Source organism: Vulpes lagopus, chromosome 2 (genome assembly GCF_018345385.1).
Source record: "Vulpes lagopus strain Blue_001 chromosome 2, ASM1834538v1, whole genome shotgun sequence".
NCBI classification, from domain to species: domain Eukaryota; kingdom Metazoa; phylum Chordata; class Mammalia; order Carnivora; family Canidae; genus Vulpes; species Vulpes lagopus.
Genome location: NC_054825.1, coordinates 47,802,937 through 47,944,765, shown reverse-complemented (window position 1 = coordinate 47,944,765; position 141,829 = coordinate 47,802,937). Strand labels below are relative to the sequence as shown.

General features: G+C 53.5%; 1 protein-coding gene and 1 long non-coding RNA gene across 12 annotated transcripts; one reads left to right on the top strand and one right to left on the bottom strand.

The window, feature by feature from the left end:
* Positions 1-62,068: 62,068 nt before the first annotated feature.
* LOC121485160 lies at positions 62,069-65,624 on the top strand. The gene is made up of 3 exons (XR_005986221.1): positions 62,069-62,218; positions 62,638-62,810; positions 62,899-65,624. It is a non-coding gene; the product is annotated as an uncharacterized LOC121485160 (long non-coding RNA).
* A 12,726-nt stretch (positions 65,625-78,350) lies between these two features.
* Positions 78,351-125,535, bottom strand: TLE3 (TLE family member 3, transcriptional corepressor). Of its 11 annotated transcripts, none has more exons than XM_041742818.1 (20): positions 125,404-125,535; positions 124,637-124,737; positions 124,109-124,172; positions 123,095-123,139; positions 104,558-104,620; positions 102,947-103,051; positions 94,545-94,749; positions 92,808-92,824; positions 89,315-89,434; positions 88,499-88,549; positions 87,734-87,886; positions 87,186-87,327; positions 86,423-86,622; positions 85,604-85,680; positions 84,631-84,934; positions 84,094-84,341; positions 83,188-83,335; positions 82,240-82,390; positions 81,412-81,488; positions 78,351-80,343 (listed from the first exon to the last, which is right to left on the bottom strand). In XM_041742818.1, the coding sequence occupies exons 1-20, from the start codon at positions 125,425-125,427 to the stop codon at positions 80,236-80,238; spliced, it is 2,403 nt and encodes an 800-aa protein (XP_041598752.1). In that variant the 5' UTR covers positions 125,428-125,535; the 3' UTR covers positions 78,351-80,235. The 11 variants fall into 11 exon arrangements, with proteins under 11 accessions (XP_041598752.1, XP_041598757.1, XP_041598754.1 ...); XM_041742823.1 differs by having other exon boundaries at positions 84,631-84,880; XM_041742820.1 differs by having other exon boundaries at positions 86,438-86,622.
* Positions 125,536-141,829: the final 16,294 nt, after the last annotated feature.

Genomic DNA, 141,829 nt, shown 5'->3' with positions numbered 1-141,829 from the left:
AACTTTAAAAATTACTTTTGGGAAAAAGCCAGAATAAACACATGTGGAAAAGTGAGGGTAATAATTATAGGATATTCCTTTAATAAAAACGGCTCTCAAGGAAATTTCTTTTTGTAATTGATGGTATAAGGAGGACCTGGTTCTCGGGATGAAATTATGGGGTTTTTTTTAGTTGCTGGTTTTTGCTTGTGTTTGTGTATCAAGCAATGGGAGGGATTGGACCCAGCTCATAAGTGGTAAGGAAAGTTCCAGCAGAGATAAAGCAGCAAAGATTTAGGACGCAGCGACTGTGCATAAACTTGAGGACAGCCTCGCAAGGCCCGGTAGGCCCTTTACAACTCCCAGTTAAATGTCTCAACTGGGACGTCTGGGTGGCTCAGTGGTTGAGCGTCTGCCTTCGGCTCAGGGTGTGATCCCAGGGTTCTGGGATCGAGTCCTGATCGGGATCCCCACAGAGAGCCTGCTTCTCCCTCTGCCTGTGTCTCTGCCTCTCTCTCTCTGTGTCTCTCATGAATAAATAAAATTTTAAAAAATCTTTTAAAAAAATGTCTCAACTGATAGAGAAGTGTCACTCTGGACACTGAGAGGAGGAGAGGCACACACCCAAGCTGGGGAGTTAGTCCCAGCTGCCAAATGTGCAGGGCAGGACTGACCAACAGATGGGGGCTGCTTTCACCCTATCACTGAATCAAAACAGCTCAGAGTCAGAAGGAAAGTCAGAAAAGCACTGGGTTCACCCCAGCGACCCGAGTGACCAGAGTAGCAAGCAGCACCTGCACCCAACCACCTCCACCTCACTCCTCCTATGGTTAGAAATCCGACTCCCCAGGTGGATGGTGTGCTTGGCCCAGTGGGGTGAGAAGGTAGTGGAAGGGGGATGGAGAGGCTTGGGGAAGGTTGATGGCGTAGGCACCCCAGCTGCACTCCGTGGGGAGGGGCAGGTCAGGGAAGACACCACGTAACCAGAATCCCGTGGCAGATGCCCACGAGACCCTAACAACTGAATGGTGAATGGACCACAAAACTGTGGCTGATGTCCAAACAAAGGGATGCTCCTCTGTAGGTTTAAGGGAGCAAGTTGCTCGAGGACGTTATGTGAAGTGAGAGAAGCCACCTCCAAAGGTGACAAACTGTATAACATTCCCAAAGAAACAAAGCTATGGGGCTGGAGAAGAGATTGGGGTGGGGGTGACCATATGAGGCATCCTTTTGGGGGGATGGAAGGACTGTGGTCCAGAATGTGGTGGCCACGAGAATCACATGCATGAGAAAATTCATCGACCCAGACTGTACACCGAAAGAAAGAAAAGGCAATGTTTGTGCATGATAATTCCAGAAGTGAAATGAAGAATTCTTTTTAAAAGTCACCTGGATGACAAGAAACAGATCAGTGGTTGCCAGGAGCTGGTGGGGGGGGGGGGGGACTGACTACAAGGATTAGCATGAGGGAATTTAAGGGGAGCGACAGAAATATTTTGTCTCTTGACTGTGGCGGCAGTTACATGGCTAAGCATTTGTCAAAATTCATGGATCTGTATACACCAGAGAATTCATTTTACTGTACATAAGTCAAAAAGCAAATAAGTAAAATCTTTAAACTTCAATTAAAGATCATTTTTTACGGGGCCAGGGTATACACCTGTGCTCCCAGATCGAGATTTTTACTCATCCCTTGGAAAATACACCTTGAAGAAGAAAACTGAACAAATGGAATAAAGTCAATGATCAAACTCAGGACAGAAGAAATATTTTGCTTCGCATTGTCTCTTGGGGACTGGCTTATTTCATGTAGCATCATATTCTTTTTTTTTTTTTTTAAGCATCATATTCTTAAACATCACCCACATCATATAGTAGAGCGGATTTGAATAGTTTGGCCTTTGGTAGCAATACCTAATGAACAAAGGCTTATCTTAGGGACACTGTTTGAAATGCCTTTGGAGCATTCAAGATAAAAAAAAATAGGTTTGCTTCAAATTGCTTGATGGCACCATACACCAGAGGGAAATAGAACCTTTTTATTTATTTATTTATTTTTTTAAGAATCTTGATGGGAAAAAGCAAAGCCCAAGGATTCCCTATCCAACCAATTTGTTTTCATCCGAGAGGTCAACATAAAGAAAGTTTCAGATAAGTAAACCTTAAAAAAGAAGTCACCCACGTATCTCTCCTATAAAAAAAGAATATTTCAAGACATGCTTAGTCATCTTAGAGATGAGTCAAAATGGAGAATTCAAGAAAAGAAATGTAATAGCACAAAAGGATTAGGGACACACATTAAAATCAATTAAAATGTTAAAATATAACTAAATTAATGCAAAAGGAAGAAACAATCCTTCTCAGAGGAGATCCATATCTATATCTATAACCAAAAAAATTAAACTGGATCATTAAACTCTGATTAAATCAACACATCTGGGATCCCCGGGTGGCTCAGCGGTGTGGCGCCTGCCTTCGGCCCGGGGTGTGATCCTGGGGTCCCGGGATCGAGTCCCACATCGGGCTCCCTGCATGGAGCCTGCTTCTCCCTCTGCCTGTGTCTCTGCCTCTCTCTCTCTCTGTGTCTCTCATGAATAAATAAATAAAATCTTTTTAAAAAAATAAATAAACACATCAAAAAGGTGAATATAGAGGTAAAACTTCCAGGCACAATATAAGCTGCTGCATTTGACAGTCCACCAGGAGAACAGTCCTCGATGATCTACTAGGGTTGACGTCAGCAACACGGGAGTCAACTCACATAGGCAGGTGTAATGATGTAACCCAGCATTTCAGTGTCATATTTTTTAAAAATCGACTTCACGTTTACTAACAATTATTCAATGAACTTAAACATACTCTTAATTTAAAATCTCTGAGAGGGTTAAGAATTAAAAGATATTTATCTAACATGGTAAAGAAGATCTCAAACCAACAGCCAAACTATTCAAATCGGCTCCACAATACAACGTGGATGATGTTTAAGGACATGATGCTAAAAAAAAAAAAAAAAAAAAAAAAAAAAAAGGATATGATGCTACGTGAAATAAGCCAGTCCCCAAGAGACAAATACTGCCTGACTCCACTTCTATGAGATACTCCGAGTTGTCACATTTATAAAGGCAGAAAGTCAAAGGGTGGTTGCCGGGCGCCGGAGGTGGGGAGGTTAGGGGGGTGGAGAGTTAGTATTTTATGGGTACAGAGTCTCAGGTTTATAAGATAAAAAGAGTTACGGAAATGGATGGTGGTGGTGATTGTACAGCATCATGAATGTACTTAATGCTACTGAACTACACACTTAAAAGTGGTTAAGATGGTAGATTTTACATCTTCTGTATTTTATCACAACAAAAATATTTAAAGACTGGAAGGGAATAAACAAAGATAGTAATGTGTAACGAGGGATTAGGAGTAATCATTTTCCTTCATCAAACTGTTCATAATGATACGTGTCTTTTTTCATTTAAAAATAAATGGAAAAAATTTAAAAAATAAAAATAAATGGAAAACCTGGCCAAAAAAATATCAGCCCTACGGATAGTCATACCAACTACCACCGAATTAGCCCCTGCTATGCATCAGCTGCTCGCGGGCACCCAGAGGTACAGTCGAGCCTTACAGCTACTGCATGGAGTTAGTGTGCTTGACACATGACACACTGGGTCTTATGAGGACCATAAGACATAAAATTGTGAAGACAGTCACAAATCTTTTGAAAAGACAAACATAAGGGGAAGATGTATTTGGTTCCTAGGAGGGCATTTAACTGAGCTTCTAGTATGTGCCTGTCTGTGCTGGGCAGGACGGGCATTCCAGGCAAGGAAAGCAACAGGTCGCAGATGGTCAGAGGCAGAGCAGGAGTGCCAGAGGGCCCCCCCCCCCGCCGGCAGGAGTGTGCCCGTGAGGTTGTGGGGAGCCCATGAGGGCTTCCGAAGGGGAGGGTAGTAGTCAGAGATGTATTCTTGAATATTAGAGGCCGAGCGGGCAGGGAGTGAACAGCACCAACAACATTTTGGATCTCTAGTTAGATGGAAAATAGGGTGGGAGTGGGAATGAGAGCCTTGTAGGAGCAAGGACGTCAGTGAGGGTGGCACAGCCAGGTCAGGAGGCCTCACAGAGCAGCTGGGTCGGCCTGGAAGGGCAAGCCAACGGGGCAGGGGAAGGACCTGCAGTAAGGCAGCCCTACCTCCAGTGTCACTGGAGGGTCCCTCTGCAGAGAATGGTTACCTTGGGGACCTGCCTTTGCAGACAAGACCCTGCAGGTGTTTAAGAGATGCAGCCAAATGTAGAGTAGTATCTGAAGTTGGGCCGGAGGAAATCACCACTGTACGTTACAAAGCAGTCACATGTCAGCAAGTTCCTATGTGGTCTCCCCTTCTTGTTGAAAGGGAGGGCAAAGCAAGCACGCCTGTTCCAGCACAGTGCTGGAGTCCGGGAGGAATCGGGCTGGACCAGAGAGGCCAGTGCTTTTATTTTCACTTTAAGGCTCAAATTCATCACAACTGGCATGGCTACGGTTGTTGTTCTTTTTATTTTTATTTTTTTTTTAAGAGCTTATATTTATTTGAGACAGAGACAGAGAGAGCACAGGCAGGGAGAAGGGTTGAGAGGGAGGGAGAGGGAGAAGCAGGCTCCAACCCAGGACCCTGGGATCATGACCCGAGCTGAAGGCAGACGCTTAACCAACTGAGCCACCCAGGTGGCTCTGATTGTTTTTCTTAATAAAGGAAAAATAATTAAGCACAGAGGTTGAATGAAGGGTATTTAACCCTCCAGGCTGACCTGGTTCTCATCTAGGCTCTGTACCCAAGGTACATCCTCAGCCACGTATCTCCTCCTTTGTTAAGTGAGAGGTTAACAGCGAGCCCCAAACCTGGACCTCCATAAAAAAAATAATAATAAAATAAAATAAACAAAAATAAAGACAAACAGGAAAGAAAAGAAAGCAGCAGGCCTGGGAAGTTGCATTTTGACCAGTCCCTTCCCAGATGACTCAGACAATCAGCCAGGTCTCTGGGAACCCCTGGCCTGAAGATTCCAGAGTTTTCCTTCCAGCTCTGACATTGCCTTATTCTATTCAGTCGGTGTTTCCATCGTCCCCTCTTTGACTTCAGCCCCAACCCAGTAAGACCTCCAACTCCCTACCACGGCAGTGTCTGAAAGAGCCCTTTCTAGCACTCAACTCCTCAGCAAAGGACTGGAGCCAGAAAAGGAAGAAAAGAATATTTTTAATGTTCAAATGCTTCAACTGGATTAAGCATTTGGTTTTACTTGGATTATTATTTTTTCCATGAATATAAACCATTTTGCATGTTGGAACCCTTCTGCAAACAGAGCAGTTTGTCTTTGTGTTTGCTCATTTAAAAACAAATATTTGCCTGCCAAGCAAATACTGTCTCTTAGGATGTGCTATTAATAGGATAATTAGGCAGCCGGTAATGAAAAGGATTGCTGGTAATTATGGCAAGATTTGTTTTGGCATTTGAAGGCAGCGATGGAGGCTGGAGTGCTAAAATCTACCTTAGAGTTAATTAGTACAATTAGAACACACCTGAAAAAATAGCCCAGCTAATGAACACTTCACTCTGCTTTTAAAGTGACAGCGCTCCGCGGCTCCCCAGGCACCTTGGGCGACACCGGCCCTCGTGTCTCTGATGGGACGGAGGGTGGTGGACTCCACAGAGAACTTGGGTTTGCCCAGCCTGGGCTTGCAAAAGAGCTCCTTGTCTCCCAGCTCCTCCTCGACCCCACCCCCACTCATCCCCCGGTTTGCCTGAAAGCAAGTTCTCCCGTATTTTCTTACTTGACTTTCACGCTAGCCCTTTGGTAGGTTGGGTTGAGGTGTTTTGTTGTGTTGTGCTGTGTTTTGCCATTTCCCGATGAGGGTAAGGAAGACCAGAGATGCCCAAAGTCATAGATGTGGTCAGAGGTCAGAGGTGAGGTCAGAGGCCACAGAAGAAAAATTTGAGAATGATTCGGAGGAAAGCAACTAATTCCAGCAGGGTCCCCATGTCTGCACCAAACGCTGCACCTGCTGAATCATTATTGAAAGCGTGGGCCTCAGGACCCATGTGCCGCTGGTAAACTTCCCTGGCAGCAGGTCACAGGTATGAAAGCACTAAAATATTCTCGGTTGTATCCTTGTCCCTCTTCCCTGTGGGACTTCTTCCCATGGCTCCCTGTCAGGGAAGTTCCCTCGGCCAGCAGGTGGGCATGTGGGCTTGCTGGCGTTGGTACCCTCTCCCTCTGCTCCTCCCCACTGCTTGTGTACACGCTCTTCTTCTCTCAAATAAATTAATAAAATCTTAAAAGGAAAAAAAAGGAAAGTCTTAGCTTCCTCCTCCAAAAAAAAGGAGGATCAGTATCCTCCAAAAAGATCAATATCCACGTGTAGGTTTGTCAGCGAGGATACAGTGAGGCAAAGTACACCTGGCCCATCATCATCACCATTATGGACACTGCTGTACAACGTGCTTTCTTGCGGTATGTGATGCAACCAACACTTTGTCTCATTCAGACCTTTGAGGCAGTTTCAGAGCGGGGTGCGGGGTACGGGAGGCAACAGGAAAGGAGGGTAGAGGCTCCAGGAAGACCACACCCCTCCTGGGATTCATCTGTTCTCTATGCAGGCCAAATCCTAAACCACAGAGTCCTGCCAGAACCGGATAGAGGCTCAGCCCTGGGATTTAGGGCTGTGTCCTTCGTACGGCACCCTCCAGAAACTTTGCCCTCAACTGAAAACACCAGCAGGGAGCGATTCTCCAGGTATTTTCAAATATGGCATTAATTTTCCTAGCAACCCCGTAAGGCACATCTCAGCACCTTTTTAAGTAAGAGATTGGGCTCAGAGAGGTTAGGCAACATGTTCTAGGCCACACAGCCTATCAAGCCAACGTTGAACCTGAACCAACTGGCCTCAAGCCCAGGCTCTCCACACACACGAAGTTGTGCATTGTTCAGTGTCCAAAGTTCCCTGTTGAGACCTTTGAGGATTTAGGGCCCACCGTGGGCACATTCCTGGGAATTGTCAGATCTCTCAACCACCCCATGGCCATTAGCATTAGAAATCACAGGAATGGGACTTGCATTTTGTAAACTGAGCTCCAAGAAGAAAACCCCTCCCGTAAAAAGCTGAAATCTATGTCCCTTGCAGTAGCTGGATTTGCACTGATTAATTAGAAAATTGCATTTATATAACCCTTTAATCTGTATTTATGTGTTGCTAAGGGTGCAGTGAGCTGGGCGGGGAATTACATCCAGATTAGCTTTGATCCATAAGCAGCCTGGATGGGAGCTGCTTTCTGTGCTAAAAGGGGAGAATCAGAAGGATTTAGGACGGGGATCCCCATCGAGGCCTCTATCCCCCTCTCTCACCTTAGACCCAGCAGGTCAGGGGGTCTCCCAGGACTACTCAATAAAGCTTGCATGGCCTGCTTGGTCAGAACAAGGGGTGAGATTACCCAAAGAGCTCATTTTAAGCTGAGTTGGCCCTTGGTTTCCTAAATAAAATTGGTTTTATTTCTCTTAACATGTGTTCAGTCAGCTTAAAGATCCATCGACCTGCACCACTTAATACAAGCTGTACTGAAAGCAGCCCATGTCCTCCTCAGAGTTGGGGAGGGAGGTGGGAGGGGACAGGCCTACAATCCTGTGTTTTGAATTAGAAAGACCTTAATGGAAAAAGGTATTTGATGAAGGGAATGTTAATAATTTGTGATGTTTTGAGGAAGTTATTTGATCTCAAAACCATTTTAAAGTAATTTTAGCTGTGGTTGTCCTTTTTTTTTTTCTTTTTCCTCTTAAAATTGGATCAACAGATGGGCATGGATAGGGGGGCGATGTGGCTGTGAGGGTCAGCTCCATTCTTCAGCATATGGGAGGCAGTGTGACTAGGGCGTTTGGTATAGGACTCACTGAGCACTACGTCTAGGCTGCCAGCTGGGGTGAGGAAGGGAAATCACATTGGGCTCAGGGGTGGGTACTGTGGGGAGGGAGACAACAGGGCCGGAGTTTGACTCCAGGGCAAGGAGCCCACCACTGTTCCCATCCGCGGCCAGGAAGTTCAATTCTATTCGTCTAGTGTGGCCAAAAGCTGTTGACCTTGGCCAGTCTGTTGACTTACCTGGACCTGCCCTTCATTAGTTACAATGGAATGGACCAAATGACTGATGATGAGACTTATTCCAGGTTAGAGATTCTGATTTTATAAGCATCTCCATGGATCTCATAGCCAATCAAAGCAGTAATTCCGAAAACTCCCTAACAGCCCAAAGCATCATGGTTTAACCATGTGGGTTCTGCAGTCAGCCTGCTGGGGAGCTAGCCACTCTGGCTCTACCACTTTCAAGAGCTACGACCTTGAACAAGCTCCTTAACCTTTCTTTGCTTTGTTTCCTTTCTCTACAATCTTGCAATGGTGGCAACAGCACCTTCATCACAGAGCTGAAGTGAGAAGTAGATGAACAAATGTGTGCAAAGCTGCCAGAACAGTACCTGGGGCCCAGCGGGCCCTTCATAGTGGTAGTCATGGTTGTCATCACCCTCTGACTGCAGAACACAGCACTGTCCGCACTGGGCACACTCCTTTAAGCCTGGGAAAGCATGCGCTGGACAGCTCCTGGGTGGCTCTTGAGCTTGACTGTGCTTCCTGGGCCATGTTCCCTGGAGGACCTGCCAGGTGCTCACCAAGCAGCTGTTGAATGAATAGCTGTTGCAACCTATGGCCCATGATCAGCACTTGGTTTCCACACTGAGGTCTTCTTACTCCACTTCCTCTCATCTAGTCCTCAGCAAAGATGAAAACCAAAGGTTCTCTGCACCCCTAGCATTCCTGATCACACTCATACTCTCTCTTATCCTGGGTATTTTACCAAGAAAGAGCATGTTTCTGCTTCCCAAGGGACCCAGTGGCATTTCCAAATTGGAAAACAACTTGGACCATCATGGAGGCAGAGAGAGCTTTCTGGGTGGGTGTGAGTGGGGTGGAGCTGTGAAAAGAGCCCTGGAAGAGTAGATGGAGGAGAGGAGGGGACGGGGCCTCTGCTTTACCTCACTTGCCCTGTCTGGGTCTTTCTGTCCCTATCTGTGAAGTGAGGGCATGACCTTGGATCACCCTTTCTCCCAAAGTGTGTTCAGCAGGACACTAGTCCCACAAATGCTCTATCAGGAGGAAAAAAGAAAAAAAAGTCTGGGAAAAAAACACATATATTGAGAAATGTGGCTGCTGTATCCTCTTCCTGATGAGGAGCAAAACTCATCAGTATATTAAAAGCCCAGCATCAAAACAAAATTGCTTAGCCTCACTTTATGCAGGGATTTCCGAGTTCCTGCCAAGAGTCTCTTGTCATGTGATTCCCCTCATTGGCCTCCTACAGAACTAGATGGCGGCTTCTGGTCCTTCCTGGTTCCAGAACACTGTGCTTCCTCCCCCAGGAAACAATCAATAAACATACAAGATGTAGCCGTCCCAAGAAGAAGTGGTTCAGTGTCCTCATTTATCGCCCTAAGGCAGAAACAGGGAAGAGGAAACCAGAACCATGTGGCCAGGCTTGCACACTGTCATAAAAGGAGCCCAGAGACCCCTGACCCAGGGCAGTAGGGAGAGAGGTGAGATGGAGTTCACGACGAGCCAGGAAGCCCAGCATGAGGTGCCCGCCATAAATAAATAAATCAGGGGGCCACCCTGCAAAGCAGGTTGTATTGCGTTATTCGAGCAAAGGCTGCTAGACATCTGGATGTTTCTGTTAGCCCCCATCCCTCCTGTTGCCATAAATTTAAGCTAATCCTGTGGGGCCCAGGATCACAAGAATAATCCTCACATCTGTGTGGGCTTTTCAGCTTTTGAAAGCTCGTTCACAGAATTATCTCATTAGTTCCCCTCAATGCCTGAGGGACTCAGGGATGATCATCCCCATTTGGCAGAGAAGAGCCTGAAGCCCAGAGAAAGAAAGTGACTTTCTCAAGGTCACACAGCAAGGCAGGGGAGAGGTAAGACTCATGTGGATGTCTCCTAATCCCCAGCCCAGAACACCCAGAGATATAGACATTTTCCCCGTGCCTACCACAGTTGTGAGGTCCTACCTCCCTGCCACCATAGAAGAATGGAATGTAGGTAGGAAGCCAGCATTTAAAGACTGTAGGCTTTTGAGTCAGATACCCAGGTTCAAATCCCAGCCCAGACTTCTTGGTCATCAAACCTCGGACAGTGTGGTCGAGCTCTCTGTGTCTGTTCCTCACCTCCAAAGTGAGGAAGAAAACCCAGCAGTGGGTGCCCTCTGCTTTATCTGCTCTTCACCTCTCTCCTCTTCTGATAAGGACCCTCCAACCTTTGAGACCCATTTCTCCCTCAAATCCAACCATGCAGCTCTGAAAGAAAGTTCCCATCACAGCATTCCCACCTGCCTGGCCACAGGAGTGGGCACTCAACTGAGGTCTCCCCTGAGATTGTTTCCAAAAGGAAATGAAGGAAGACCCCTTCCTATCTAGGGGTAAAGATGAGAAGATGTGACCCCAGCATGATGGAGAAAGCTGGCCTGTGGGACTGAAGCTCGTGTGCAGAGGGAGGCAGAGCAGAGACGGAGAGGGAGCCCTGGGAGTGGCTTAGGCCTGCAATCCCCCTGCCCTTCCCACGGGTAGATCACATGAGCCTAGAATCACTTGGCAGCTCGTCCATCCAGCCCCTAGGACCCAGACTATCCTGAGTGGTAAAAAGTAGAAATTACCACCATGCCACTCACTTTGAGAGGCCCTCCTTGCACAAATACCAGGAAAACAGGCAGTGATCTAGGAGAGTCCCGAAATAGCACCCTGTATAATGAACAAACGACCCGGGTCTCCTCAGTTTTCTGAGACTCCTGGGAATTCAGAACTTGAGAGAATGTAGAGAAAGACTGGAGTCCTGATCTCTCATTTCAACATAAGGGTGAGAAAATCCACTGCATGTGCCTGCATGTTGAAATTTCACCTAGTTAGAAAGTCGTAGGACACAGGGTGTCCAGAAGTCTGGACTCCCCGCCTGCTGCTCTTTTGGCTGTCCTCCCCTCCCCTAGCTCACACACTGAGAGACTAAAAGGGGAAAACGGGGCTGGATATGGAATGCACCTGGATTCTCTGCTTTTCTCAGAAATGGTTATGAGGACTGAGCCAGATTATATAATACATGGCTAGGAAAGGATTTACCCAAGTCTAAGGACTGTCCAAAAAACCAAGAGATCATTATTATGAAATTATAGACTCAAGATCCCCTTGACACAGCCTGACTCTCCCCAGGGAATTGATGGTAAGCCAGACTGTGTACAAAGTGTGGAGGAGGCAGTTAGAAAACTGAACCCAAGTCACCTCCCTGTAAGTCTTGGCCAGATGGCTATTAACTCAATCCCCTGCCTCCCCTGCCTTCTACCCCCAGCCCTCCATTTGCCTGAATATGGAGAGTCTTGTTGACCAACCAATAGTCCTGGTTTGTCTGTGACAGAGGGGTTTCCTGGAGTAGTAGCTGTCTGACTAGGCTCACTAGTGGCTGCATCATTGCTAAGTTTTTATTTTTTACACTTCTGTCTCTCCCTGTACCCCGACCTCAAGCCACTATTCTCACTCTCACCCCAGGGGCCAGCCTGTATGCAGCTGGGCTCAAGTACACCCACATCCCGTGCCTCTGTCCATGGTTCTGAAACCTTTTCTGTGCACTAGGACAAGGCTCTTTCTCCTAAGCCTGGGATACATGTTGGTTCATCCAGGAATCCATTCAGTATCTTCAGCAGTTAACTTTGACGATCCCATAAACCATCCCAAAATGTAATGGGTTAAAACAAAAGCATTCATTTTTTTTCCCTTGCAATCTGTGGGTGACCTAGATCGTTTCGGTTCGGGCCATCTTGGCAATCTGCGGTTAGTCAGTGGTTTGGCGGATGGCTTGATTGAGAAGCTGTTGGCTGGGGCACCTCAATTGTCTCCCAAGAAGTCTCTCCAGCATGTTAGCTCAGGCTTGTTCTTATGGTGAAGTCCATGCTCCAAGCCCACAAGAGAAGGCAAGATCCAATGCTCAAGTTGTTTTCAAGTCTCTGCGGCATTTGCTAATGCTCTATTGTCCAAAGCAAGTCACATACATAAGCTCTGAGTCAGTGTGGGTGAAGGGCCCCCAGAGAGAACACACGAAGGCAAATGATTGTGGCTGGTTTTCAAAACCAATCTGCCACTTCTTCCATTACCCTGAACTCTCAAAAACACCACGAGGCTACAAACAATAGGATGACCTTCTGGAGACCCCAAGAGAAACAAGTTTGTCCCAGAACTTTTAAGCTGAGAATCACTTGGTCTCTGCTGAAATCACTTTCATAATTGTATCAGGAACAATTAGAAGTCTCTTTGAGCCCTTCCTCTAACATTCAAGGCCACACCTCAAGTTCTTGCTGTATCAGAGAATATTTTTTTCACTTCTAAATGAATAAAAACTCTTCTGAATTGCAAGTCTTTCCAATAATATTCAGCAATGATTTTTTTGAGTTGTGCATGGCTGAGCACTAAATCCTTAACAATCTTCTTGGGTGAATGCTGAAGAGTTCTAAAATGTGATAGAATTCTGTGGCCCCTAATTCCCCAGAAGGAAGGAGATTCTAGATAGCACCTTCTAGGGCCCAGACCCTTGCACAAATTCTTATTTAGTCCTTACACACTCTCCCTCCTTGAGAGTGTTCATGGAGGAAAAACCCGAGGTTGGCCAAAGTCACAGAGGTGGCGAGCGGCATGGCAAGAATTCAAACTTTCTACCACAGCCATCACCCCAGGGCTGTAGTGTTCAGACTCAGAGTCTGGGGGCACAGGGCCTTTGATCCCAGCTCTGCCCCCAGCTCCTGTGTGACACTGAGACACTTCAAGTCCCCTTTGAATTTCTGTTGCTTTATTTGCAATATGGCCATCGGAATACCTATACCTACTACTCCAGGCTCAGATGAGGAAAATGCAAACATCCTTGGGCTGCTGCCCTATACCAATAAGAACAAGATCAGTTGGCCTCTTCAGGGAGTGATCTTGGCAGCATCTTTCAAAATTTTAAATGTGTGTGTTCTTCGATCTGGCAATTCTACTTCTAAGAGTCCGTGTTAAAGAAATCTATGTACATATGAGTTAGGGTACACACACCAAGATGTTTATTTTGGCACCATTTATAATAGCACAAAAAAAAACAACCCTAGGAATGATGTAAACGCCAAAATGAATTACACTTACCCATGCTGCAACAAAACTATTTGTCATTTTATTCATTTATTTTTAGAAGATCTAATTGACTTTATTAAGTGATTCATGAATTGGGCAACATCCCATCTAGCAAGTACAGAGATGCTCCCTATTCATCATTTTTAAGGATAGAGAAAGACTTATTGATGAGGATATGTGCCCCAGATATATTATTTTAAAATAATATAGTAGGGGTGGCTGGGTGGCTCAGTTGGTAAGTGTCTGACTCTTGATTTAGGCTCAGGTCATGATCTCAGTGTTGTGAGATAGGATCCCAGGTTGGGCTCCATGCTTAGCAGGAATTTGGCTTGAGATTCTCACTTTCTCTCTCTCTCTCTCTCTCTCCTCCTTTTGCCCCGCCCCCATTCACATGTGTGCTTGCTCTCTCTCTAAAATAAATAATCTTTAAAAAAAAAAAAAAAAGAATATAAGGCAGCCTGGGTGGCTCAGCAGTTTGGCACCACCTTTAGCCCAGGGCATGATCCTGGAGACCTGGGATCGAGTCCCATGTCGGGCTCCCTGCATGGAGCCTGCTTCTCCCTCTGCCTGTGTTTCTATCTCTCTCTCTGTTTCTCATGAATAAATAAATAAAATCTTTAAAAAGTAATAAAAAATAAAAAAATTTTAAAAAGAATACAGTAGATCTATAAATGATGAAAAACCACTGAAACATATTTTAAGTAAAAAATATATTTTAGCATGATATATGAATTTATATATGCTTATTTAGGTAGAGAGAGAGAAGGAAAACCATTTGGAAGGAAACACACCAAACAATTTATAATTTCTGCCTCTAGCAATGGTAAGGAGATGCTAAGTTAGTTTTTTGCTGTTGATTTGATTTTCCTTTCTATATTTCTGTATTGTTGCACATGTCCCCAACACATCTGTGTTATACTTTAATGTAAAGAAAGAGTCCAATTCTGGCACGAGGAGAAACTTTGAAGATAACCTTGGCCTGGGGAGAGAAGCTTTCACGGTCACATAGGCAACCATCGGTGGAGTCGGGCTGAGACCCTGGCCTCTCGACGCCCAGCCCAGGCTAGTGTCACTCATAAGGGTAAGGCCTTCAGAAAGCATATAAGCCACATAAACCTGAAGAATAGCTAAATGTCACACAAGGGGAAAATCCTGCTCAGAGTGTGGTAAATGGCACTTGGCCTTGGCTTGGCCACCTACCTACCGGACAAAGCCACTTAACTTCTCTGAGCCCTATTTGCAGCATCTGTAAAATGAGACTGATTATGCCCACCTCCCAGGGTTATTCTAAGCTTCAAATAAGACAGGCAGCAGGTGCTGGCAGCAAAAACGTGAACTTGAACCCTAAACACGTCTGTGCTCAATTATTCAGTCCCTTTCTCTGAACACTGGAACTAGCAAAACCCACCTTACTGGGTTGCTGGCGAAATACAGCGACAAAATTCATGTGAACCACTGGCACGATCTGGCCACTCAACACGGAAGCCGTCATCGTGGTATAAAAGCTCTGTGAGGACCGGCAGGCTTTACAAGGCTCGCGCCAAGCATCAGGGTCTTGTGATTTCTGGGTTGCGTCCCCTCCTGGCCTCTTCTTCCCATCTTCCCTCCTCCTTGACAGCAGGATGCGAGGTCCTGGTTCTCCACGGCTCCAGCTCATGGGGGAACCACTGTCCAACACAGCTGCTCCGTCGGCCAGACTCGGAAGGCAGCTGTACACTCACGGTCCTCACGGATGCAGAGCCTCCCCCCGCAGGAGAGGGACATGCTTGGGAGCCGGAACCAAATCCTGAATCAACCCCTTATAGGTTTTAGGACCTTTTGGCTTCATTCTGCAAGTAATAGGGAGCCATGGCAGGCTGTTAAGATAATAGCCTGATTTGAGAGAAAATTGTGTTCTTTTCTCTATATATGACCATTTGTTCTGTTCACAGCCTCAGGAATGAAAACAAGGCAACCCTTCCCTGTGCCTTTTAGGATGCATAGGATCCACGCTGTGTTTCTTCTCTAGTCCATCCAGGACAGGCTAAATGAGAGTGAGAGACAGGACACCTAGCAGGAAGATATTGCAGTATCAGAGGGAGGCTTGAGTCTGGGGATTGGCTTGGAGTCAGGGGCTTGGAGTAAGAGAGAGGTCTTCCCAATCTCCTTGCTGTGCTTGGGGAACCACCCCCCAGGGTCCCCAGGTTGGGCCTTTGTCCAGCACGTCACCTTCAGAGGCCTCAAGCAATTCTCACCAATCTCTCTCTTAGTCCCTGGCTTGGCTTTCTTCCCCTGGGCATCTTGGATGCACGAGATATGCAACACAGATTGTATCAGGGACGGGGGAAGGGGGGGGTGTGTGGGCGGCAGAAATTGGTGCATGACGGGTCCTCAGTGACCCTGCCAGCAGCTAGGTAGAGAAGAAGGACATCTGAGCTCTGTGACTCTGCCTCTGGGGGTGGGAGGGGCATCACGTTGCATTTAGCTGAGCCTGTTTTTCACCCCAAGCACAAGGGTGGTTCATCGGAGCCATCATGAGCTGCCCCCCTTCACACTTCTCGTAAACACAACCTCTCTGCGTGTCCTGGACTCGAGGGCCTGCAGTGGCCTCAGCCCTGTGTGTGACCCCGAGGAGCGACCTCACTCCCCTCCTGGTTCCAGTCACCACCACCCCCTCCGTCTATGACACACACACACACCCCCGCCGCACCGAACACACACTCCAGGAACACGCAAAGCCACAGTGAGTCAGGGGATGTGTGGTTCTGACTGTGAGCGTGGCAGGAGTCAGAGGAGGGAAAGCCCTGAACGGTCCAGCTTGCCAGAGCCGTAGGGGTCTGTCTCTCGGCAGGAGCCTTGCCCGGGCTATAGGCCAGGGTGGCCTGATTTATGATCAAGGTCCCAGTTGCAATGGCTTTCCATGTTCGGGTCTTTAAATTAAGGCATGAAGGGGGTGGCTCTGAGGAGAGTCACAGTTGTTTAATCACCAAGGCTAGAAGCAGAGACAGCAAAAGCTCTCAGTGCATAAAGTAAAGGTAAAGTAAATGTATATTCAGGAAGAAAAAAAGAGATTACAACTCTCCTGAGTTTTCTCCTACTATTAAGCCTTTGTTTCTGAGTTTGGTTATGAGTCTCTGTATTTCACTTCAAATGTTGCAAGAAGGGGCACCCGGGCAGCTCAGCTGGTTGAGTGTCTCTTGATTTCAGCTCAGGGCATGATCTCAGAGTCATGAGATCGAGCCTCACACAGGGCTCTCTCTCTCTCTCTCAATGAATAAAATCTTTTAAGAAAATGTTTGCAAGAAGATTTGCTGTTCCGTTTCTATTAAAGCTCTTGCTCTACCCTAGAATGTGAGGGCAGGGAAATTTCATGGAGCCTTCTTAGTCAAAGTGAGGTGTCTGGATCAGCAGCAGTGGCATCTCCTGGGAGCTGGTTAGAAATGTACAGTCTTGGGACGTCTGGGTGGCTCAGTGGTTGAGCGTCTGCCTTTGGCTCAGGTCATGATCCCGGGGTCCTGGGATCGAGTCCCACATCAGGCTCCCTGCAGGGAGCCTGCTTCTCCCTCTGCCTGTGTGTCTCCGACTCTCTCTGTGTATCTCTCATGAATAAATAAATAAAATCTTAAAAAAAAAGAAAGAAATGCAGAGTCTCAGGCCTCACCCCAGACCTACTGAATCAGAACCCACATTTTAGTAAGTTCCCCATGTGTTTCTGGTCACAGGGGACAGGTCCCCCCACCCCGAGTGGGGTGCATGCCGGCCACTGGCAGGAACGGACACTGATCAGAGGCAACCAGAGGGCCAACGTTTACGATTTTCATAGCGGACTTTAACATCTATTTATAGCAAATGATGCATTGCTTACAGTAATAGTAAATTGACATCAATTTGTGTGCTTTAAAAGTGAGTCGGCTTAAAGGAAATATCCACTGACGAATAGTAAGGAGTTCTCAGATATGATGATGCCTTCCAAGGGGGCAATGGGATGACTGTTCCCAGAAGTGCTGATCCAGCATGGCCCTCAAGCGGGTTTCGGTGAGGACACAGCTGTGCACAGAGAGACAGGGACTCGCCAAGGTCGCTCGGTGGGAGTGTGACAGAGGCCAAGGCTGCATCCAGGTCAGCGGTGTACCCTCCACCCCACCCCACTTAAAGCCAGTCACGGAGCTGAAGATTTGAGCCCAAAGCTCGAGCTGCAGCCACAACAGCGTCAGGAACTGGGGTGTTCACAGGTGACAGCGGGCAAATCAGCAGTGCAAATGGCTATTACTGAAAACGAAGGTAGCACGTAGCCTGGGAGGCCAAGGATGAGTCATTTCAAGATGAGCTGGCTCCCTCCGCCCAGGGACCACGAGGCACCCAATTCTTTACCCATGTATAAACCCTTTAAGCTGCTCTGTGTAGGCTGAGAAGCCCAGTGTGTTCCTGGTGTCATCTGGTGAAGTTGGGCGAGAAGGAGATCTGAGCATAGTCAGAAAGGAGTTGGTCATTGATCTTCAACCTGGGGTGTGGAGGTTCGCTCAGATTTCTCAGATAAGGACGTTCAGCAACATCACAAAATCAAAACAAATACACTTCATAATATTTTAAAGTTTTCTCAGCCGTTTGGACCTGTGGCTCAGTATTGTCAGCAGCTGTCCATTTTTCCGCTTTTTCTTTTTTATTTTTTTAATTGTCCTCAGGCTCCCCGTAGGGAGCCTGCTTCTCCCTCTGCCTGTGTCTCTGCCTCTCTGTGTGTGTCACTCATGAATAAATAAATAAAATCTTAAAAAAAAGGGGGGGGGGAGAGAAAGAAGCAAAGATTCAGAGGAAGGTGGTGTCTGGGCTGGTGGGCTGCAGCTCCAGCCATCACGTTGTCATCCCAGGAAGGAGGAAGCAGAGAAGAGCAAGCCCCTCCCTGCTAAAGAAGCTCCTTGGCAGTTCCTCAGTCTACCAGTTACCTCGGGAGGCTGGGAAATGTGGCTTCCCAGGACTCCGGGATCACGACCTGAACTGAAAGCAGATGCTCAACCACTGAGCCCCACCCAGGTGCCCCAACTTTTTCTTTTTCAAAGTGGCAAAATTTGCTGTCAAGTCTCCTGTCCTCTCTCCGTTGCCTTGTTCCTTACCTTGGCATTCAGTGCTGTCATCAATATGGCCATAATCTACCTTTCTATCCACACCACCTTCCAGCCTAAATACACCATGAACCACATGTGGCCAAACCACACTCGCCTTCTGCAATCTCCCCACTCGCATTCCACAAAAGCTGTGCCATCTTTCCTCTTTACCGTTGAAATCCTTCCTCTTCAAGTTGCAATTTCAATGCCCTTTCCTCCAGGAAGCCCCTTTGGGTTGTCCTCAAGCCCTGTTAGGAACTCCCATAGCCCACTACTGCTACCTTGTTATGGCATTTAGAGCAGGTCTTGAATGACCATCTCCAGGGTTGTGGTTGCATTTTCTCTTATCTCTGTGTCCCTGGCTTCCTCGCCTGGCTCCCAGAAATGCTACCAGAATTGAAGGACCCAGGCAAGTCCTGGGTTTGATTCCCAGCTCGCTGGCAATGCTAGTTAGGGTATGACACTGGGCCAGTTACCTAACCTGTGTACTCAGCTGTAAAATGGGAAAATGAATCACTGGTTTGTAGGGAAGTCAGGAAAATGAAATGAGGTGGCATGTACGGGTGTGCGTCACTTACTGCCTGGCACCTGCTAGTGGCGAGTGTGTCAGAGCTGTCATCAGAGCCGTGGGTAATAACACACAGCATTAACATTAACAGGAAGTTAATGTTATTTGGAGTGAAAGGCAGATTCTTGGCCCCTGGTACATCCCGTCCACCTCCCCTGGCCCCTCTGCCTGGTTGTGCCTCCCTCACATTCCGGCCCCCAGGCCTGCCCCAAACCCTCCCCCTTTCCCTCACCCCTGCGTCTGTAGTGAACACCACAGGCATTCAAGGGGTCTGTGGTCTTGGCTGGGTTAAGAAACAGTGATCCAATCCCAGCTGGGGGAAGGAACCCAGGCCCCGAGGGAAGGAGGTGCTTGCTAGAGGCTCAGTGGCCCAGAGCTGCAGCTCTCAGACCAGGGGGTGGCAGGGTTCTGTGGTTTCCAGAGAGCCGTTTCCTGCCCCCTGTCTGGCACAGAGATGGATGCTGAAATGCTGCTGAACTTCTCCTTCTCTGTTTTCAAAAAAAATAATGTCCCTTTCTGAGTCTACCTCCTATTTAACACATACACTCTATGAGAGAAGCGTAACTTGCAGGCCTGTCTCCCCGGAGCTGGGAGGAGACCAGGGGGCAAGGAAACTGTCCCCGTGGGATGGGGCCTGGAGCAGAGCGTGGAGCAGGCCAGTGCGTGGGTGAGCTCTGTGGGAGGGAGCACGGCACCTCCCTCCCAGCTGTCCGGCCAGCCCTCCAGATGACGGGGCTGAGGCCGCTAGGACATCGGGCGTGTGTGTCGGGCAGGAGTTCAGCCCTGAGGAGTGGAAGCAGGCTGGGATGGCTGAGCCAAACACCAAGGAACCGAGCACAAAACAGAGACAGATTTGAGCCCCAGCTTCTTTAGAAAGCAGCCGGGGAGGAGCTAGGGGACAGCTCAGGGGACAGCCACGGGGGCAAAATAGGAGGTAAGAATTTTCTTTTCATTTTTAAAAAATATTGTATTTATTTGTTCATGAGAGACACAGAGAGAGAGGCAGAGACACAGACAAAGGGAGAAGCAGGCTCCCTGCAGGGAGCCCAACGCAGGACTCGATCCCAGGACCCCGGGATCACACCCTGAGCCAAAGGCAGACGCTCAACTGCTGAGCCACCCAAGTGCTGCAGGAAGTAGGACTTTCCAAGGGCTCATGATGAACATCAGCTCCTGTGACCCTTAGAGCACCCCTATGGGGGAGGCTCTCATCAACTCCACTTCACTGCTGGGATCAAAGCGACAGACACTGGTTCTGTTTTAAACATCACGTGGCCTCACTTGGCCTAAAAGAAAGAAAAACTGCTCAATGCTCAGACAGGGGCGTGGGGCTTAGAGTGTAGGGAGGTCTGCACCAGCCCAGCCCAAGATGCTCTCACCTTTGGGTTAAAGTTCTGAGAATGCAAGCAGGGGAGAGAAAGAGGGACAACACGATGCTCTAGTTCTTCACCAGGGTGGGTGATGATCAGATACACTGGCTGCCCTTCCTAGCAGAGTTCTGGGGCCCCCGGGCTAGGACCCCTGAAAAAAGGCAGGATGAGGCTCAGGGATGTGGAGACCACCCAAGAAACACCTGAGAGGTTCCCCGATGGGGAGGACCTGGGTGGTTTTTCTTTTAACCCAGTCAACAACCTGAATTTTTTTAAAACCCCAAGGAATCCACTTTATGAGACCAGGATTAGCAAGGCAGGGTGAAGGTCAGAGCTGTCAGCTTACCCTGTCCCAGCAGGCAGCAGGCTTTTACATGAAGTGTACTATTTCCATGGGGCCTGATACAGGCAAAAGTTCATAAAGATTAAAAGGGCAAGCAACCTATACACTGTAATGGCAGACTTTGTCTGGAGAATTCCTAAATTTTAGTTAGTATAGTGCATTGACTGCTTTAATGGCCCCAGCTACAAACACACACACACACACACACACACACACACACACACACACTCCACAGCCACAGCTATTGCTATGTGACTTTCATGAAAAGCTGGAGATGATTTCCCCACCCTCAAGTCTGGGCTGGTTTTATGACTTCTCCTGGCCCCTAGAATATGGCCAAGGGGACACATTGTCATTTTCAAGTCTGAGACTCACTGGCATGAGCAGATACCCCGACGGCCTGCTGGAGGATGAGGGACACGACGAGCAGAATCCGACTGCCCCAGTTACCAAAGACGAGGTCATCCTAAATCAGCCAATAGCCAGCCAACCCCAGACATGAGGGAGCCCAGCCCGGCCAAGGACAGCCTCCCCGTGGCTGACCCCATACCTGACAGCAATCAGCAGCTGGCGTGGGCCTCAGCGGTTTTGGGGTTGTTCCTAACACCGACTACTGTAGCAACAGACAACTGATACAGTTGACTAGTTTTCTTCCGATACTTGGCCTTGAAGAGCTGCAGACCCTAATGTTCCCCATCCCAAGTAGGGAGCTCTAAGAAAACTTAACCAGAAAGTAGTTGGAAGACACAGACTATTTGTTGGCTCCTAAATTGTAAATTAAGGCTAATTTAAAATTATACTAAAATGTCTTTTTCTCTATTCGGAGACAGCCTACGACCTAAACAATCAAGTATCAATCAATCGATTGATTCAATGATAATCAATCAATGATAATCAATCAAACAATCAATTATCGTACTGGTTAAATCATTCTTAAATCAGTTGGACTTCCAGTCCGTTGCTGCTTCCTCTCAAAACCTTACTAAAATCACAGAAAAGAGGTTGTGAAAGGACAAATGCCATAGAAGCAGGAGAGGGGGATGAAAGAAAAGACAGAAATAAGGTTTTAAGAGAATTTGGGAAGGTCAGAAACGGACATACAACTGACAGAATAACTCAGGTCTCAGCCTTTTCTGTCTGTAAGAACCTACGAGGACGAGCCAAAAGACCCTGGAAAGTCTCAAGAACGAAAGACATCAGACAGGGGTGTGTGGAGGGACTGCAGATTGTGCACCTGATTGGAAGTCGTGCTCCACCACAGAGGAGGAGTAAGCCAGGAGGGAGGGAGGACGGGGTCCACTAAGTGGGAGAGCCAACAGAGGAGAGAGCCCCAATATAAACAAATAAAAGCCACCAGGATGATGCCGGAAGCAGGTCGGGGGGAGGGGTCACCGCACAGTGGACCAGGAGAGCACCCCCCACCCCAGTTCTGGTCAGAGCAGCTCTGGAAAGCGTGTCTCCATGGAAAGAAAATAAAACCAAGCTACTATCTAATGTTTAAGCACATTTAGAGGAGTTTTATCATTCTTTTGGAGAATTTAGAGGTCAGCTAGTAATAGGAATATAGAAAACTAAATGAGGGGCACCTGGGTGGCTCAGTTGTTAAGCGTCTCCCTTCAGCTCATATCATGATCTTGGGTCTGGGATCAAGCCCCACATCGGGCTCTCGAGCCTGCCTCTCCCTTTCCCTCTGCCTCTCACTCTCTCCTTCTCTCAAATAAATAAATACAAAAAAATCCTTTCTAAAAAGAAAACGAAATAAACAACCAAAAAAAAAAAAAAGGAAATTACTATCTGCAGAAAAAATCGATGTTATAGGAGAAAGGAAATGTATTCATAGTACACTAAGTACATGGCTCAGCTGTGAACAATATTCAAATTGTCATGATAGTGTAAACACTGAATATTGATATACTACCAACATTTGTGATAAAACTATACTGGGAGGGCGAGTAGAAGAGAAAATATGTGCATGCATGTATAAGAAACTAAATGCTATCATGCAGAGCCAGTAGATAATATTTATAATGGGAAAAAAACAGAAAATAGGTGTATGATTTCACACTACTCAAAAATATGAAGATGCAAAATGCTGAGAAAAGAGTTAAAATGACTGTCTCGAGAATGCAGGACTGGGGTGGGGACAGAGTGGGAGGGAACTGCTTTCTTCAGCCAGCAGCCTTGTCATAACAGTCAGCCTTTTGAACGGACTACATATGTGATAAAAATTTAAATTCAACTTTAAAAATTAACCGAAGGCCACATGTGTTAAAATCACAGGACGTACGTATGTATTCATTAATCAAACATTTTTAGTCACCTACAAAAACAATAAAATGGGCGCATCCCCTCATCTCCCCAGCTATCTGCCTGATGGGGAAAAATTGGTCCTACTAAGTGCCCGTGACCTTGCAGGACGCAGAAGGACAGAATGCCTAAGTGGCACGGAGTGGGAAAGCTTTGCAGACGAGACAATGCTAATTCTGGATATTTTTTTTTTCTTCTACTCATTGGCTCCTTAACAACAGAGAACTGAAAATTTTCTTTCTAGCTATATCCTTAGTACACGTACAAAAGTAAGGGCTGGCTGTCGCTATCGCCATTGTATATCAGCACCAACAAGCTCACCAGTTCTTTATCTCGAAGAACCGCTCAAAGGTGGAGAGTTGGTGCGCCCCAGGGATGGAGGTATCCAGGCTGAGCGCAAAGGTCAGGGAATATTTATCCTAAGAAGCCTAGGGGGAGGGGTTCCTGGGCGGCTCAGTCCATTAAGCATCTGCCTTCAGCCCAAGTCATGATCTCAGGGTCCTGGGATCAAGCCCCACATGGGGGGAGGCGTCCCTGCTCACTGGGGAGTCTACTTGTCCCTCTCCCTCTGCCCCTCCCCTCCCATGTTCATGCTCTCTCTCTTTCAAATAAATAAATAAGGGATCCCTGGGTGGCGCAGCGGTTTGGCGCCTGCCTTTGGCCCAGGGCGCGATCCTGGACACCCGGGATCGAATCCCACGTCGGGCTCCCGGTGCATGGAGCCTGCTTCTCCCTCTGCCTGTGTCTCTGCCTCTCTCTCTCTCTCTATGACTATCATAAATAAATAAAAATTAAAAAAAAAAAAGATTTAAAAAAAACCAAATAAATAAATAAAATATTTAAAAAAAAAAAAAAGGAGAAGCCTAGGAAGAGATGGGTAGGGCACACTGCCTGGGGACAGACTGGACTCACGGGTCCCAGGGGCTCCCTGTGGACTGTAGGGACAGCACATGGCACACAGAGCAGCTGGCCGTTCGCTGCCCCTGACCGCCGCAGCAAGACCACGGGGTGAGGGAGCAGCTTCTGACCGTCCGCCCCGACCCGGAATGATGGCAGGTTAGGTTCAGCATCCCAAAGCAGTCCTCTAGCTCCTTTCAAAATCAGACTTCCTCCCATCGATCCCTCTGGGGGAGCTGTCAGGCCGGCTGCTTCCTGGTGTCAGCCAAGAGGGGGGAAGAAATTCATTTCCTGGGCCTGGCTGTGGCTAAATGAAATCAAAGACAGGGAGGGCATCTAGTGCCAAGGACAGAAACCGTTCCCCAGGGACGGCCACGAAGGGCAAACAGAAGGTGACAGGAAGGAGTCAGAGACAAGGAAACTCTCAAAGTGATCCCTCCACCTCACAGATGGGGATACCAAGGCACAGAGAGAGGGAAACAACTTGCTCAAGGTCACGTAGTCATTTAGTCATTTAGGGAAGACTCTGACTTATATGATGAAACTCAGCATTTATAAAGTGCTTAATAGCTATGTGCTGCCCCAAAACTGTGAAGCAAGGATCCCTGTATACTATGCAAGGATCTCCATGTTACAGATGAAGAAACTGAAGCTCAGAGTTCGGTGTCACAAACATTCAGGGTGTGGGGAAACTGGGACTCGAACACCGTCCCATCATCGCTGTCAAATTCCGAAGCCCCGGATCTTAGCACCAGGCTACACGACCTCTCGGAGTTAGAATCAAGTATCCCGGGGATCCCTGGGTGGCGCAGCGGTTTGGTGCCTGCCTTTGGCCCAGGGCGCGATCCTGGAGACCCGGGATCGAATCCCACATCAGGCTCCCGGTGCATGGAGCCTGCTTCTCCCTCTGCCTATGTCTCTGCCTCTCTCTCTGTATGACTATCATAAATAAATAATAATAATAATAAAAAAAAGAATCAAGTATCCCTAGTTTCAGGCCAGGGTCCAGCCTGCCACCCACACCCCCTGTCTCTGATGCACGGTTGTGCCCAAACCCTGTGTTTCATGCCCGTGCCCTCCCGCTGTGGGGCATCTCTGTTTCTCCCTTCATCTCCGTCTCTGTTTCCTTCTCCATGAGTGTGTTCCCATCGCTGCCTCTCCTGATGTCCCTTTATCACCGTTTCTCTGTGTGTGAGTGGCTAGCTTTGTTCTCTGTGTGCGTGTCTCTGGGTGTGTATGTGTATCCATCCGTCTCTACCTCCCTCCAAAAACTGAGAAATAGCATTCCACAGTGGGTGGGTGGGTGGATGGATGGACGGATGGATGGGTGGATGGATGGATGGATGGGTGGATGGATAGATGGATGGATGGATGGGTGGATGCACGGATGGATGGACGGATGGATAGATGGATGGGTGGATGGATGGATGGATGGGTGTATGGATGGATGCATGGACGGATGGACGGATGGATGCGTGCTGGGCTGCCTCCATCCACAAACAGCAGACGTGGTAACGAGCAAGCACACCCCAGCCCAGGCCTCGCCGGCAGCCAAGTCTCACTGAGCCATTGATCCGTCTCACCCTCTAATGCCCTCCCTCCCCAAGGCCTGTGCATTCCATTTCCGTCTTAACCCAAAGCTGCTTCCCCGGGGCCTGGTGGCTTGCATCCAGTTTTATTGTTGATACAGATCTTTATCTGCCTTGGGCTTATAACTGACATTTAAATTACTCTGCAAACAATGAATCAATATTTATGGATTCTTGGACCGGTGCATTTGCCAAACCTGGTGTCCTGAGTTTCTCCCAGGCCAAAAGGGGACATGAGTCAAGGTCAAGGCTTTATCTAATTAGAAATGGGGGAACTGGGTCTGCCTCTAAGCAAAGGTCTCGAATTACAGTAGCGCTGTGTGCTCCTGGGCCCGCTAACTGCAGCAAGGCAGGTCCCCACGGGAAATTCAATTCGCTTCACAAACAGTGGGCAAAGCAGCGCATTAGGCCTGTATGAGACACAAGGATAATAAAATCAGGTCCCTACCCTTTAGAGGTTCCCGCACTAGGAGGAGACACAGGCACACGCAGGTGTGACTATAGGCTGATGGTACCATGGGCTGCCACGGAGGAGCAAACCCAGTCCACGGGGAGATAAAGGAAAAAATGATTCTAGTAAGTGGAGCTTCTTGGAGGGCTCCCTGGAGGAGGACGGGCATTCCAGGAGAAGAGCACAGCGGGAATCAATAAGACCAGAGGCACAGGACAGGTTTTGGGGCTGGGAGAGCTTTGTGGGAAAGTGTCACGGAAAGGTAAACTGAGGCCTGAACCCGGGGAAGCCTGGATACCAAAACTGAGGCTTGCAGCTCTCCCCTGGTGGGAGAGAGCCATAAGTTCCTAGAGATAAGGAAGCCCCCCCACCCCCCAAAAAAGAGCTGTGCTTTGGGGTCTCTGGAAGCAGTGGGAAGCATGGCCTGGCCCTCCCTGGGCCTCAGTCCCCAGGGAGCCGCAGGGCGCCTGGACCGTGCGGGTCCCCATCTTGCCAGTGTGGCCCTCACCCGCCCGGGGAACAGGAGAGGAGGCTGCCGGGGCCTCTTTGCGCTGTGACTTATGGAGCTGGCCTCAATCGCCGAGGCCAGACCGTTTATCACCCCGGCGAATTTAAGCTCTGGTTCCAGGAAAAAAGACAAGCAATCTCTTGTCCCTGCATCAGTGCAGACATACGTTCCCAGGCAACGATTTATTTGTCCAGCTGCCCTCACCGGCTCAACTACAGAGCCCCTCAAGCTAACACGTCCCTCGTGGCATCTATCCCCCTGCGGGGCACAGTCTGGGCATCTGGGGGGGCGGGGGCTGAGCTCCCGGAGTTTGGGGAGGTGGATTCAGGATCTGGAGGCGCTGCAAGGCACCTGCGGGTCAGCACGGCTGCTTCTTCATTAGGCGCAGTGTGCACGGTACCTCGGAGCACACGATGCTTTGGGAGATCCATGAGGACACTAAAAATCCTTTTAAAATCTGAAGAAGACAAACACATTCATCCTTTACCAATACAGTCATAAAAGACAATTTTTATTTATTTATTTTTTTAATGAAGAAATGGGCCCCACCAAGGCAAGAGGCCCAGAAAAGGCCCAGGAAAATCACTATCTGGCCCTGCTGCCCAGACCTAGGTACCCAGTTTCAATTTCCCCTCAGTGGGAACGGAAAGAGCCGGGCCGAGCTGGCGTCGAATCCCACCTACATGGATCAGCGGCTCTAATCCCCTCTTCGCACCTTGCCTTCCTCATCTGGGAAATGGGCTGACGGTGCGCTCCTCACAGGTGGCCTGAGAAGGTTGGAGCTGTGCACGGTGTCCAGCAGAAAGGCACCTGTCATCCACCTGATGCTCACGCGCTCAAGCTCAGTTTTCATTCCATCTCCTCTGGGAAGTGTCCCGACCACGCCAAGCCTCCGTGTTGTCTGCTCCTCAAGGTCTGGGGCTGCTGGTGGCCAAGAGGCCCCAGGAGGCTCCGAGTATCTCTGTGGTTCTCAGCGGGGCTGGACCCAGGCCACAGTCAGCAGGTGCTAGGTCTGGGGCTGGTGCTAGGCTGTCCACGTCACGGCCTTGAGGGCAGGGGCCACATCTTACACGTCCTGTCTCTGCAGTGTCAGGCACGGAGCTGTACCAGGAGGTGTTCTGTGACCATTAGTTGGGTGGGGATCTCTAAAATTTAGGATTGAGGGTCTTTGTGTTTTTCTGTCATTCTTTAAAGAGCACATGGCGACACACTTGGGCTTGTCCAACTTTGCTAAGCCTGTCTTTTTTTTTTCTTTTTTTTTTTTTAAGATTTTATTTATTTATTCATGAGAGACACCCAGAGAGAGTGAGAGGCAGAGACACAGGCAGAGGGAGAAGCAGGTTCCATGCAGGGAGCCCGATGTGGGACTCGATCCCGGGACTCCAGGATCATGCCCTGGGCTGAAGGCAGGCACTAAACCACTGAGTCACCCAGGGATCCCCCCCCCCTTTTTTTTAAAGATTTTAGCTAAGCTTGTCTTATACCAGTCTCCTCTTCCTCCTGACTCTGGCCACACGCAAACCCCAGGACCCTTGCACATGCTGTCTGTTCCTCCAGGAATGCCCTTCTGCCCACAGTCTGCGTGGCACCTCTTTCTTCAGGTGTCCTTTATGCATCAGCTCCACAGAGAGGCTTCCCCCAAAATGGATCCTTCCATTATTTCTTTTAGCTCTGAACCTGACCACGTCTTCATGGTACTCAACACAAGTTTGTTCTCTCCCTCTCTCTCTTTCAATACATGAAAGTTCCTCAAGTTCCTCAAGTAGAAATTTGGCCAATTAAATCATTACTGTTTCGCATAATACCTAGCAGAGGAATAGACTCTAAAAAATATTTGTCAGATGAATAAATGACTGGTTGAATAAATCCATTATCTTATTAGGAATATCTTATTATTCAAAAAAAAGAAAAAGAGAAAAGGAAAGAAAGAAAGAAAGAAAGAAAGAAAGAAAGAAAGAAAGAAAGAAAGAAAGAAAGAAAGAAAGAAAGAAAGAAAGAAAGAAAGAAAGAAGAAGAAGAAAGAAAGAAAGAAAGAAAGAAAGAAAGAAAGAAAGAAAGAAAGAAAGAAACTACCTGTTACTCTACTCTGAGGAGTCCCAGAGGCACCATCGGAGGTTCCAATGCCCAATCCACCTTGTGCCCCTGCAAGGTGACTCCTGTGGCCTGGGCAGGGGGCTCGGGGGGCCCGGTATGTGGGGGAGGGCGGTGACCCTGTCAGTGGTGCCCAAGAGCAGAGCTTCCCCATGGGGTGGGGGAACTCTCAGGCCCTGACCCCTCGCTTAAAGGGCTGATCCACCCCACTCGGGGAGACAAGACCTTTTGAGGGTCTAAATGGGCCCTCCATGCACGTAATTCAACGTTGGGAATTTCACCAAACTTCACTAGGATCATATACGTGTTTGAAAGAATGTGATTTCATCCGTTCAGCCAACCAATATTTATTAAGCTCCTCCAATGCGCCAGACACCATGCTTAGGGGGGATGCTCAGTGATGAACAAAGGCAGCTACTTTGTGTTTGTGGAGAGTAAAGAATATAGACAGAAGGCAAATAGAAAAACAGACAACACAAAACAAAAAAAGTGGGGCGAGACACATCGGGATCTGCGGTCCCGAAGGATTCCCAGATGTACATCCGTGTCAGAAGGGCCAGGACTCCTAACTCTGGGAAACGAACTAGGGGTGGTGGAAGGGGAGGTGGGCGAGGGGTGGGGGTGACTGGGTGATGGGCACTGAGGGGGGCACTTGATGGGATGAGCACTGGGTGTTATTCTGTATGTTGGCAAATTGAACACCAATAAAAAATAAATAAATTTATTAAAAAAAAAAAAAAAAGGAAGGGCCAGGAGCACCTGCGACCCTCTGAGGTCCTGCTGTGCCAGGGCCTTTCCACCGGGGAGGGGGGGACCGCTCTTTGGGCACAGCTACTGCCTCGGGACTCAGGCTTCCCTCTGCCCTCCCACCTAGCCAAGTACCCTGTGGGCAGGGGAGCTGCAGCAACGCCCCCCCCATGCCCCTGCACCCCTGCACCCTGCTCCCGGGGCACCCGAGCATCACGCACAGTGCTGCAAGAGGCACATGAGGGCCTTGTCCGGGCCCCCGCGAGACAAATGCCGCCTTAGCCACCTGCACCTCCTGCCCCGACGGGCTGCAGGCTGGTGTGTGAGGGTGACTGTGTGCATGAATGCGTGTCAGTGAATGCGTGTGCAGATACATATGGGGGGTGCGAGGAGGAGTGTGCGCAGGGGAATAAACGCGGGTGGGTGTGCCTGAGTGTGACGGCGTGCGGATGCGTGTGCGTGTGCTGAGCGCCGGCTGAGTGTGAGTGCACGCAGCTGGGCCCCTCCGCCCTCTCCCTCCTCTCTGGAAGGAAGCTGCAGGGAAGGGGCCAGATGGTCTCCTCTGACCTGCTATTTATCATCCCGGCAAAAGCTTATTCAGTTTAATGCTCTTCGGCAATTCATTTAAGGGCTCTGTTTGTTTCTGCTGATGAGGACTGTTAATTTGCACAGCGGTCTCATTAGGCCTAAACCACCAATTAATTCCTTTTGTTCTCATTAAATGGCTGATTCCTAAACATTTCTCGGACAACAATGGGCCTCCCGAGCAGACCCGCCGGCGCGGGGTGGCTTGGAGCAGGTAGGAGGGGGGCCGTCCTGGTCCCTGGGTCTGGCACAGCTGGCCACCCCTGCGGGCTCCTGCCAGCCACGGCCGGCCCCAAATCAGGCCCTGGGACAAAGCAGGCAGGGGACGGGGGCGAGGAGCCCCCCCCCCAGGGAACATGCCCTGGCTCCCGGGGACCCCTGGGGTGGGCGATGGGCAGGTCGCCCCGTCCCCCGGCCCCCCACCCCCGACGGCCTGGCAGCAGCCGCCCCGCACCAGGAGCTTTGCGGGAGGTGCCTGGCTCAGGCCACGGAGTGTGGGGCACAGAAGCAGGTGGGGTAGGAGGGGGGCCCCGGAGGCCCCGCGGCTGCGCGACATCACCCCCGCCCTCCCTGGGGGTCACTCTCCGCCTGGAGCAGAGGGCATTGAACTACCAGCAGGATGTTTATACCCAAACCGCTGAGCCAGTTTTTGATTGGGCTGCAGGCTCCACAGGGGCCCTGTAGGCAGTGGGTGGCGGCCGAGCTGCTCTCCTCCAGTCCCACCCCCTTTAGGCCTCCCGTTTGCAGGGCTCCCCCCTCTTGACTCGCCCCCCACCGTATCCCCTCCAAAGAGAGGCATTCGGAGACTTCTCCTGAGTACCCTGAAGCCTCTGGACTCGCTGGCTGTCCTCGGGGGGTCCCAGGGCCGGGTGGTCAACGAGCGTCCCCTGCCTGGGCCCCCCTCAGCCTCGCCTGTTATGGCAGCTAAGCGGCTGCCAACCCCGTCCTCGAAGTGGGCCTGCATGAGGCAAGGCACAGCAAGCGCCACGGAAAATTCTAGTAAGGCACAGCTGGATGGGCCTCTGAGTTTGAATCCCCGCGCCAGCACTTCCAGCTGCGACGCAACCTCCAGGTCGCCGCCTCTGTAAAATGGGAATAAGAGAAGCACCCCCCTTCCAGGTGACGGGAGGAGGACTAGGCCCATCAGCAGCCAGGCGCTAGGCTGAGTTCCCAGCTCGGGGAAGCTGCTCCCATGACCGTGACGCAATAGATACTCCTAATTTCTGGAAACCGGACAAGGACCTGCCTCACTTGCTTTTCTGGCCTTACACACCCCCACCCCGACACACACACACACACACACACACACACACACACACAGTCCTCCACACACTCCCTCACTCACCCCAACCCCTGGGCTGTTCTGTGTCAGCTCCTTGGACCTGAACTGCTCTCCCCACCCCCTCACCCCCCCACCCCCGCACATGGAGTTACCAGATTTAGCAAATATGAAGCTAAGATGCCAGTTAGATCTGAATTTATGCAAGTATGTTCCAAATAGAAGATGGGTTATACTTATCCTCACATTTTTTTGTTATTTATCTAAAGTTAAGATGTAGGGGATCCCTGAGTGGCTCAGTGGTTTAGCACCTGCCTTCAGCCCAGGGCGTGATCCTGGGGTCCCGGGATCGAGTCCCACGTCGGGCCCCCTGCATGGAGCCTGCTTCTCCCTCTGCCTGTGTCTGCCTCTCTCTCTTTCTCTGTGTCTCTCATGAATAAATAAATAAAATCTTTAAAAAAATAATAAAAATAATAAGGTTAAGATGTAACGGGCATCTGCATTTTTTCTGGCAACCCTATGCCCAGCCCATGTCTAGTGAACTTCCACTCCTCCTTCCACACTCAAGTCAAGCGTCAACTCCCCCAGGAAGACTTCCCGGAGGGCCAGTGAAGGCAGCCAACCCTTGTCAGTGCTCGCAGGGTCCCCTGAGCTGGATGACCCCTACCCAGCTCTGATCACCACTTTCCACAATGCTTCGTAATAGGTAACCCACAGGTCCGTCCCTCCCTCTAGGTTTGAGCCCCTTGGGGTAGTGAGGACGGAATTCATCTAGTACCTCCTTCTCTAAACCTGCTGGCCGCTGCCTCCCATTTTCACTGTACTCTGTACGTGGACAGGGAAGGCCTTCCTGTCCCCACCACCAGTCTAGGGATGGCAACCAGGAGACGGGGCCCGGGACAGAGATTACTAGTTGCCAACCAACACGTCCATCCTCCTTCCTCCTTAGTGCCAGGCTCTGTCTAGGGCGGCATGGCACCCAGCTTAAAGACGTTTCCCCACCTCCCTTGCAGCTAGGCAACGCCATGTGCTTAACGACGGCCAATGAGTGTTGTGTAGGAATTCCGGGAGGGCTGCGAGGCGGTGACTTTGTTCTTCCCCTTCCGTCATTCCTGCTGCTTAGAATGCAGACGTGCTGGCTGGAGCTCCAGCAGCCATCTTGGACTATGAAGTGAACTTTGAGGATTATGGAATGGGAAGATAAAAGGAGCCTACTTTACAGTACTTTACAGCAATCCAGCCCTTTACTGTATACCATGGGGGCCTGTGAAATTTAACCCAACTTGCAAGCTAACAGGTTAGCCTGTCCCCCTTTCCTGGGTGCTAGCAGAAGACACTGGACTCCCAGGTCAGAAAAAAAAGGGACTTTATTATCCATGACACAGCAGGCAGCGTGAGCTGTGTGTTCATGTCTGTTCCCATTAGGTCCACTTGTCCCCACTCCCCATGGGGCCATGTGGAGCCATCCATGCAGATGCTGCAGATGCAGTGGATTTCTTTTCTTTAAAGATTTATTTATTTACTTATTCATGAGAGGCACAAAGAGAGAGAGAGGCAGAGACACAGGCAGAGGGAGAAGCAGGCTCCATGCAGGGAGCCCTATGCAGGACTCAATCCCAGGTCTCCAGGATCACACCCTGGGCCAAAGGTGGCGCTAAACTGCTGAGCCACCCATGTGGGCTGCCCACGCAGTGGATTTCTGTCCCAGCTGCAGAACCTCAAGGTTTTTTTTTTTTTTTATAATGGGGCTTCTACCAACCTGCCCAACCTTTGCACCCAAGTGACACATTATACTGTATAATTACTGGATAAGCAAAGAAATCTATCCTTTGACACACAGAATGGTGCTAGATCCATCTTCCAAGTCTAATCATTTGGAAACGTGCTTGAAAACACGGTCTGGAACAAAAGCTGCCTGTGGCTCTGCTTACATGGTGTGTAAAACCACAGGAGGCCCACGGAGCACGGTCTCCCGCCTAGACCCACAGAGGTCTCTCGGGTGAGCGATGACTCCTGTGTGTCGAAGCTCTTCTATGCAGCTGAACCAGATTTGAAATGATACAACAGGAAAGCTCGTCCTGTGTTCCTTTAATCTGAGTGTGTGTTCGGTGTGCAAGGGAGCTCTAGAGGAAAAGACCCTGCCCCAAGCTACGTCCTCAAAACCACAACATGTGTCTTTAACAAGTCTACAATAGAGACACGGCTGCATTCGTTATGGAAAGATTAATTTCCCCCTCCACCCTTAATCATCAAAGACCCAGAACAACCACGATGGACCTCAGAGCGGCAACCCCGGTGTGACTGTGGTTCAGTGTCTGGCTGCGTTTCCGGCAGCATGGGTAACCTGCCCCTGGGTGAATACATGGCTCATGGTGAGAAACGGTAGAGATAATTCAAGAAAGAGAAGGCGCATTATGACTCTGTTGGCCTCCATAGCAGAACCACTGTGTTGTCTGCCCAGACCCCCCTCTTTTTTGGCAACAGCATCCTCACTGCTTTTGGGGAGTGTCCCTCTGGCTCATCTAACCAGGGGGGTTGTGGAGCGGACAGCCGACCAGAGCACCCAGCCCTGGCGTCAGGGCAGCGGTGGATGCGTGACTCAGCCGGAGCCAGGCGACGGAGCCCTTCCCGGGCACCGCTGGATTTGGGCAAGGATGGGAAGTGTGGGTGGGAGTTAGGGCAGTCGGGATGCTCATCTTGTTGAGAAAACCGGTCTGGGAGATTAATGCTGACGTGAGATGAGAGAACACGAGGGTTCTGTTGGTGATCGTGGCCGGACGCCTGGGAGCCAATGCCCTGTGCCTTCCCAAGGTCAGTCCTGTAAGTCAGGGAAGGCTCTCTCCTGCCAGATTGGTTTGAAATGGATTGTCAGGAATTGTCCGGAACGGCAACCTTCCCGGTTGGGTCTGGGGAGCCTCCCGTGTCCATTCCGTGTCAGCCTTTGGGGGAAGGTCAAAAAACACAAAACCAGCCCACCCGCGCGGGTGATCTGCGTACGGCGCCTTAGACACCACGCCAGGGAAGGGCGTGCCTCAGATCACAGGGTGAGGAGAAGACCACCAAGCTCCCAGCCCGTCTCCCTCCCGCGGTGTAGACTGAGCCCATGGCGTGCAGCAGGGAGGGAGGCCTCAGCTGACCTTTGTTACCTGCTGGCGTGCACACAGCCTCGACCCGAGCCCCATCAAAGGCCGCCCCGGGAAAGCAGGTGCTGCCTGTTATTAGAATTCATTGCCATATGTTCCTTTCGTCTCTCTCCAGGATAATTGTTCTTCTGGGGCTCAGGGCGTGGGAGGGCAGGAGGTGTGCACTCCTGTTTATCAACTCACTAAATGCCTGCTTTAAATTAAAACCCGCACCACATGCGGGCTCACACAGGAATAATATTAAGACCCACTATTTGCCTGCCTTCTGCTATCAATGCCAGTCTGATTTAAGCCTGCTTTTCTTTCTCCTCTGGGGACACCCATTCCGGAAACATCGAGCAAAAAACCTAGTTCCTACAGCTCCCAATCCTTTTTTTTTTTTTCTTTACATTTGGGAGCCCCTCTTCAGCTGAAGAGGACAGAGACTGGATGCTCCCTTTGTATCTTTTACTCTTCAGCCAAGCCTATTCCTGCTGGAATAGTGTCTGCTTTATCATCAACAAGCGGTTACTACCCCGTCTCTGTGCTGGGCTCAACGCTAAATCCGTCACATACGTCATCTCCTCTAAACTGACCTAATCCCCCCACCCCCAAACCTGAGGGAGGTAGGGTCAGCCCTTTCTAGAGGAGAAAGCAGAGGTCTGGGGGAGGGAAGTAGGGTGTCCTGCTCAAGGTCATGCAGCTGGCAGGTGGCCCCGGCTCTCTGGCCCCACGTTACGGCCACATGCTCTACCCAGTGGTTTGCCATCAACTGGTTTCCATGATTCGGCTGCTCCCCCACCTGACCTGAGGTCAGTGGGGCAGGCTCATGCCTGTTCTGTAAGCACACGATCCAGCCTTAAATGTGGACCATACCAGTGGCCACTCCCCTGGAGGGATTTGATCAACAGGAAGACAGATTCTGTTGCTCCCCCACATCTGAACTTCAGTTGCTTCCATTGGCTGAAATGTGCCCATTGAATCTTTGGGGTTAAGGCATATGGTTCCTAGATACCCCCTTTCAAATGTACATATTCTCAATGTGTCAGCTATCTATTGCTGCCGAACAAACAGTCCCAAAGCTTAGTGGAGTCAACCAACCACCATTCTGTGGCTCAGCAATGTGGGCTGGGCTTTTCTGGGTGGTTCTTCTGCTGGTTTCGTTTGGGATCACTCACACAGCTGCACTCACCTGCTGTTTGTCTGGCGCTGTATGATTTAAGATGACCGGGAAGTGGTGGCTGGTTCTTACTGCTCCCTAGGACTCTAACCAGTGACATTGGAAGCGGCAAGCCCTCTTGGGGCCTAAGCTCAGAAATCCCACCGTGTCTCTTCCATTTAGTCGGAATCTGGGTTGGTCAGAGCAAGCCACAGGGCTGGAGAAATAGACTCTCCTTCTTGGTAGTGCAAAGAGATGGGAGGACTTTGTGACGTGTCATATATGAGAGGGTTAGTGACTCTAAAGGAGGTTTTCTCAGCCTCAGTACTACTGATGTGTCGGGACAGGAAATTCAGATGATTCTTCTGCTGGGGGCTGGGGGCTGGGGGGCTGTCCTGCTCAGAGAATTCAGCAGTGTCTCTGGCTTTGCCCACTAGACACCAAGAGCACTGCTTCCACTCTGCACCCAGCAGACAACCCAAACCATCTGCAGGCTTTGCCTGACATCTCCTTGGCATCTCTCCATGCCCCTCAACCCCTCTCAGGGGGTCCCCTTGGTTTCTGTGACATGCTCTCCTCAGAGCTGACCAATCAAGAGAGAGGGGACTCTGGGTGGGAAGCAGGAAGCACAATTTGGAAAGCAGCCCTCATTTCTGCCTGGGCTGCTCGGCGTGGGTGCTGATGCCCAGGTCAGGGCCAGCGGGGCACCGTTTCAGCCCCGCCAGCCTGTGGCAGGGGAGGGAGCCCCGAGCGGTGGGTCTGACTCTGGCTGTATTCTTGGGCCCCATGTGCTCACCAAGAGCTGCGGCCTTTCATTGAGCTGCCCCGTGGCCCACCAGCTCACTTGGCAAGGCCGGGGAGTCCAGCTGGACAGACTGACCGTCACTATGGCCAAGCTCCTGCCGGCCCTCTTCCCAGATAGGCCAGGGCCCGTCCTAAGTGGACTGAGCATTGGAACCACAGACTTGCTGCCAACCTGGCCACGAGAGGCATCATTGCCTGAGGTCCCCGCAGCTGTTCATCTAGCAAATGTGGCCAATTCCACCTTCAAACTGTACGCTCACCCTGCTCCCACTGCTCCCACCTGGCACCAGCCCCCCACGTGCCTCACCTCCATGGTCCTCCCTCGGGGCTCCCTATCACACATTTGCTTCTACCATCTGGGCTCCACCCAGCAGCTATGTGGTCCTGCTAAAACATAAACGTAACCACACCACATTTCTGTTTAAATCTTTAATGGGTCCTATGTTCTCAGAGGCAAAGCCCAAGTCTTCACTGTGTACAACCCAAAGGGCCCTGCAGGCTCTGACCCCTGTTGCTCCTTGACCTGACCTCTTACTTCTCTTCACCTTGCTCACTCAGGCCACATTTTTCCTTGCTGTTCTTCAGACACACTTCTGCCCCAGGGCCTTTGCACTTGCCCCTTTGTCTACAATGCTCTTCCTCCATGTAGTCACAGGCTCCCTCTTCATACCCTTGGGTCTTTTCTCAAAGTCGGTATTTCAAAGGAGCTTTTTCTGGTCCTTCTTTCAAAAGTGTCAAGGACACCCCATCATTCACATTTCCCTTCTCTGCTTTATTCTCTCCATAGCACTGACCACATTCTGGCCAATGATCCATCCTAGTTTTCTGTTTGTCTCCCACACTAGAATGTTGCTCCACAAGGGCAGGGGCTTTGTTTCTTCATTTACTGCTGTTATTTCCAGTGCTTAGAACAGTGCTGGGTGCATAGAAGGTGCTCAATACAAATTTGCTGAGTAAGTGATTGATTGAATGATTAAATGAATAAATGAATGCCTGCAGGATAGGATGCCACAGGATCTGGAACCAGCCTGAGTTCTTCAAGCCCCCCTCCCCCCCGCCCTGTGCATGGTGTCTGGGTGACCTTAAGGATCCCTCTTTCAGCCTCAGGTCTCTTGCCCCTACCCCAGCCAGGCCTTACAGGATCCAGCTCCCTTTTCCTCCTTCCCTGGCACCCTCCCATGTCCCCCAGCCTCTCCCCTGCCCTCTGATAGGAGCCCAGCTGGCCTGGCTGTGATGTCTGTTCCATTCTACCTGCCCAGAGATAGCAGGCCACACTGGGGCTCCATCTGGAGGCTCTGAGCCACCTGGTACTGGGCAGGGAGGAGAGGCTGGAGGGGGTAATGCTGCAGAGCAAAGGTGGGGGGTGGAAGGTGGGGGATGGAGGTCCTGACACCCACGTCCTCAGCAGCATGTTGCATGTGCAAACACGCACACACACACACACACACACACACACACAAACACACTCAGCGTCAGTCCCTCCTCCCTCTCCAGAGTCCCTCACTCCTTTCTTAGAATGAGAAGCCGCTCAGGGTGCCAGCCAGCCAACCAGTCCTGAGCGGGGCGTGAGGAGCCAGGGCAGGACACGGCACTCTCTCAGCCCTCTCTGGAGGGTGACTCTCCCCCATTTTATAGGCGAGGAAACACCCAGAAGGACTCCTCTGCTTTTTGACCTTAAGCTCATCTGCCCGTATTTGAAAATGTTCACATAAGCATGTATTTGCTTTTCTAATTAAAAAAGAAAACTAGTTAAATATTAGATAAAACAAACGATTGTGGGATAAAAGAAGAAGCTGATTTTTTTTTTTAAGTGGAGAAAGAGGAGAGAGAGACAGAGGAAGGACAGAAGGATGGGAGGGAGGGAGGGCCTGCTCCCAGGCCCCTGTGAGACCAGGGTGTCCCTACCCCCGACGCTGGCCACAGGTAGATGCTGGACAGGGTTCCTTCAGCTGATGCTGCTCTGTTCACATGCACCAATGTGATGGGCCAAAAAAATGTATTAAGGCCGCCTGTTTGCCAAGCTCCCTCCACCCTACCAGGCCTCCTCAAAACCCCCACTCGACTCCTCGTGGTCCCTCCTCCTGGACAGGTGGCTTCTTCTGGGGAGGAAGGGGGCTCACTTGATGCACAAGCAGCACAGCTGAGGGAGAGGCAGACAGAAGGCCCTGGACTGAGGATAGAGGGGCTGGGGGGCTCAGGGGATGCTGGGGTTGGGGCCCAATGCTGTGCCAGGGGAGCAGCCGGGGGCAGAAGCAAAAGGAGCTTAATAAGTGTTGCTGTGGACTGTGCATTTGAAGCTCTCTTAATGTCCTTTGAGAAACTTGAGCAAAGAATGATTTTTTTTTTTAATTACTGAGAATTGTTGAACTCTTCCTCCTAAAGGTCATATTCCCAGAAGCTCCTGAGGACTACACAGGTATTTAAATAGTGCCTGCTGGTTGACGGAGACTTTGCAGATATTAGCTCACAGCCACGACAAACCCAGGAAGCAAACAATGTCATTACCTCTGATGTTCAGGTCAGGGAGCTCAGCCTCAGAGCAGGACCACCAGAACTGGAAGATTGAGTGAGGGAGAGGCAAAGCCAGGCTGTGACCCCAAGTCCTGTGCACCTCCCACGGCACGCACTGCCTCCCTCTGACCTGTGTGCTCAGAGCAGTGGTCCTTGGTCCTGGGCACAGCAGAGTCAGCCGGAAAGTCTGCTGAAAATGCACCATTTCTGGTCTCTCCCTCCTCCCCCTGGGAGATTTGGATTCGGTAGGTCTGGGCAGGGCCTGGGCAACAGGATCTTTATCAAGTGAAAATCTGTTGTTGAGTAAAAGCAATCTCAAGCAAAAAGAACAAAGAAGCATCATGTTTCCGGATTTAAAATTATACTACAAAGCTATGGTAAGCAAAGCAGTACGGTACTGGCCTATAAACAGACACAGAATTCAATGGAACGGAAGAGAGAGCCCAGAGATAAAATTATGCACATATGATCAATAAATTTTCCACAAAGGACTGAGAATACTCAATGGGGAAAGAACAGTCTCTTCAGTAAATGGTGTTGGGAACACTGGCTATCCACGTGCAAAAGAATGAAGTCGGGTCCTTGGTTTACATCTTACGTGAAAATCAATCCAACGTGGATTAAAGACTTAAACATAAGATCTGAAACCATGGAATTTCTAGAAGGAAACAAAGGGGAAATCTCCCTGCTGTTGGTCTCGGCGATGGTTTTTTGGATGTCACACCAAAAGCACAGGCAAAACCAGTAATAAACAAGTGGGACTTCATCAGACTGAAGTTTGCAAAGGAAAAAGTGACCTACTTATTGGGAGAAAATATTTGGGAACCACATTTCTGATAAGGGGTTAATATCCAAAATATATAAGGAATTCATACAACTCAAAAGCGAAAAAGCCAACATTCCAATTTTAAAATGGGCAAAGGAGGGGAGCCTGGGGGGCTCAGTCGGTTAAGAATCTGACTCTTGAGTTCAGCTTAGGTCATGGTCTCAGGTTTGTGAGATTAAGCCCACTGAGTGCGGAGCCTACTTGAGATTCTCTCTCTCCCCCTGCCCCTCTGTCCCTTCCCCACACTGCTCTTTCTGTGTGTGTGTGTCTCTCTCACTAAAATAAATGAAATAATCTTTAAAATAAAATAGGGGCACCTGGGTGGCTCAGTGGTTGAGCATCTGCCTTTGGCTCAAGGCATGGTCCCAGGGTCCTGCGACCGAGTCCCGCATTGGGCTCCCCACGGGGAGATTGCTTCTTCCTCTACCTATGTCTCTCATGAATAAATAAATAAAATCTTTAAAAAATCAATAAGATAAAATAATAAAATAAAATGGGCAAAGGATCTGAATAGACATGTTTCTAAAGAAGACATCCAGATGGCCAACAAACACATGAAAAGATGCTCCACATCACTCAGCACCAGGGAAATGCAGATCAGAACCACAGTGAGGTATCACTCACATCTGTCAGAATGGCCATTATGAAAATCAAAAGTTAAGTATTGGCAAGGATGTAGAGGAAAGGGAATGCCTGTACCCTGTTGGTGGAAACGTAACCTGATGCAACCATGTGGAAAACAGAATGGAGGTCCCTTAAAATACCAAAAAAATAGAATTGTCATATGATCAAGCAATCCCTCTTCAGAGTGTATAAGCAAAGGAAATAGAATCCCTATCTACAAGAGGCATCTGCATCCCCTGTGTTCACTCAGCATTGCTCGGTAGCCAAGAAACAGTGTAAGCGTCCCATGGACAGGTGAATGGATACAGAAAATGCGGCACATACACACAATGGACCAGCCCTCAGCCTTCAGGGAGAAGGAGGGCTTACCCTCTGCAGCACCACTGGACCTAGAGGACATTACCCTAAGTGAAATAAACCAGACACAGAGACAAAGGGCAAGTGATCTCACATCTGGAATTTTATTTTTTTAATATTTTATTTATTTATTCATGAGAGACAGAGAGAGAGAGGCAGAGACACAGGCAGAGGGAGAAGCAGGCTCCATGCTGGAGGCCCGACGTGGGACTCGATCTCAGGACTCCAAGATCACGCCCTGGGCCAAAGGCAGACGCTCAACCGCTGAGCCACCAAGGCGTCCCACATTTGGAATTTTAAAACAAAACAAAAACAAGTTGAGCTTAATCCTAACAGGGTAGGGTGGCAGTTACCAGAGGCTGGGAGATGGGGGGCCGGGGAAGATGCTAATCAAAGGGTACAGACTTTCAAGTTACAAAATGAGTAAGTTCTGAAAACCTAATGTACAGAACGGTGACTACAGCTCATGACTTATACTTGAAATCTGCCAAGAGAGTAGATCTCCGGTGTTCTCAACACATACACGCGCGCGCACAAATGATAACTATGTGAAGTGATGGTTATGTTAATTAGCTGGATTGCGGTAATGATTTCACAATGGACACACACACATCCGAACATCACACTGGGCACCTTAAACACATATCATTTGTATTTGTCAATCAGACTGCAGTAAAGCTGGTTGGGGGGGAATTTACCGTCGATTGGCCCTGAGGCCAAACTTTAAGAAACGCTGAGCTAGGTGTGGGGATAACGTGACTCCAGAGCAGGCTGGGTCACACCCCTGAGCCTCGGGGTGGCCTCACACGAGCGAGAGTCAGTAGGGAGCCCTCCAGGGGCAGGCACGATGCCCACCACACTGTGAGCCCAGGGAGCTCAGGGGAGCAGGTGGGCCCCAGGACACTTAGACTGTTTGAATGAGGGTCTTGGACCTGTGGTCTGAGGGGAGACAGAGACCACCAGGATCTCCCTCAGTCACGTGGGGACCAAGCGATGACCACCTTATTGGCTGGGAAGTGGGAAGGGGAAAGAACACAGCCAAGCTCCAGGGGACGGGGCGCCTGTGATTCTAGAGGCCGCTATCCTCAGAGGGTCCACGTATGCTCCCACCGCCCACTTTCACAGACGTGGCTTCCTCTCGGTTCTGGCCAAGAGGTTGGTGAAGTTCCTTTTGACAATTCCCTCCGCTTTTACTACAAAGCGCTTCCCACAAAGGTACTTCATCAACTTGTCCACTTGGTGGGTGTTCCGAAAGTACACATTTGACCACCTACAACTCATTCCCATGTCTTTCTCAAAGGGGTGCTCCTGGAGGGCCAGAGCCCAGATGCACAGACTCCCTCACCACTAGGGTCCCACGCTGATTAGGTTCTGCTGATCGACGGGCCTATCCGAAATTCGAATTCAGGACCGAGCTAACTGGGGAGGGAGAGGGCAAGCATGAAGCTTCTGTTTTATTGTAGGGGCACCCGTGTTCAAGAGCACCCGACTGTGCTGGCAGCTGCCACGTGGCCCAGTTGGGACCTTCTCGGTGGCCTGGTTCTTGAGAACCAGGCCTGAGAGCTCAGTCAAGCCACCCACTTCTCCAGACCTTCTGGCAGTCCTGAGGCCATTGAATAAGTCCCTTTCTGCCTAAGTAGAGTGGATTCACTTCTTGGCTGCTGAATCTGGATGGCTTCAGCCATGCAACGCCAGTATGGCCGCAAGGACAGAGACCACAGCTCTCTCGTCCACCGCTATATCCCTGTCCTCCAGCTGGAGCCTGGAACATAGTAGGTGCACAGAACGCACCTGCAATGTACCTACTGCACAAATGAATAAACGAGAGAAAGCCCGAGAAGACAGCGGTTTCTCCTCTGGGCCAAGCTATCCAGCAGGAGACAGTCCCCGGGGGCTGGAGGGGACGCCCGGCTGCCAGGCCTCTCCGCCTGCTGGGTGCCCCCCTGCTTGCTTGTGTGAGCTGGGGGGTGAAGGGAAGAGAGAGGAAGCAGCTCCCTGTCTGCTGCTTGTCCCCACTCCTCCTGCCACCACCCCCCAACCAGTGAAGCTGGAAATGTGCTTGATTTCACCTCCTCTTGGGCCCCAATCACTTCACAACAAAACAAACCCAGCCAGGGTGCCAATTAGTTCTATTGATTTGCAATTACAGAAATCAATTACGAAAAATTTCACAACGTTTTCTAATCCCTGTCATAAAAAAAGAAAAAAAAATGGCTCGACGTGCAGGGTTCTGAGTGGTCAGGCTCTGCCCTGGGCTTCAGAACTGGCCGGTCTGCCTCTGTCGCCCTTGTCCTCAGAGACCCCGGGGGCTGGAGGCAGGAGCCAGGGCCGGGAAGGGCAGGGTCCCCTCTGAAGTACGGCACGGGCTCCTCATTAGTGCTTCCCCTCACCTACCAGGACAAGAGCCCAGCCCTGGAGTCCCCAAGTGTTTCTGGGCATCCTCAGGGGATGTGTCACCTGTGCCATGGACAAGCCGTTGAGGCCCCGAGCGACCACCTGTCGTGCCCGCTGGGGCCACCTGACACGTGGTGCTCTCCCTATGGGCAGGGCCTGTGGGCACAGAGCACACACAGCCCGCAAGTGTGGGGAGGGATGGCAGGGAAGGCCTCCAAGGACAAGCCCCTTCCGGGGAGGGCGGGAGCCAGGAGATGAACCATTTGGTCCTTTGCGTCAGCGCAGAAGATTCTGAGAAGCTCCTCGATGCCACTCGGACATCTCAGCAGCACTGAGCTCCCCCTCACAGCGGGGTCCTCTGTGACACTGCCCTGCCCGTGGCTTCCTCCTTCCTGGCTCCTCTCACTCTTGCTTCTGGGGTCACCTCCCAGATAAGCCACCTGCACTCAACTCCAGGTTCCAGGCTCTGCTCCCTGGGAAGCCAGATCTGAGGCCACCACTCTGGTGGATCTGGCCCATTCACTGTTGGCATGACGTCTCGAAGGTCCTGCGACGTCCCCCAGATTCTGAGAAGAACCTGCAGTCTCTGCACAGGACCCCCCCACCTCCCCACTTCTCGCAGGCACCGACTCCAGCCCTGGGCCCCAGAGCAGCTGTCGGGCTGTGTGTGCAGAGGGAGGAGGTCTGGTCTGACCCAGGGCTCCAAGCAGACCGACTGGGGCACCAGGGCCACTCAGGCCCACACTTGATCCATGGAAACTGGGCTAACAGAAAATATTCGGAACACCCACCTCCTCCCCAAAGTGAAGGCTTGGCCATTGGGTTAGGCTCCTACGTCCTTAGGGGGAGACTCTTCCAGGAGGCCCCGCCCACCTATAGGTGCCTCCCTGTTTGCCCATCACTGGCACGACAGGACTCTAATGATTGACACAGGTTAGGTTCAAATTGGGCTCCTTGAAAGATGACACATCGATGCTTACATCTGGTCCGAACTTTCCCACGTGCAAGCAGCCCCGCCTGCAGAGGATCCAAGGATACTTGGGCCGCACTTTAACAGCAGTGTCCAGACCGATGACACCAGGAAGGACAAGGTGTCATCCTCCTGAAGTCAGGCCTGTGCCTTCAGACTTGCGCGCTGCCTGCTGCAGCTGCAGACTGTAAGGGGCGTCCTGAGTACCGCTCAGAGGCCTCAGAGCCTTCTCGGCTGCGGCCAGACATACGACGAAGCAAGAAGTTGCTTCTCCGTGTATGTAGCTTTTCAACAGCAAAGGATGGCTTTTCCAGAAGCCAGAATGGCCTCTCCTTGACCGCCCCCCCCCCCCCAATGGCAGGTTGGCCCAGAGAAAGGGCTCTTTACTCCCTGGGCTGGAGAGCGGCCCACACTGCCCCTTCTAACCTGATGCCCCCACTTGGGCTTTGCCAGGAAGGAAGGCACAGAAGGGACAGGTAATGGGTAGGCAGGTGGTGGGATGAGCCTCTGTCCTCAAAGCACCAGGGAGCCAAAAGTTACTCAGAGAAGGCCCAGGTCGTAGCCAGGGGCAGCCCAGGGTCAGTGATCCTCTCCGGCTGACACAAGGAGCAGGGGCTGGACAGGAGGCAGGGCCCCCACTCCGCCACACAGGGACAGGACCCCCGAAGCAAAGAGGGTTACACCTCCTCCGTGAACACTCTCCTCCCCTGCAGCTGGGAAATGATTTCTGGAGCGTGCAGGAGATGAGTCCTGTCTTAGAACCACACCACACCCCACCTCCACCGCCTGCCCACCTTGCGCCCACACCGCCTCCTCCGCTGCCCGGCATCCCAGCCCCTCTCACCTTGGCTCCTCGCCCTGCCCGCCCTCCCTGGGAATCCTTCTCTGCTCTGGCTGCAGCAAGCAGGGCAGTGTAAACTGTCCCCCGGTACATTAACATCCGACCAAGCAGTCATTAACAGAGTCACAATCAATTTCTCCAGAATGATTGCTATTGCACAGGGAACTTAATGGAATCACACAGTCATTTCTCATTTGAAAAGGAAAAAAAAAAAAAAAAAGATGGGAGTGGGGGTGGGCAGGGCAAGGAAGAGAAGAGCACCCTCCGCCAGCACAGGGCCACTCCGGTCACCCCCTCCCGGGGCGGGGACCCAGGGGCCTGTGACGACAGCGCCTGAGATGCCAGCTGGTACATCACTCCGCAGGATGGAGACGGAAGCTTTATTGGACAAATGAAGCGTGATGGACGTTCTATTTCTACGGTGGCGTCGGAGGCAGGGGGAGGCAGGGAGTGTCCTGCAGCAACCGCTGGAAGAAGCTTCTGGGATCGGGGCTAGGGGAAGGCCCCGGGGACCCCAGCACCCAGCAGAGCAGAGGAAGGGAGGCGGACACCGCAGGAGCTTTCCTCCCCTGAGCCACAAACCTTGAATGATACCTGTGCTGCCCCTGGATGTGTCCCAGGTGGGAGGACTTAAAGCAGACTGGGGACAGCACACTCTGAACGACACTCATCGTCCCCCAGGGAAGGCCCCTTGGGCAGGGAGGACAGGCAGCCGGGGCCTCAGCCCCACTCTGGGGCCACCCAGGGTCCCCAGTCTGCAGAGGGGAGCCCTCCAAGGAGGCTGAGCAGGCCCAGTCCGGGCCCTGGGACTTCCTCCCTCCAAGGGCTCAGAGGGGCTGGCAGGAAGTCTGTCCACTGTCCCTGAGCACCAAGCAGGCCCCGTGTCACCTCACCCCAACCCCCTGTCTGGTACCGTGGCATCCGAGGTGGAATTTTTTCTCCTCACTGCACAGATGATGAACCCAAGGCTCAGACAGATCAAGGGATTTGCAGGGTCAGGTCCCTCTGGAAGTGAGTTTGGGCAGAGCCAGAATTGCACCCCAGAGGGGGCCCCCCCATGACTTGAGCACAGATGGCGAGGCACCTCACTGGCTCCTGGGGGGCCGATTGCCACTGAGGTCACTCTTTCTTCCAGTCTCCCGGGGGAGCCACTTGTCCAGCCCGGAGAAGAACGCCGCGTCTTCTGCTCCCGCTTGCATTTACTCATTGGGCAGGCCCCCACCTGCCTGGCGGGGTGCACTTGGAGTTGAACCAGACACGGGTCCTCAGGGACCTCCAGCATCTGGCAGCCTAAAAGGGCCGTGCCACTGAGGGGACCGGTTTCTGGTCAGAGGCCAGGACTCGAGTCTTCGCTGTGCCACGTGCCGACCATGGCCTCCAGGACTCCTCCAAGACTCAGTCTCTCTGGCTGTACAATGGGGATAAAACTCCTGTACTTTTCAGGATTACTGGAAGAATTAAGAGAGAGAGCTCAGGTCCACATCCCTTACTCAAGTCCCTTGAGTTTTAGGATTCAGACTATTTTGGGGATTTTTTTTTTTAATTTTTATTTATTTATGATAGTCAGAGAGAGAGAGAGAGGCAGAGACACAGGCGGAGGGAGAAGCAGGCTCCATGCACCAAGAACCTGATGTGGGATTCGATCCAGGGTCTCCAGGATCGCGCCCTGGGCCAAAGGCAGGCGCCAAACCGCTGCGCCACCCAGGGATCCCCTTGGGGATGTTTTAAACAGAATATGGTGGAAACCCCACTTACTTCGTATCTCTGCAGCATGATCTGGGACAGGGCCCTGTAATCAAATGCATTCGCATTTCTGCAGGAAAACTAATGAATATTCACAGTCCACAGGGTAAATAAATACCAAAAATAGTAGCCAAGTGAATTTTTAAAAAGCTTTTGACGTTCAGAGTGTTTGGGATCACAGAACTGTGGATAAGAGAACTAGATAGTAGCAGAGCTACTGCTTCCTGAGCACTTACTGACGTCTGTGCATGGACTCGGCGAACAGCAGCTCTGTGAGAACAAGGATCATTGTTCTCTGTTTGTAGTCAAGGATGGGAGACCAGAGAGGTTGATGCATTTGCCCACAAGCACACGGCTGCTGAGTGGCAGAGCCAAGGTGGGACCCAGGCAGGCAGGCTTCAGTATCTATATCTTTGCTGAGGGTAGAAGCTCAGCAAGGTGGTGGCGCTGCTGGCAGAGAGTCCCAGAACCCAGCCAGCCAGTCGTCCTGGTGTGACGGGCAGGCACAGAGAGGAAAAATGACACCAGGGCCTCCTGTCCTCTACCCACCAGTTAACGTTTCCAGACTCCTGGAACTCTCTCTCTTTGATCCCACCCCCTCCTCCTCCCTAGCATGTGCCTGAAACGTCTTCATCCAGACTGAGGAGTTAGGAAAGAGAGCAGGACGTTCACAGCACCTGGCCTCCTTCTTGCCTCTTATCCCCTGTAGGACCTCTGCCCCCATCTCCCAAGACCCCCAAAGGAATCTTCCAGGCAGTGGCCATGAGGGAATGTCCCCGGGGAAGCAGAGCCCTCCTGGGTTTTAGACCCACAGACCCACGTGGCATAATTTCCACTTGACCCTAAGTCAACAGACTGAGCTAAGGGAGGCCCCGGAGAGTCGGACCCAGAGTGGGATGGGTCAGGGTTTAAACTCCTGCTTCTTCTCTCCAAGCCCAGCAAGTGATTCCAGCACCAACCCCAGCCCTGAAAGAATACCAGGGACTCAGTTGGGAGTTGGGGTGCATTTGCAAGTTAATGAGGTTAGCTGGAGCCCAAGTGACCAGCTTTGCTCCTCGGAAGACTTCCTGCCAGCCTCTGAGCCCTTGGGAGGGGGGCCCCTGTAGCCATAGAGAGGGAACTCCTAGCGCCCAGAATGCCCACAGTGGGCCTTCTCAGCCTCCGCAGAGGTCTCCTCTGCAGAGCTTCAGACTGTCTCCTTCTGCCAGGGTGCAGACAGAGGACCCTGGCAGGCCCCAGGCCACGGCTGCAGCCCCAGCTGCTCAGCCCCAGAAGGGAGCCCTCCCTGGAGAGCTCAGATTGTCCAGCAACAGCCTTCGCCTGGTCACTCTCTCCATCATTACAAAGCTAGCTCCACCCCAGAGAATTCCCTAAACCCCCGATCTACCATCTGGGTGCAGGTGTCAACTTTAGTGACCGATACACCTGGCTCTGAATCCCCACTCAGTGTTTCCCGCTGTGTGACCTGACCTCAGGCAAGTCCTCTAACTTCTCTGGGCCTCAGCTTCCTTGTCTTTCAAGTGGGGAGACGTCTTGCCTGCAAGGCTGTTGTCAGGATTAAAACAATGAAGGTACTGAAGGGTGGTGGTGCCTGGCCCAGAGTGCACACGAGGTAGATGGTAGGAGCCAAAGTAAAGTGGCTGGGGTGGGGGTGGGGGTGCCACCAGGGAGAGTAGTGCCTGCCATTGCCCGTCTACTGTGCAGACTCGAAAGGAGCCGGGATGACATTGAATCCAGCCAATTAGGAGGATTTCCTATAAAAATTTAATTCTTCAATAAAATAGTGCAAAATGAAACAGGTGAAGGATTTTTAAACTGTAAATTAATGATCTATAGTTACAGCCATAATAATAATAATAGCTACCAATTACAGAATATGGAAGGCCGAGTCTGGGCCAGGAGCAGCACCCACGCCCAGGCTGCGCCCACCTTGCACCTTCTGATGGACGTAGGGGCTCGGAATGCATTTGCAGGTGGGGAGGCCAAGGTTCCAGGAGGTCAGTGGCTTGCCCACCATCCCCCAGACACCGGGGACACTGTCACGGTGACGTGGCAAAGCTACAGCTTCTCACTCCTGTGTGCTCCTCCCCTCAATGTCCGGGCCTTCTCGGATACACTCGGAACAAAATGTAAAGGAAAAACAAACCAAGCACAGGAACCAGCTCTCATTCAGTTTACCTGTCTCCAGTCCCGGTTGAAATGGGATTTAGGGGATCCCTGGGTGGCGCAGCGGTTTGGCGCCTGCCTTTGGCCCAGGGTGCGATCCTGGAAACCCGGGATCGAGTCCCTCATCGGGCTCCCGGTGCATGGAGCCTGCTTCTCCCTCTGCCTGTGTCTCTGCATCTCTCTCTCTCTCTCTCTCTGTGACTATCATAAATAAATAAAATTTTTTTAAAAAATGGGATTTAGTCTGGCCTCCCCACAACTCTGTCCCCTCACGCTAGTTCTGCTCCCACTCCAGGAAAGCCTCATGGGGGCCATGCACACCTCAGGCCCCTCCCTGTAGCCCCCCCATTTCTCCTGCATCTCCCTGTAGCCAGGAATCAATATCCCAGCCTGTGCATCTGTTCCCCTTAAGACCTTCCTTGTCCTCGGAGAAGACACCTGCTCTCAGGGGACCCTGTAGAGCCTTCTGCAGTCCCCTCTTGTCCTCATGACTCCTCTTCAGGGTCAGAAACAGACAAGATGCTACAGTCTAGGGTTCAGCTGAATTCATGGGTGCGGGAGCCAGGCTACCAGGCTCGATCTGTGATTTGGTACAAATTACTGTGTGGCCTCGGGAGAGTTCCTTGACCTCTCGGTGCTTCTGCATTCTCATCTGTAAAATGAGACCGATAATAACAGCGCCAGCCTTCTAGGATTTTTGTGGAATCAAACAAATGCAAAGCACATAGAACAGGGCTTGGCACCTAGGAGGTGCTCAACGGCAATTATTTTCCGCGCCCTGAATGTTCCTTTTTCACCAGTAGCCAGAATGATTTCCTTCCAACAATAAAGATGAGCGGCAGCAGAGCTCCCTTTTACAAAGCCAGGCCCAGCACTCAGCATTTTCCATGCATCAGTGCCTAAGTGTGCCAGGCCCGCCGCAGGTGCTCAGTCGCCGTCAAGTCCTCTGGGCGCCCAGGTCACTCGGTCACTCTGCTCACTTAGGACGCTTTCCCCCACACCTCTGCTTTAACCATCGTTCAATTAGAAGCAAATGACATTTTGATTGCCCTCAACCATGTTTTCTTGAAGGAAACAAAACTCATTTTATCCTTCATATGTTTTTAAATGGACAGAAACATCTTAAAAGTTGCCCAGTGAAATGATCGCCTCCCCCAGTGACTTCCTGGGCTTGCCTGTGTCTGGGTACCCCTATCCTACCCGCCGCCGCTCACAGGTCCTGCGTCCAGCCAGCACCAAATCCCTATGGATTTCCCCTTCAATGTCGCTGGCTCCTAGGCCACCCCTCACTCTTGGACTGTGACCAGCACCCCCAGGCTTTCCCCGTCCCGACCAACCCACATCACCAGCCTCCCGTCTCTGCAATCAGGTTCCCATGTAGAAACGGTGCCCCCCTCCCCCTATTCCAGACCCTCCAAGGCCTTCCTTCTGACACAATCTCATCCTGGGCAGTTTTTCTTGCTTTCCCAGCCCAGCTGAAAACTCTTGGCCGTGGCCTCGCGTTTCCGGTGCCGTGGGAACCTTCCAGCTCCCCTAACATCCACCACGGGGCAGGCACCAAAAGAGGCCTGTACCACACGCCCTCCTGGTTGATCAATGGAGTGATTGGACCCAGGCTTTCAAATCCAGTTCAACTGGCTCTGTTTTTAGTTCGAGAAATAGTTTTGGACCTGATTTGCCAGTCTGAGTAACTAGGTGTGGTATGAAATGTCAGCAGCTAATTACTTTTAACCATTATTAATAGGTTTGCACTAATTATCCCTTGCACTAGGCAGGATTTTACAGACGAGAAGAGCAGCAGAGAGGGAGGAGTGAAGGGCTGTGCCCAAGGGTGCGTGGGCTGTCAGGATGGTGCCGGAACGCCAAGAGGGGAGGGGTGGGGGTTGGGGGGGGGGAGGGGGCACAGCATCGGGGCTGCAGGCCCGGAAAGGGGGGGCCATTCTCCCTGGGTAGATGGAGCTCCTCTCTTGCCTCTCTCCTCCCCCTCTCCCAGAATGCAATCTACCGAAACCTCTTATTAAAAGTATTCTGGAGGTGATAAAAGTGTCACCAAAGATTTGCTCATTTTCTAAACTGTCATTAAAAAAAATTTATGGTCAGGAGAAATATCGGCAGTGGAGGAGGGCGGGTGTGGAGGGAGAGAGGGAGGATGATTTAAAATCAGCCCCTTAATAAATTAAAGACGTTTGCTCACAAGAGGGGGCCTGGAGAGGGAAATTGCTAGAAGGTCATCACTTTCTCCATGCCAGCCGGCAGGTCCTCCCAGATGGTCACACACTCTGCAGTTTTTTCATCCCCACCTACAGCACCATGCGTTCTCTACCCCTCCTAGCTCAGCGGCCCAGCCAATCCTCCTCCATCCAGGCCTGGCTGGACCTCACGTACCTCCACCTTCCCCAACCCCCACAACCTGGGCTCCCACAGCCCCGCATCCTGCAGCTGGAACCCAAGCCTGCACGGAAGGCCATGTGGCTGTGACTGGCCCCACTGGACTGGAAGGTTTTGGAAGCAGGAGGCCTGTCTCTAACTATTGCTCGATTCTACATCCTCATGATGTTCCCTTGGGGTGGGGAGGGAAAGGTGTGACCTCATTCCTTTAGAGTTACGACATGCCAGCCGGGAAGGGGACACAGCAGCCAATGCAGTCAAGCCCTCCTTTATCCACACTGGGAGCCCGAGGCTCAGAGGGGGACCGGCTGGCCCAAGGTCACACAGCGGAGCCACCGGAACCTCAAGCTCCTGGCTCAGGGGTCCAGCAGGTGAGCTCAGACTTTGGGTAGAGCCTCCCTGAGTTCAGTCATGGCTCCTCTCTCCTGGCTGGCCATGTCAACTTGCACAAATCGCCGAGCCCCCACCCTCTGTGCCAGGCACCTGTCTGGGTCGCTGCAGGAACCAGCCACTGCAAGGCGCTTTGCTCAGTGATGTTGCTCTTCATCACTGTCGACCTCTTGATAGGAGGGAGGCCGTGAACCCAAAGCTGCCTTTTGTGTGAGCCCACATCACCTGCTTAGCCATCACTCGGTGTCCCTGGGGCTCCCAGGGCTCTGTGAGGACTGCAAGGGTGGAGATACAGAGGAAAACAAGCATGGCTCCGGCCCCCAAGAGGTTCAGCCTGGGACACGAGGCCACTGCTCCAAACGTGGAGCCTGCTGGGGTCACTCGGGGCAACCCACCCCATGTCCCCCGGACAGGTGGAAACTTTACATTACCCCACCCACTGGAAGGGAAGTGGCCACGTGTTCTGCTTTGGCCAGGCCAGACCAGCACAGGAGGCTTCCGGGGAAAGGCAGAGGAGGGTGTGCCTGGCAGGGGTGAGAGCAAGGGTGTGGGGTGCTCAGCTGGTGCTGACCCACCGAGAAAAGGAAGTGAGAGAGCAGGTTGGGGGCCAGGTTGCAGGCTGGGCCTTGGGGGATGGGTTCTCAGGTTTGTGCAATAACTCGGTTCTCATTGCAGGCACCCCCTAATGCAGGCGCTCAGCTCTTGTCCCCCTCAGGATGAGGGGCTGGGGCAGGGGTGGCCTGTGGCAGGAGCCGGGGCCCAGGTCCCAGTGCGCTGCAGACCAGCTCAAGGAGCGTGGCAAGCTGCCTGCCTGGGCCTCTGCCCTGCTCTGTCCGCTTCCACGGTGGGTCACGCGTCCTCTGTTGCACACTCTCCAAACTGAGGACCAAGCGCCAGCATTCACAGGAGCGAATTTGGAAAAAGTAGCAAGCACTACACGAATCAAAGCAGCACATTTCAGAGCATCCTGGAGGGCTCTCCGCACACAGTAACACCCGGCTGGGGAGCAAGGAGAAGAGGATCTAAATCCAGATGGAGAAAGGGGAACAGAGAGTTTACGTGCGTAGCATTTAGAAAACAAATGCCAAGTCGCTGAACGTGGCCTAGCAGGGCAGGCAAAGAAGTCCGGAGCTATTCCGTGGGCTTCCTGGAGGCCATGGAGCCCGGGGTGGACTTTGAAGGCAAGGTATGCACAGGTAAAAGGGAGAAAGGAAGGCCTCCCAGCCCCCCAGCCCCCCAGCCCCCTCGCCGCTACGGGGGAGGGTTGGGGGGGACATGACATCATCTCCCTCTGGAGGCCGCATCTGCGGTACAGGGAGCAGACGGCCTGGCAGGCTCTGCCTTCGTCTAGAGAACAGGCCAGCCTGCGTGTGCAGGCCAAGGAGGGAGGCCAAGGAGGGAGGCCAAGGAGGGAGGCCAAGGGGCCCGGCCGCCAGGCCAACAAGCCAGCTCCATGGGGGAAGTTCTGGAGCCGAGCGCCACGCACGGACACCTTGCGCCAGCGGAGGCCCCACTGCCCTCGGGTTCCCTGGGACTCTGGCCTCTGCTCAGACACCCTCTCCTTGGGCCTCACTGCCTCTCTCGCCCTGGGGCTCTGTCTTTGTTTTGCTTGTGTTGTTCCTTCCCTGTCTCTCCTGTCTCTGTCTCTCTGTTTCCCTCTCTCTCTCTCCCTCCTCTCCCTGTCTCTCTTGCAGGTCTCCTGGTCCTGCCCTATGTGTCTCTGTCTGTCTGTCTGTCTCAGGCCGGCCCTGACAGCTGCTGGAATTCCAGGCCAGGGAGGCCGTTGAGGGGCAGGCAGGCCCCCTGCAGCCTTCAGCCTGCAGGGAGCTGGCTCCTCCTGCTTTAATCTGGGGGTGATCTGACTTCGGCTTCTTTGACCTCCCCTGCCTTTGATCCTTATCTTTCTTTGAAACCCTGGGCTGCTTAGAAACCTACTGACTGGGATCCCTGGGTGGCGCAGCGGTTTGGCGCCTGCCTTTGGCCCAGGGCGCGATCCTGGAGACCCGGGATCGAATCCCACGTCGGGCTCCCGGTGCATGGAGCCTGCTTCTCCCTCTGCCTGTGTCTCTGCCTCTCTCTCTCTGTGACTATCATAAATAAATAAAAAGAAGAAAAAAAGGAAATATTTGTTAAAAAAAAAAAAAAAAAAAAACCTACTGACTTCAGATGTTCTCATCTCTGTCCCCGGACAGCCCCGCGGCCCTGAACCAGGGGTTCTGGTTGGGTTATGCCCCTGAAATCACAAAGGCAAGGATCCCCCCAAGAGCTTGGGTTGCCGCTGACGCCGTCACCAGGTGAGCCCTGCCATGGGGCACACAGGAGGCCGTGCGGGGCGGGCACAGGCTGGGTCCGGGAGACGGGCCTCCCCGGGCTCCAGCTCCAGCTTTGCCACGGCCGCCTGAGTGCCTTTGGACAGCTCATAACTCTGAGGTTCTGTTTGCTCTTCCAGAATTTTCACAGTGCCCTTCTCTTGGGGGTAAGCCTGGGTATGAGGATTTTGTGCATGAGTATATTTAACATGCCCAGTGGATTACTTGGTGCATAGCAAATGTCCCAAAATGTTCAGCTTCCTTTACCTGCCTCTTCCCACACCCTGTTTTCATTAACCACCAGGCTCACAGGGGCCACAGGACCCCCCCCAATCACTGTGACAGGGCCCCGCTCACTACCCTGCTGAGCCCAGGTGTCCCTGACACACAGCTCCCGTCCCCACACCCTGCCCGCAGCGTGATGACCAGAGGACTGTACTCACGGCCTCTCCTGCACTCTCGGCTCTGCAGGTTTACTCACAGAGGCATCAGGCAAGGGCAGGACAAACAAGCAGAACATAAATGGCAAATACAAAACCACCGCCACCCCCAGTAACAGCACAATCAACTCCCATCATCCTGTCTGAGGCTCTGCAAAGTCTTTCCTCACTACAAAGGTTTGCTTCTCTAGGACCTCCTCCTCGAGGGGGGAAGGTCACAGATGAGAGGCCACACCTGCCCAGGTGACCTAGCAGGTCAGGGCCAGAGCTGGGACTAGCCCTGCCCTTCTGACACCCAGACTGGCCACCGTGCGTACACCGGGAGGTGCCGAGCACTGTCCAGGCAGCCTGGGAATCTGCATGGCAGTGAGCTCTGGGGAGTTCTGAGAAACGACCCTCCCCAACGTCTGCGTGGAAGGCAGTGGTCTTGCTCGGCTCTCTCCCCAGAATGGCCGGAGGAGCTTGGTTCATGGTGGCTCATCGTGCCTCTCACCTGGGGAAATTTAGGGCCAAGGGTTTTTGGTTTTGGGTTTTTTTTTTTTTGACAACCTGGAGGAAGACAGCTAACCCTGGAAATTGGGGTGCCATATTCGATGCTGGGTGCACCCTGGAATTCACCCCATGGGGTTCCTCCCTGGAGGAGGAGATGCATTGAAGGCCACTGGTTCTCAACCCTGACTTCACGTTGGAGTTACCTGGGAGGCTGTAGGCAACATGGTACCCGTGGCTGGGCCGCAGAGACCGTGAAGCCATGCTTCTGGGGTGGGGCCTGGCCATCTGGTGTGTTTAAGAGGTCCCCAGAGGACGCTAATGTGCAGCCAAGTTTGAGAACCGCTGAACCAGGCCATCAGTTGCATTCTGTGATGTCAGATCTGCGACTAAGTGGTGTAGAGCAGATGTGACACAAGAGATACTCCTGTATGGGTGTGTGCGTATGTCTGCGTGTGTGTCAAGCTGTGTGTCTGTCTGTGCATGTGTGTGTGTGTCTCTGTGTCTTGTGTGTGTGTGGAAGACGACCCAGAGGGTGGCTCACAGTGGGGCAGGAGAGGCTGGAGAAGGGAGGACAGGCCCTGGGGATGTAATCCCCCTCGCTTTGCAGACCGGACCAAGAGAGAGAGAGAGAGAGAGAGAGAGAGAGAGAGAGAGTAAATGGCTTGTCCGGGTCACAGGCATCAGGCCTTCACAGACCACACACACCAGCCGAGGCCTAAGGGTGGAGGCCCGAGACCTGGATGGAGCCGCTCTGTGGCTCCTGGTTTTTGGCCGAAGCAAACTTTTGCTTTGCTTCTTTGCCTGCTGCAAAACGCTGGACCCAACCCCAGCTGGGCTGCTCTGCCAGCGCGAGGCGGGGGCCCCCACCAGCTCTCCGAAGCTGCTCCCCAACCAGCTGATGAGCCCTGCTTCCCGCAGCCTGTGCCAGCCAGGACCCCGGGGCCAGCCAGAGGCTCCCCACTCTGTGTGTGCTCTCGGGGGAGGGCTCCAGGGTGAGGAGGAGCCACACACAGCCCCCTCACGACATCTGCAGGTGACCCTGTGACATCGTGGGGCTGAGGTTTGGATGGAGAGCTTCTGTCACCGTGACTTGGAGAGACACTCTGAGGAGCTGACGGTGGTCTGGCCGGGGCCCCGGGGGTCTGCCTCTTACCAGCCAGGTACATCGGGGCACATATACCTGGGCGTGCAAGCCCCCCCCGCCCCCCGCCAGTCTCCTACATAGGGCAGCCGAGGGCACAGATGGACTCCTCCATGAACAGGGGATGGCATCTCCACACATCTCCACACACAGGTCCAAGGCTATGCCAGCAGGAGCGGAGGAATGCCCAAACCACACTCTGTCCCCAAATGTCCTCCCCACCAGTGCCTGCTGTCCCCACCATTAGATCTAGCCTTCTGGGGGCACCCGGGTGGCTCAGTGGTTGAGCCTCTGCCTTCAGCTCAAGGCGTGATCCCCGGGTTCTGGGATGGAGTCCCACACCAGACTCCCTGCATGGAGCCTGCTTCTCCCTCTGCCTGTGTCTCTGCCTCTCTCTCTCTCTCTCTCTGTCTCTCATGAATAAGTAAATAAAATCTTTAAAAAAAAAAAAAAGGATCTAGCCTTCTGGCTAGCTCAGAAAACTCTAGCCAACTTACAACCCCAGTTACCACCAGGAGGGCAGATAGGGGCAGTGATGCCGCCCCCACAGGGCCCCTCCGGACTGCCGTGATCTGCAGTTAGCTCCGTGGCAGGAGGTGGCACAAGCCGGGTGGGAAGAGGCTCCTGCTGAGACAGGGATCCTCACACCTCCAGGACAAAGACCAAGGAGGAGCAGACGGTTGCCCTGAGGCTCTGTGGGCAGCAGGAATGGGGGTGCTGGCATGAGTGCCCTGGGGATGTGGGAATGATCCATGGGGACAAAGGGGTTTGGGGGACCAGCAGAGACCCAGTGAGTTCCTGGCTGTCTTGACCTACACTACAGCCCTGTCCAGGGAGAAGCACCAGGATCTGGAGCCTGACAGGGCTTCCACGCACATTTAAGTGGCACGCTTCTTACCCTCTCTGAACATCATGCTGCCATTTATAAAATGGAGATAAAGAACAACTCCTCATTGAAATCACTTAATGATTAAAATAATATATATAGAAGCAGATCAGTTATTATGTATAACTTGGCTGGGGCCTCGGCATGAGCAGACTATACATATTTTGCCCCATATCTGGGTATGCACGCCCTCCTTGCTGCATTACCTCCCTGCAGGCTGGAAAGGAGTGCAGTAGGAAGGACCTGGGATCAGGACTGGGACCTAGGTTCTAATCCTGCCTTTGCACTTGCCTGAAGGACGTTGGACAAGTCCCCTGGCCATTCAGAGCCTCACCTGTAATGGCAGGGTAGCGGATGGGGTAATCCTCACTAACCCAAGGGGGCTGCCAAGAGGATGTTGCAAACAATATGCCAACGATAGCCTCCGAGTGGCCAGCACTGACCGGGGTGCCAGGCATTGTCAAGGGCTTCCCGAGCATTCCTTCCATGGATCCCCCGCTACAACCTTATAGTCATCCCTCCTCCTAGAGATATAAAAACTGAGGGTCAGAGAGGTCAAGAAGTGTTCCCAAAGGCCACACAGCTGGCAAATGTGGAAGCTCCCGTTGGAACCCAGGCAGCCACTAGTTCATTAATTTACTGGGCACAGGAGCCAAGCACATCCAAGCTGGAAGAAGCCGTGAAGCACACGCCGTCCAACCCCCTGTTGGCTGCTGAGGAATCTCCCGTTCACCTCTCCCTGTGTCAGAACTTCCCAGAGGAGTCCCTGCACCCGGCAGGTCTTCACCAGTCACCTGGTTTCCAAAGGAGCCAGGACCCCAGTCTCTTGGCTGCAAAGCCTTGTGCCATGTGTTCCTTGTAGAGTTAGGGCCTTTGATGCTGGAATGGGTGGTGTGGTTGGGTTCCTGAGATGTTCTGCTTTCCTAAAAGCATCTAGAGATGACCCTTGACACTTTGTGGCCTAGGTTCTGATGACCCATGGCCAGCACTTCCACCTTCTCTCCCCTCCCAAGACCTGGCTCTGTACCCTGCTATGGCTGGATTCCCACTGTGTCCACACAGGTGGCAGGGACAGCCTGGGTGGCAGAGGGGTGGCACACACTGCTGGTTGCCCGCTCAATATTCATTCAGATTTGTGTTTGGATGTCCCAGCCCAAGGGAGGAAATGTGAAATCAGTCACTGGAACCTTCTTCTTCTCTGCCAGTGATTAGCTGGACGGTAGTTAAATGACCCAGTTCCAACCAACACAAGGGAAAGGGGAAACTTCCCTCCTTGAACAAAGTGACATGTGAGAGAAGAGCCCTTTGGCGCTCTCTCGCTCTCTCTGCTCCACCGTTCTTCCTGATGATGATGATGCTCGTGGGTGAAGATATGATGCCTGGAACCATGGCAACTGCCTCGTGTCCATGAGGCGACACCTGCTCAGGATGGCAGCGCAGGAGGGTAGAGAGAACCTGGACCTTCACTGATGCTGTCGTGTTGCTGTTTCATCCTTGGGACTGACCATCTTACCAAGTAACACGTGCCGTGTGTTGGTAATGCCATTATCTGGGGTTGTGTTACATGCAGCTAGGATCATTCTAACTGAGAAAAAGGGATGATGGTGATAAAAATAAAAATAAAAATAAAAATAATTATAGGATGTACTTTATGAAGTAGGTGTTCAGATAAAAACATCTGTTTTGTATGTAAGGAAGCTGAGGTCTGGAAAGGATACTGCCCACTTCATGTAGCCACCCCTGGCAAAGAGAAGGAATGAAATTCCATTCCAGTCCAGTGCAGTCCAGCTGACTCCCACATCTGTGCACCAAACCATCACACAGCCCTGCCCTCAGGGAGGGCTGGGTCCTACTGGAAGGACATCAGAGACAACATGGCTTTCCCCTCCTGTCTTAGATCTGTCTCTAAATCACCCCATTTCTAAATAGTCTGTGAGCAACTGTGTTGACGTGTGTCCTGTCAGACAGACGATGTGTTTCAGAGCTGACAAGCAGAGACAACAGGATCAGGCCTGGGTGAGATGAAACCGGTCCTGCCCTTCACAGTTGTGTGCGGTCATCGAGGACTAGGGATGGTCACCCGGGAAGCAGCACAAAACGTCACCAGAGAGAACAACACATCCTCTGCTTCCTCTGCTCTGGATCCTTCGGGGCCAGCTCAAGTGTCCCTTCTCCCGGGAAGCCTGCTCTGATTGTCGCAAGCAGAGCGGGGCCCCCAAATGATATGCTTTCCCACCTCTTACCAGGGACAATATTCTTAGCTGCGAATGTGACTATGTACCCCTCCAGCCAACTGTGAGCGCCCGGACGGCCCGACTGTGCCCCCCTGGTGCCCAGCACAGTTCCAAGGGCCAAGTAGGAGTTGAGCAAAGGCCTAGTTTCGCGTGACATTCAGTGCTAAGCACGTACTAAGTAAGGATGGCTCATCGCTGTCGGGATCTTCCCTCATTGCCACACACACACACACACACACACACACACACCCAGTGCTCAGCATAGCTCCTTGTCCACCAAAGGGAGCTTCCTCCACCCACACTCGGGGCATCCGTGATGAGGCACGCTGGGAGGAGTTAGCCCTTGCCCTCACCCGGAAGCACAGACAAGGGCAAGTGACGAACAAGGGCATGGATGTGGCCCCGAGAGTGGCAGCATAAGGGACGGTCGGGGCTGGCTTCGCAGGGCCACCGGGCACCGTAGAAACGGCTGCTATCTTCCCCGCTCCGGCCAGGAGAGTCCACCTCAACTCAGGCCTGAGGAATATTCTAGAAGCTAGTGCTACCCTCTCCCTCTGGCCTTCCTCTCCCCTGGAACACAGCGGCATGTGCTCGAGGAGCTTGGGGCTGAGAGCCCGTGTAGTAGAGCCAAGGAATCAGAGTTGGGGGGCTGCCCCTAAGCACGTCCCCACCACGGGTGTCTTTAGTCACACGTCGGCGGGAGCACTTGTGATCGCACGTGACTGGTTAGAGCCTGTGCGGCTGGGCCGCCTCTTCCCACCCGCCTGCCTCCCCCAGGGGCCGGGGTGCTGTTTGGACTTTTATGCGCTACAATAAAAACTTTCATTGTAGCAAAATGTTTGCTCGTCAAAATTAGCTCGGTTAATTCCAAAGAATTGTTTCATCTCGGCTCTGCGGGCACCGGGGATCTTTCTTACAAGGCGAATTGGCCACCAGCCAGCTCTCTCCGGGACAACTGCTCTGCCATGTGCTTCCCCCCAGAACCCCGGAATCCACCTTCCAGGGGAGAGGCCTGTCCCCCGCCGCTCCTCCCTGCCCGGTGCGGAGTGTGACCTTGGTCACCCTGATTTTAGCATCGCGGCCGCGAAAGAGAGCCCACGGCCGGACACACGTCACCGCGTACTTGCAGGGACACGGATGCTCCAGGCGAACACCCCGCAGCCAGGCAGCCGCCCTGGGGGCCCCAGACGCCTGCAGGTGCCAGCACGCCGGCCGCGCTATGGAGATGGCGGGTGCTCCCCTCGCCCGATGGCGGTTCTTCTGGGGCCCGGGCTCAAATGCCCTCCTTGCACTGGGCGAGACGGGCCCCCCGCCCCAAGGGAGCCCCGATGCTCTGGAGCCCGGACCCCTGGGCCTGCAGCTCTCCCATCGCGCTGGGATCTCTTTGCCAAGGAGGCACAGGAAGCCCCGAGAAGCCCGTGAGGCCAGCCAGTTCAGTGGGAGTCTGCCCGCGTGATCGTGGAGCCCCATGAAGCCGCGAGGGGGCCGTCACGCAGCCCGAGCCAGCATGGGGGCCAGGAGCAGGGTGGGGCAGGGGAGAAGGCTCTGGAGGGTGCTGGGCAGATGCACCGGTCTGCTTTGGCCCTGGGATGGATCCCCAGAGCTGGCTCCCGGGCTATGAGGTGACTGACCCACTGCCCCTGCTACCCTCTCTCTGCAGCAGCCCCTTCCTCCTCCATCCTCTCTACACCGACTGCGTTTACAGCCCGACAACTCTGGGAAAGAGCCAACCTTGATATTCTCCGGACGCCCACCAGGGGCCAGGCCCCGTGCCTGGAATTTCAAATGCTTCAGTCCCACTAAGCCGATCATGCGAGATCAGTGTCTTTACGCCCATTTAGCAGATGGTAACCATCACAGCCCTTGTGTGGGCCCGAGGATAGTTGTTTTCTCTCTCTCTCCTGCATCTGATAGTCGGACACGAGGGCCAGAAAGGTTCAGAGACTTGCCCAAGGCCACCCAGCTCCTACTGAGGGGCGCACGATTTGAGCTTAGGATTGGCTCCGAAGCCAGTTTGTAGGCAAGCGTCTAGGAACCACTGCTCTGGGGACAAGGTGACATGGTCAGGGGGTGAGACGGGGGAGCAGGGTGGAGGGCAGATGCTCTGGGCCATGGGGCGGCCTGCGCTGAGAGCCTGACCTAGGGACGCTGCAACCACGGGGAGAGCGGGCCTGGCAGAGTGGCATTTGGTTGGCAAGTTGGCTGATCTGTCTACACAGCTGAGATACAAAGGGTACCAGACACAGCCCTCCACCGCAGACAGAACCCCTGGTAACGTGGCTCTTTTGCCGTCCCTGCCTGCCTGGGCACGGCTCCCTCCAACCCCAACCACCAAAAAAAAAAAAAAAAAAAAAAAGATTAAAGAAAAGAAAATTCTCCCCACCCAATTCTCTCCTGGGAGAAAAGTCAGTAAATTTGTGTTAAGGGCCCACCTGTTGCAGGCCCTGAGGACACAGCGGAGAGCAAAGCAGAGTCCAGAGCTTGCAGGGGAGTCAGACCATGATGAGGAACTGTGCTGTCGGGCAACGACAATGACCAAGGTGAGGAGGAGGAAGGGGACACTCGCAGCCCCCAGGGGTGACGGGAAGCGGGTGGAGGGCAGCCGGGGTGCAGGGAGGGCTGAAAGGGACCCGGGGGGCTGTCAGTGGTCTGTGGAGCGTGAGTCCAGGCCCAGCCGCTGGGATGAACCAAAGCCTCACGCAGAAGCAGCCTTGGTGTCTTTTAATTTTTATTTATTTATTCATGAGAGACACAGAGAGAGAGGCAGAGACACAGGCAGAGGGAAAAGCAGGCTCCACGCAGGGAGCCCGACGTGGGACTCGATCCCGGGTCCCCAGGATCAGGCCCTGGGCTGCAGGCAGGTGCTCAACCGCTGGGCCACCCGGGCTGCCCTGGCCTTGGTGTCCTTAGGAAGTGAGTGTGGCCCCGCTGAGCGAGCAGAGTAGGCGACAGGCCATCAGAGGCTGGGTTCCTCCCGGAGAGCCTGCATCTGCGAGCACCTGGGCCGAGGCAGGAAGTCAACAGCATCCTGCAGAGAATCAGGCCTCTCTTCAGCTGCCGGTGCCCTTCAGTCTAGAGTTTCTGCGGTCAGAACTCTTGGTTCCCTGCCTTAGAGACGAAGCCCTCCTCTTCCGTCCCCATGAGGGAAGGGGGTGGTTGAAGCTGCCAGAAAACTCTTCCTACCTTGCTGGGTGCCAGCCGCCCAAGCCCCGGGACCCAGCTGGATGGAAGGCAGAAGCGAGACCTGGGATGGGGCCCTGTGGCCTCCCCGGCCCGACTGGTGGCCTCGAGTGAGTCGCTGGCCTCCCGTAGGCTCAGCTTGCTCTAGCGTCAGAGAGAACATTCCACCACAGAGCCGCCGGCCACAAATAGGCAGCTAAGGCAAAGAGCATCGTAGTATGTTCAGAATTCTGCGCCTCTGTGAGTTTTTCCTTAAAATTGTTTCTCCCAGGACACGTGGGTGGCTCAGTCAGTTGGGTCTCTGCCTTTGGCTCAGGTCATTATCTCAGGGTCCTGGGATCGAGCCCGGTGTTGGGCTTCCTGCTTCTCCCTCTAGCTCTGCTGCTCCCTCGCTTGTGCTCTTGCTCTCTCTCTCTCTCTCTCCCAAATAAGATTACCAAAAAATTTAATTGTTTCTCCCTTGTCAGGGAAAGGAGAAGGCTTCTCTGGAAGGGGCTCGGGCCTCCCTCCCTGTCCCTACCTCCCCATTCTCCCCAAGCTCTGGTCAGGCCTCCTCCAGACTCCTGCATCCTAAACTAAGAAGATTACCCTAAACTCTGAGGCCCATCCCACTGGTGTCCAATCTCTCACTCCCGATTTCTGCATCTGGCTCTCTCCAGGTTGGAAGCCGCAGCTGAAGAGTAAATCTGTGGTGCTCTCTGAGTGGCACGTGGAAGGGACTCCAGGAGCCCAGGCCGGGCCGACAGGACCGCTGCCCGCCCCTCAGCCCCCCAGGCCTCTTCCTGTCCTCCCAGCAGCCTCATCTCCACTCTACACCCTGATTTCAGCTTTGGTCAGTCTTCCCCTCTGCATTCATTGATTACTTTTCTAAAAGCCCAGTGATTTTGAGGATTGATGTTGCTAACTTGCCTCATTTTCAGGTCCGAAGGATGCCTACCTATAGGTAAAAGAATGAATTACGAGAAAACACGGAGGGAATGGCTAATGGAAGAACCGATCAGCAAGGAGTTCTAAGGTCCTAAAATGTATTACTCTCCGATAAGACAAAAGGACTGCTGGTGAGTCAGGGTGTGGGGACAGTCACACATGGGGACCCGGGGCTGGGCCCACACAGCAGGCCTCTGCTTCAGAAGGGGGGTCCTGCCCCCTGAGGTCCCCTGCCTGCTGCCTGGCCTCCTCCTGCCTCCCCTGCTCCCTGCCCCCTTCCCCCCCCCCCGCCCCGCCCCCGCCCCATGCACCCTGAGCTCAGCTGGTGCCTTCCCCCTTCATCCTGCTTCCACCAGCCATTCCTGGAAGCACAGCCAGGGTCAGGGAGGCAGGGCCGGTGCAAACCAGCCACTCCTCCACAAGGTGAGCAGAAAGCCTGCCCTTGCAGGGTGGCTCAAAGGCTGCTTGGAGATCAGGACTCAGATAAGCAGCCGCCTCCATGTTTTCTCCTCTTTGTCATCATTTATTGAGCATTTAATATGTACAGACAGTCTGCCAAGGGCTTTACATGTATCAGTTCATTCAATTCTCCCGATAAGCCTATGGGATGAGTGTTCTTGTTTATCTCTATTCTATGGGTGAGGACGCTGAGGCACGGAGGGGTTAAGGAACTTGTCCGAGATCACACAGCTCATAGGTGATGGAACCAGACTGGACATAAGGCAGGTCCAGAGGCTGAACTCGACCACCACAGTAATGGCTTCCCTAACAGGTGTGACGTGTGTAGCGCAGGTCCTCACAAAACAAGTGCTGGCATCAGGAATCCTCCTAACAAGCCTGCTGTCTGATTTATGTTTGAGAAGTTAAGCTGCCAAGGTAATAAGAAATATTCCTTGATTATTAGTAGAAACCAGGAACCATGCTAAGCCCTTTCCACATTTTAACTACTTGATCCTCACAACAGCTCCATGAGATGGATACTATTATGATAAATAAGGAAACTGAGGCACAGAGAGGCCAGGCATGTTACCCAAGGTCTCTCAGGTGATCCCTGGAAAGCCCGTTTGAGTCTGGGCAGTCTGTCTATTGGGTCCGTGCTCAGACATACTCTACTTTGCTACCCAGAGTGTGTCTGAGTGTCCGGGAACCCCGTGGTCTTCCTAATGAGAGGGAGGAAAAGCCCATCCCTTCAGCTCAGAGGCCTTGCCAGTGTGGTCTAGATGAACAAGTCCAGCCCTGGGCCATGGGCATAAAGAGGGAAGCCACTAACCTGCAGGGGGACAGTGTGGTCCTGGAGGCGCATACACTCGTCTGCACGTGTGTGTGGGTGGGTGTGCTTGCAGGTGTGATGCTCAGCTGTCAGTGGGGACCCTAAAATAGATGAAGGATCTGATCTGTGCTGTTTCTGGAGCATAGGAGCTGTGTGTGTCTCGCTCATCCCCTGGTGCCTCTCAGAGTACACTTGGCTGTGTGGCCCTGGGTTACCCTCTCTGTGCTTCCTAGTTGTGAAATGGAGCCAGTACTGGGGTTGTGGGAGGATTCCATGACACAGTGCAAGAACCCGGTGTGCGTCTCTTGTGCCCGCGGGGCATCCAGAAACACGCAGGCTGGCACCTGGTCCTCCAGGATATGGGACCTTTGATCCTGGAAACCAGAACCATCATCAAAAGGGAAGGTTAAAGGCACTGGAAACCCTGAAACCTGGGGAATGTTGTTTACTGAGAACACTTCACTAAAGCAATCATTGTTTTCTGAGAGAAGCCGCTCTCTAAAGGGCACTTGAAATACCTCGCCAAGAAATCCTCCAAGAACAATCACCGTGACTTGCTCTGAGGGCTGCCTCCGACAAGGGGACTCACCAACCTTGCTCCATCTGGATCAGGAGAGGGGCAGGGGGTGGGGTCCGAGGCCGAGGACCAGGCCCACTCTTCCCATAGAGCTCAGCTCTAAGGCACTGAAGTTTCTATTTGTGAATGGATTGTAACATGTTGGTGTAAAAAAGTACCATAGTCCATTATAGAAGAACAGAGAGAAGCAGCATAGACACTTACTGCTTAGCATATACTAAGCCCCAAAAGATGTCGGCTCTAATAATGATAACTATTTATGTATTATAAGTATTATTTATTTTTAATATATAAACACAAGGATCACTTATTTATAATAATATTAGTGTGCAATAAAAGTGAATGAGATGCCCTGGAAGAGTGGAAGGAGCCATGAGGTGCCCCCCGAGGGGGCCATCAGGGACTCAGGACCAGGCCCTCTGAGGGGGAAATGTGGCAGGGTGACACTTGCCCAAGGTAAGCCGAAAGTCAGCATCGCAGCTGGCCCTGCCCCTGCCCCCGCGCTGCCCCAGGAGCCATGGCTGCGCCCCACCCTGACCCTACTGTCTCTGGGCAGGGGGGAACTCTGGTTAGTCACAGCAGCTGCCTGCCCCCCTTGCCAGAAGGGACCCCGAGGCCACCAGAACCAGCAGAACATCCCCCATCCCCAGGCGGCCTCCTTTTGCCCCTCATGGGGCAGCCACTACCCTCAGGCCTCTAACTCCGAAAGGGCGGCAGCCCACAGGGCCAGGGGAATCAGGGAAAGTCTCTGGTCCCAAGGCACCCCCACGGGGGCTTGGTGGCTGCTTTCCCTGGAGAGGCCTGGTCCCAGCTCTGGCTTTCCCTGGATGAACACTATCACGTTGAAATGAGAATGAAAGCCAGGGGCTTTGCTTCTCTGTTGGGCACAAGGGGGCTGGGGAAAGTGTAGACAGAGGGGTGTTTAGGGCACCTGGGTGGCTCAGTAGTTGAGCTCAGGTCATGATCCTGGGGTCCTGGGATCGCGTCCTGCATTGGGCTCCCCGCAGGGAGCCTGCTTCTCCCTCGGCCTGTGTCTCTGCCTCTCTCTGTGTCTCATGAATGAATAAATAAAATCTTTTAAAAAAATCTATTTTATTTGTAGCCTTAACAGGGGGCCAACAGACTCAGGCACCACTGGGTTCGAAACAGGGCGGCCCACTTACTAGCTGGGGAGCATGGACAGTCCCGCAGGCTCTCTGGGCCTCAGATGCCTCCTGGGTGCAGTGGGGTGATCGGGCACCAGGCTTGGAGTCGCCTGCGGAGGGGGGTGAGCTGAGGCTTCTTACCAGGCATGGAGCACAGGCTGCAACGCGCCGTGATGGCCGTGGGAGGTTGCCCAGGGCCTGGGTAGTAGCTGCCATAACCACTGACCCGGTGGAGAGTCTGAAAGAATATTCTCCAAAGTGGGAGCGGGGGGGGTGGGGGGGGGTGGGGATGCTTATCACCGAGGGGCAGATATTTCAACCCCTCCAACCCCTGTTCTTTGCCTTTTCTTTCTTGCTTATCTGCATTTTCCAAATATTCCACAACGTTCCTGAACGCGTTGTCCTTTGAAAATGGTAAAATGGTAATAAAGTGCAAAGCGCAGGGGTGGTGTGGGGAGGCCGGGAGCCCGGGGCGCCGTGGGCTGGGCGGGGGGGGGGGGGGGGACGATGCCCCCCCCAACCCCTGCCGTGAGGACCCCCCACCCTGGCGGGGCGGGCCTGGTGTTGAGCTCGGCTCGCGCCCGGCGCAGACAATGCGAGCGCACAATCATTCATTATAACTCAATTACAGTGATTAAAGCTGGTGGCATGCAGAGGCAGGAGGGAGTGTTGCCAACAAAATTTACACTCCGTGTCATCAGCAAGAGATAACAGCAGCTGACGCGGCCGCCCGCCTCCCCTGCCATCTGCTCAGCGCGGGGCGCCCAGGGCCGGGGGACCCGCACCCCGAGCCGCCGCCTCCCTGCGCGACCCTCGCCACCCACCACCCACCCCGCTGCGCCTCCATCCTCCCCGTCCCCAGAGACACCCCCTCCATCTGGGAGGGGTGGAGGGGCGACGGTGCTGGCTGTTCTGGGGCAGTCTGGGTTTGGCCCCCAGGTCCCAGGTGAGAGACTGAGGCACAGGCATGGAAGGGATGCCCCTGGGACAGAACCGAAAGGGGGGTGTGCTCTAGCTCTCTTGGGGAGGGTGCAGAGAGGGAGGCTGGGGCCAGGCTGAGGACTGAGACTAAGTGGGGGGGGGCAAGGATGGTGATAGGAGGGCCCAGGGGGCAATGCAGGGGACACTGGATAGGGCAGGGCTGCTGGGGGAACGAGGGGGGCAGGAGGCAGCAGATCCAGATGGGGGGGGGGGCTCTTACTCTGTCACCCAGTATGTTTTCTGGTGATGCCCACTGCCGAGGCCACACAGTCACCATGGTAGCGTCCACACTGCTGGCTGCCTGACGCTCCCTCCCCGAAGCCCAGCCCAACGCTGCAACTAGAGCTAATCTCCTCAGGCGCAGGCTCAAATCTCCCTGTAAGTGTCCTTTGCTAAACTGCCAGTGCCTCCTTGGCTCCCCCACAACACTTCTGGACTCCTCGGGAGCTCTCCCTTGAGCCTTGTCTGTCACACGCCCGCCAGGACCTTTGCTAGTCCATGGATGTGCTGCCACCCCCCCCCCACCAGCCCCTCATCCCACTTGTCCTTCAGAGCCCCACTGAAACATCCCCTCCTTCAAGAAGCCGTCCTGACCTCGAGGCCAGGCCTTCCTCTGGGCTCCCCTACCCTCATGCCAGTGCCTTTGGAGCACTGAACCTGGAATGTTGGGGTCATTTGGGTACAGGTCTGTTCCCCACCTACAACCCTGGCAGCAACCCAGGGGCCAGGGGTGGGCAGTGTTCCTCTCTGAAATCTTGGGGCTGGCTGCACAGATGCTGGTGGATGCTGGAGGCGGGTGGTGGGTGCATGGCCCAGGTGTGAGCCGATGAACTGGTTGCCTCGTGGGGACTGGCTCAGGAGGGTACAGAGCCAAGCCCACAGTGGGGCCAGAGATCCGTGCACTCGGAGTACAGAGCAAGGGAGGGAAAGCGATGGGACACAGCTGCACCCCCAGTAAGGCCTTTCCCATCTCCGTCCCCCACTGAGTCCAGGCCCGACAAGCCCACTGTCCACGCCACAGCCCTGGCTCCCAGGCAGCTCAGATGCACCAGGGCTGGTGGCCCAGAGTAGGCCTTGGTGACACTGGCCGCTGAGGCTGGAGGGGGGAGATGGGGCGGCCGCCTCCTCGCTCCTGCACATCACCTGCCAGACCACCTAGAGAGTGGGCTGGACCCAGCGCAGAAGGCTTGGGGGCACGTCCAGGGGCACGTGGGGCTTGGCTCCAGCACCCTGCCCTAGAGGCACGGTCCCTGGAATTCCCCTGTGAAGAACCGAAAGAGGAAGCTGAGGAGAGGTGTGGAAGCCAGGACGGGTGGGGGACCGTCTGCCATGCAAAAAAGTGCCCAGAGTCCACGACCTGCTTTTAGTTTCAATCCTGACTCAGGGCTGCGTGAGGTTAGTCATTCCTTCATTCAGCAGAGCTGAGGACACAGGGGGCCCCCTGAGCCCAACAGCGGGCCTGCCTCCGAGGGACTTCCATTGCAAGTCACCTGTGTGCTGGCTGGGCCTCAGTTTCCCCATCCACACTGGGGGTATTAGACTAGCTCAGGTTTCCCCAAAGTGGGGTCTGGGGGATGATTTTTAAAAGAGAGACAAAGAGGCATTAACAATCATTGGCTCACAGCAGGAACGTTATTCCTTTTCCTCTTCTCCATCAAACATTCTGCTAAGATCCGGGAGCGAGTTTCACTTCAGTGCAGACGGGTCCTCACACCTCTCCAATTCTGCCTCAGCTCCCTTTTGTCCACAAAGGGGGGCACAGCTAGCAAGCTTTGTTCTCATTGCATTTAGTAGCATGGGGATGTTTTCAGAGGTGGGCGATACCCATTTAGGAAGATATTAAGTTTCCTTTTAAAATACTTATATTTAGGCTTAAAAAGCATTTTTGTTTATTTTTAAAAAGATGTTATTTATTTACTTGACAAGAAAGAGCAGCAGAGGCAGCAGAGGCAGAGGAAGAAGCAGACTCCCCGCTGAGCAGGGAGCCGGATGCAGGGCTCTATCTCAGGACCCCGGAATCACGCCCTGAGCCAAAGGCAGACGCTTAACTGACTGAGCCACCCGGGTGCCCCCCAAAAAGTGAATTTATTTAAAGAGAAAGTATGAAGCAACTCAACAAACTGGTGGGTTTAGTAAACCAGGGCAAATCTCCCTAGATGATAATTTACAACTAACTGAATTTCTTCAATCCTTGGGTCCAGGCTGCTGCATTGCAGGGGTAGCTGTGTTCTTTTTGGGGGCCAGGACTCAGCCCTGACAGCTGTGCCACCTAGAACTGGGCCAAAAGGGCCAGGGAGGGAGCCCCACCCTGGTAAAAAGGCGATAGCGGGTAAACTGTTAGAATCTTGGGGAACATGGGTGCTTGGGGTTTCCCAGGGACTGGGGAGTGTGTCCCCAAACAAGCTCGAATGCAAATTACTTTCGTTGACAAACAGGTTGATCATCTGTGCGGCGCATGCACAGCCGCCGACAGCAGTTTCCAAGCAGCGCTCTGCATGGAGGGGCAGCCTCTGTGTGTTCAGACTCCGGCCCATGGGCTCCCAGGCTCCCCCTTTCCTCTCTCACTCTCAGTACCTGAGCTCCTGCACACCCCTCAGGGGAGACCCTAGAGGTTCTCCAAGGAGTAGCCTCTGGCCCCAGCCCAAAGACTTGCAAAATATTCAGTCATCCGGGAGCAAACTAGCTCAGCACTGCAGAGAGGCGGGCAACTCACAGACCAGTGTGTCCAAAATGCCTTTCCTTTTCTCAACCTACAACTCCTATGCAACCTTAAACACCCAGGACAAACATGATTTCTGAAAGCCTTCACGGATACTCCCGTTTCTGGGCCCTTGTAAAAGTCGCCATATCCCCCCTTCTCATGACCCCACAGTGTGCTCTCTAGGCCACTATTTATTAATAACATTGTTTTATAATTGTTCCCATCATTTGTTTTCCCCACTTGAGTGCATTGCTTGAGGGCACGGACCGTTTATCTCTATATCCTTTGTCTCTAGCCTTGGACACTGGGTATGCCCTGTTTCTTTTTTTTTTTTTTTTTTTTTAATTTTTTTTTTTAATTTTTATTTATTTATCATAGTCACAGAGAGAGAAAGAGAGAGAAGCAGAGACATAGGCAGAGGTAGAAGCAGGCTCCATGCACCGGGAGCCTGATGTGGGATTCGATCCCGGGTCTCCAGGATCGCGCCCTGGGCCAAAGGCAAGCGCCAAACCACTGCGCCACCCAGGGATCCCCTTGCCCTGTTTCTATTGAATTTGTGGATGGGTGAATAGTCGGCTTAAATTTCAGAGCTAATTTTCAGATTCCGTTCACTCTACTTTTCTATTTAGGGAGAGGAAAGTTTTCGTTGAAAGCATCACTCTTTTAGGTATTCAATAACTATTTATTAAGCACCTAGCAGTGACAGTTACTTTGTTAGGAGCCAGGAATACAAAATGAATCAAACTTGATCTCTGCCCTCAGGAAGTTCACAGTCAGTTTGGAGAATAAGGCAAAGCAGCAAATGGATAACAAGGTAAGGTGTTGAACCTGGTTGTCACAGAGTTGTAGGCCACCCAGAATTTAACCCACTTTGTAAGAAAATTCAGATAGAAGACCAATGAGGTGAAGGAAAAACATGCAACCTTGAATTTGAAGTATCAGTAGATTTCATGATGTATTTTGTCTTTTAACAAACACACACCCAACTTCTTAGCTCTGCTACTGAAGGGATCTAAACACAATAACTAAAGCATTAGGACTAAGCACCCGAAGCCTCCAGATTATGGTCTCTAAAGAACACTTCCCTCTAAAAAGAACTAGGGCTCTTTGGAGTAATGGATGACTCCAGATTTAGGAAAGAAAATGTACAAGGTGAGTCAGGAACATTGTCTTATATCATGAGAAAGCAAAAGAGGGGCACCTGGGTGGCTCAGTGGTTGACCATCTGCCTTTGGCTCAGGTCATGATCCCAGGACCCTGGGATCAAGTCCCGCTTCAGACTACCCCCAGGGAGCCTGATTCTCCCTCTGCCTATGTCTCTGCCTCTCTCTGTGTGTCTCTCATGAATAAATAAATAAAATCTTTAAAAAATATATGTTTAAACCCAAGTTTACAACAATATTTTTTAAAAAGGAAGACCTTATTTGTCTTCTACCTTATTGGTAGATACTAATTTTACTTTAAAAACTGGTAAGTAAAGTGAATGAATCAAACATTTATCCTGCAATCAAATTATACTTCAGGATAATCGTATGGTTGATGAGGGGCAGTTTCTCTTTATAGGAGCATTCAAGCAAATAGATGAAGGTATGACAAAATTAAAGTATCACCATTTTCTAGCCCCTAATGAAATTCATGAGTCTAAACAATGATCATCAGTGACTGCTAACATACAAAAGGAGAAACATCTAGACAGTATGTGCTTCCTCCTGGATCAGTGAAATATTCTTGACCCCCCCGCCCAAAAAAAAAATCAAGCGTTGAGTTAATCAAGCTCCAAGATCTAACAATTTAGCAATCAGCAAAATCCAGACTGTGAGAAGCTCTAAGGAAAAATAATTTTCTTAATAAATAAATAAATGTGTGTGTGGGTGTGGAGAGAGAGAGAGAGAGAATAAGACATGAAAGAGCAACCTAATGGATCTTTTTTGGATCCTAATTCAAGCAATTTTTAAAAAAAATTATGAGACAATTGAGGAAAGTTGAGTACAGATTGGGTATTTGATGACATTGGAAATTACTGTTCATTTTTAGGTGGGGATTTTAGTATTGGTTAATTAAATGATGAGGTATCTGGAATGTGCTGCATAATACCCCACTGGTGGTGGTGGCCGAGTAGAAATGGGTGGGGTAAGATAAAACAAGATTAGCCCTAAATTGGTAACTGCTGAAGCTTGATAATGGGCACATGGAGATTCTCTATACTGTTTGGTCCACTTTGTATCTGTTTGGCATGTCTCACAATGAAAAGTTAAACCAATTTAATTCATGTTGTCTCCGCATGAGATAGTTGCCCTTGCACCCCTAAAAATCATTAGAATCACAAACATCCAGGCTGGAAAGGAGCCAGGGATCATTTATCCAGCCTTCAAGCATCAGTCCATAGATGAGAAGACCGAGTTCTGGAGAGGCCCAGTGACATGGCTAAGATGATGTGGTGACATGAGGGCTTTGCTTCTCTGCCCCTGGGCATGTGAATCCCGAACCCAGTCTCATCCCCCCTGCTGCACCCAATGAAAGGTGGTTTCACATCAGGTCCTGAGTTGTCTGGCCTTCTTCATTTGATCTCTAATTATAAAATATTCCAAACACATAGAAAAGATCAGAAAATAATATGACATGACTAAAGTCACTATCCATGTTTTTGAAATGTGAACATTTTCATATTTTTTCAGATTTTTTTAAAGGTAGTAAAATGTGATAGGTATAGCTGGACTCTCACCTGACCCTCATCTCCCTCCCTCCCTCCCTCCCTTCCTTCCCTTCCTACTCCACAGATAACCATTGTCCTCATGGCATGGTGTGTTCTTTCCACTCATGTTTTTATATTTTGGCATATCTTTACTTGAATTTAGAATTGTTTTATATTTATATTTGACATAAGTAGTATCATATCATGTATTTCCTTTTGCAACTTGCTCTTTTCACACAACATTGTGTTTTTGAGACTTATCCAAGCTGATACATAAAGATCCAGCTCATGTATTTTAATGCCCACATATAATTTCATTATAAGAAAATGCATAGATTTTTTTTCTTTATCCATTCCCCCAATAATGGACAGGTTATTTCCAGTTATTTCTGCCACTCCAAATAACGGGACAATGAAAATCTCCATATACATCTCTTGGTACTTGTCTAAGAATTTCTCTACGGTATATACCTGGAAGTCTAATGACCAGGTCATAGGGTTGTGTTGCGCCTATTTTACTAACTATTGCCAAATGCTCTGCCAAGTAGGTGACACAAGTATGCTCCCACAAGCTGTATTTGACAGTGCTACACAGACATGGGCTGAGGCCCTTCTAGCTACGGATATGAGCCTAAGTGAGCTCCTTTTTCTTAAGGAGAGCACCAAGTAGGGGATGGGATTGGTCCTTGGAGGTTGACAAGACTCTGAGTACAGTGTTTGCTCTCATGCACTGACTTGCAAGCATTGGTTACGTATTCAAGATACCACTCCTTTGTCATACATCCTGCATTTATGACATGTCTTTTATTTTTTCATGTCTTATAACTTTATGGCATCTCTTGATATACAGGTATGTACTGATTTATTTTTTTAAAGATTTTATTTACACATGAGAGATACCAGAGAGAGAGAGGCAGAGACATAGGCACTGGGGGAAGCAGGCTCCCTGCAGGGAGCCCGATGTGGGACTTGATCCAGGACCCTGGGATTACACCCTGAGCTAAAGGCAGACACTCAACCGCTGAGCCACCCAGGTGTCCCTATATAGGTGCTTAAAATTTTAACATAATCAAGTTGACCTTTCTTTTTCTTCATTATAGCTTTCACTTCGTGTGTCCTGTTCTATAATCCTTTCCCTCCTCATGCCCCTAAGGCTGTTCTCCAATATTTTATCCTACAAGTTTAAAGACTTTAATCCCACTAGAGTTTATTTTTGTGGAGGATATGAGGTAGGGATCCATCTTCTCTCCATAAAGATGGCCTGTTGTCCTAGAACTACCCGCAAATGCTTTTCTCCACTGACACAAAATGCCACGTGGGTCATAGTTGGATTCTTATTTATACGGGGGTCTATTTATGGGATTCATTCTTTTCCATTGGTCTGTTTGTCTCCGCACCCACCAACTGCTGACTGTAGCTTTACAATGTCTTAATCTCTGGAGGACAAGTCCTCCTTTCTTATTCCTCTTCAAAATTATACTTGCTATTTTTCAGACCTTTACTCTTCAGACAAATTTTAGTGTCGGTGTATCCATTATGTAGAAAACATCCTAGTTGGATTTTGTTCAATGTTGCATTATAGGTTTCTGGGAAAGACAGCATTTGAAATAAAATTGGATTTTCTCATCAATGAATATGGTATAACAAATGATCCATGTAGGTCTTTTCAAAAATATTTCCTTCAATAAAAATTTACATTTTTCTTCATAAAGGTCTTGTGCAGCTTTGCTAAGATCTATTCATGAGTAGGTTTTGTTGCTATTGTAAATACATTCTTTTATCTTACTTTTTCTAATTGGTTATTGCTTATGAATAGGAATGCAGTTGATTAATGAATATTTATCTTGGATCCAGCAACTTGGCTAAACTCTCTTATTTAATTGTTTGTATATGTTTTATGTATACATCCATATTATCTGTAAATAATTACAGCTTTTTAAAAGTTATTTCACTCATTTTACCTTGTTTACTCTTTTATTTTTGTCTTATTACGCTGGCTAGAGCTTCCAGAACGATGTTGAATAGAAGCAGTAATGATTATTCTGGGTTTTTTTTTTTTTTCTTTCTGACTTTAAACCAATGCTTTTAAAACATAACCACTATTATTGGGCCACTGGTCTGGTTTAGCTATCCATTGTCAGATTAAAGACACTTTCTTTCATTCCTAGTTTGGTGCTTTAGGAAGAGTCATGGATGGGGATTGAATTTTGTAAAATGCCTCATCTGCTCCTTTGATTGATAAAACTAAGTCTTCTGGGTGTGCAGGAAAATAATCCAAGTTCTTCAATAGTTGTAGGGTTTGATGGCTCAAGCTTGCAAATTATGCTGTTCGCCTCTTCTACATCCTTATACATTACTCTTGGCTTGATCTACCAGTTTCTGTTAGTGGGATGTCAAAGGCTCCTGTTCCTCCTTGTAATTTTGTCAATTTTTGCTCTATGTAATTTTAGGGAATAGTTCTGAGCTTGGGAGCTCCCTACCCTGCCTTTAAAGCTTTTAAATTTATGACATTAAAGGATTCCCCTTCCTTCCTTTCTTCCATCGTTTCTTCTTTTCTTTCTTCTTTTTAGGTTAAGCTAGTAAAATTGTTTCAGTTTAATTTTATCCATCATGTCTCTGTGTCCCCAAAGTTAAAGGGAATCCTTATTAGCCTGCTGTTTCATTTGCTGGAATTGAAAATTCCAGGCCTGCTTTTATCAAACCATGTAACCTGTTGTCAGCAAACGCTTGCACCAGGCAGCTATAATATCAAGGAGAAACGAAGCCCCGGTCCCATCTGACTTTCATCTGGCATCTACAGTCCAGAAGGTCCCCAGAGCCCACTTCTGAGCCATCAACCTTGCCCTCTTTGATCTGCCTGGGAGAGAACGGAGTTGGAGTCAGGGTGAGCACACCATGTTTTCTGGGCCCTGAGTGAGGTCACCGATCTCTTCCTCTGCCCCTGGTATTGCTTCTTTTCTACCTCTGGCTGAGAAAGTTCTGTGAGGGTAAGCATTAGGTCTTACCAATCTTTGCATTCCATCACCTTGAACCATGCCTATTATATTAGATTCTCACTACAAATATGTTGGTTGGATGGATGAGTGGAGACAAGGATAGCTTGACAGACGGGTGGATAAATGGAGGAGTTCTAGGTTCTCAAGGGAGGAGGCTGGTTTCCATTTTTCTTGGCTATCTCTTTCCATGAAAAATTTTTTCACCCATACTGTTGAAGGAGCAGCAGCCCTCACCCTCTGGATTCTAATTCTCCAAACATCATTCAGTTCTGCCCTCCCCAAGAGTACGCTAGGGTTTTAACGGGAGAGGGAGATGTGATTTGGGTCACTCATGGTCTCTTGCCCTTTCTGGACTTAATTGTCCCATTCACAAAATCGAGGGCTCAGTATAGATACCTCTTCAAATACCAAAGGTCCAATTTTAGTGTAATGTTTAAAAATGCTGAATGAAGGTGACACCTGGGTGGCTCAGTCAGTTGAGCGTCTACCTTTGGTTCAGGTCATGATCCCAGGGGTCCTGGGATTGAGCCCAATTTTGGGCTCCCTGCTCATCAGGGAGACTGCTCCCTCTCTTTCTGCTCCTCACCCTACTAGTGCTGTCAAATAAACAAAATCTTTTTTAGGAAAAAATATTTCGTGGGTACTGGAATTTTTCTAGAGTGCATTTTACAGTTATCCTAAGAAAAATAAAATGGTGCATAACCATGTAAATTGTTAAAAGGTTTAATCATGTTTGCAATACTTTACCTTATAAATAATGTTCATTTTCAAGCATGGTGTTCTTGAAAAAACAAAACAAAAACAAAAAGTATACTCCATCATCATGAAATAATTTGGTGGCCAGGTTATAGTATTTAGCAGTCTTGCTAAAGATCTGTCCAGCTACACTATCCAGAGATCTGATCTCTATACCTTCTCAGACACCCTAAGATTAGGAGCGTCACTGCCTGTGCTGCAGTTGAGCAGCTTATAGGGAAAGGGGGACGGGCAGGGACTCAGAGAGGCCAGGAGGGGCGGCCTGGTCAGCTGTGGCCTGGAATGACCTGGACGCCTGTACCTAATCTGACAGGGACTTAAAGCATGAAAGCTGCCTTCTCACAACCATGCCCTCCCCATTTTGAAAAACAGATCTTCCTGCTTTGACCAAGGGCAGAGTTGAAAGAACTCGGTAAGTCTGTTCACTTCAGGGCTTCATTTATGAGCATCCAGATGCCCTGCTGCCAGAGAAATAGGATCAGCTGCAGCAGGGGAAAGCTCAGCATTTATTCACCAGGACCGCCCAGGGCCACCGACTTCCTGGGTGCTGCCCTCCCAGGAAGCTAGTCTAGCGAGGCAGATAGGCAGGTGTGGCGAAGTGTGGCCAATGCCAGGATTGATCAGGCCTGCGTTTCTGCAGGGAAAGGTTAGTGGGGACGTGGAGAATGCTGTCAAGGGGGTGAGGAGGAGACAGAGGTGACCCTGGGGGTCCTGCGGAAAGAGGCAGTCCCTTGGCTGTGAGCGGACCCCCTCACCTTGGGCTAGAAGAGCGCCTTACAAGTGTGAAAGTGCCCAAGTGCTGAGGGATCAGCAGAGGGACCCGTGAAATGCAGATTCACCTGCAGTGGGATGGAGATATGGGGTTTCTCACCAACTGGGTGAGAGGCAGAGGAGGATGCACGCAGGACAACCTGCCTGGAGAGGCTTGGCGAGTTGTTATAAGGGACAATGGTGGTGACAACAGGCAGCAGGCAAGGCGCTTGGGGCTGGTGCCCAGGGTTGTGTTGCCACCAGCGCTCACACAAACGAGGGGCTGTGTGGTCTCCCCACCCTCGACTGTGAGCATCTATGATCGAGACCAATTCTTGGCCGGCTCTACCTCCTTGACCGTGCCAGGGAATTCTGGGTACCGCTTTCCAGAAGTTACCCCCTCTTCTCAGAAATGGTCGTAGCCACCTCTGCGGGACAAGACTGGAGGTGAGCGTTCTGATAGACAGGTTCCTGTTCCTCTAATCGAGGCCTGCAAGCCCAACTCCTATCTCAGCACCGGTGGGCAATCCCCGGGCGGGTCCTGGGCACACACAGAATTTTCTGGCCAGAGCCCCCCATCTGGCCCTCTAGCCCTCGGCTTCAATGCATAAATGTGGAGAGGAGTGTGATGTTTTACTGAAGTCCACGCAATCAATACAGAGCTGTTAGCCACACTGCGGTCTCAGATCAGCATTCTTCTTTCTACCTGCTGGAAGCTTCTCCTCTAGAAGCCTGAGTGGACATCTCCGCCAGGACAACCCCTCTGTGCATGCGGTCCAGCTGTCTCCCTAGACTAACAAAGACTGTGCTTTTTTTCCAACTGTAATTCCTTTTTTAAAATGTTGTTATCCCTTGTGTGTGTGTGTGTGTGTGTGTAATTGTGATTTAGAAGGACTTTGACCAAATAAGGAGCTGGAAACCATGTCAGTCTCCAGCTTTAGGAGACAATTCTCTTAAGGGGTGCAGGAAATCCCAGAGCCTAGGGAGCACCCTAGCCCAGCCCTGCCTCCCCGGGGGCACTGGCCTGCATCTCCTACCGTACCCCTTCTGCAAACCCCTTTGTGAACTAGAGATTGAAGTTCTCCTTACAACATCTAACTTTAAATTTAAGATGGTGTAGGCTTCCGGAGTCCAGATGTTCACAGACACTTGAAGTTCTTTCCATCTCATATTTTGCCAACAAATTTTGCACTGATGGCTGTCTTAAGACTTTGGTGGACACCTGCGGTCCTCGCCTCTGGGAACGTTGTCCTGCCCACATGTCCAGAGGAAATCCCAACTCCTAACCGCCACTCCTCGGAGTTTGGGGAGGCATGGAGCACAGTCCCCGCTGACCATCCTGCAAGATCACACCTTCAGGGGTCTTGATCAGACTTTTAGGGGTTGGGGGCAGCACGGGAAGTGCTTTGAAATGAGAAGAACTCCTGTTTAGGGAGGACACAGGACATCACCCAGAACCCAGGCAGGGCATGAGGGTGACTGACAGTGGCCCCAGGCCTCTTCTTGGGGAGGACTGACTGACCAATGGGTGTGGGGGTGGGGTGGGGTGGAGGCAATTAAAACACAACAATCAAACCAACCTTTAAATAGCAACTTTTAAAAATATAAAAACAGCTCATTACAATGACTTTTCATTTTCTTTTTTTCTTCAGGAATCAACTTTCTTCTACCCTCACCCTCCCTTGTGGCTAGAGCCTTAACAAGACACGGCAGATGAACATCTGAGACCCAGAGAAAGACAGAGAAATACTCTAGAGGGCCCCTCCCCAACCTCGGAAAGGTACATGGTGCCCGGGCCAGTCTCGGTGGCCTCTGGGTCACGACGGGGGAGCTGCTCGCCTGGAGCAAGATCACTGAAGACCAGCAGTTTCCACTGGGGCCCCTTCCTTCCTTCTCACCAGAAAGAATCACACATTATAAAATAATCCATAAAAATGCAGTATCAAAATTATCTTCCATATGCTACATCCATGGAGAGCCCACCACCAGGACTCACACCGGCCTTTAGCTTTTCCTTAAAAGAAGAAGAAAAAAAAAAAAAGACCGAGAAAACGGGGGTGGGGGGGGCACGGGGGGGAAACAAACCAAACCCAAATCCTAATACCTCGGAACATTTTGGTACCAAAAGAGACAAAGCACAAGGAGTGGCCACAGTGTCAGGATCGGTGTCCCCACCCGACCCCCCGGGTCCCCTCGGCCCCACTGTGCTGCCCAGGGCCGGGCCAGGGGAGACCATCCCTCGGGACTCACAACCCAAGTGGGATGATGACACTCGTCCCCTCCGGGGAGAGAGGAGGATGGGGATCAGAGGCAGGAAGGGGGGAGAAGGCATTTTATAAAGGACAGCGATTCTAATTTTTATTCAAATTAAAAAAAAAAAAAAAAAGCACCCACATCAGTTGCTAGTTTGCTCTGGTAGCTCCCTGAGCTGAGTCGCTAGGCTTTCCGCTAACTTTTTTGTCCTTTTAAGGTTGTGTCCGAAGATCAAGAAGGGCCAGAGGTGGAGCTCCTTTGTACCTCCACCTCTCATCACCGTGACCAAGTGCGCACCAAAGAGAGAGAGGCCAGAAGGAAAGAGAGAGAGAGAGCGGGACCCCTGAGAGAGAGCGAGGGGAGTGCAGGAGGCCGCAGAGGATCCAACCTTCGTCAGCCCGGGCTGGCCCCGCACATGCACTGCCCGGCCGTGGGTGCAGCCCCCGCGGGTCCTGACAGGCCCTGGGCAGCCCCCCCAAGTCCGCGGGGAGCACAGGTGCCGGGGGGGGGGGGGGGCCCTCCCGCTCAGTCTGGTCACCTGCAGTAGCTTCCTTCCTCTGCTCCTCCCCCCCCTCCATTGGGCTCGCCCTCCCCGGCCTCCCCTTCTCAGATGGGGATGTCCCTTAAAAAAAAAAAAAAAAGCCACCACCACGAGTGGGTTACAAATACAGCAGGCGAAGTACACGGCTAGCGCTTCCCGCTAGCGTTCTCGGTGGGAAGGGGCCTCCTCCCCCACTGACCAGTCCGAGATAGACGAGTCTGTTATTTACATTTTTCACAAATGTTGTGCGCCGCACAATCGGGGAAAATGAGGTTCCCCCCCCTCCCCCAGCACAAACATGTGGTCTGCTCCGGTGTCCCCGACCCAGGGCGGGGTAGGGGGGGACAGAGCCCAAGAAACGGGAAGGAAAGACGGGAGATTCACGAGGGGGGGTCCGTGGGGGGCTGCGGCCCCAAGCCTCCAAAGAAATCTACTTGTAGCATCTGCCAGGGTTGTGGACGGGGGAGGAGAGCCATCCCTCGGAGTCCGTGCCCGGGGGCGGGGGTCCAGGGCGCGGAGGGCACGCCCTCTCGGCCTGCCGGAGCGCAGCCCTGGACCGCCCGGCAGCCCTCCGCCAGCCTCCGCCACCTCGGGCCCCCTCGCGGGGTGGCCCTGTCACCGCCGAGTCCGTTTCTCCCGGAGTCTGACAGCCCTGTGAGAGTCCTGCTTTAGTAGATGACCTCATAAACCGTGGCCTTCTTGTCACCAGAGCCTGTTACAATATATTTGTCATCCGCCGAAATGTCACAACTCAAGACAGACGAGGATTCCTTGGACTGGATGGCGGAGGCGGCGAGGACAGACAGGAGGGTGGGGGGCGGGGGGGGAGAGAAAAAGGCAGGAATTCACTTTCTTGGAACTCAGCACGATTCCCGAGCTATCTGCGTTTCACCCCCTCCTCTGTAGCTGGCCCTGGAGCTCCAGCCCCCAGCGCACCCAGCAGGGCCTCCCAATGCAGCCTGCGGAGGCACTTTCAGGGACAGATGCCCTGTCCTCCTGCCCTTCCACCAGGGAAAGCTCATTAACGGGACCCTGGGTATCTCAGAGTGGTATGGCTGGAAAGAGGACACCGGAACACGGCCTTCTCCTTGGCGTTTACCTACAGACAGGTAGGAGCACTCGCGAGTGGAGCGCGGGCATCAGCGGGACCGAGCCTCAGCCTGCCGAGCTAGGGAGAGACCTACACCCGACCCGAAGCATCCAGTGTAACTATGGAGACTCTGATGGCTACACGTGACACACTAGACGCCACACACACTCCCACCCAGTGTGGACCCCGAAAGCGGCTTGTCTGCTGGGAGCACACGAGCACGTTGTGTGTGCACTGTGTGTGCGGTGTGTGTGCGTGCAGTCAAGACTGTGTCTGCGTGAGACAGAGCGTTATGTGGGGACCCAGATCCTGAAAAATCATGAAAAGCCTCTTCCCGCTCTCCCACCTCTTTCCAGACCCTTCCTCTCCTGCCCCTCCCTCACTCCTTACACTGAGGTGTTGAGATGAAGCACAAACTTACTTGAACATCAGGTAACACTGCTCTGAAAAGAGCTGACCAGTGCACCTATGAGTGCTCAGCGCACAGGCCAGAGCCAAGAGCATGACTCCCCCTTGCTCTAGAAATCCTACAAGCAGCACCCCTCTACCCACTTAAAAGCCCTTGCCCTATGTGTCAGACGCCACAGGCAGCAGCGTGTGTCCCGCTGTGTGTCCAAGGCCTTGGCTCTGGGGAACCCCTTCTGGACCCCCCATGAGGTAGGGGCTGGGAGGGCCCAGGGCAAGTCCTGCTTTGCCTCCCACCACCCCCATCCCCATGGGCAGAGCTCTGGGGCGCCCGGGTGGTGTGTGGTACCTGGAATATGCTGGCTCCGTACGGCGTCCTCCAGGCATTGAGGAGATTGTCTTTCCCAGTGCTCACGAACCACTTGCCTACAGGCGGGAGGCAAAGGGAGGCAAAGGGAGCGTCAGCTTTGTGGCTTGCTGCCCTGGAGATGTGGTGTGAACTGCCAACCAGCGCTGAGCTGGACTCTCGGCTGGCAGGGGGCATTTCGCAAGCGACACCCCTGACTCACAGACACCCACAGGACGCCTTTCTCTGTAATCACAGGGGAGGGGAGGCAAGGGCGCGGCTGGGATGGGGAGAGGGAGGATGTACAGCTAATCACAGACATCACGCTTCCCCACAAGGTGCACTTTCGAGCCATCAGTCCACTGACCCTTCTCGGTTTTGCTACGGGAAGGCGGCAGAGGCACTAGAAACAGCAGCACCCTGAGGCCTGGAGAGTGAGCTGCAGCTGGGGGTCGGCAGGCACGCTGCCAGGGCTCGGCTTGTGCTAATGCGCGCTGCCCCCCCAGAGCCACGGAGGGGCCCGTGCCCGGGGTTGCACAGCCGGTCAGCGGAGGAGAGAGCCGAGCCTCCCAGCAGCCTCAGCGCCTGGAGGAAGGGCCGGGAGGCTGAGCGCTCGCTGTTCCTCTGCCCCAGGCCAGCAACCGCTGGCTCTGACCTGGCCCCTTGGGCGTTTGGTATCCCCTGGATGCGGACAGGGGGGCAGGGCGGGGGGCATGACAGCGGTCGGTTGGGGTCAGGAGGCTGGATTCCATCCAAGCCACGGCTCCCCCGGGTCCCTCCTCCACAGAGCGGGCAGGCCAGGCTGCCTGGGCTCCGGGCTCCAGGGCTCACCGCAGTAGGCGAACTTGAGGGACAGCACGCAGCTCTCATGCAGGTGCAGCTGGTACTTGTCAGGCTTGGTGTGGTGCAGCACCTCCACGTTGCTACTCTCCATGCCCACGGCCAGCCACTCCCCGGTGGGGCAGTAGCCCAGTGAGAAGATCTGCAAGGGGCGGCGCAGGCTCAGCTCCTCGGCCCCACACCCTGCCCCCCAATGGGGCCCCAGGGGCCTCTCCTCTCAAAGACCCCCAGAGCACAGGGGCCCCTTGCCCCCCCATCACCTCCCCACGTGCCCTTTTCAAGGCCAAGCCCCCCCTTCTCCGTCATCCCCAGAATGCCTCTTAGGGGCGAGGAATTAGAGGTTCAGAGATTGCTGACTACAATGTAAGCGGCAGAGCCAGCCTTCCAACTCAGAGATGCCATAGGCATTTCTCTTTCAAAGTTACTGTGACTTTTGCCTTTCTTAAAAAAAAAAAAAAAAAAAAAACTGAAAAAAAAAAAAACTGAAAAAACACTGAAATATTACACACGTACAGCTAAAATATTTAAATGAGTAACACAAACGATGACGGAGAATCAGGCTCCCTAATGCTCATAAGACATTTTCTGAGCCAGGCTACGGCTAAGGCTTCGAGAGGGACCACCTGAGGCGCTCACGCCAGACGTACAAGGGAGCTACTACTATGCCCATCCCACGAGGGAGAAAACCAAGGCCACAGTGCTCAACAACAGAGCCGAGAATCAGATCTGAGCAGCTGGGTCGAGTGCGCCCAACTCCAGGGCCTTGTCAGTTCTACTTTATTGCTGCTTCCTCCAGGAAGCCCTCCAAGCTGGCTGAGGTTGGTCTTAGGTCCATCTGCAATGGCCAGCTGTGAGGGCCCCCTGTCCCCTGACCCAGCCATCGGGACCCCAAAAGGGAAGGGAACACGCTGCCCTGGGGGAGGGGAGGGGAGCGCTCACCTGGGACGTGAAGTCATGCTGCTGCAGCTGCCGACCCTCCCGCAGGTCCCAGGAGCGCACGGTGTTGTCCAGGCCTCCAGTCCACAGCTTGGTGCCATCATGGGAGATATCTATGCAGCTGGCCCCATCCGTGTGGCCCTGGAACTGCCTACAAAGGCCAAGCAGGGAGACGGGGTGAATCCCACGGAACCGACTGCCAAGCTGGCAGCCATCCAAGGGAGCTGTGTCTGAGCAGAAGAGAAAACTGAGGCCCAGAACTGGGTGGACCATGGTGAGCCTGCAGCAGAGCCGGGCCTGGGTCTCCTCCCACAGGCAGGCCCTCTCCCCCTGCCCGGGCCGTGGGGCCAAGGCCACACACAAGCGGGATGCTACTACGAGCCACAAAGACAGCCAGCGTGTACCGACGGCTGACTCGGGGGCAGGCACACTGCCCTGCACGGCGCGCTAACTCCGAGGACGGCCTTCACCGTGCCCGCTTCACACACGGGAAACGGAGACCCGGGAGCTGAGTGACTTGCACGAGGCTGTAACGGGGGCAGAGTCACACTGGGCCGCCGCTTCCGAGGCCCCACGATAACCACCACGTGACACTGCTCCGACCTGGTCCCGATGCCTTCCCTCCTTCCTCAGTCCTCCCCCTCTGCTTGTCTCCACTGCTCTGAATTCCACGCTCCCCTCTTCCCAGAACCTTCTGCAGCTCTCCTCCATCCTCTGCCCAGGCCAAGCACCCGACAGGTGGCCGCCCCCTCGCACAAGGCAGGCCAGGCTGTCTCTTCACCCAGGTGTCCTGGCCCACCCCGTTGTGGCCACCCCACAGCCATCAGCCCCTTGGACAGGCCGGTCCCCATTACGACCAGCGCAACCTTCCTGAGCACGAGCACCCTCTGCTCCTCATCGCAGCCTCACCTGACCAGGGTCTGGTTGTGCAGGTCCCAGACGGCAATGTTCCCGTCACTGCAGCAGGAGAAGCAGACTTTGGCGTCGGGGCTGATGGCCAGGGCGTAGCAGGCGGGAGCCGAGGACGTCAGCTCGGCCTTGATGCGGGGTGTGGGCGAGGCCAGGTCCCAGATGGTGAGCGTGCTGGCCTCGCCGCCCACGATGAGTGTGCGCCCGTCGGGGAGCAGCTTACAGGAACGGATGTAGTTGTCCCTGTTCTGGAGGGAGAAGGGGGCAACGTTGAGTTCGGCCCACCCAGGGGCACCAAGCACTCTCCCCACCCCGGCTCACATCCGGCCCTCACTCACGGCAGGTGTCAGGCCGACCCCTCCCTCATCCACAACCCTTCGATCTTTCGTGCATTTCGTCACAAACCCCAGGAAGTTCGGAATCATCTTCACTTAAGGATGGTAAACCCAGGCCCGAAGAGGTCAGCCGGCTTGCTCTGCGGCCCGGCCAGGGCTGCCCCTCCGCCAGCCAGGGAGGCCTGTAGTCCTGGGTCCTCACCAGGCAGTCCAGCTGGGAGATGGGGCTCTTGCTGCCCGGCTGGCTGATGTCCCAGATCTTCACGCAGCCCTTGCCACCAGTGTAGACGTGCCGTGTGGGGTTGCTGATGGTCACGGCGCACACCACCTCCCCGTGGCTCAGCGTGTTGATCTGCCGAGCATGCCGTGGGATGCCGGGGCCGGCCAGGGCGTCGTGGGGGAAGGGCACGGGCTGCATCTGCCCATCGGCACTCACGTGGAAAGAGTACGCTCTGAAAGGGCGAACGTCCCTTGTGTCACCTCCGATCCGCTCAGCCGCCAGAGTCCTGCCCAGGTCAGACAGCACCATCCCGACTGGCCCACCTCCAGGCCCCAGGCCCCAAATCTTAGGGAACCCAGTAACCCCAACCTTCTTGGCCTGACTCTACCAGGGTAGGGGACTTGCTTATGATCCCAGGCTTGACTTCTGCTCCTGTTCACACACCCTTGGCTCCAGACCATGTGATTAGCCTCACATGTGCCCTGGAGTGTCCTTTCTTACCATCTACGAATCCCCCTGGGAAGGGTTCAGCTTGAAGGTGACCCTTTCCTTTACGAGCCCAGGGGTAAGAGGGAGGGAAATATGTCTGCTCCCCAAGGGTGAATCACGGAGCCTGGGGTGAACCAGCACCGTCTTCCCACTGTTTAGGGCACCGTGGGTGCCAGCTGGGGGTGTTTCCAGCAGCTGAAACCCAGAGGAGCTCCCGAGGCCAGGGCAGCTCACATCACTTGGCTATGGAGGCCCCATCCGATGCAGCGTTCCCCAACACCCTCGCCTCCCATTCAGCAGGAGCCCCAGGGCTGATGGGGAGTGTGGCCAGGCAGCCGTTTCCTGGGGCTACCACCTGGTCTGTGAGCACCTCTAGAGGGCAGAGAGTTTCTCAGGTAGTGGGGACGGGGGTGGGGGATTGTGTGCTTTCCCCAGGCAGCAAGCAGTGAACACAGACAGAACTTACGGTTTTCCACCAGGAATGGAGGCGAGGCTTGAGGGCAGGCCGGTGGCCCGCATGGGAGGATGAGGGTCAAAGCCAACCTGTAAGTCAAGACAAGGCCAGGCTTTAGTGAGGAAGGCCACCATGCGTCCCGCCCCCGGCCTCTTCCCTCACCACATCCTAGGTCCTGCCCACACAGAGCTGCCTCTTCAAGACCCGAAGACAGCCAAGCAGAGGAGGGCCTGTTTTCCCTCTTGCCCCGGGCAGCGGGTGTCTGGCCCAGGACAGGTGGCAGAGACACAGGGGGCAGTCCAGACCCACCAACTCTGAGCCAGTATTCTTGATCCCCACACCCTCAGCTCTCTGGGGCAACCCCACTTCATTCCTGCCCTGGCGTTCAGTAGGCCCATCACATGGGGAGGAGGCCGCCCAGGAGAGAAACCGTCTCCTGGAAAAGAGCCCCTCTCTGCTGACCCAAATCTGAACTCATTCTTGGTATGCGAGCAGCCTCTTTTACCAAACCCAGGCTATGTGGAAGTCACTGGACTCATTTTGGGGTTCCCATCCCCATAGAGCCCAGAAAAAGAGGGAGCAGCCCCATTTCTCAGATGGAAAAAGACACCCCCCACCGGGTAGGCAGGGTAGGAGGGCTGAGTTGTGTGATGTCACAAGACGACTACCGGGGTGAGCAGGGGGTGGGGATCCAGGTCTACTGACCCCAAAGTCTACGTTCCTTTTCTTTTCCTAATAAACAGTCTACCCCAGAGGCAGCTGCCTAACAACCTCCACCAACTCCCCGCTTCTTGCCCAGTCCCCCCAAAAGGAGCCAAAAGGTCTACGTACAGCTCCAAAGCTCACCATTGGCGATCGGCCATAGGCAGCGGCGGCGGCGGCGGCAGCCGCGCTCATCTGCGGCGGGATGTTGTGCAGGCTGGCGTAGGCGCTCGGGCTGGTGAGCGAGCCATTCATCTCGTGGTGGCTCATCATGGCAAAGGGGGCCGCGTAGGAGCTGGTGATGGAGATGGGCGTGCGCAAGGCCGAGGCTGCAAGGAGGCGGGCGTCAACCGGGGGGAGATCCTCAGGGGGAGCGTGCCCGCCCCTCCCGACCCGGACAAAGCTCGGGCCACCACGATGCCTCCCAGCCCAGCTGCAGGTCTTCTGCACTCGAAAGCTGCCTGTTCCAGGCAGTTGGACTGAACCCATCAACCTGGGACCCAGGTCCTCACAGTCCAAGAAGGTTCAAGCTGAGGGTGATGCCCATCTCTTTTTACAGAGCAGGACACGGAGGCCCAGAGAAGGGTGTTGGCTCAGAGTCCTACGGAACTAATGATGCAGATGGGGTCAGACCATGGGGGTCCTGGCCCATCTGAAGCTCCTGCCACACGCCGAGTCCAACAGTGCCCCAGAAGGCCCTGCCACCAGTGTTGACACACCAGGTGTCCACGTCCTCCTCAAACCTGACCACGGAGTCCCCCTGGAGGCGGGCCCTGGGAGAGCCCCAACTCCCACACACTGCCTGGTGCTCCGGCCCGTCCATGCAGCTCCGGCCCAACCCGGGGCACACCCCCGCCCCCCCAGCACGGCGACCCAGCCCCATCGTGCCTACCCATTATACCTATCGGGTCCATGCCTGGAGGTTTGCCTGGCATTGACCGGAGCCCTGGGGTCGTGCTGGTGCCTGGAGTCGGGGCATCGTTCCTCGGAGTAGGTGTATTGGACTTGAGCCCAGGGGTAGAGGATTTGTCATTCTGAAGAGAGAAGACCAGAAGATTCCTTTCTCTCAAGAGCTGGGCACTTGGGAGCTGGCCACAACACCCAGTGCCAGCTCCAGTTTGCAATCTCCTGCCCAAAAGCCCCTCAATTCTCACCCAACTTTACGTGGCAGGGACTACGGTGATGGTTCCCATTTTACAGATGCGGTAACCGAGGCTTGGAAACATGAACTGGTACCACAGGCCCAGCCAGTGAGTGGGGAAAGCCAGTATCTAAACGGGGGGGGAGGGGGGGGCGCACCCCAATCCGTGTTCTCTGTACTCCACCCCTCTGCCCTCTAATTACGACCACTCCAGTTTGTCCCTTTTCTAGAACCTTCTTCCTCCACCCCACCTGCCCTAGCCCTCTGCTTCTGCGGTGCCAGAGGCAACCCCCACGTACATGACCAAGGTCTTTGGTCTTGGAGGAAGGTGTGCTGCTGGAGGAGGCTACTGAGGCAGGGCTGGTGGGGGCATCCTTTTTCAGGCCTCGGGCCTTGTCCAGCCCATTTTCAGGAGGGGAGTGTGCCGGGCTGACCCGGGGCGTCGCTGGGTCCTAAAAGCACAAAGGGTGCAGAGATGCAGTAAAGGCAACAACCAGCCGGGAGCCTTCCCTGCGCTGGGGACGGGAAGGGAGTGCACACACTGATGGGGAGAGCAGTTTGGCTGAGAGGCATGAGGGCCCCAAAGCGGGACGACTAGTTCTCACAAATCTGGTCTCACCCCTTCATCCCACAGATGGGAGACCGGGGCCTGGTGGGGGTGGGGGACGGTGACCAGCCCAGGATCAAACCCAAGTTCAGGACTCCAATCTGGGCAGTGGGGCCTCAGGACCCCTACACCCTCAAGGTCCCAGGGGGTGGTGGGAGAGTGGAGTGGACCTGGAGGACCACGGGGAGCAGGAGCTGGCCCTCGCCGGAGATCTTTGGGGCATGGTTGCGCTCTCCCCCAGGGTTTTCCATCCCAGGAACCCCAGCCACCATGCAGCCAAGCCCTGCCCTCCTCCTCCTGACCAGCCTGATGCCCCGACACCAGAGGCCTCGCCACCCTGCTCAGGCTGCCAACTGTTGGCACAGCAGCCGGGACCCAGCAGCTCTCAGTCAGGGGAGGAACCGCCTGAAACCACCCCAAACCGAGCATGCTGTAGCCTGGGCCCGTCCGTGCTCACCTCGTTGGAAACGTCCACCACCAGATCGTCACTCTTGTCTCCGTCACTGTCCTGCACCCCGAGAGAGGAGCTGGTCAGGGGGCCACCCTCACCACACCCCAGACTGAGCCTGAAGCACCCCCTGTCCCACCAGCTGGAATCGGAAGCCAGAGCCAAGCCCCACAGTCCACGCCTTCTCCTCTCTGGTCTGGTCTATCAATATGGGCCTTCTGCTCGCCGAGCCCCCGGCCCTGTTCCAGGTCACCTCTCACACCTCCTGGCTGCCTCACCCACACCTGCCCCGATATGGTACTTCTGAGCCCCTTTAACTTGGCTCCTTCCAGAAGCTTCACAGCCACCATTGCTGACAAGGAAATGTGCTAGCCTCGTGTCAGGGCTTCCACCACTCCGTGCAAGAGGCGTGATCAGCCTCGTCTCCCAGAAATGCAGCCGAGGCACTTGGGGAACCCATCTAGAGCCACAAGCGGCAACGTGGCTGGACGGGGCCTGGCATCACATGGCCCCCTTCCCTCGGTCTCAGCTCTCATGCTGCACAGGCTGGCCCACTGTGGGGTCACAGTGTGGGGGCACCAGGGACGGCCCACTGGAGCAGACCAGGGTCTGGGAGGGCCATGAGGGGAGCACAGGGCCGCCCTGCCTGCCTGTGCCCTGGCCCACAGCTCTTCCCTCAGCTGCTCCCCATCCTGGCTGTGGCCCCGGGGCTCACAGCCCGTCCTCCCCTGGGCCTCTGACTTGCACCCACGAGTCAGGCCTGTGGGTTGTCCCACATCCCAGCTCCCTCAGACCCAGCAGTGGCCACAGTGCCCCTACACGTACGTATCGGCTCAGACTATCTTTCTCCTCTGCTTTCCGCTTCTTGGCTTCCATGCTGTAGTCTGCAGAGCCCCGGTGCTTCTCACTGGCCCGGAGGCTTTCTGAGGGTGACACGGAGTTATTCTGGAAACAAGAAGGAGATTCAGCGTGAGCACTTCGTGCACATCGTCCCATGAGGTCAGTGGAGGTGTGTGTGTCCTGCTACGCTCCCCTCCATCGGAGCCTTGCCAGAGCAGCCTTCCCAGCTCTCCAGAATGGGCCTCCCTGGAAGGGTGGGCGCCCTGGGAGCAGCACAATTCTCTTCTGTAGCTATGATGCTGCCATGAAGTGAATGGACCTGCACCGAGCTCTCTGCCTTCTGGCCTGTGAGACTGTCTGTTCTGTGGGGGCCGGATCACACCTCCCTCACCGCCCACCTTGGGCTGGCCACGTATATCTGCTCAAAGAAGGGACAAACAAAATTTGCACCGAGTCGTGAAAGATGGGCCTCTGCGGACACACAGGGGCCACATGCCATCCTTCATCGGCTGGACCCTACTAGAATGGGGAGCCTGACGGGGAGCGGGGACAGTGGGCCTTCTACATGCAGGTGGGCAATTTGGCATTTTGCATGCACGTCCTACTGTTCTACTGCCCGACCTCCAGCCACTTCAATGAAGCAGCAGGGTTATAAAGAAACAAAACCTGCAACTTTGTGAGCCTCTCCCTCTGAAAGGTGGGAAAAGGCATAAAGGCAGGCAGGAGAACACCCCACAGAGGAGGCGGTCGGCTGGCTCGGGGTGCCAGGAACGGCGCACGTTGCACGGGGCTGCGGGGCCAGGAGGGAGGAGCCGCCACTAGGGGTACCTGCCAGCAAACCCGTGCCCCCCAGGGCTGCAGAGCATCAGAAGCAATGCCTCTCTAGGTGCCTGCTGGGGGTTGCTTCTTTCTAAGAAACCACACTCTACTTCCACCCCCTTTTCCTGATCACCTCCCCTAGATCGGGCCTGGCGCTGGGGGCCAGGGATGGAGGAACGAGCCAGACCTAGTCTCCGCTCTGGGGGCTTACGATACCCAGACCGCAGGGCACGGGCAGGCCGGTCCAGCCGCATCCCCACGCACACGGACGTGCAGGACATGGCCACGGCGGGGACGCAGCGGGACGTGGGTAGAGAAGGGCACCCCGAGGCCCCTCCCGTCTCCCCCACTTTCCTGGAGGCCAGAGCCGGCGTTTGGGGGGCCAGGGTGGGTGGAAGGGGAGGCGGTGTGGGAGCCAGCCACACAACTTCATTTCCTTTCCTAAGCCGGTTTCTGGGCAGCCCTTCCCTGCCAGGTTTCTGCCCGAAGCAAATTAAAATGGCAGAGTTATCAAGCCTTGAAGAAAAAATGGAGCTTCTGATGGAAGCGCGGCCCGGCCTTCCCCGCAGCCGCGCAGGAGCGCTCGGCCGCGATTCAATTAGCCGCTGCGAGCCCGGCGGAAAAATCACCGCATTTCATTTCCTCCGATGGTGGCCACTGCGCTAAGCAGCAGGCTCGGCCCTCTCCCCTCTCCCCCTTCCCCTCTCCTCCCCTCTCCCCTGTCTTCTCTCCCCTCTCCCCCTTCCCCTCCCCTCCCCTCCTCTCCCCTCCCCTCCTCTCCCCTCTCCCTGGCAGGGGGAAGCTGCTCGGGTTTCTCCTGGCGACCCGGTACGTGGCTGGGAGAACAGCGAGCCCTTTCTTCTCCTGCAGTCAGGCTGAAAACCCTCGCTGCTACCGGAGAGAGTCATGTCAGGCATTTAGCGGCATCGATCCAGCCCGCCTCTGGCTGGCAGGCGGCCAAAAAACTAAGTATTTTTTATTGCTTCGGCGAGGCAAGGAAATATGAATGAAGCTACCTCTAATTGGACTCCAGACTAACCCCTCTGGGACCGCTTCCAGCCCGTCCAGCCGTCGCCCCCCCCCCCAACCCTGCCCGCCACCCCCTGCTCTGCGCGGCCGCAGCCCTGTCCTTCCTGCGGGGGCCTCATCTGTTGACAACCTGGTTTGCAGAGGGCTGCTTACTGCAGGCTGCACGGCCTCCGCCACCAGGGCCACAGGCACACAGGCCCGCCGCTGCCTCACCTGCCCCGGGGCCCCGGGATGGATGGGGTCTGGACTCACTCTCACAGGGCTCTCCAGGGACCCCAGGGTGCCCTCCTCGGCTCCCAGCCCGCCCTGCATGGGTGTGGACCAGCGCTGCTGAGTGAGGAGCTCGGCTCTTGGGGGCTCCCCGGGAGGACTGGGGTACAAAGCTAAATGCAAACAGCAATGTGGAGGATGACAATGTGAAGACAGAGGGTGTCGGGCCTCAAACCCCAGTGTCACTCGGCAGCGGCTACTTGTTAACCGGGTCACCTCCTGATGCTGGGTTCTGCTACAAGGCTGGCTGGGCAGGAATATGCACGTGTCCCAGATACAGACACTGAAGCTCCGAGACCGGGCATCCCATGAAGTGGGTCCCCCTGGGTGACCAGACCCCAGGCCTGGAGGGGGTCCAGTCCAGCCCCCACTCCCACCGAGGCCGAACACCTCCCCAAAAATGCCACCTCCTGAGGATCAACATTTACTTAAAAGCAATCAAAATGGATTTTCAGCTTCAGTTTTTCCCTTCCCAACGTACCTAGCCATCGCCGGGCCCAAACGTGCACCCGGATTCCTGAGCACGTGGGCAGGTGGAGAGGGGAAGAGAGAGCACTGCTGCTAATTGGCAGGTTAAAAAAGTCAGCCTGGTGGAGGGCTGGGAGGGAAGGGGATCGGGAGGGAGCTGCCCGAGGAGGCTGCCGTCTAGATGGTTAGTTAACTGCCCGACCTTCCAAGTCCTACTTAACACGAGGTAATAACCAAAGCCATCCTAACAGATTAGATGGCCCCAGATACAAGGACAGCGATGAGGAATAAAATAGCTTTGCTAATCGCTGGAGGATTTTTTTTATCCAGACTCCACTGTGCTTATTCAGAAGGCTTATTCACTTGAAACAGAACCTCTGAGCCTCAGTGTGATCAGAAAGATTTACAACAAATCTCAAAGCTGGCAGACACGCAGACAGCCTGGCCTTAATGCTTGCTCGCTAGCACTTTCTTAAACCAAGTTAAAGCCCAGAGCAAGGAGAAACCTCAGGCGTTTGGAGGAAGTGGGGAGTTACAGGATCATAGGGGGGGGGGGCTGCCCACTTGGGAGGAGGGAAGCAACCCTGCCCAGGACACAGGGCCCTGGGCCACCCAGGGACTCCACGGACTGGCCAGCTGCCCTCTCTGGTTAATCACCTCTCCTAAAAAAGAGGGTTAGAGCTCACTTAAAGCTACCCATTTGCCAAATGATGGAAGGGAAGCCTGGAGAGATGACAGGTTCCCCCCAACCGAAGGTCACTCCCAGCAGGTGGCAACTCCTGTTTCATGACAACCACCACCCCACCCGCCAGGACCCCACGCGGTCCCCCCCCCCTCCTCCTCCTCCCAGCACCCCAAACACACTCCAAGGCTCCCAAGTGCTGACACTTACCGCGCTGGATTCTCTTTCTTCAGGGACCGAAGGCCCGGACAGGAGGAGGGACAGGCCCCCCCAAGACAAAAAAAAAGACAAAAAAAGGGAAAAAGATCAGTCTCATGCAGCTGGCTTCTATGCTTTGCTAGTTCATGCATTTTAAAATGGGCAGCAGTCCTAGCCCTCTGAGTCATTGTGGGCCAGCCAAGGCAGGGCCATTAGGTGACGTTTCCCACTTTGAAAATTAACCCCCCCCCATTCCCAATGCTCCCCCCTTGGCCAGCAGTCCCGGGTGGGGTGGGGGCCTGTGGCCTGGCTCTCCCTGACATGCCAAGAAGGGCATGGAGATTATCGGTCAGCCCTTTTTGCAAGCCACAAGTTTGGAAAGGGTAATGCTACGCAGAACACCTAGCGGATCTGGGGATTGGGATCTGGGGATTGAGAAAGAAACAAAGAAAGGAACCGTGGGAGGAGTTTTTGTTTTTTAACTAACACCATGCTGTAGGTCTTTGCAGAGAAGCCCCGGATTATTCTGCGCAGCCGAGCACGAGCTCCCCGATTCCCCTCTCTGTTGTGCGGAGACCCTCTTCCTCCGCCAAGTGGACATACAGCATGGTCTGCTTCCCAGGTTCTGCTACCACCCTAGTGCACCCTGGCCTGGGCCGGATGGGGTGGCACCCGGGGGTCCTGGAAGGCACTGGCCCTCCGCCCTGGTAAATAGCTACGGGCCAACCAAATCATGGTGTACACCTGCAACTTACACAATTTTGTAGGTCTACTATATCTCGATAAAACTGGGAAACAGGGATCCCTGGGTGGCTCAGCAGTTTAGCGCCTGCCTTTGGCCCAGGGGCTGATCCTGGAGTCCTGGGATCGAGTCCCGCGTCGGGCTCCCTGCATGGAGCCCGCTTCGCCCTCTGCCTGTGTCTCTGCCTCTCTCTCTCTCTATGTCTATCATGAATAAATAAATAAAATCTTAAAAAAAAAAACTGGGAAACAATATCTAAGGGCAGGCCACATGAAGTGGCAAGTTTTGAAATCGGCCTGCGAGGGAGCCATGACGGTGTCCTTCCCCAACAAACCAAGCCCTCCTGGGCCCCCCAGGGTCCACATGGCGAGGGCCTGGTGAAGGAGGCTGGGGTCCCATTTCCAAGTCTTTCCAACCACCTCCCTGCAATAGCGTGATCACTACTTCTGCTCAAAGACCGTCGACTTGCAGCTTTCTACCCGAAGGCCAACTGTGTACCTTTCCCAAGGCACCCGCGTCGGTGGGACACACACGCTAAGTTAAAAGCCAGGATCTTGGCCCCTGTTCTTTGAGGACTAATGATCTCAAGGAGGATGAAACCTCCTCCAGGGGTAGGATATGGGAAGATGGCAACCAAGGGCTCATTCTGGGGAATTCTCGCTCTTCAACGCTGATGGGAATTGGAAAAAGGCCCCCAGCACAGACTGGAAGGTGTCCTGAAGGAACGGGATTGGGCTGGCCCTTTAAGGATGGGCAGCGTGTAGCTAGGTGATGGGAGGGTGCTGGAGAGTTCTTCCGGAACAGAGACCGCCTGCCACGGAGCAGGGATTGGAGGGTGGGGCCCTGGTTTCCATGTTCTAGGCATTCAACAGATGGCACCTAATCTTTTGCTAACTCCTGGCCCCAGGCTGACAACACTTGCTGTGTCCCCTGGCAGGAGGACCGACCGGAGACCCCACCCCACCCCGAGCCCCAGCTCCGCCCTCTGCCCCAGCTCTGGGCCGCACCTCTGTGGTCTAGTTCATGGTGATTCTTCTCGTCCTTCACCGTCAGGTGGGCCTGGCTGCCCAGGGCACCGAGCGCCAGCAGCCCGGAGCTGCTCCCCGTCACCGGGGGGATCCCTGGAGGCTGGAGACCTGATGGGTGGGGTGGTAACTGGACCGGGGGGCCGTGCGTGGCGTGGGAGAGGTGCTGTGCCTGGAGCTGCTGTTGCTGCAATGAAGTGGGTGGTGAGCACAGCTGAGCAGGGACAGCGGGGGAGGCTGCTGGAGGTGGGGGCGGGGGGGCGGGGATGCCCTCCCAAACCTCTGCCCCCCAGCTCAGTCCACATGCTTTCTGGCTGAAGGAAGTCCGTTAACTGAGGGCAATTAAGGCACAAGATGTTGGTCTTCAAACTCTCCACCCATCCCCCCTCACCCCCCTCTCCCCAGTTTTGGATGAATTCCTCAGGGTGCATTTCCAAGCCTGAGATAAATACAGCATGCATTTAAAAACCAAAGAGTCATCAGGGCTCCCTCTCTGGGGAGGGGGGGGGTCCAATTTTAAGTCAGCCGTCACACTTGCTCATGCTTGCATGCCTTTGAACATTCACAGCCAGGGACTCCCAACCCTGAGCCCGTATCCTGGGAAGCCTCCCTAATTCTCAGGAACTCCAGACTGGCTAGCCGAAGCCAGCGCCAGGCCATAGAAGAAAATTTCCGAGGTCAAGGGGAGCTTGGGGCCAGCAGAATGACAGCTATCTCGCCGGACATCAGAGCGGAGAACGGAGGAACAGGAGTGGAGGTTTGGATCTAGACAGCCCAGGATTCAAATCCCAGCTTTGGTAGTTCTTAGCTGTGTGACCTCAGGCAGGCTACCCAGTAAGTGATCTCCTAACAGCAGCTACCATTCACCAGAGGCCTTACAACGGGCCCTGCACTGTTCTAAAATCCCTACACCTGCCTCAAGATCTGTACAGTCATCATCACGGACATTAACGGTAACAATCCCCAGGCCAGGTTTCTGCTCCGCGGCTCCCTGAGCCCCCAGGTACCCCTAGTCACACTAGCCCTAGGGTATTTCTCTTTCCCCTCCGCATTCCACACCCAACAGACTGGCATGGGCAGCCTGGTTCCCTCCCCAGCGGCCGCTACAAAACGACCTTTATCTTATCGTTCTTAATTTTGTGCCAAGAACCACAGGAATTGTGGGGCAGGTTACACCGCAGCCAAATACTTCTGAGGAGTGGCTGGGGCCTTGGGTATGCTGATATTTACCTCAGTGAGCACAAGAGAAGGGAACCAACATTTTACTGGATGCCCGAGTGAATGTGTGGCACTTCCCAAATATTCTGACCCTTGCACCCCAGGTGGCAAAGGAGGGTTTGTGCCCATTTTACAGATGGCAAACTGACACAGAGAGGGCTGGAACCAGCCAGGTTCAACCACTAGCGCGAGAGATCTGGACTCAAATCTGTCAACCGCCCCTCTTATCCAAAGCGTGTTCTTAAGGAGACCCCCCAAAGTAAGAAGAGCTGGTAGGGATGACAAAGAGTAAAAATCTGATAAGCTTGCCTGTCAGTATAAACTTGGCTCGGAGGCCACGGCTGGCAGACAGGAGAACACGGGGGAAGGTCTACAGTTCTGGTTGGAGGGGAGGCCCTAAAACGCAGTTAAGTTTTACAGTCAGGGGGTCCTAAGAACCTTACTCTCCCCTCAACTATGCTGCAAACTGCAAACCTGGGCTCACCTGCAAGCTAAAGCCAACCATGGCCACCACCACCCCCTGGCCCCCCGAGGGCTTTTCTTGCAACTCTGGGTAAAAGGCCGGGACCAGTGGCCATTGCTCAGAGCTGGGACAGCTACTGTTGGATGATTTATGGAAGCAGCTGGTGGGCACTGACCCCAGATCTGCCCCGAAATGCCAGCACAGAAACAAAGCCCAGCCAGGGGACCCCAGGCAGAGACCCAACCCAGCCCAGCCCAGCCCAGTGACTCAGGCTCTTCTTGGGACCCGAAGGCTTACATCTGAGCTCCCCTACCTTTTCTCTTTAAACAAATTATAATTGTTAGGTCTTACTACAAGAAGGAAAAAAATGTGTGGTCAGAATATATCAAATATAATATGGATCAAAATATCGCTCTTAAAAAATTACCCTTCCATCCCACTCTCTAGAATTTTCCTTTACGAAAATCTACAAATGGTAAACGTATTCCTAAATAAATAGGCTCTTGCCAACCTTACTACTACTACTACACAACCGGATTTTCATTTGAGGCTGTTCTGTACAGATCAACACGTCCTTCCCAATGGCTACCCATCATTCCCCGGTGTGGGCCAACCATCCAACTCTATCTACACGCCCAGTCTTAAAAAATGAGTCTCCGCCAGCAGCACTGTGGTTTTAGACCAGTTGCTGACAGGCCCTTTAATTTTGCCAGTGTTAACTATTTCATAAAATCTCAGAAAGCAAGGAGTGAGGTATTTAATCCACTTTTTACAGTACACAACCGGTAAGACCGCTGGAGGGAGACGGGAGGAGGGGAGCTTCAGGGAAAGCAGCTGCAAGGGTAGAAGGCTGGCTCCCTCCACGAATAAATCTGATGCTACCAATTTGTGCCCAGGGAAAGACGCAGTTGAACCATTCCAAATACCCCAATTCCTACCTTACCGGGGAAGCTCTGCTCTTACCCAACCTTCTGGACGCCCTGCCCAGTTCAAATGCCTCCTCCTCTGGAAGCCCTTGCCATCCTCCTGGTCAGCACCGATGTCTCCCTGCTGAGTCCTAACAGCCCAGACACTGGGGCCAGACAGGCTAAGGCAGGCGTCCAGCTCTACCCTTTATCAGCTGCGAGACCTTAGAGGAAGGAGTCAGTGGACCGAGTCTCCGGGCCTTGGTTTTCTCATCGTGCGAGGACCACATGCATTATGCTGCATGTCAAGGCCGAGTAGGTACTCAGTTAACGTTAGCAAAAACCGATGCATGAATCACAAATATAACCATTTCTTTCATCTTTATGGGATGCTTGCCAATTTGTGAGTTCCAGGAAGATGGGAACCTTGTATTTTCTGTCCTGGCACCTCCAGTGGCGGCTGGCTTGTTTGCTCACAGCACTTCCACTGGGTAAGTACGTGATAATGTTGGAAAAGGCAGACAAGGGAGAGAGGCTGGAAGTTAAGTCGGCAGAGCAGCTCTGTCCAACAGTGACCATCCACCTCCCAGATCTGTGCCTCTTATCCAAGGCCTGCTGAGATACAGCTAGAACAGCTCATGGGGACAAGGAGCACAGCGGAGTGTCCTGCTTCCTGGAAATGTGATCCTGCAAACCGGCATGAGAAACTCAGAACAAAGGCTATGGTGGCCGTTTGGAGAACCGTGGCTTTCAAAGCTGCGGAGCTTCCAAGCCTGGGGTCGGGGGGGGTAGTTTACTGCTGTAGTATGTCAGACATCAGTGTCTTCTTTGCAACAGAGGAAAAGGAAATTTCCATATACTTCTCATCTTCAAGTACAAAAGCACAACCAGAAAGAGGCGTCCTTTGTATGGTTTGAAGGCACAGTCAGGAGGGGCCGGCAGGCTCCAGGGAGTAGGGACATAAGAGCCAACCTCCAAGGCTTATCTCTTCTTGGGGCTAGGGCAGATGCCAGCGCTTGCTGGGCGTGGCGTCTGCTCATCACAGTCTCGGATGCAAGAGTGAAACAAAATTTTCTCCCCGGCAGGGCAGGGGGAGTTGGCTGGCAACGATGCACCTGCCTTGCTGTCCCATGTCATGGCCCCTGCCTCTCTGCGGGCAGGCAGGCGGTGCACAACCGGCTGTCTCCAGGCTGCACTTCAATCCCCTGTGGCACGTCCCTGACTTCAGAGGATGATGGGCTGAAATACAGCACCATGTGAGTGGGGGGGGTGACAAGTGGGGAGAAATGGAATCAAATCCACCCTCCAAGAAGGGAATGAGCTAACCACTCTGCTGCAGCCCATCTCTGGTTTCCATGACTCCCTCCAATACACTCCTCCATCTGATGCGTGATGTGAAAGGAAGTCAACAATCTCCCCTTCTACCTCCAACCCCCAAAGAGGGGGCTAAGTGCCTGGAACCGAGCCCACCCGGGAGTACTGGTCCCTCCTGTAATATTTCAGGCCAGACCACAAGCATGGTCAAAGAATGTGTCCCACGGGCTCTAAGTGTATCCCCGTCTTCCACGCGTGTGTCAAGTGCCCGTGCCCTGTGCTCAGAAGGTAGGGCCTCTTACAGGAGAGGCTGATGGGGAGGATCTTCCTCCCAGAGTACGTGTAATTGGATTATGCACATCACGCTTTAATGCCTTTGCTGGCTGATTTAATGCTTCACTTCTCAGGTTCATGATTTGGGTTAAACTTAGCGAAGTTGCCTAAGCATTTCCAGAGCCAAGCCTGAGGACTGAGGACACCCACCAGAGGAAGCACAGAGTTCTGACTGCATAAAATGAACAGTTCCTGTCCTCCCAGGAGCCCTGGGCCTTCCCTGTTCCTTCTACCTATGTGGCTGGTGGGCCCCGCAGCCCCGCGCTGAACTGAGCTCTTGTGCTTTCTAATAGCTTTTAGAGCTCCCAACAACCCTTGCTACTCTATTTCGGACACGGGGATGCACTCAAGGAGCCAAGCAGAGCCAGGACCCTGAGCCAGCATGCCCTCTCCCCAGTACGCTGCCGGGCTGAAAGAACCTGATGTATTCTGGAACATGCTCTCTCTGCCTTCTTCCACGTGGAAAACTCAGTCAAGTGAATCCCGTGCATCTACATCCCAGAGTGAATGCAAAGCCCTCAGGCATGGCTTCGAAATACCATGTTGTCTGTGACAAGCTACAATCTCCCTCTTCCTCCTCCTCCTCACTCCACCCCCTAGCTCAAAAAAAAAAAAAAAAAAATCAAGTCAACACTGTTATGTCTCCCACTAATAAATCTCCAAGAGAATGCAAACCAAACTGTCTGGGGGCAAAAAGGGTAAGAGTCCCTCCATCCATCAGGTTCAACGACCCTGGACCAACACAGAGGGATGTAAAAGAAGGTTCTGGAAGTGGTTGCTAGGTCGGCTCACAGGATCTACAATCTGCCTAGGAATGCCTTCTGCAAGATGCTGCTCTAGGGACGAAACCCCCCCTCATGCACAGGGATCTTCACCCTCTGCGGATTCCTTTCCCAACAACAAAAGGCCTAAAAGAGGACGGGGCCTGCAATAACTAGGGTCTGTCTGCCAGGCCCCGGCCGGCACAGAGGCATCTTCGGACCCGCCTTCCTCTGGGGGATACCTGAGTTCCCCAGTGGCAGGTGGGGGGTGGCGCTGGCCAGGAAGCCTGGGCTCCCCCCAATTGCCACTCTCCCTTCACACCGACCTGATGCTGGATCGCATCCTCCTCCCCAGGAGGCCCTGGAAGCACTCTACTCCATGGGATAAATAAGCCACGACAGGTGCCTGCACCAGATACACCGAACTGTCGAGCCAAGCGGCGACCTCAGAGTCCTTCCACCCCAGGCCCAAGTCAGCCATCAACACCAGATGAAGCAGGCACGCCGCAGGGACTTACCGAGCCCTCCTCCGTCTTTTCACAACTGGAGAGACTGAGGCCTGGAGGAACAGAGTGCCTCGCCCAAAGCCTCATTCCCGGACCAGGGGGCCGGGCTGCTTCTCCCCCCAGACCGGCAAACCCAACACCACCACGGGGCCAGGGGGACGGACCACCACCAGCCGCTACCGAGAGCCCCGCCCCCCCCCTTCTGTCCGTTGCCCTTTCCTGCTGGGCCCCAGGCCCTGCCCTGCCCTGCCCTGCCGCCCCCAGCCTCCACCCACCTTCCCCAGCCTGCTCTGCTGGCTCCTCCCCTGCGAGCCAGGCCGCCCCTTCGCTGGGTGCAGTGAGGCCTGGCTCCCCAGCCGAGCCTGCCTCAGCTGTCCGTACGTAATTCCTGCCTTGTGAGGCTCCGTCAGGCGCGGCGATTAGACGGCCGCCTGCTTAATGACAGGGCGACGGCTGCATTCACTCAGAGCCCGAGAAGCAATTACCTTGGAAATGGGGGTCACAGGCCCCACTCGTTGGCTTTAATTGAATTCCAATATCTGCCTCGAGCTGCCTTGACCTAACTTGTAGCTTCCTAAATACTACTTAAAGGAAGTGGAGCTAATCCAAGCAGCACTTCTTCCCCAATCTCACTCTTTTCTTTGAATTCAGATAAAAAAAAAGTTATTTTCCTAAGAGGATTTTAATTCCAAAGAGGGAGGCAGAGTGGGAGAGGGGACCCGCTGTGGCCACTGCGTGGATGGGAGGGCTCGCCCTGGACAGGGGGGTAGGACGAGGAGCTGGGAGGGGTGACGTTTCAGAGGACAGAACTCTCGGTGCACTTCCCACCCCCGTGTCTCCCCTCCACCGCTCTCAGAGAGCCACCAAGCCAGCGGCAGACAGGTCCCTGAGGCTGAGGTCCCGGGCAGGCTGCCGGGGGTTGCGCAGGGAAGGGCCCTGGGCTGGGTGGGAGTCAGCCCCCGGGCCTCTGGCTGAGTTTGCTCCCGGACACTACGTGACCATCCTCGAATCACTTGCCCTTTCTGTAAATCGAGGGCATTGGCAAGATCAGGGTTTCTCCAGCAGAGGCCATCCCGCCACCTCTGGGGACATCTGGCATATCTGGAGACACTTTGGGGAGTCACAGCGGTGTGTGGGGGCTGCCATTGGCATCCAGTGGGTAGAGGCCAGGGTTGCTGGGGACATCCTACCATGCACAGGACAGGCCCCACGACAAAGTGGCCCCAAACTTCGCAGTGTCTAGGCTGAAGAACCCCGGGGCTGGCTGACCTCAGGAGGACAGTAGACGTCACGAGACTATGGTTTCCCTGTTGGGGTGCTGCCTCCCCACTCAACAGCTAAAGACACTGACCACTAACTCATGTTCCCCTTTCCGGACTCTGCTCCTCCCCAGCACTGCCCGGCTTCAGACCCGGCGAAGCTCCCACGCCCTCCCGAGGCAGCGTTCAGCAGCTGTCACTGGAGAGAGACGGGGACAGAGCCACGTACCCGCCACAGGTCCCAACAGCGGGATGGAGCAGTGGGAACCACCAGCCCTGTGCCACCCTGACCCCAGCCTCCTAGCACTGCTGGGCCAGCGACATGAACTGGTGCATTCCCTCTTTTATTAGATACAGAAACTGAGGCCGGCTAAGAGGCAGGTCCTGCCAAGGTCACACAGGAAAAGAACCATAACTAGAATGCGTGTCTCATGGTTTCTGCCCCAGACCAAAAACCCAACTGTCATCATTCATCCCACCCACGCGCAACACTCTGGGACCTCTGGTTCCACCTTGGAAAAAAAAAAACCATCTCACATGAGAACAAAAGAGAAATGAGGGTCCCAGAATGTTAGGGCTGATGGGACCTTAGCCATTTGGGCCACTGCTTCCCAAGCCTGACTACCCTTCAGAATGACCTGAACAACTTCAGAAACACAGACTCCTAGTCCCACCCTCAGACCTAATGGAAAAGAATTTCGGAGCAAGAGCCCCGGAATCTACATTGTTCAGAAGCCCCTGCTGGGGGGCCCTGACCTAGCTGTCTGTGGATGGGAAGTGGGAAGAAATGATCTTACTTACTCCCTTCATTTTAGGGACAAAAGGTGAATGGATATACCTGAGGCTAGGAGCCTTGCCCAAAGTCACATGAAAAAATGGTTTCTCCTCAGCTGCTGATCTTAAATGTCCTTAGCCTCACACCAAAGCAGGAGAAAGACACTATGTGAATCCAAGAAGTGCATTAAAGATGTGAGCCAGATTGGGATGCAGAAGAGGAGAGATCGGGCTTCCTCCTTTCACTGGGCGGGGGGGGGGGGGGGGGGGGGGGGTGGTCCTACCACATGTGGACCTCACAAAGCCCCCCCTTGGGCATTTTTCCTGCTCCCAGTGAGACAGGACTCCTACAATATCCCCAGCTGGAATTCACAAGGGCGCATGATCAATGCTCAGCCAGGCAGCTCTGTGCATCGCACAAGACCCAAACCCAAATTCCACAGCACATTTCAGATCAACAGTACAGCAGAGACAGTTCTGATCCCAGGTGGCCAAAGAAGGGCAGACCTTTGCCAGGGAGGGGACGCAGGGCAGACAGGCCCCCCCGGGAGGCTTGAGGAGGAGGCTGAGTGTGAGGGTTACCTCAGGGCCCGCCTCCCTCAATGGTGGGGACATCAAAAGCAGGGGGAGGTTGGGGCTGATGAGTTTAGAGATGGATTTGGGGCATGTCGGACAACCCTTCAATTTGGGGGAGCAGGAGGCAGTTGGGGAGCTAATAGGGAGAGAGAGCCCCAAATGGGTCCAAGCCCATGGGAAGCCAGAGCCCTGGGGCCGCCCTTCTTTGAGGCCAGCTAAGGTCAGGGTCGATCTCTGGTTATGGTAAATGAGAGGAATAAAAGGGCTATACACACGGTGAGAGGCAGATTGGGGAGTCCACGTACCCCGATGATGGCATTTAGCTCCGTCATGGTGACCTGCTTGGCACGTTCTACTGCCTGCGCCACCTGCTGCTGGTGCTGGAGGGAATAGGGAGTTTGGGTTAGATGCACTGCCTTCCCACCTAAAGGGGCACAGGGAGGGCAGCTCGCGACGGGCAGCGACGCAGCCCCCGCCTGAGGCAGAGGACGTCCTCCAAACAGGTGGGACACTTTTCAGTGAGCATGTATTACTTCCCAGACACCTGTTTTAAGGTAAAATAGAAATGAGCCCCCGGATGGCCAACAGTCACCCACCTCCCTCTACACATACAAAAAACCTCCCTCCTGCGCCTCTAAATACGAGCTGGCTATGAGAGGATGTTCCTCATTATTAATTTTCTAAATGCGGCGATGGTATTCATCCCTTAGAAGGGGCGTTCCCGTTTTTAGGAGACGCAGCTAGACGAGTGAGTGGGGAGTCAGGATTTATGTGCAAGGAGTTCAGAAGAAAAGTGTGTAAATCTATAGAATCCCAATCCCTAGCTAAGTAAAGAGAAAGATGAAAATGTCTAGAAAGATAGAGAAAAAGTGGCACGAGGAACCCTAATATAAACCAAGGACTGAGTGTGATACGATGTGTCAATGCAGGTTCATCACTGCAACACATACACCACGCAGGTGCGAGAGGCTGGTAACAGGGGAGATCTCTGTACCTTCTACTCATGGGTTGCTGTAAACCTAAACCCGCTCTAAAAAATAAAGTTGATTTTAAAAGAAGGTATTTTTTTGGTGCATTCATTCCCTTTGGCCTTGGGATAGCACCTGCTTCGTATGTAGCTATCCCCCCTACTAGGCCATAAGCTCGAGGACGTCACTATATCGTGTTTTCACACGCTCTCAATCATTTATTGATTGCCCCTCTGACTCAGAGACCTAGGAGTCCGGGAGGGAGTGGAGGTGGTCACAGCGCCTGAAGGGGCAGAGGAAGCAGGGCCTGCCCCAGCTGGAGTGAGCTCTGCTAGCCAGGATCAGGCCCTTCTCAGGCAGCTCACCTGTCTGACCTACACTAAAGGACGTCCTTGGAGATGCCGCCCTTGTCTCACCATCCACTGGCCTGGTCCAGGCCTCAGGTAAGGGGGGGTCCCTCGGAAGGTATTAGTATTGACTGCTCATGCCTCTAGGGAGGATGCTCTGTCCTAGAGGCTAGGATCCCCCTTGGGTACTCGTTCCATTTATAGGCTCTGCCCCTTAGCACCATCTGGCCAAGCTTCTTGCTCCTAGACGTTTCCAGGTGTGGGAGATGGTCACAGGGAAGCAGAGGCTGGGAATGCTGGTTTGAATGGGAATGGGGGTGGGAGGCAAAGGGGGCACCTGCTGCCCATTGCTCCCCTCCTCCGTGGTCTCAGACAGCGGCAGAGAACTAGTTCTACCGCAGTAGAACACCCAAATGCTCCCTCTGACGTGCTGGAAAAGTTTCTACAAATCCCCAAGTTGTCAGCTTCAGTCCATATGAACGGAGAGGGGCTGGGGCTCCAGGGAGACCCCGCCAGCCCCGGGTTGCACGCACTGGAAAGACAAGGAGGACATGGTTAAAGAAGGTCTTACCTCTTGCGACAGAAAAGGCATGATCTGTGCTAGAATCGTGTTCAATCTCTTCGCAATCTCTGTCTGCAAAAGAAGAGGAGACCGCGTGAAGCTCAGGCAAATAAATCAAATCACCGAAATGTCACACAGGTAGAAGCGCAAACTCCCCCGAAACTGCAGGCCCTGGGAGGGGCTCCATGCTCTCCCCCCTTGGTTGGCCGCCTGCCAGGAGCCTTGCTAAATAATCCCCAGCCCTCCCCCTGCCAGGCTGCCTACACTTTGTGGTGCTCCAATTTCCTATCCGAGGTGGTCTACATGTTTGGTTCAGAATATACAGTCGGCTCTTGATGGAAGCCCTAATTAAAAACAAGGCAAAACAAAACAAGAACAACCCCCATCCCCTGCTCCCCCCCCACCCCGCACACCCCAGGAAAATTTATTATGGGACTGAAGTACATGGCGGTGCTGCCCAATGGCACCAGCAAGACAGACAAAGCAGGAGGTGACACGAAGCCCCCAAAGCCACATGTGCCACAGGGCTCCCTGGGATCAGCATCAGACCTGGCCACAGGTGCCTTAGAGGGCCTCCTGCCCCGCTCCACGTTTCACTTTGCCTCTCCCCAACCAGGCTGATCTCTCCCCCACCCGGCCCGACATCCCATCATTAACGTTTCATTTTTTAGGGTAAAGCACTGCCTTCTTGAAAAAGCTGTTCAGGAGGTAATTCGTTGGAACCCTAATCCTTCGGAGAGGTTGATCATGAGCTGACCAATTCTCTGCTCCACCCCCAATATTCCAGCCAACGTCACATTTAGATAAAGATCAACCTGTCTGATCTGCTGCCCTGTCCTATGTGAACCCTCAGTCAGAGATCAAGAGCGGTTTTAAAAGAAAAAGAGGGGACACCTGGGTGGCTCAGTGGTTGAGCATCTGCCTTTGGTGTAGGTTGTGATCCCGGGGTCCTGGGATCGAGTTCCGCATCGGGCTCCCTGCATGGAGCCTGCCTCTCCCTCTGCCTGTGTCTCTGCCTCTCTCTCTCTGTTTCTCATGAATAAATAAATAAAGTCTTTAAAAATAAAGAAAAGAAGGAAAGGATAAGAAAAAGAGGGGTGCCAAATGGTTAACTGTGTCCAGACAGGAAGGCCCAGGCCCCCTGACAGACACGGCTCAGGATTGCTTTCCTTATCTCCTGCTGAATCCTCAGGCCACCAGGACTGAGGTCCCAACTCAACTCCGGCTTCAAGGCTCTCATCAGCACACAGCAATCTCCCAGAGACAAAACCATGACAACAGCCTTTAAAAATCTGTGATCATCTGCATGTCAAATGATGCTCGATGAGAAATCCTTGTGCATTTAAAATACAAACAATGCCGTCTGAAGGCTTACAAACAGAACCCGGACCTTGGGAGAATTTCTGGGGCTAGCACCCCCATCTCCCTCGGACCCGCAGGCACTAATGGGGATGCCTCGGGGTGGTGAAGAGATAGGCCATCAACCAAACCGATGGGCTTTGTGTGGCCCTACATCCCGGGGCTGCTGGTCAGTGGCAGGCTCTCATACAGACAGGCCCCACTGGGTGAGGGCCTCCTGCATGGGGACCAGGGATTGCTACTCCCTCCTGAACACTCCGATCCTCAGGAGAGGGTCAGGGTTGTCCTCTGTCATCTAGGGTGGAATAATTCTTCGTTGCAAAGGACCAGAAAACCCACTGACTGCCAATAATGGATCCCACTTCCAAATTCCAGGGTGGAGAGGGAGTATTCCCCTAGGTGAGCCCTCTGGGCCTTAGTGCCAGATTTGCACATGCTGGGTATGCTCTGGTAAGGACACTGGACACCAGGGTTTCTCAGCCTCAGTGCTGTTGATATCGACGCCCAATACTTCCTTGTTGTATTGTAGGGTTTTTAGCACCATCCCCGGGCTTCACCCACTACATGCCCAGCATGTACACTGTAAGGGATCTAGAAGATTACTAAGTTAATTACTGCATAAATTATTAGTCTACGAAAGTGGAAAGAGTTCTTCTCCAATACAGGATCCTTCCTCATTTCTGTTCATCTTCCCTCAACTGATAGTGGGGAAGGGGTCATATATGGCAGGAGCTCTAGGACAATCAGCTAGTCTGCATCTCAGTCCAAACCTACACAGGGCAACACGGTCATTCGAATGTCACATGTTGATGTGCCCCATCAGAACAGGATATATGAAAAACAAAACACAGACATAAACTGGGAGGCCTGGGTGGCTCAGCAGTAGAGCGCCTGCCTTCAGCCCAGAGCATGGTCCCGGGGTCCTGGGATCGAGTCCCACAGGGAGCCTGCTTCTCCCTCTGCCTATGTCTCTGTGTCTCTCATAAAATAAATAAATAAATCTTTAAAAACAAAACAAAACAAAATAGAACTAGGAGGTGGGCGGGCAGTGGCCCTTCACCAACTGGGTGAGGTAGTGCCAATGGAGCCAAACCAACTGCAAGGCCATTTGGTGGGTCTCTGGTTGCTGCTCCCACCCCTGAGCCAGGAAGGCAGACCGGCCCTGGACCTTCCCATTACTTTGGCCAACGCAGCAACTATACTTGCACAACCTCTGGGGTGGGTGGTTATAAAAGGGTTCCCATCTGTCGCTTACTTCCTCCAGCAAACAGGTCATGTGTCAGGGTCTTGGCGATTCCAGGCAAAACATGAAAAGTAGCTGGCCTTGCCCTTCCTCGTACCCTTTAGCAAACATGTGGCCACAGGCTTCCCACAGGTGGGATCTTCCTGCAGGGCTTGGTCGGGCGCCCAGCATCCTCTGGCCATGAGGAAAAGAGACCTGCTGAGATTTTCCCATGGATGTGCCCAGTTCCAGGCTTGGCGTCCAGGCCACCAGGTGACCACCACTGGCCCTCAGACGCCACGTGGGTGGCTCAGAGCAAGTTCCTAGTCTCCCCTCATCCACTCCACTGGAAGCAGTTCCTGCCTCCTTCACCCACCTCCCAACACCACAAACATCCAACAAGGGCATGAGAACAACCCCACGCAGACAGGGAACCTTCTGGAGGCCGGGGATATCCTGGGCCAGAACTCAAGGAAGGCCTGGCTGCATAAGACAGCATGACACAGGGCAAGGAGGCGGGCAGGATGGGGGTGGGGGGTGTGTACTTGGAGAGTGCGTACAGTGAACCAGGGCTCCCCTGCCCCTGGGTTTGGGGGGGGGGTGGAAAGCAGGCACATTCCTTCCCCTCCCAGCTGTCACTGTATGGCTAAGGCCTGCTGAGGAGTGCCACTCCCCAGCTGGTCTCCCAGGGGGCAGGAGGCACAAGCAGGGAGTGAGCCCCACCCATCTCTCCATGGGCCACCCCCACCCTGGGAACGGCTTGGCACACTGCTGCATCAAGGAATGAATGGGAAGACTAGGCCCTCATCAATGACTTTTCTTTAACGTTGATTTTTTTTGGAGGCCATGAAGGGGAAGCTCCTGGAAATCCAAGCTGGCCAGACAGAGCCACTCTTAACAACAACAACAACAAGGGTCCCCGCCATGCACCTCCCCAGCTGTTCCCAAGCACCTCCCAGGTGTGCGCTCACGGTAACTCTCCTCGCAAGAACCTGGCCACGACCATCTCCACACCTCAGATGGGGAAATGACGCCTGCCCCGCAATGAGGCAACCTCACCAACGACTTCCTACCAGGGAACCCAATTTCGACATTTTGAGAGAGCTCAGAGAAGTATTTTTGAAAGGAAAGCTACCATCAGGGTTAATCATTGACAGCATTTCCGATGAGAACAGCTGTTAAAACAGCATTTGGTCCAACTCAAACAAGCCCTAAACATCCACTTCCAAGGGGTGAGGGGGGAGGGGCATCAAGACATGTGACTTCCACAATTGGGACAGGTCACAAATCACAAACTGGGACTGGATGGCACGCGGGAAGGCGCCCCTTGGCAATGCTGGGCACCGTGTTCTCCGGCCTCCTCCCCAGCCTGCCCTCCACGTGGGGCGCGCAAAGCCACTGCCTGGGAGCCAGGTCCTCAGATGGGAACCTGGGAGAAGGTAGGTGCCAGGTGCCGGTGGCGGGAAGACCGCAGCCTTTGCAAAGAGGTGTCTGGGGAGGCGGGTGCGGCCTTTGAAAGTTTCTTTTCAAGTGCGGTTCAAAGAAGGCAGCTTGGCTGGTGGCAAAACATCTCGAAGGAGCTTGTCTAGCAGACGCAGACGAAGCGGTTCGGGGAGGAACGTGCCCAGAGACCCTGTGAAGATTCGGAATCTGTGCTCCCAACTGGGCGCAGAGAGTAACATCTGCCCCGCGTCTCCGGCGGGGTTGTTAGGCTAATAAATGACGAACACAAGATAGTGGGGGGCAAGTGTAATTTCCCAAAGAACAATCTGCTCAGCGCGCCTTAGCAGCTCCTGTTTGCGTGATGATCGTCGCATGAAAGCAGGACCGGCGAACATTTTGCTTTAAAACCGAGGGGGCTTGAACATTCTGGAACTTCGAGTCTGACCACACTCCCACGTGCGTGGTGCAGTCCAGCGGCTCACCAGCCCTGGGCCCCGGACCAAGGACACAAAGGGGGGGAGCTGGACTCTGCGCTTGGTCCTAGCCCCACAGCATCCTGCCAGTTTTTGATCCCTTTTTTTTTTTTTTTTTGGAAAATGTAGCTGACTACTCAACACAGTCCTTGGCCACTTCCACCCAATGGTCTCCCTGCTATTGTTTTTAAGATTTTATTTATTCATTCATGAGAGACACACAGAGAGACAGAGAGGCAGAGACCCAGGCAGAGGGAGAAGCAGGCTCCACGCAGGGAGCCCGACGTGGAACTCGATCCCGGGTCTCCAGGATCACGCCCTGGGCCGAAGGCAGCGCTAAACCACTGCGCAACCAGGGCTGCCCCCTGCTATTTATTTTAAATGGCCCCGTGGTCTATACATCTCATTTTAACCTCAGCCAAATGAAAACAAGGAGAGGGAAAACCCTGCCACTGCAAAGAGCATGATAGGACCCAAAGCCTCACAGAACAAACCTGGCTTCTCCCCTCAGCTCTGCCTCCCTCTAGCTGTGTGGCTTTAAGGAAATTGCTTCCCTCCTCTGGGTCTCAATCCCCTTGTGTGCAAAACAGAGTGGCCACGCGGCGACTTTGTAAGATCGAGGAGCTGTCATTTAGAGTTGTAGCCTGCTACCCCTCCCTGCATGGCTCTGTGACCTATCGTTCATCGATAAAGCTCAGTAAAACAGAGGTGGCCTGGCAAGAGCAGAAGGGATGATGAGAAAGAGAGACAGCCACCTCAAGATGTGGCTGGGGTGCCACTGGCCTGGGCTCCATCCCCAGGACCGGTCTTCACAGCATAAACCATTCAAAAGCAGGTGCATCTCATGGGTCAGTGTCAAGCAGGCCACTGTAGGAAGGGCTCGTCCTGCCCGCTGGGGCCATGGGTTGGGTTGCTCCTCTAGAAACCCATGGGTATTTGGGGTGGGGCCTTGGTCCACTCCGGGGTTCTCGAATTTTAATCAGGTTTTACCCAGTTATCTGACTCAAGTCCTGGCATGTGCACGGTGAGTCTGCTTCATCTTGAATTAAAATCAGAGGGACACAAGGGCAAGTTGGGGGCTGTGCAGCAGGCGGCTATGGAAGCCGGGTGCCATGACCACAAAGCAATCAAATGTTGGAAGATTCTGGAACAATGCGCCAGAGTAATTTTAACTTAAAATACCCCATTGCATGTCCCAGGCAATTCTAAATTGATAGATCCTCAATTATTCGACTATAACATGAAATTCCCTGCCAGGCAGTTTCTCCCCACACTGAGCTTGGACAGCTCTGAAATAAAGCAAGTGGGAAGGCAGGCCAGGGACAAAGACGAGGGCAACCTCCTGGCAAAAGGCAGGCTCCCGACCCCGCTCCATCCCCGCCGCGGGCTCTAGAGGAAGCCAGTACCAGCGTCTTTAAGGAGGGGCAAATAAATGATCCACTTAGCAGCCCAGGGAGATAATGGCCCCTGCTTCTGGAGGGGCTGGGAGGGTTTACATCACAGATCACTCAATGACAGGTGAGCCTCCATAAAGGCCCTTTTAGCACTGACATATTGATCAAATTATATATAACTACAATGCCATTAAATATTTATGCCTTCTGAGGAAGCCTGCTGAATTCTTTATGCCAGGAGGGCTTGATACAAGCAAAGGCCCAGCCCAGTGTGACCCTGAGGATCTGGCTCCTGAGGGAGGGCACGGGATGTTGGCACTCTGTGCGCTAGCCCAGGAGCCCTTCACACGATGAGGCAGACGGTGAACCTATGACGTGCTTGCCCCCACCCAGCTAAGACAGGTGAAAGGTAAGAGCTGGGGTCTCGGGGCTTGGGCTGTGACCCTCTTCCACGTGCCCCCCTGGAATCCCACCTTCCTTTTTCTCTGCCTACCAGAAATCTCTGGCCCTTTCTTCCAAGAGTCTAGGGAGCAGGGAATTGGGAATGGTGAAGCTGAGCAAGGGGGAAGAGCGTGGGGGCGGGGGAGGCGAAAGAGGAGGCATCTAGGCCGCAGACCCTGCAAAGAGCTGGCAAGACAAAGTCTAGAGCCCTGCACTCTGGTCCCAGATCTGTCCTGCACTCTGGCCGCAGTTCCCACTGCATGAAGGAGGCAGATTTGGGTGCAGTATAAGCATCAGAGCTCTCAAAGATGCATCAGGTGCTGTGTGAGAGCGAGCACTCCGTCCTTAGGAGCATTTCAGTGACCCAACAGGGACACAGGGTTAGACACCACTCCATGGGAGAGACCTGGGCCTAGGTGACGGCCAAGTCCCTCCCTGGCTCTCAGACTCTATGACTTTCATTTCTCAGACTCTCAATTTCCATCCACCGGGCTTCCTGTTAACAAGATCCAATAATCTTTAAATATTTGTTCACTTTAATTTCTTGGTTCCCAAACACATTAAACTCTGCTTGCCTCCCACCCCCACTCCAGGGGATGGCCCTCAAAGAGCTTGCTTGTGTAGACAGAACAGGGAAAGCCTTTGCAGATTAGACCTTCCCCCAACACTGCCCATTCATCCCAGGCGCCACTCCCCCACCATCCATCCCTGGGCCCTCCGTCCTCTCGGTCCCCTCCCTCCCCTCAGATAACCCTCTGCCTCCCTCCCCCACCTTCCCAGACTCCATTGGCCAACTCCCTGCCAGGAGGAAAAATTCTCAATTCATCCCCGTGGGGTTGCCATAGCAACCCCCAGCCACCTAATCCCCCTTGGAACATTATGCAAATCTCCCCTTGCCCCTCAACAGGCTGTAAAAGTCACATTACCCTTGCCGAGGCAGCTCGTTAAATTTTGGGGGTCTCCCCGTAAGGTCACCGCTACAAATAAAACGCTGGCTATGACTTTTTAAGGCCAAAGGCTCGCTGGGAAATCCGGGTGGCAGGAAAGGAAAATGAGGTGTCGGGGGGAGGGGACAGGCTGACTGCAGGAACAGAGCCCCATTCTATCCACCCACTGCGGAGTTCACTACCTAAAAGCACGGCCCTCTTAGACTGAAAGGGTCATAGGGTCCTCTCTCTCTCCAGACAAGGATGGCAGGAGTGGTGGCATTTCATAGGCCATAAAAAAATCAAGATCGGTTATTCTGAAACTTGTTTATGGGTCGGTGTGGGACCTCCTCCCAAATCACCACCACATTCAACATCTCAGAGGCCCAGAGAAGGCAAGGAGCTGCCCTAGGTCACAAAGCCAGATCTTGGAGCCAGACCTTCGAGCAAGAATTTTCCCCCTTAGAGGAAGGGTTCATACCGAGTGGGGTGGGGGGTGGGGCATTTTTGCTCCCCAGGGGACATGTGACAAAGTCTGGAGACAGTTAGGGTTGTCGCAACTGACAAACAGTGGGTAGAGGCCAGGGATGCTGCTAATCCTAGGGAACATAGGACAGCCTTGCCCCAAAGAATTATCCAGCCTCCAATGTCAATAATGCCCAGACTGAGAAACCCTGATGTGCACGTGGCTGACACACATTTTACCGAATTCTTAAAGGCCTTGACTGGGACCCTAGGATCAAAGTCCTGACATACAGGTGGGTCTTGGGGTGGGACATGTAGGAAGACCACAGAAGACCACACCTTGATAGGGCCTATGGAGCAAATGGGTGGTTCGTGAGTGAAAGAGACCCGGTTTCTAATTCTGAACCTGCCTCCAGGTCCACTGGAGACCACGAGCCAGTCACTTACCCCAGCGAGGTCAGTGCTGCTGGAAGCCACTGCTCATGAGGCCTCTGCTGCAAGGCTGGCATGGCAGGCAGACCCAACAAACAGCACAAGGGAAGGGCCTCTGGGAAGTCCTACAAACCTCTGCGACCCCAAGGATCTTGGCCTCAACTCTTTGAGGCCTTTGAGGACTCTACCCTCCCACCCCCCACCGGGAAAATACCTTGCCGAGGCCTTCCTACACGCAAGGGACCGTGCTAAGCAGTTACCATGCATCACCTTACACACTCCTGGTAACGCTGCCTGTAACCACACGGTCCAACAGATGAGGCCACGTGTGCCTCGTGAACGTTAATTAGAACTCAACGTACAGCTCAGCAGCCACGTCTTGAGTGCTCAGGAATCACAGGTGGCTGCTGGCTACCCTACTGGACTTTCCGCTGTTGCAGAAAGTTCTACTGGACAGCACTGCTCTGGTATGCAGGGGTCACGATTCTCCCCAGTACAGACAACTTTGCAGAGGTCACACAGTCAGCCCATGCCACACGGCCAGGAAGTCCTGATGTAGGCCTCAAACCCAAGGTTGTCTGACTTCCAAGCTGCTCACTTAGCCACCAGGACCTGCCACTTCCCAGCTCCTGGTGCTCCGTACAAGATGGCCCAGGATGCCCGTCTGAAAACGAATGACTTCTGACGGAGAAACTCAAGAATCCACCGGCACAAAGGTGCCAGGAAAAAGTCTTATCCGGGACCCATCCCACTCCCCACTGATGGATGGTCTGGGCAAGGGGGAAGGTGAGGGAGGGCCAGGTAGAGGTAGGTCCCTGCAGAAGTGGGATCAGACTCCGGTGAGAGACTAGAGAAACTCAAACAGGTGAAGAGACAAAAGCATCTAGAGGGCACCTGCAGGCGCCCCCTGTAAGAAGTTCCTACAGGCTGGGTGCCCACACGAGTGCTGGGTGACATGGGAGCCAGCATCAAGCCAACAGTGAGAGAACTCTGGCAGGGGCAAAGCTGCTCTCCGAGGAGCTGCTGCGTCTCCCCATTTCAGGCTGGCTTGGAGGAGATTCCTCGTGCCTCTGAGATGAAGTGTGAGGGCCTGAGGATTGAGGAGGGTGGGACACAGGGCAGTGCCAACTGCCAACCTCAGTGGTTCCAGTCTTTTCCTAGGATTTCTGCCCTGAGGCAAAGTCAGGCAAGAAAAAAACTGCTGAGATGCCTGGGTGGCTCAGCCTTGAGCATCTACCCTTAGCTCAGGGTGTGATCCCGGGGTCCTGGGATCGAGTCCTGTATCGGGCTCCCCGCAGGGAGCGTGCTTCCCCCTCTGCCTGTGTCTTTGCCTCTCAGTCTGTGTCTCTTATTAATAAATAAAATCATTCATTTAAAGAAGAAGAAGAAGAAGAAGAAGAAGAAGAAGAAGAAGAAGAAAAGAAGGAAAAGGAAAAGAAGAAGAAGGGGAGGAGGACTGCTCTGCCCTCTCTAGTGGTGAGGGGGCTCAGAGGAAGTGGTGCCCCCTTCCAGGAAAAGCGACAGAACGGTGCAAGAGGAAGCTAAAGCTCCCCTGGGCCCGCAGTCCTGGCCGACTCACGGCCTCCACCTGCTGGATCTCAGGCTCACTCTGCTCCCATCGGGCCTCGGCCCCTCACTCTAGACCCTGTGGGATCAGCCGTGGCTGCTCCGGGGCCCACTGAGTCCGCCCTACCTCCCCCTGGACAGGAAGTTGGATAGTTCCTGTCCCCCACCCCAGGCCAGCGCCTGGTCTCCCCTAGATCACCGTGCTTTTCCCAGCAGAAATCACCACTGGTTCACAAAGCACGTCCCTGATGGGGCAACCAGCTTCACACTTGGGGTCACAAGAGGCCTGTTGAGAGCTCTCCCCGGGCTAGTTTTGGGGACTGGGTAGGAAGCCTTCCTTCCTCCAGCCTCTGGTCACAGACTAGCAGGGTGGTGCAGGAGCCCAGAACCAAAGCCTGCTCAGCCAACCAAGAAGCACTCCCTGCCCTGTTCCCCAAGATGCTCCTGGTATTCCCAGGGCTGCAGGCCTGGGGCCAGAACGTTTGCTCATCATTTGGGTCTCCTTAGGACAGAAGATGTAGCTATCCTGGGCAAACTGAAAAGGAACTCCTCCCATTGGGCTAGACTCGCTTTCATTCCATTTTTCTAAAATGACAACAAAAAAGCATCTGAAGAGCTGTGAACAGTGGTCACCAAGGATTTGAAAAAGGGCAATGGGGTAAGGCCATGGCCTGTGGAGCTCCACACCCAAACAGACAGCCAAGGTGTGCCAAGCACCGCTTACCAATTTACCTCCAAGCCACTGACCCCCTCGCCTCCCTGCTACTCTGTTCCTTCTTGTAATTGCAGCTCAGCCTGTTCTCTCCTCCCACCCCTTCCTCCCCCGTCTCTGCTTTTCCATCTTCCTCCGAGTGATCACTCTCCTCACCACGTCCCTTCTTCCCTTTGCACCTTGAAACTGTCCACGGTACAAAATGAAAAAACAAAACAAAACAAAACAAAAACTTCAAACTACACTAAACATGCTTTAAAAGAAACGCTCACGACGACACTTGTACGTTTCTTTCTCCAATCACAACTTGGCGGCCAACAGATCTCTCTCAGAAGCCCAAGAAAACCCGTATCCTTCCCCTACAAAGTCCACAATGCTCCAGAGTCGAGGAGAACCCCAGACTAGAATATTTCCCTCCGTGAGTCCTTGCCGCACCCCCCCACCGAAAACATACACTGTGCACCCAGTATGGGCCCAGCACCAGGTGGCGCGCAGGGGCCTTGGTGAATACAAAATGGTCCTGTCCCTTAGGGAACTCAGACAGTCAGAATTCCACGTGCACACCCGGGCCTGCTGCCACGTGCAGGTTAAGGACGCAGCCCTCTGGTGCCCTGGATGCACCCAGGACATCTTCACGCCCCGTGCTCTGATGCTTTCCTCCTGGGGTGGGTTTGTCCTGCACTCGAATGCCTGTTATTTTTAGGTTCCTACAATGAAAATGTCTACCGTGCTTTGCAAACAAGTGCTACGGAAATACCAAAGGTCGATATTATTATAATAGTTCGAAGATCAAAGCTTTCAAATTCTTTGTCCTCAGTAAAGGCCTTCTACCGGGATACTTTAGTGGTGGTGGCAGCGGCGGCAGCTGCCCCAGGGCCCCGGGCCCCTGGAGGGGGTCACTCATGTGGTCAGTGAGAGGAGTGACCCCGTCCACACTGAGCCGTTGCCACGGCCCCACAGCCCCACTTTTGCTTTCCCACCGCTGGGAGCCTGGTTCTTTCTCCACCCTTCAAAGGATGCCATCGGTGAAGGGAAGCTTTGGTGGCAGTGGGGTGAGGGCAACCTCTTCCCCAAAGCCTGTGCTGCATCTTCAGAGTAATGAAGTCAGTTGGGGTGAAGGGGGAGGGAGGTTTTGTTCTCAGGCAAAATCTCCAGAGCTGAGTAGACGGAACCCCAGGTTAAACCCCAAGTCCTGCAGGAACCTCCACTTAAGAGGAATAAACGCCTGCCCTATGGACCTCTGCAGGATGAAGAGCCTCCCAGAATCTGCTTAGAAAGGAGCTAGGGGCTTCGAAGTTCCCTGATACGCCCTCTCGGAGTACGTGGAGCTTTCCCTGACAGCCCCCGGCCCCCCAGAGGTGGCCTTCCCAGAAAGAGAGGGCTCACTGGAAGCCAGCGCTTCCCCCCCCCCCCAGGTGGTGACATCCTTGGCCAACAGAAGATCTCAAAATCAATACACTGGGAGAACGGCACTCCCAGTCCCTCCCCCAGAAACGCCAGGGCCAGGGCCGGCCCACCATCAGCAGTGGATAAGGCCTCATGGCCACCAAGCCCACCCAAGGGTCCTTGCTTAGTGCGGGCAGGAAATCTGCCCCCCACCCCCGGCCCCTTCCCTAAGTCTGTCCCCAGCCCCAGGCCGAGGGGGAACACGCGGCGTGAGAAGCAAGAGGGAGGAAAAGAAAAAGCCAGGGCAGGAAAGCAGAGCGCAAGGGAAGCCAGCATCTTGGCCGTGAGTCTCAGAGAGCATTTGTTGAAAACAAGATATTGTCCCTTTAAGCATATAAAAACAAGGCCCTCGAGCACGCAGTTCTCACTCTGGTACACAATTATGGGTGCTTTCAGCTGTCTAGCACTCCTTCAAGTGCTCTCTTAAACCAGACTGTCAATGGCATGTTGAAAGCTATTTTGCTGGCTGCTATCATTAATAGCAAAGTGGAGAGAGCTGGCTGATGAGAATTAAATATGGGGGAGGGGCGGGTCAGAACCAGTCATTACGGAATTACCCGCGCAGAGAGGCGGCAAGGCCACTTTGGGGAGGAAAGTGCCAAGCGGCACGCTGGGGCGGAGAGGCAGACGTGGGAGGCCTCCGCCCGGGCGCCCCCCCCCAACCCCCCAGCCGCCGGGGTGGACGCGGGCCAGCCCTGCAGAGCCAGGAGGGGACAGAGGGAGCCCCGGAGCCGGCAGTGCGAGAGCAGAGGCCCTGGCCATCGCTTGGCTGCAAAATGTCACCACCTCGCCTCAGCCCCCAGTGGCGCCCCACCCCCTGCCATTCCAACTTGTGGCCAGAGAGAGAGAGAGAGAGAGAGAGAGGGAGGGAGGGAGAGGGAGAGAGAGAGAGGACCGTCCGCTCCTCCTCCTGCTGCCCTCCTCCTGCTGCCCGGCTTCGCCTCATCAACCCCTGCCCTCCCTCCAAGACTGGGCTCAGGTAACAGCCCTTCGGTGTAGTCTTCTCTGACCCGACTCCCCTTTCCGGGGAAGAATAAGCTGTCCTGTCCTGGGTGCTCCTCCTGTGACACTGGGCCACATTAGCACTTACCTCACTGCACTGCCATGACTTATTTAGATGCCAGCTCCCCAGCGGAGGGAATGGTGTCTTATTCGGCTGTGTAACCAGCCCCAGCCCACACCCAGCACATCCCAGGCCCCTAATAACCGTTTTGGAAGGAATCCAACCCCCTCATTTCACTGATGAAGAAACTGGATGCCGAGCCGTAGGAGGAAGCCTGCAGAGCTGGTGGCCAACCCACAATTAAAACCCTCACTTCCTACTGTCAGAGCTCAGGGAATCAGAATCCCACCCTCTGACAACCTGACTACTTCTACGTAAAGGGGGAAAAATAAAAAAAAAAATTAAAAACCAGAGTGTTTACTGAGCACCTGTTTTGTGCTAAGTGCACAGAAGAGACTCCAGTAGAGGGGCCTCCTCCTTCGCTTACAAAAGCGAGATGATCAAGTGTGAGCAAGGACATCACGCGAGGGAGCCAGGTCACAGGGGGAGCCCCACGGAGATTTGGCCTTGACTACCTTTCTGCCTCAGTGTTCCAGTATTTTGTGCAAACAGATCCAGATAAAATACACTTTCCCGGGCAGCCTGGGTGGCTCAGCGGTTGAGCACCTGCCTTCAGCCCATGGCGTGATCCTGGAGACCCGGGATCGAGTCCCACGTCTGGCTCCCTGCAAGGAGCCTGCTCTGTCTCTGCCTGTGTCTCTGCCTCTCTCTCTCTCTCTCTCTCTCTCTCTCTCATGAGTAAATACATAAAATCTTAAAAAAAAAAATACACTTTTCCATGCAGGAGGGGAAAGGGAACTGGTTCCTTGAGTGACTCACTCCTAGGACAAAATGGAAATAAAGGGCTTCTGACATAGACCAGACCCGTCCTATCCTACATGGAGAAGGAGAAATCCAGAGAGAAAGAAGAGCTCTGTGCCCTCTGGGGGATCCTATTCCTGGAAGAGTTCATGAAAAGAGTCTTATTAAGGGCACATGGGTGGCTCAGTGGTTGAGCATCTGCCTTCGGCTCAGGTCGTGATCTTGGGGTCCTGGGATAGAGTCCTACAAAGGGCTGCAGGAAGCCTGCTTCTCCCTCTGTCTATGTCTCTGCCTCTCTCTGTATCTTTCATGAATAAATAAAATCTTTTAAAAAAATTAAAAAGTCTTATTAAGAAGCCAGGTTTCCCACCCAGGCTCAGTTTCCTTGAGTAAGGGCTGGAGACATTTGCCCATCTCCTAGGTCATCCCAGTGATCAAGCATATGAGAAGGGAAAGAGCCAGAGCACCACACAAAGCCCGCTCTGTACGGCTCATAGAGGGTGAACAGGGGTCCAGAGAAGGCTGGGGTAGAAGGCAATCTGGGGAAGGGGACTTTGAGCTCGGGAGACCATGGCAGGCCCCCGGGCAGTGAGAGGAGCTGGGTTTCTGGAGGAAGACTGTCTAGGACAAGAGTGACCATGTAGGAAAGGTTAGGTAGAAACCAGGTCCCAGGCGGGGTGCTTAGAAGCCAGCAAAAAACACTACTCTGGATCTCTTCTTTGCTCAACCCGGATGCCACACCAACAGGCATCCTGGGCACAGCCTTTGTAACCTCGCCACCTGCTGGTTCCCTCTGGCTACCCGCACTTCCAGAAGTGATGGTCACAGAACTTCACCTTGTTCCTGGAGATCTTCCAGCCAAACCCTTAATTACTTAGCCGATGAGAGGGGAGGGACCAACAGAGATTTCCCATCTCTTTCTTTCGCCCCGTTCATGGCCACCTGCACGGCTTTCTGTATCCTGGGGGGGGGGGGGGGGGGGGGGGGGAGTTCACAGGTTTTACCACTTTTACCTCATCGGTGAACCTTACCTCTGGGGTTACTAGCTATGCGTTCTGTTTATTATGACGCACATCAAATCATTGGTTGTGCAAATAGCTGGCAATTCAAAGGGGACTGTGGGCAAAAAAGTATTCAGCTGATATGGTTATACAACCTGAAATGGGGTACTTTGTACTTTGGTATAGTCAGGTCCGTAGCCTTAGCCTCTTGAGATGATAACGCAGAAAGAAGCAATGATAAAGCCAAAGAGTGCCATTGGTTAGTAAACAAGTAATGCTTCATTTCTTGAGTCTTGCTCAACAGAGACCCGGCACTAATGTGGGACTCGGTGAGCCGGTAAGCTCAGCTCCCCTCCCGGGCCTCAGTTTCCTCATCTGTGACTTGGATGAGAAGCCAAAGGGCATCCCAGTTGCAGGATGCCAAAAGAAAGTTGGAGGAAGGGGTTGCTCCTCTGGGTTTACAGCAAAAAGGGGACTGTAAGGCATTGGCATGATGCTGCCCCAAAGTCCAAATACCCCAAAAGTCCTCTTTTGAAACCTCTGCACCGATGGTGGGGGGAGGGAGGGGGAAAGGGTGGAGAGAGCCTGACCCAGCTTCCCCTGCCTCAAACCCAATGCCCAACAGGTGCTCTGGGGTGCTCCTTTCTAAGCTGGCTTTGTGACTGGTGGCCGATGGGTGGCTGACACTGGCCAGCCTCAGCAGGAACAGGTCACCACCATTGCCTCCCTGGCCTCGCTGAATCACCCTTGATACTCTGCCTTGGAAGCAGGGGCCTGGGGGGAGGTGGGTGACCCACTGAAGGCTGAAGCCTGGCCCGTGATTCTGTAATCTCTGCTCTGCCATAATTAGGGAGGTAGGCAGAGGAGTAGGAGGAGAAGCCATTTATTACTTCTCTGGGATTTGACGGCCTGGAAAGAGAACGAGGAGGAGACAGAGAAACAGCCAGGAAAGGAGCCAGCCACAGTGAGTTGAACCTCTCGGGAAAATAGAAATGGGCTGGAAGCACCTCATCAGCTGCCCTCTTTCAATACTCGGGGCCCATCTGGCTGAACCTGAGGTTCCCAACTAATAGGCATTTCCCATAGCGACGGCAAAGGAGAGCTTAAAAAAAAAAAAACACACACACACAACAAAAAACAGTGGTGGCGGTTGCTGTTAAGAGGGGGTGTGGTGTGAGCCTGCAGGCTGAGGACCCCCACGCTTCCCAAGATGCTGGCTCTGGAGATCACCTCTTACATAAAGGTAGAGCCAGTCCCCACCCCCACCCCTGAGCTTAAAGATGAAGAATCCAGCCTGTTTGTTCCAGGCAGATGTAATCACACGAACAGTCAAGTCTAGAGGGCAGGACACTGCATGAATAATTCAAGCACTCCAGTCACTTGATTGTGTGTGCAGATAAAACACCAGTCAACCGCTAAACAGGTCAGCTGATAAACTTGTTTGCTCAGGCCTAACCACCATCCGCCAAATGCACCCAAGACCCACACTACAATTAGTGGCTAGGTTCTCTTCTGCAGAACCCTCGCAAGCCTAGGGAGTGGCCGGCCCCATTAGGTCAGGGTTGCATTTCTCAGTTCGGGTTTCTTCACCTCCTTGCCTCTCTGTTTCTCCACAGCCACAGGGCGATTTCACCCAACTCAAAGAGATTGCCATAAACCCTGCAAAGGACTGGGCGCTCAGAGCACGCACCTTCATGCTGGGAAGCAAAGGGGAACTGGCTGGAAGGCCAAAGTGAGTGGGTAAAAGCAGGGTAAAATGCCCCGCCTGGGAATCCAAATGCCTGGCCTGGGGTCCCAGCTCTGCCCCACTGGCCTCCCTAAAGCCTCAGTTTCCTGGCCTATACAAAGGGCGCAAAGAATCCATCTGTCTGCCTCTAGCAGCTGAGAGGATTAAATGAGACCATGTCGCCAAACCTCAGGCATTCTCCCCCTAAGAAGCCCCGTCTGGGGCAGAGCCAGAAGTCCCAGATGCACACAGCTGCCCGGATGCAAACCCCACCACCAAGTGCGGTAAGACGGTTAACTCTTCCAGAGTTCAGAGTCTCCCCCCAGACTCCGGGAACACCTTCGCTCCACCAGCCAAGGTGGATTCTTTGTGCCAAAGAACCATCCACTCACAGACGTGGGGAACACCACCCATGCAGACCTCAACATGCAACGACATATTACACCTTAATTACGAAGCTCTTAGAATAACTGCTGCTATAAATTTTAAACCTGGGTGCAATTACCCTCTTTAAACACACCCAAGATACTAAGCACTGAGGGGGGAAAAAAAAAAGAAAAAAATGAGGGGGTGGAGAAAGGAGAGGCGGTGGCAGCTGGCATAATACCCCAAGGTCCTTGAACACCTGAGACCCCAGGTCTGTGGCATGCGTTCTGACCCGATGGGTCAGGCCTGGTCAGTCCCACCTAAAGATGAGCAGAACCAGTCCCCGGTCCATTCTTCCAAAGAGAAACACCTCTTGGTACAAAGCCGTGCCTGCTTAGGATTTCTGTGGGTCAAGAGGCAAAAACCTAGTAGCCTCCCTATGCCTTCCTGAGGAGCTAATCCCTCAGAAAGCCACAGACTGCCTTCCCACACTGCTCAATAAACTCAGGCCCTTCCCTAGGGCTCATCCAGGAGAGAAAGCAAAACCACAAACTCAAAAGGCTGGCTAGGAAGCCACTGGAGCAGGTGGCGATCTACAAGCATTCCAGGGTCACCTGCCCAGGACCCTGCCCCCCTGAAATAACAAAATTTAGACCTTGTAAACGACTGTTAACGTAAAGTAGAAAATCCATTCAAGTCACGGTCACCAGAGGCTCGAATGAGTCAACAACCTTCTGAGATTTCAAGAACACCAATTGTTAAAAAGAACAACCGGCCTGCGCCATTTATTCGTGCCAAGTCACTTCTAATCGCTGGCCAAGCCAAATTACGGGCAGCCTCTCCTTGGAACACAAATACACAAACAGGCCTCTCCCTACAGCCCAGCCTAGCACCGGGGACTAGTTACTGATATGCCCGGAGATAAAGGGTGTTTGTATTTGCTCGGGTTGAGGTATACTGTTATTAGAAGAGTGACAATACGAGGTAGTTTACATATCCATCAAACAACATCGCACTAGCTAAACTGGTTTGACTTCAGGATTTCAAAGCCGAGCTCAACTACCAGCCCAGCCGTCTCAAAAGTCCTGGCGAGGCTGCCCCTGGGCAAGTTCACCTCTCCTTTCAGCTTCCTTCTCCGTAAAATGGGAACCCAGCCGCCTTCAAATTAAGATAGAGAGGAGAAAGCGGCCTCGGAACTGTAAGACGTTAGGGGTTTAGTTGATGTTTTTCAGCAGTCAGTGGCCTGTTCCCTTAAATTCTGATGGCTCAGCCTGGCTTTTTAGGTTCTTGAAGTTTAATCTTACCAAGGAAGAAAGAACATCACATTCCTGCATGTGGGGACACACACGCACGCACACACCCCTCCTACATTAAAACATGTAAAAGCAGCCAGCCAGCCCCCTCCGGGTTTCAGGAGTTTGTAAAGCAGATCCTGAAGGTATAACTTTCCCTTTGCTCCTTTATCTTCCACCGAGATCCAAGACCAGGGCTAATTTCACAAGCTCGATTGCTAAAAGCTCAACATGTCCAAGAAATCAGCAATGCCTCAGACCCTGCATTTCGGAGCCTGGATCCAGTCACTCTTTGAGGAGGAGGAGGCGGCGGAGGAGGAACAGAAGGACTCATTTCACACAGGAGGGGTGATCAGAAACCCACGTATTATGTGTTTGCAACCATTAAATAGATTTTTTGAAAAAGAAAAGCACTTACCTGCTTGTGCATTTCAATGTTCAAGCCATAGGACATCTCATAGTACTACAAGGAAAAAGAACGGCCGTTAACGGGCAACACACTGATCTGTTTCCCCTTGCAAAAATCAGCTTTTCGGGAAGGTTTCTGGCCAAATCCTACTTTCAAAATACATCTGCTAAAGAAGTTCAAAGCAAACCCCACAGCCAGGTACCGAGAGAGGGGTTCGAGAGCTGACAAGGGAAGGGGCGAGTGCTGTTCTCATCTGCACAGAACATTATGTATGCAGTAGTATCAGGAGCCGAGCCCTCCCTCCCACAAGCACCGCATGTGCCATATATCCTGTTTATACAAGGTTCGGGTTCAACAGGGAATCGTGTGTACACTGGGACCCTCTTGTCCTCTGAGAGTTATTTAGCAACGTGTGGAAGGCCTCTTATGTGGAAAGCAGTGCAGGGAGGGTGCTTAAGTGCCTTCCATGTCCTCTCACAGATAGAGGATTGAAACTCCCTGGAACAGACACTGGGAGAGGGGTGAGAGTCTACCTACTGCCCCAAGGCGGGCCAGACTGTCAGCTGGGGTATCCCTGCGGAGGGAGGGGACGGAGGCAGAGGGCTTCAGAAGGCCCCTCCACTGTCACAAAACCCGGGGGGGGGGGGGGGCGGCAGAGGAGAGGAAGGGAGGGCTTCTGTCCCACTCTGGCTAGATCGCGGGCTGCAGAGCAGCAACGTTTCCAAACACTCCCAGGAGGTCTGGGGAGGGAGATTTTATCCAACCCTGACGTGGGCTGATCCAATCCCATCTTGCTAGCCAAGGCAGGGCAAGCAGCCCTCTGGGAAGCCACGAGCACCCACGAGCACCCACGAGCACCCACGGGCAGCCACGAGCACCCAGGCCGAAGGGGCGCCCCGCCTGGCCCCGGGCGGCCCGGCCTGCCGCTGCTCTCCGCCTCCCTCCTGCCAGCGGCCCGGGCTCCGGGGGCGCCGGCGGGGACCGGGGCGCACTCGGGGGACCCGGGGCCGCGCCGCCTCTCACCATCACGTAATGGCGCTGCATCTCCGTCTTCTCGTTCGCCAGCTTGTCGTACTCCACTTTGAGGCTGCGAGGGCAGGAGGACCGGCTCAGGCCCGGCACCCGCGGAGCCACCTCCTCCCGGGCCCCCCCGCCCTCCCGCAGCCCCGGGGCGCGGGGGGCTCGGGTCCCCACCGCGGGGAGCGGGGGACACAACTTGCAACTTCCCGCGGCCGAGCGCCCGGACCTCCCGGGGCCGCGGGGGCCGGGCCGGGGTGGGGAGGGGAGGGGAGGGGGCGCGGGCGGCCGGGCTGGCCTCCCTCCGACGGCGGCGCGCCCCGGCCTCGCACCCCGCGGGCGGCCGGGGCGCCGGGAGGCGGCGGGCAGCGGAGGGTTAAGGCGCCGCGCTCGGGAAGGGGAGACAAAAGGCGGAGGCCCCCGCCGCCCCGCCGCCCCGCCGCCCCGCCGCCCCGGGTCGGGAGCCCCTCGGTCCCACGGGGGCCGCCCCTCCCCGCCGCCCCGGGCGCGCCCCCTCCCCCCCGCCGGCCTTACCTGTGATACTGAGCTTGCAGGAACTGGAATTCGTCTTTGATCCTGTCACAGGACTCGGCCACCGTGAATTTAAATCCCGGCTGCCCGGGCTGATGCGGAGCCTGGAGCGCGCGAGGAGAGGCGGGGGAGGGGGCGCGGGCGTCAGCCGGGGCCCCGGCCGCCCCCGCCCAGGCCGGGAGGCCGCCGTCGCCGCCCAGAACCTTCGCAGCAAGTTTCTCAGCCGCCCGACGGGGCGGGCGGGGGGGCGTGGGTGGAGGGGGGCGCCCCAGTCCCTCCCCATTGGCGGCCGGGGCTCCCGTTCCCAAGGAAGCCCGGGACTGGGAGACGCGGCCCGGCGAGTTGGGGGGGGGGCGGAGGGGGCGGAGGGGGCGGAGGGGGCGGAGGGCGGCGAGGAAACGCGAGCAGTCGGGCTGGAGCTCGGGCGGCCCCCACGCCACTCGGGCGGGCCTGACCTCCCCTCCCAACGGCGCCCCCCGTCCCCATCCCCTTTGTGTGAGCGCGCGCGCACTCACGCGCACTCACTCACGCGCACTCACGCGCACTCACTCACGCGCACTCACGCGCACTCACTCACGCGCACTCACGCGCACTCACTCACGCGCACTCACGCGCACTCACGCGCACTCACTCACGCGCACTCACGCGCACTCACTCACGCGCACTCACACCCCATAAAGGTAGCAACCAGCAAAATGGAGGTGCCAGATAAACTGCTCGCTCGCCCTGCCACGATAGATGCTCAAATAAGCCGAGTTGCGATTACTCACCGGATGTCGGCCTTGCGGATACATGGCAGGGAGGGGTCGTGATTCCGCGAGCGTGGAAGCGCCGAGGGCTCGGGCCGGGGAGGTGCGGGGGAGGGGGGAGCCGAGCCCGAGCGGGGGGCGGCCGGGACACCGAGAGCTCGCCCCCGGCCCCCCCAGCCCGCTCTCGCAGCGGAATCCCAGAGTCGGCGGCCGCCCCAAGTGCAGACAAAGACCGCGGGGCCGGCGGCAAAGTCGTCGGCGGGCGCCGAGGCCGGGGCGGGCGCGGGCGCGGGCTTTGTGCGCCTAGGGCTCGGCGGGCTGCGGCCGGCCGCCTTCCCCGCGCTGCGTGGGGCGCGTCAGGGCCCGGGGCTGCGCGGACATCGTCGTCCTCCCGGTGGCTCCGGCGCGGGGTCCCGAGGCGCGGGCCCCCTCCGGATCACTCGGCGCGTCGCGCCGCGCGGGGGCCGCGCCGAAGCCGCCCCAGCATCGGGGGCGCGCGGGGCTGATCCCGGAGGCGGCGCTCGGGGCGACGAGGAAGGCGGCGAGCTCCGAGGTGGCGGCTGGGGGCCGCGGGAGCGCCGGAGGGTGCGGGCGGGAGCCCGGCGCGGGCGCTTCGACGCCCCCCCTCGGAGAGCAGAGCCCGCTGTTCCGTCTGCTGCTGCCGCCGCCGCCGCCGCCGCCGCCGCCGCCGCCGCCGCAAGCCCGAGCCCTGCCCGGGGCCGAGGAGGAAAGTCCACGCTCAGCAGCTGCACAGCGGCCGCCCTTGCATCCCAACTCCGGCGGGCACGGGAAGCCTCCGCGCGGGGGTCCTCGCTGTCCCCGGCTCCAGCGCCGCGTCCCCGGCGAGGAGCGCTCGGCGCCGCCGCCGCCGCCGCCGCCGACGACCCGGAGCGCACGGGCAGGAGAGCGCAGCCGAGACCGGGGAGCTCTGCGGCTGCTTCCTTCCTTCCTTCCTTCCTTCCTTCCCTTCCTTCCCTCGGCCCGGCTCTCTTCTCCGCGCCCCGACAGACCCCCCTCCCCAAACACACACACACACACACACACACCCCCCAAACACACACACACACACCCAAAAAAGTGCCCCGGACCTGCGGATACCACACACAGACAGGCGAGGGGGACGAGCACGAGGTCTGAACTGCCGCGAGAGCAGTTCCAAATAGGGACTGAAAAGTAACAAAATAATGTGGCAGCTTCGCCCCGCGCCGGCCAATGGGAGCGCGGGGCCCCCACGTGGGGCGCCCGGGCTCGGCCTGCGACTGGGCGCCGCTGGGCGCGACGTCACAATGCCCTCTTGTGTCTAAAACTATGCATGAAAAGTAGCAATCAGGCCCTACCCGCTGGTGACTTTCGCATGGGAGTGAAAAACAGCGCTCCTCAGATCAGGAATTAACCGAAAGACATATAATAAATAGATATATATTATAGTCCTGGGCTGCTAGACTTCCCCCCCCGCCCCTGCTCCCCCCAGCACCACCACCACGATCCACTAGCAAATGATTATTTGGCGGGAGGTGGGGGGGTTGGGGGGAGAAACAGAGGAAACTGAAGACTTAACAACAAAAGAAAAAAAGACGAGCTGCACGGTCCTCAAAACCTGTGGCTGGTAGTAATGTATCAGTTGATCCTGCAGTGGCGGCGAGTCCTCCCTCGGATCTCATTAGGTCTGCAAAGCAGCCCAATTAGATACTATAAAACAAACAGGATCACTTTGTCACTTGAATGTTTTCCCTTTGCAAGATGTAGGACCGATGAAAATGGGGAGGGGGGTTCCCAAAGTTGCGTGCCACCTTTCAAAAAAAAAAAAAAGAAAAGAAAATGTTGCTGGGAATCGAGAAGGGGAGGAGGGGGGGCTTGGTTTTTTTTTTTTTTTTTTTTTTACTCCTTCTCCGGCGCGGGGTCCCGAGCGCGCCCCCCCCCCCACACACACTCAGTGCCCCCCCCCAGCTTTGCTTCTTTGTTCATTCGTCCTCCTTTGCAGAAAGCCAAATAAACAGCGTCTTTGATGTGCGGCGGGTGCCCGCGACAAGTCCGGGGAACTCTGGCTGGGCGGGCGGCGAGATGGAAGGGCCGGAGGGCTGCCGCGGTGCCCGCTCGCCGCGCGCTGGGGCCGGGCAGCGGCGGAGGGGACGGCGTGGGGACGCGGCCCTGCCCGGCCCCGCCCCGCCCCGGGCGCTCCCGCCGCTCCCCCCGCCCCCCGGGCCCGCTCCCCGCGTCCGAGGGGCGCGCGTGCCGGCCCGCGGGTGCCCCCTCGCCCCCGTGCGCTCCCCGCGCGCGCCCCCCGCCGCCGCGCCCCCGGGGCGCCCCGCGCGGCGGCACCGGCCGCTCGACTCCGGGGCCCAGCCGGCCCGCAGCCGCGGGGTCACGCCGGGGCAGGCGGGCCCGGGAGCGGGGGGCAGGAGCGGCCGCGGACGCCGCGGGCTGCACGGGCGCCCGGGGGCGGGGGCGGGGGCGGGGGCGGGGGTGGGGGGCGCGGCGGGAGCGCACGCACCCCGGGGCCGCGGCGGGCGCGCGCAGGCGGGCCGCGCGCCCCCGGATCTATATTTTCCCCTCATTAGGATCCGGAGTCGGCTCTTGCATCTTAATGAGGAGCCGCGAGCGAGCGGGCGCTCGGAGGCCGGTGCGCAGGGAGTTCCACGTGAGCGCCCGCCTCGGAGTTGAGCCTCGCAGCAGCGCCCGCTCCGGCCGCCAGCCCTGAACCGCGCTCCTCTCTTCATTTATTTATTTTCCTAAATAAAAACATAAATCGTGCGCGGCGCGCACCGAAGGAGGGGGCGGGGAGGAGGAGAAGCCCAGCTCGACAGATGCGAGCATCTGGCCGCAGCATTCATTAGACACAAAATGGCTCCTCTTCGGAGCTTCCTTCCCCCTCCCCCTCCTCTGCCCTCCCCCTTACGTCACGGGTGGGCGCACCCGCTTCCTCCCCGCCCCGCCCCTTTCTCGCCCCTGCGCCCCACGTGGGAGCCGCCGACCACGCCCCCGAGCGCGGCCCGGAAGACCAATCAGAGACCGCCGAGGGGGCCCTCCGCGCCTGATTGGCCGAGCCGCAGGGAGCTGTCAGTCCGCGGCCAGAGCTGTCAGTCAAAACCACGAGGGGTGGGGGAGCGCTGACAAATGCCGAGGCTTCTGAGCCTCCCGCTTGCAAATAGTGCTTGGAATGGCTGCTTAATTAGCTTTGAATGGCTTTTCCTTCCAGCTCAAACAATCTGTCACTACCATGTGGTATAAAGGAGCCATGCATAAAAAAGTAAGCAGAGGCTAAATATCAATTTGATTTTGTGTATCAAAGGAATATTTTATTTTTCTCCCTAGTAATGAAACGTATCAATTTAAATAATAAAAGGTAAAAAACACACACACACACACACGCAAACCAAAAAAGAAAAAAAAAAAAAAAGAAAGAAAGGAAAAAAAAAAAAAGGAAGAGAAAGAAAGGGGGGGAAAAATTCCCCTAAACTCCACGGTTCTCTGACTCCTGCGCACGCCTGAAACAGGTAATTTCTACGGCCCACGTTTAGGAGGAAACCTGAAGATTTCTCGCTCCCCTGCCCGCCCCAAACTTGCGTCGTGTTTTGTTGTCGTCCAGAAGTCTAGAAGGAGAGATGGGGGAGGGGTGGCCTGTAAAAGGGAAGGTGGGGGCAGGGAGGGGGCAAACTTTAAAGGGAGCCCTTTGAAGCTGCTAATCAAAGTGGAGGGGGTTTTAAGACCCCCGTAAAGTGGGGATCCCACAGCAGGTCTCGATTTGGGAGCCGGGAGGAGGGGGGGAGTAGCGGGTGTGCGTCTCGCCTGGATTTATTAAGCACAATGCCTTCAAGATGCGCTTCGTCCGGCCTCCCCTTTCTCGATCTCATTCCGGACTGGCTCCGACGGCGCCCGCCCGCAGTCGGCCGACTAGCCCCGGGCCCTGGGTCAGGTCTCCGCGGATTGCAGACGGGAGAGCTCAGCAGCTCTGTCCCGGGCTTGGGCACGGCTCCTGCGCGGGGATCTGGGGTTCCCCAGCTGCCTGGACACTCCCCCCCAAGGGCGCACACACGTCCAGTGCACCTGCGAGCCCCAGGGCCTGAGCCCCGGGGCGCGGCGCGCGGCACCTTGCAGGAGGGCGCGGCTGCAGGGGTGGGCTAGGTGTTGCGGGGGCCGCCTCCTCTACGGGGCAGGGATCCTTAGGGCGCCAGAGCGCTCACGACGCAAGAGGCAGGACGAGAACTCTTCCTCCTCGGAAGCGTCCCAGCTGGTAGCCCCACTGTATAGAGTGAAAAAAAAAGACGGGCTGAGAGAGCTCAGTCATTTGCCCCCAAACTGCGCAGAAGGGTCAACATTCGAATCCAGGGCAGTCAGCTCAAGAGCCAACCTCGACGCCTCCTTTGCAGGCGGGAGGCGGATCCGTGCAAGCATTTGCTGGAGGAAAGGCATTGAGTCATTCCTATTCATTCACTCTTTCATTCATTAGCAGCCCTTTCTGGGGGTCAGGCTGTAGGGTCACGGGCCCAGCTCGCCTGGCCTCCGGAATCCTCCTCGCGGTGCACCCAGCGTCACTCCCGGCTCTCCGGAGCCCAGAACAGGAAGGCGGGCAGGAGGTAAGTCACCAGGCCAGCACCCCTTTAGGCTTGCCACCGCTCTACCCCCAGCCGCGCACATTCCCCCCCAAATTAGAAAAAAAAAAAAGGAGAAAAATACATTTCTTTTACGCACCAGAAAGAGAAAAGAAAATTAAAAAACATGTATACAACACCATGTCCAAAGCGCTTGACAATTATTTTTAAAGAAGGAGGGGAGTGGAGAGAAAGAGTTCAAACGTCTCTGTCTCCAGTTCTAATTGGAAACGTTTCAACTGTTTATGTTACAAGAAGTGTCAGGGTCATTTGCTACCGGAGAGCTGACTTTTCATTGGCTGCTTAATTGAGTACCTCGGAGTCCACCCCACGTGGGAGAGGAATTCCTGGCACATTAAAAAAAAAAAAAAAAAAAAAAAAAGCACCCGGGTAAGACAGAAAGTCCGGCCTGGATTTACCGAACCGAGTCCCCCCCGCCCCACAAGCCCCTCATTTGGGGTGCAGGGTGGTTGGTGGGCAGCTGTTTGCCAGCTCCAAAAGCTGCTGCACTCTGGTTCTTTCAAAATAATTGTCAAACACTTCAGATGGAGTTTTAATAGATGTTTTCTCCCTCTCTCAGAAATTAAAGGGTCTGGCTCAGGTCAGCCACCAGGCTGTGGCCTCCTATTTGAGGAACTGATCCCAGTGCCTTGGGTGGAGTTTTGAACCTCTCCCTGTCATCCCTTCTCCTACAGCCTCCACTGACTTTGATGATTTTTTTTTTTTTTTTTTAAGATCTCTCCTTGGGACTGCCCAAAGGGAAGAGAAATCTCCCCACCCATCTCCCTTTGGTTGATTCTGTAAGTCTCCTCTGATTATTGGCCTTTGGTTCCATTGCTGAGGCAATCCTGCCTGCCCCTCCCCCACCCCCCTCCACCACCCCCCACCCCCCTCCACCACCACTAGTCATCTCAGACCTTCCTCTGCAAGCAAGCACCTTGCCATAGAGCAAGAGGAAAGGGAATTTTTATTTATTTAACAAACTCTTACATAGTGCTTATGCTGTGCCAGACACTGTTCTAAGCACTTGACAAATATTAACACACTTAATCCTTTCACAGTGAATGAAGTGGGTGCTATCAGGGTTACTGCTATTGTACAGGGGGGCAGTTGACACACTGTGGTACAGTGACTTGCCCAAGGTCACTTCAGCGGCTGCCAGACTTGAACCTAGGCAATTCAGCTCCAGAGTCTTCACCACCACACCCCTCTGGCTCCAGGAATTTGGCTTTCCTGGGAATGCAAGATCAGGCCTTAGGATGCACCACAAGAGACTTGGAGGGCCCCCAGGAAGTCTCCCAGAGGGCACATCTGGGACATCTGGGAGCCACTTCATTTCAGGGAAGGGGACTGAGCTCTGAGAGGTGGGGGGTGGGGGGGACTTCCCAGGGTCTCCCAACCCCTCGTCCAGTTCTCTGGCTGGTCCAAGTTATGTGACCTTGGGGATTTATTTAATCTTGCTAAACCTCCATTTCCTCATCTGTAAAGTGGAGATTACAATCCTGTCTACCGCAGGATTGTTTTTGAGGATCGATGGAGATAATGCACGCGATGTACTTAGTACAGAACCTGGCACATTAAGTGATCAATAACAGTTAGCTATGGTGGCCATGATGATGATGTAGAACCATTGAGTGATTCAAGGCCTTGTGCATTTTCTGGGTGCCTTCAGAGACAGGAAGGTCCGATGTCAGGGCTCTTGGGGGGAGTAAACCAGGCAGTAACCACGCCCAAGTGGGAAGACCCAGTTCCCTTCCCCTGAGCTCCCCCAGTGCCCTCCTGACATCATCGGGTGGTCCCCTCCCTCTCTGGCATTCCCATTCTTCATCCTGGCCTTCAGGTGACTTTAGATATCTCTGTAGCCCAAGGTCCCCAGAGGTGTGTGTATGTGGGGGAAGGACAGGGGGGCAACTCAAAGCTAAGCCCTGGGGGGATATGCCTGGGGAAGGGGGAGTGCAGGCAGAGAAATCTGACTGCAACAGCAGTGGAGTTGGTAGCATTTCTGAGAAGACAAGCCATAGCAATGAACTGTATGGGTATAGCATGCAGCCTGGTTCTGTGGGAGAACAGAAGTTGGGGGGGGGGGGGGTTCTCAGAGGATTTGCAGGAAGGGTGGAGCTCAACATCAGTCCAGAAGGATGGGCAGAAGTTCCAGTGGGTAGAGGGGGCCAGGGTGAGCAAAGAGTTCTAACAGAACCTTCCCCTCCCCATCGGCCTGCATAGGGGTGCTTTCTCCTTCTTGGATCCTGTCTGTGTTTTGCCACCTGACAAGGTGTTTTGCTCCCTAAGGAAGGGAGCTAAGAGCTTGCTTCCCGAAGACTTCTGCCCTCATCCCCACTTCCATCTCAGCCTCCAATGACTCCTGTCTCTGAGGGCTCCAGCCTGTGTATAAAGAGTCCTAAGGATCTGCACGATCCTGGGCAAGACCCTGAAACTCTCAGGGTCTTGGTCTCCACATCTGTAAAATGGGAATAGTGGCATCTGATTGCTTACCTGGCGAGAACTTACAGAAAGCCTACCCTATGCAAGACCTCTTGGAGGTACCAAAATCTACGGGAAGTCCTTGCCTTTAGGACAAATGCAAGGCCAGACAGCTCCTACTTCCAGGCTGCATATAGGCTCTTAGAGCTAAATAGAGTCTCCATAGGGAAGCAGTCCTGGGTAGAAGGATAGAGTTGACAATCAGGGAAGCTGCCTGTAGGGCATGGCCCCTAGCATGGCCAAGTGGAGAAGAGGGGGAGAGTTCCAGATAGGGGCAAAGGTGCTCAGCCAGGACACTCTAGAGAATGCAGGGGGTGGTTTGGTTGGCTTGGTGGCGCAACTGGCAGAGGCCACCACCTTTCTCCAGAGAACTGAGGAAGCCAAGCAATGATTTATAATGAGCCCCCCATGTCCACTGGGGACTTTGTTGGAGGCAGGTGTGCAGAGTGGTTACGGAATGTGTTTGTTCACCTGTCGCTAAGAGAGGCATCCTCCAAGCCTCCATCCAAAGCCAGGCTGGACTGCATCCCGCTGCTCCCAGAGTGCACTTTGCTGACCTCTATTGACTAATGGCACAGGGTTTCCATCCTTGTGCTGGAACCGGGTAAATATTTATCGAAGTGATTGGGCGTCCTAATTAAGAGATTTGTGCTGTTTCTTTCTTTCCTTTTTAAGGATTCAAAGCTGAGGCTTAGGAGATTAAGAAATATTTTGCTGGTATTAATGCATCCAACTTCACAAGGGTGAGGCCTACACTGCAAGAATTATCCAGGCCAGTGAAGAAGAGTGCTCCGGGTCAGCCATGATGATTAAACTAGGACTTTCACCAAGAACACCTGGTCTTTACTGGTAGGGGGTGGGACTGGGGATGGGGGAGAGGGAGGGAGGTGAGGAGAGGAGAGAGGGATTTTGCTTGACAGCTTTGAGATTTTCAGTTCCAAGTCTGTTCTCAGCTTTATGTCCTTTCAGCAAATGGATTTATAAATGTGTGTTCATCACACACATGCCATAATAGTGAAGAATTTGTTTATCTGGTATATTCCAATCTACCAGTGGTTCTCAACTGGGAGCATTTTTGCTCCCAAGGGGACATTGGACACTATCTGGAGACACTTTTGGCTGTCACAACTCAGGGTAAGGATGCTACTAGCATCTAGTGGGTACAGGCCAGGGACGCCCCTCAACATCCCATAGTGCACACAACTGCTCTCCCATAGCAGAGAATTATCTGGTCCCACATGTCACCGGTGCTGAGGTTGAGGACGGCTAACGATGCTGTCTATCTCCTGAAATTTGAACAAGTATGGTAGTTCCCTATGTCCCTTTTTGCAAATGAACAAACTAAGATACAAGATGGAAAATATCTCAGGTGCAGGAAGGGAGAAGGTGGCTGTGGAGCTCTGCCCCTCTCTCTCCAACCCTTTTATCAGGATCTTCAGACCCTCTTCTTCTCTTTTCTCTGTTCTCAGTGCTCTCTCTACATGAAAGTCATCAAAACCAACCAGCTCTGGGATCCCACTGTGGGTAGGGTTTGAGCCATTTTAAAGGTTGCCCTACAAATTTGTCATTATATAGTCATTCAAATACAGTCTCTCCATGAGGGGCTGGCTCCAGGCGAGGTCCTGGGGTCCCCCGGTAGCTTCTACAAGCAGGGACAACAAGCCAGGGCCTGCTGAGTGTCTGTGTTACACTGGAAAAGAAAGAATCCCAGCTCTGAAAGACATCAGGGTAGAAGGAGAAGCTGCATTAGGTTACATAAGGTTTGAGGATCAGTGGCCCAGGACTGGCATGAGTATGGCTTCTTTGGGAGTGCTGTTTCTGGAATGGGGATTCTGCCAGAGGGGAGCGGGGGTGGGCTGGTCCAGGGAAGAGGGGGCAGAGTGAAGAGGGAGTTGCAGACTTAGAGGTCTCAAGGCTGTAGGTCCACCCTGGGGCTCTGGGAACATGGAGAGATGGGGGCAGAGGAAGAGGGAAGGGACTTCTGTTGTAAGAAAGGAGGAAGTAACACAGATAGACCATTACAGATTTTTTTTTAAAAAAAGGATTTTATTCATTTATTCATGAGAGACACACACAGAGAGAGGCAGAGACATAGGCAGAGGAAGAAGCAGGCTCCCTGTGAGGAGCCCTATGTGGGACTCTATCCCAGGACCCGGGGATCATGACCTGAGCTGAAGGCAGGTGCTCAACCACTGAGCCACCCAGGCATCCCCACCATTTCAGATTTTTATGTTGGACTAGAATTACAAGAAATACTTGTTCTGAAAGCCTGGAAGTCCAACTTCTTCTGTCACTACTAAAGCACTGCAAAAGATCTACAAAACAAAGCCAGTTATAAACAAAACCACCACAACCTTACTTTTGCGTATTCAGCTCAAAACACTTTCCTATCTATGAACTCATAGACAGGACACAACAGGTTGAGCCAGGAAAGTATCCCCATTTGACAGATGAACGAACTGAGGGCCAGAGAGAGTTAAATGCTTTATCCACTGCCATGCAAACCAATAGCAGGGAGTTTGGGACAGAATTAGGCCTTTTGGCATTGGAATGATCCATTTCCATAGGCCCACAGGGATCCCCTCTGCCACTTTAATCAGACCGGTTCCAATTTTTTAAATCTGTTTTATAGGTTAGGTTCTACAAAATATTTTGTTTGTGGTAACAAAAGGGGGAGGTTCTCGGGCCAAAAAAGAAGCCTTGGAATTACTGAACTCCATAATAGCCATCCAGACGGTCTCAGCTGTGACTACAGAGTTTTCTCCTGCTCATAGGGGAGGACTGCAGGAGCCCCATGTGCTGGGGGTTCCTGATGATGCCTGATAGCAGAGGACCTCGTTCGGTCTTCACACTCAAGGGGCCCTGTAGATTCGAGCCGGCATCCCATTTGTTCTTGAGAGATATTGCAGGCGGAAAGAGGAGTAAGAGGCCCAGGGCCACACTCACCTCCCAGAGCAGGTTGGCAGAGGAGGAGGACTTAAACTATCCCAGAGACAGAGTTAAAGTAAAAAGGAGATCTGGGAAGACTTAGTGACCTGCTCAAGTCACACAGCTCATGCCACACCAGCCCCATCCCACTGTGCAGAGTCGGTGCTCCTAGTCCTGGCGCCACCCTAGCCAATACCACCCTGCCTCATCAGCCCACTGTGCCTTCATGCCTGGAAGGTCGCAGTATATAATCAGGCTCCGCTGTCTGCTAAGTGGGAGCCTGGCACTTCCTGATACATCATCTAATTTATTACCTTGCCCCCCTCTTCTCCCCCGACCCTCATCATCCATTCCAACCTCCTTACTGGGCATCTGCCTTCAGTGCAGAGGCTGACAGCTCAACATCACCCTTTCAGACTCCTTCACTGCTAGGACCCTGAACAATAATATGGTTCCACAATTAGATGCTTCCAAGCAAGACTGGCAAGCAGACGTATGGCAGAGACTGTCTGCGGCCACCCCAGTTATTTCTCACTGGTGACGTGTCTACGGAGATGGGGGTGGGGGTGTCTCTGCAACCCATGTTCCAGTGTCTAGTCACTAGCTTCATAAATGTCAAGGGTAAATTGTGGTGGTCGGGGTAGGGAGGGGAGGTGGTGCAGTTTTCTGAGCTCTGAATCTTGATGACAGCAAGTATCCTTGATGTTAGTCATTTCTCCCCCCATCTTCCTAACTGTGCCAGGGAGGCAGCCCTCTCCCCAAGACTCCTAGAAGTAAACAGAGGGGAAAAGCTTCGTGACATTGGATCTGGCAGTGATTTGTTGGGTATGACACCAAAAATACAGGCCAGAAAAACAAAAATAGACAAATGGGATCATATCAAACTTAAAAACTCCTATGCTTCAAAGGAAACAATCAATGGAGTGAGAAGGCAGCCAATGGAATGGCAAAAAACATTTGCAGATCCTAAGTCTGGGGGCGCCTGGGTGGTGCTGTCGGTTAAGCATCCGACTCTGGGTTTTGGCTCTGGTCATGCTCTCGGGGTCCTGGGATGGAGCCCGTCGGGCTTGGCTCTCAGTGCAGAGTCTGCTTGTCTCTCTCCCTCTGCCCCTCCCCCTGTTCTCTCTCTCTCAAATTAATAAATAAAATCTTAAAAAAAAAAAAAACATCATACATCTGATAAGTGGATAATATCCAGGTGGTACAAACAACTCCTACAACTCAACAACAACAAAAAAGCAAATAACTGGATTTTAAAGTGGGCAAGGGACTTGAATAGATAGTTTTCCAAAGAAGATATACAAAGGGCCAACAAGCATGTAAGAAGACGCTCAAGGGGCGCCTGGGTGGCTCAGTTGGTTAAGGTCTGTCTTGGGCTCAGGTCATGATCTCCAGGTCCTGGGATCTAGCCCCCCAGTCAGGCTCTCTGCTCAGCGGGGAGCATGCTTCTCCCTCTCCCTTTGCTTCTTCCCCTGCTCATGCTCACTCACACACTCTCTCAAGTAAATAAATAAATAAATCTTTAAAGAAAAAGATGCTCAACATCATTAATCATTAAGGAAATGGAAATCAAGACCACAACAAGATGTCACCTCAACCCCATTAGGATGCCCCTTATTTAAAAAAAAAAAAAAAAAAAAAGGAAGGAAATGAGTGTTGGTGGTGTTCTGAAAAAATCATCTTAAGGGTTCAGCCTTGTGCACTGTTGGTGAGAGTGCAAAATGGTGAAACCACCCTGGAAAACAGTATGGAGGTGGCTAAAAAAATTAAAAATAGAATTACCATAGGATCCAGCAATTCCATTTCTGGGTAAATACCTGAAAACATTAAAGGCAGGATCTCAAAGAGTTATTTGTACACCCATGTTCACTGCAGCATTATTCACAATAGCCAAGAGGTAGAAGCAACTCAAATATCTAATTGTGGATGAATTAAAAAAAAAAAAGTGGTCTTGAAGTATCTGGGTGGTTCAGTCCATTAAGCGTTCAACTTTTGGTTTCGGCTCAGGTCACGATCTCAGGGTTATATGATGGAGCCCTGGGTCGTGCTCCATGTTGGGCATAGAGTCGGCTTGAGTTTCTCTCCTTCTTCCTCTGCACCTCCCTCACATGCACCTTCTTTCTAAAATAAATTTAAAAATCCATTTTTAAAAAAAGGAAAATAGGGATTATACATACAATGGAATATTACTCGGGTTTAAGAAAGAAGGAAATCCTGTGACACGGTACAATGTGGATGAAACCAGAGGACATTATGCTAAGTGAAATAAGTCAGTCACGAAAAGTCAAATACTGTATGATTCCACTTACATGAGGTATGTGAAATAGTCAGAATTATAGAAATAGAAAGTAGAATGGGGACTGCCAAAGGCTGGGAGTGGGGAGGAAGGAATGAGGAACTGTTTGATGGATATAGAGTTTCAGGGTGTTTTTTTTTTTTTTTTAAGATTTTATTTATTCATGAGAGATAGAGAGAGAAGCAGAGACATAAGTAGCAGGAGAAGCAGGCTCCCTCCGGGAGCCTGATGTGGGACTCGATCTCAGGACCCCAGGATCATGCCCTGAGCCGAAGGCAGATGCTCAACTGCTGAGCCACCCAGGCATCCCCACTTTTTTTAATTTAAGATTTTATTTGTTTATTCATGAGAGACACAGAGAGAGGCAGGGACATAGGCCTAGGGAGAAGCAGGCTCCCTGCGGGGAGTCCAATACTGGACTTGACCCCAGGATCCCGGGATGATGACCTGTGCCGAAGGCAGACGCTCAACTGCTGAGCCACCCAAGTGTCCCTAGACACCTGTTTTTGCTAAGCTTCCTTTTCCTCATCTGTAAAATGGGGCTATGAGCAGTGCCTCCTTGCATGGTGGTTGTGGAAATTAAGCAGGATAAGGCAGCTTGGCCAGCAAGCTTTCCCAGACGGTGAGTGATTCTCAGTGAATGAGGGTCCACGCACCACTTTGTCTCCATGTGTTCAGCCCCCCGACCTCACGGCCTCTTTATCTACATCCAAGCTTAGACGCTTTTCTTAGGAGAGCCAGATTCTCTGCTTCCACAACTGAAACATGTCTCATGCTCATGGGAGGCAGGGAGAGAAGGGCGGCTGGAGCCCCAGGGACCCGAATGCCAGAGGTCAGTGTTAATCAGACACCCCTCAGAATCCTTGGAAAGGGAGATTGCAGGCCAATGCTGTGGGTTGGAATCTACAGGATTGAGGGTGGGAGTGGATTAGGTCCTCAAACAGCAGAGGGGCTGTGAACATGCCCCCCACCCCTGCCCAGATGCTAAATCAACAGACTGGATTTGGAAAAGCGATCTCTGAAAGGAGCGGAGGGAGATGGACAGAGCAGGAAATTTGGACAGGAATGGCTGGTTGGTTAATGGGCCTGCAGACCGGGCTAAGTGACCTGGCCTGTATTCAGAGGACGCCCAAGGTGTCAGGCTCAGGCTAAGCTGTTTACACAATTGTCTCATCAAACTGGGTAACAGCCAGGTCATGGTTGCTGTGATGGGCTGCTGCCCTGACACCCCTCAGGACTACAGCTCCGGTGCCCCCACTGCAAGGAGCATGGGGAGCTGAGTCCTCCTCCTGGAACTGCCCTCAGCAGCGCAGAGCCACCTTGTCCACAGAGTCACAGGCCTTCCAAGAAAGCCGGGATCCAGTGACAGGTGGGAAGTGGGACTGTAAAGGCTCAGAGCCCTACCTAGCTCAGTGTGGGGCAGCTCTGAAAGGCCAGGCCAGCTCCAGAGTGCCCTCCCCACTCCCCAGATCATCTGATACCTTTGTGTGACAGCATTACACCCCGACATCGCCCTCTGCCCCATCCGGATCCCCCAACACTGAGAGAACTCCTCAACACCCACCCTTCCTGCACTGGAACATTCTCCCTTTTACAGTTGTCAGATTTCACAAGTAAACATGTGGAATACACATTTAAGTTTGCATTGGGGCTAAACAACAAATACCTTTTTTTTTAGTATAAGTATGTCCCAAATATTACATGGGACATACTTATACTAAAAAAGAAAAAAAATCGTCATTGTTTAACCAAAATCCAAATTTAACTGGGTGTCCAATATCTTATCTGGTAACCCCACTCCATCTCAGAGTCTCTTTTTTGGGGGGGAATCTGACCTATAACAAACCCCATGAAGTGAGTACTATCATTGTTCTTTTTAGAAAGAAAACTGAGCCTCCAAGAAGTCACCATCACCTAAGTGGCCCTGGCTGTTAAGGGAAGATTGAAGGTGGCGCTGGGTTTAGGGGATCAGCTGGCCCCGGGAGGCGTGCACAACCTCCCTAACCCTTTTCAAAGCACGACCTCTAACGGGGCCTGCTGCTCTGGCCCAGGAGGCTCCTTCCCGGGTTTTCCAGGCAGCCTACCCAGGGCAGGGCAGGGCTGAGCCACCCCGGGAAGAACATTTTCATCAGCCACCTTGTCGCGGCCTCTCGGCCTTTGCTTTCATTGTCAGAGTCTGTGTCAATAGCTGGAAATCCAGGCAGAAGCACAAGCAGACAGTTCGCTCCTTCCCCAGCAGAAATCTCACAAAGGGCAGGGCTCCCCTCTTTACAAGGAAAACAAACAGGTCTCTGGGCTCCCAGGGGGTGGGGGTGGGCTGGGCTGGGAAGGAGGGGGGCCTGGGGGAGGGGTGCAGGCAGCCAGCTGGCTCAGCCTGGCCCGGCTCTCCACCCCCCACCCCCACTACTTCCCACTCCATCTGCCTTTCCCGCCAGGTCGGGCCTGGACTGCGGGGGACCAGCATCTTCCCCTCTCCTCTGGAGGGTGCAGCTGGCTCAGGCCTCCGTGTTGCTCAGCTGGGCCGCAGCAGTTCCACTCCAGTCCTCCCTGGGAGCCAGGGTGCCTTCTAGAACAAGTCAGGTCCTGCCACTGCCCTGCTCCACACCGTCCGTAACTCCCCGCAGCCCTCACCCGTGTACTTTCGCACCTCTGGCCTTTGCCCACGCCGTCCTATTACCTGGAATGCACTTTCTTCCCTATTTGGGCTAATGGAATGCCACCCATTCTCCAAGGCCCTTTCTTCTAGGAAGCCCTCACTGTCTCCCAGCGAGGTCACAATGACTCATGGGCTCCCGTGACATCCTTATTATGTCTGATGCCCTGCCCCCAGAACGTCCTGCCCTGTGGTTAGCTGGCATGTGTGTGACTGTCCCTCTAGGCCCTGACCTTTGTGCAGTGTTTATCAAGTCATTTTCACATTCATGCTCTCTTGGATACATTCCACTGGCCCCCGTTTTCAAGTCGATGCAATGCGTGGAGGCCTGGAATGTTTCCTGGGGCACCCATGGTCAGGTAGTTGATAAGCAGAACAGGACTCAAGGACCCTAGTCAAAGGCCAGTGCTGTTCCCCCCAGGGGCTGGCCTTACACTCATATATGCGAATGATAGGCACCCAGTAGGAGCTCATTAAGTGCTGGATTGATTGCAGAGAAGCAGAGACTTTGTGAACATCTGGAGATGTCCAGTGGCTTTCAGCAATGTTGAGAGGAACCCCTTCCCCTGCTCTCTGCCCCCACCCCCATGCGGGCCTCAGCTCCTGGTTGAGTGTGGGGGTGACAGGGTAAGAAGTTCCACTTCCAGTTCTGCCCATTTCCTCTTTAACTGGAATGCTGGGCCAGGTGACTGGGAGGTCAGCTTCTGGGGAGTACAAGAGGAAACCCCATCATCGTGTCATCCATGGTAATAATTGAGCAGAACTCGGATCAGGGCCCAAGGGGTCTGGGGAAGGGGAGGTGTGGGGGGTACTTTCCATTTCTGGTGTGGCCCCAGTATTACCATTCTACCTGGGAGAGAAGCGGACCTGGAATCTCCCGCCACCCCCTGGGACCCCCACAGGGCTGTTCCTGAGCAAGGGTGGGGTAAGAGCTTCCACTCGGATGGCTCAGGGACTGGTGATGGATCCTGCTTGCAAAGACTGCGCAAATCCCACCTCTTGCTCTGGCACCTCCTCCGCTGTCGCCAGGAGATCCCAGCAACCATCCTGTCTCTGCTAGACGACTGTGGCAGCTGTGTTTCTACTTTTCCTTCCTCTTTTTGTGGTCCACTCTTCACAGAGAAGTCAGGATGATCATGTCACTGTGCTGCTCAAAACCCTGCCCAGCTCCCCTTTTCTCCCTGTGGAAGGCCCAATCCTTACCGTGACCTGCCCCCCCAATCCTCCACGACCAGTCTTTATTGCCTTTCTGTCCAGGTGCACTCTGTTCACCCACTCCTCTGCCAGACACACTCCCACTTGCTGTTCCCGGAAATCCACTTGGCTACGTCTCTCTCCTCCTTCAAGTTGTTGCTAAGAAATCCCCTTCTCAACAGGGCCCACCAGGCTAGGCTACTCCATGTAATACCAGAGTCAGCCCCGCTCTGTGCCCTTCCACCCCTCACCCCCTTCCCTACTCTACGTCTTCTTTCTATGTAGCATGTTCACCTTGCAACAAAT

Excerpts from the sequence above, each read along its gene's own strand:
- TLE3 (XM_041742818.1), bottom strand. The coding sequence starts at position 125,427 with ATGTATCCGCAAGGCCGACATCCG. Across the intron at positions 104,621-123,094 it reads ACATTGAAATGCACAAGCAG|ACAGAGATTGCGAAGAGATT; the intron begins GTAAGTGCTTTT and ends CTTCTTTTGCAG. Across the intron at positions 81,489-82,239 it reads CCTCAAGTTCGCCTACTGCG|GCAAGTGGTTCGTGAGCACT; the intron begins GTGAGCCCTGGA and ends TCCCGCCTGTAG.